The 141558-nt window shown below is 48.5% G+C and overlaps 2 protein-coding genes and 1 long non-coding RNA gene across 6 annotated transcripts; 1 reads left to right on the forward strand and 2 right to left on the reverse strand.

The window, feature by feature from the left end:
• Positions 1–1899: 1899 nt before the first annotated feature.
• PDIA4 (protein disulfide isomerase family A member 4) lies at positions 1900–17307 on the reverse strand. Its single transcript, XM_064169545.1, has 10 exons — positions 17091–17307; positions 13109–13277; positions 10310–10515; positions 9009–9147; positions 7698–7903; positions 6228–6386; positions 5025–5176; positions 3871–4027; positions 3332–3565; positions 1900–2644 (listed from the first exon to the last, which is right to left on the reverse strand). Exons 1-10 carry the CDS (start codon positions 17185–17187, stop codon positions 2229–2231), a joined length of 1935 nt encoding a protein of 644 aa, XP_064025615.1. The 5' UTR covers positions 17188–17307; the 3' UTR covers positions 1900–2228.
• Positions 17308–17325: 18 nt separating this feature from the next.
• On the forward strand, positions 17326–75670 carry LOC135189321 (receptor activity-modifying protein 3-like). Of its 4 annotated transcripts, none has more exons than XM_064169548.1 (5): positions 17326–17415; positions 22982–23105; positions 54777–54806; positions 57187–57319; positions 74297–75670. In XM_064169548.1, exons 3-5 carry the CDS (start codon positions 54788–54790, stop codon positions 74550–74552), a joined length of 408 nt encoding a protein of 135 aa, XP_064025618.1. In that variant the 5' UTR covers positions 17326–17415; positions 22982–23105; positions 54777–54787; the 3' UTR covers positions 74553–75670. The 4 variants fall into 4 exon arrangements, with proteins under 4 accessions (XP_064025618.1, XP_064025619.1, XP_064025617.1 ...); XM_064169549.1 differs by having other exon boundaries at positions 17364–17415; positions 23024–23105; XM_064169546.1 differs by lacking the exons at positions 17326–17415; positions 22982–23105 and adding an exon at positions 37221–37594.
• LOC135189322 (uncharacterized) lies at positions 20270–30592 on the reverse strand. The gene is made up of 3 exons (XR_010308040.1): positions 30443–30592; positions 23058–23186; positions 20270–20374 (listed from the first exon to the last, which is right to left on the reverse strand). It is a non-coding gene; the product is annotated as an uncharacterized LOC135189322 (long non-coding RNA).
• Positions 75671–141558: the final 65888 nt, after the last annotated feature.

The raw sequence follows: 141558 nt of genomic DNA on the forward strand, positions 1-141558 counted from the left end.
GGCCTCCCAGTATCTGAAGAAGGCCTACGGGGAAGATGGGGAGGGACTTTTTAGAGTATCAGGTAGTGACAGGGCTAGAGGGAATGGAGCAAAACTAGAAGTGGGTAGATTCAGAAGTTCTTCATCATGAGGGTGGTGAGGCACTAAAACAGGTTGCCCAGCGAGGTGGTGGAAGCCCCATGCCTGGAGGTCTTTAAGGCCAAGCTGGATGTGGCTCTGAGCAACCTGATCTAGTGGGAGGTGTCCTTGCCCACAGAAGGGGGACTGGAACTAGATGATCCTTGAGGTCCCTTCCAGCCCTGACAATTGAGTCTTTCTCTGATTCTCCTGCAGATTAAACAACCTCCCTCTTCCAGACCAAACAACCCCAGTTCCCTCAGCTGCTCCACACAGGCCCTGTTCTCCAGACCCTTCACCTCAGATAGGGTCACTGGCTGTGGAATGTTTTTGCATGACTGCTTTAAGTTCACCTGCAGCTCATTTCCCTTTCTGTCACGGAAGCCACACACCCTTTGGGGTCTGAACAAACAGCATCTCTGCAACTGGCATCTCAGCTACAGACTCAGGGCATTCACAGAGCAGGTCTCTGCCTTCCTCTATGCAGAAATTAACCTTAAGAACAGCCATGCCCTTCCAGACCTAAGTCCTTCCATGCCCAGAGTCTCACCTAACCTCTGCCAAGACATGCCCATTGAGATTTCATGGTGTCTTTATGGGTGTGAAGCTCAGCTGGGCATTCAGGCACAGTGCAGGAAGGACAATGCTGGAAAGAGTCACAAACAACACAGTGCCATGATGTAAATCAGTTGTTCAGAGTCAGAGGCTGGAAAAGACATCCAAGTTCCTCGAGTCTAACTCAATACTGCCAAGTCCACCACTAAACTGTATCCCTCAGCAGCACACCTAGACGTTTCCTGAATGATTTCAGGAATGGTGACACCAGCACCTCCCTGGGCAGCCTCTTCCAATGCCTGACCACTCTTGCAGTGTGGAAATTGTGCCTTGTGTCCAACCTAAACCTCCCCTTGCATGATTTCAGGCAGTCTCCTCTTGTCCTGTAGCTCCCTGTTACCTGGGAGAAGAGACTGACACTCACCCTGCTCCAACCTGCTTTCAGGAAATTGTAGAGAGCCAGGAAGTATCCCCTCAGCCTCCTTTTCTCCAGACCAAGCAGTTCCCTCAGTGGCTCCTCACTAGAGCGGTTCACCAAACCCTTTTCCTGCTTTGTTGCCCTCTGCACCCACTCCAACACCTCAAGGTCCTACTTGGAGTGAGGGCCCCAAGCATAGTTGAAGGTGGCCACGAGTGCCCTGGCCTGGATCAGGAATAGTATAGCCACGAAGACTAGGGTAGTGATCTGCACTGGTGAGGCCACTCTAAGGCAGACATTGAGGTACTGGAGCATGCCCAGAGAAGGGCAACAAAGCTGCAGAAGAGTCTGGAGAGCAGGTCTGGTGAGGAGCAACTGAGGGAACTCAGGCTGTTTAGCTTGGAGGAAAGAAGAGGAAAGGGGATGCCTTGCTCTCTGTAGAATTGAGTTGTTCTCTTCTTAGTGAGAAGGACAAAGGAAAGTGGCCTGAAGTTGTATGAGGGGAAGTTTAGGTTGGATATGAGAAGAAGCTTCTTCATGGAAAGGGTTCTCTAACGCTGGAACAGGCTTCTCACGGAGTATGCTGCATTCTCACCCTGGAGGTGTTTCAAAGCTGCAGAAACGTGGTGCTGAGACCCAGACTTGGTGAAGTTAAGAGAATGGTTGGATTGGATGACCTGAAAGGTCTTTTCCAACCAAAATGATTCTGTGATTCCACACAGAGGTACACAGAACTATCACAGAGGACAGACTGACTCAAAGCCCTGCTCCATGCTGTAATCATACCACCAAAGAAGACAAACAATCTGTTCAGCAGAGGGATCTGGTTCTCTTTTTGCTACCATCTCTTAACAGGTGCACTGGAGTCAAAGAATCAAGCTCAAGATAGTCACCAAAAATAAAAGCTGTATTTTTCTCCAAAAGTTCAAACAGTAACTAACTGAAGACTGTGTCAGAGAAGTTCAGTGTCCAGAGAATCTCTTCTGCCATACATAAAAAAACAAAGGTACTGCAATTGCCTTACTGCTCGATAATTTCCTGGCTCCAGCTGCTCAAGCCTTCTCTAGCTTGAGTTGTGTCAGGAACTTGCTTCTCTCTACAGCACACCAAGGGCTTTGCTTCCCTGCTCCCATCCCATCTAAAGCTCTTCTTTTGTTCTGGAGAGTTTTGTTGCGTGCTCCTCTATAAATTTACTCAAGTGCTCCAGATCTCTGTCCCCGCTGTCAAATTTAATGGGGTTGTTCTTCTTGTCCCTGGGAGCAAAGTAGATGGTGGGGAACCCCTCCACTTTGTAGCGGTCGTTGGGCACGTCATTGGCAGTGGCATCCATCTTGGCTATCACCAGCTGCTTCTCGTTCTTGTACTTCCTGCCCAGCTCGGTATACACTGGCTCTAGCTTCTTGCAGTGCCCACACCACGGGGCGTAGAACTCGATGAGAACATCATTCTTGGGATCCATGACTATGGCATCAAACGTTTTACCCACCACTACCTTCACAGGCCCTTTGTTGCTTTTTGGCACTGGCTGGGACTTCACAATAGGCTTCAGTTTTCCTAGGAGGAAGTGAAACAGAACATGGTTAGGACATGGCAAAAGCCATCCTTCCCATCTGTGCCAAGGAGAAAGAAGGGGAATCCTGGCACCAGGAACAAAACCTGCTCTGCATGGAGCATAGGCCAGCTCGCTGGGCATGTGCTGGCACAATCCCTTTGTGAATCATAGAACATCAGGGTCTGGAAGGGACCTCGAAAGCTCATCCAGTCCAACCACCTTGCCAGAGCAGGATCACCTATACCAGATCACACAGGAACACATCCAGGTGGGTTTGGAATATCTCCAGAGAGGGAGACTCCACAACTCCCCTGGGCAGCCTGTTCCAGTGTTGTCACCCTGACAGGGAAATCCTCCTTGTATTTAAATGAAACTTTCTACACCTCAGCTTCCCCTCACTGCCCCATGTCCTGTCATCGGGCATCACCTACAGAGTCTGGCTCCATCCCCCTGGCACTCACCATTACATGCAGCAAGAAGCTGTTTCACAGTTCCCTAGAACCTTTCTCTGCTCCAGCGCCTCACCATGCAGCCTGTTCCAATGCCTGAGCACTCTTGCAGGGCAGAAGTTTTTCCTAATATCCAACCTAAACCTTCCCTTCATCACAGAAACTGCCTCAGCAAAACCTCTTGGCAAACAAGGGAAGGCAAAGCACACAGCTCACAGAACCCCACTTTAGAAGCTGTACCTTTTTTGAATGCCATTACAAAGTTCCTGAGCACATCAGAGTCGAACTCCTCCGGCTCCATGGCATACTTCTTGCCTCCTTCATCCAGAATAGCCACGTTGACATCCTCCCCGCTCTCCAGCAGGCCCAGATCTTTTATCTCAGAAGAATAATCTTCCTCATCAGAAACAGCAAACACATACTCAGGGAAGTCTTTGGCCACTTCCAAGACTTTGCCTCTCCAGTACTGGGTAGCTGAAAAAGCAGAGCACAAGAGGGTTAGCAATGCCCCAGCGGCCGCCGCTCACCCGCTCTCCCAGCGGAGTGCCGCCCCAGCGGCCGCCGCTCGCCCGCTCTCTCCGAGTGGCCACCACTCGCCCGCTCTCCAAGTGGAGCGCTGCCCCAGCAGCCGCCGCTCGTCCGCTCTCCCCGAGTGGCCACCGCTCGCCCGCTCTCCAAGTGGAGCGCTGCCCCAGCAGCCGCTGCTCGCCCGCTCTCCCCAAGTGGCCACCGCTCGCCCGCTCTCCCAGCGGAGCGCTGCTAACCCTCCAGTAACTCACCCACGCGATAGTCAAAGCTGAAGTCCACAGAATAATAGACCACCACTAGAGGACGCTTGGAGAACCTTTTGGCGTCGTTGGAAGGCTTGCGGTGACCAACCAGAGGCAAAGCATGCCTGAGCACGTGTTCTTTAATCTCTGAGCCATCTGTAGAGTCCTGCTTTGAACAAGCGGGGAAAAGGAGCTCAAAGGGATTTCAGTGGCATTTGCACTGCTGTCTACTGAGAACTGCTATCTCTGTGTGCATGAGTGAGAAAGAGGGGCACGGCACAGACAGTGCTGTCACCAGAGCCTTCAGAACTGAAGAGAATTCTGTGTTCTACCCTTGCACTCAATATGGACATGGAGAATTATTATTTCACAGTATCAACAAGGTTGGAAAAGACCTCACAGATCATCAAGTCCAACCCTTTACCACAATTCTCAAGGCTAGACCATGGCACCAAGTGCCACGTCCAATCTTGCCTTGAACAGCCCCAGGGACGGCGACTCCACCACCTCCCCGGGCAGCCCATTCCAGTGTCCAATGACTCTCTGAGAGAGTCTGAGGAAATCCTTGAGAAAGCTTCCTGAAATTAACCCAAAGAAAGAAATCCCATTTCATAGAATGGGCTGAGAGGGAGCTTCGAGATCACCTAGTTCCAACCCCCTTGCCATGAGCAGGGACTCCTTCCACTAGACCAAAGTGCTCAACACCCCATCCAACCAGGCCTTGAACACCTCCAGGGAGAGGGCATCCACAACTTCACCAGGCAACCCATTCCAGTGCTTCACCACCCTCATGAGGGAGAATTTCTTCCTAATATCTCATCTAAACCCAGCTTTTTCCAGTTTGAAGACATTACCCTAATGACCTTTGTATAAAGTCCCTCTCCAGCTCTTCTTTAGCCACCTTCAAATACTGGAAGGCTGCTCTAAGGTCTCTATGGAGTCTTCTTTTCCCCAGACTGAACAGCCTCAGCTCCTCCACCTGCCTTCAGAGGAGAGGTGCTCCAGCCCTCTGATCATTTTTGTGACATCCTCTGGGGGTCACTCAAAGAGTCAAGGGACAAAAGTCTCAGATATCTAGTGGAGGATGCCCACTGCTCATGCCTGTGAGGAAAAAGAACCTTCAATCTGCTGAAAAACTTTCTAACTCTGGACCAGTTACTCACTTTCAGATCCAAAACATGCATCTTGGCCTCATGCTTTGACTGGAATTTTTCTGGTTGCATGACAACCAGTTTCCCTGGGGATGTTTTCAGCAGTTTGGCAATCTCATTGCTGAAGGTGTGGTGGAATTTGTAATCTTCTCTTAAGCCATTAGCTGAAAAATGAAAAGTTGGGCAGAAAGACAGATCATCAAAAAGTGAACTGATAGCCTCCAACTGAAAATCTGGAGACTGCACTGCAGGGAAACTCTTTCCATGCTCAATAGAACATGGAGCAACCCAGAGTCTCACACAGGATGAGCAGCTTGTTCAAACACATCTAGCTGGAGCAGCACTACGTGAATGCAGTTCACCCATCTACTTAATGAGCTGTTCTACATAGTTCAAAATGCTGAGCAGCTTCCAAAACACTATTTGTATCTCTTGGCTTCCCCCAGATAACAGAAAGCAGAGCTGGAAAAGAATCCACAAGGTCACCCAGTCAATCTACTTGCTTTGGGGCAGCCTGGGAAACAGTTGTGTAACTTGCCAAGCTGGAGAAACCATATCAGTTCTTCATCCACCTCTAAGCAACAGTGGCCCCAGAAGCAGGCATAGCCATGGGGAGGAGAATTGTCTATGATGCCCTTCTCAAGGCTCTGACAGAAGCCAAGAGTAGCTGCAAGTGATTCAGTCAGGTGAAACACAGGGATTGATTGATGGGACTGAGTGCATCGAGTGATGGGACTGTCACTGTGTCACCTCAAAGGGCTTTTAGTAACCATGGCTTAGAATCACCATCTACCCCTGGGTCACTTTAGCTTCCCCCACCCCAAATACACTCATCAGAGCCCAGCTGCTGCAACTGTCAGATACAAAGCAAGTCATAGCAGATGGAAAGGGAGCAAGGCTTCACACCAAGAAAGTGCAGGTTGCTTCAAAGCTGGGAATTTCCCCCTCTCTATTCAGCAGTTTCTAGGGACACGGTTCCAAGAGGAAGTATCTCTTGGGAATGGCTTGGCTGATGCTTGAGCTGTATCCTCAAAATCTGGTGGGAGAATTTTTTGTTGAGTCAAAGTAGAACACCCTTCCCTCTCCTTCCTCTTACTCCTCTCCAACCTCTCTCAATAAACTAAGAGTACAAACCAGAGTTCTCTCTGTGTCCAAAGTCCTGGGTGGGATCTCAACAAAACACATATTTCATTGGTATTCTAAAGTGTGCCTTACCTGCTTCCTGATAGAGCTGATAGGCTTTGTCATTCTCTCCACTGAAGACACCAATGATGATGACATCATCACCATCCTTCAGAAATTCCTGTACCTGCTTGGTAGCCTGGATTTGTTTGGATGGAGGACCAGCCTGTTCAATCATGTAGTCCACAATCCCTGCAAAAGAAACCCATCCCCAGAAAGCTGCTTAGAACATTTCTTGAAGTGAAAGAGTCAGGCAGCCCTCTTGATACTACACTTCCTCTGGACACCTTTCTTTCTGGGCAGTCTTCTCATTGTAACTAGAAGGCCCAATAAGCAAGAGCTCAGTTCAAGCTTTCCAAGCTGCCGTTCTGGATACCAGCTGATTTTCCAAGTAAGTCTCCTTTCTGAACTTCCAGACCCATCACTGTCTCCTGGCACTGCTAGGAGACAAAGTTCTACTTAGACAGGTTTAAGTCTTCACTCTTACTGAATCCAAATCCTGAGCACTTTGTCAGCACTTAATAGTGCATTCCAGAGCAATTCAAGGCTGTTCATTTACTCATGCTGCCATTGCTCCACTCTCTGTACTGAACTATCTTCATATTAGAAGGAGCAGCAGTGGCACCATAAGCTGTTAAGACAGATTTATGCTGCTGGCAAACACATGTATGAAAGCACAGATTTGGAGGCTCCTACTGCTATGATGTTAACAAGTTTGCAGGTCATTGAATTCTTTCAGGTGGAGAAGACTTTTAAGATCGTTGAGTCCAACCATTCTCTAGTTCTGCTAAGTCTGGTGCTAAACCATGTCCCTCAGCAGCACATCTCTGCCTCTTTGAAACACTTCCAGGAATTCATCCACCTCCCTGGGCAGCCTGTGCTAGTCTTTGAGAACCTTTTCAGTGTAGAAGTTTTTTCTAACCACCAACCTAAACTTCCTCTGGCACAACTTGAGGCCATTTCCTCTCATCCCCTCACTTGTTAGTAGAGAGAAAGGACTAACACGCACCTCACTACATCCTCCTTTCAGGGAGTTGCATAGAGCCAGGTCTCCCCTCAGCCTCCTTTTCTCCTGACTGAACAACCCCAGTTCCCTCAGCCACTTCTCACCAGACCTATTCCCCAGACCCATCACCAGCTTTGGTGCCCTTCCCTGGACCTCTGCAGCACCTAAACACCTTTCTTTTAGTGAGAGGCCCAAAATTAAACTGAACTGTGGCCTTGATAATGCTAAGCACAGGCATGCAACCAATTCCATGGTCCTTCTGGTGACACCATTCCTGATGTAGGTCAGGATGCTGGCAGCCTTTCTGGCCACCTGGGCACACACTGGCTCGCCTTCATCTCGCTGTCCATCAGCATCCCCAGGTCCTTTTCTGCTGGGCAGCTTCCTAGCCACTCTGCCCCAAGCCTGCAGTGTTCATGGGGCTGTTCTGCCATAGAGACATGAAAGCACCCGGGCTGAGGCTCTGAGAAAATAAGCAGCAGGAGGAGCTGCAGTACCGTATTTTTCCCGTGGCCCATTGTAGTCATAAGGTTTGCCCTTGCGGAATATCTTCAGAGTTGGGTAGCCGCTGACGTCGAACCTCTTTGCCAGCTCAGTCTCGGCAGTGGCATCGACTTTGGCCAGGGGAATCGGAGGGGTGCGCTGGCTGAGCTCCCGGGCAGCCTTCTCATACTCTGGAGCAAGCCTTTTGCAGTGGCCACACCTAGGGAAGGAGAGTAGAAGGCAGTTCTGACAAGTCACGAGTCCTGCTGGGTACCTCCTACCTCTGAAGGGGAAGAGGCTAAGTCTTCCAGGAGGAGAGAGAGCAGAACTGAGGTTGCTCTATCTACAGAGGACACTTCAGTCTTGTCTCTCCAGTCTGAAGCTAGCCTCTGTGGCTGGCCCCACATTCTTAGAAGCAGCTTCATGTTTTAGAGGCATTTTTAACAGTTTGAAGCTAGCTAGAATGTTTTGGTGAGAAGAACTAGATCATAGGCTGTGAAAGGAAAACAATGGTGAGGTCTACTCCCCTTAGAGTCTTGCTGAAGAAGAAAGGAAAGCATTAGATAACACTCTCACCATTTTGTCACACTCCGCCTTGAGCTGCTGGCTGAGCAACATCTTACTCCCTAACCTCACTTTCCATTTGGACTAACATTTGCTTCTTAACCTCTTGGCTGAACCTCCATTCTTCCTTGGGACTGCGGCAAGGTTGAGAGGGGCAGAGGGAAGGTGCAGGGGGGCTGAGAGTCCCTCCTGGGGACTCAGGTTTCTGGGAGGGCTGTTGTGTTTCTGTATTACCTTTTACCTTTTCTATTTCTGTCTATAACTGTATGTACTGTAAATATCTGCTTGTATATTGTGCTAGCTGTAAATAAACAGCTTCATTTATATTCCCAGAGCTGACTGAGTCTAGTCTGGGTGATTTCTAAAGTGTGGGGGGGCAGGGAACACCCAAGCCATCACAACTGAGGACCAACTGCCTCCAGTTTTCAATGTTTCTCAGCATTTTCCCAAACTGACTAATTTCTAGCAAAAATCTTTAGTGAAGATCTGGAGGCCACCCCTTGCTGAGACACAGACCCAGCTGTGCCTTTGACTGAACTGTGCTGTGCTCCTACCTCCAGGTTGGAACTAAGATACATCAGAGCTACACACACCTGGTAGGAGGAAAGCTTCTTGAGAATCACAGAATCAATTGGGTTGAAGAAGACCTTCATGATTGAGTCCAAGCATTAAAGCAGCAGCACAACAACAGAGAGCAGGGTTTCCAAGCATGTCCATGCCAGCTGTGCTAGCAAAGTACAGATGACAGCCTTCTTGCTTACCATGGAGCATAGAACTCCACCAGGATTATGTCAGCATCATTCACAGTGTTGTCAAAGTTATCCTGGGTCAACACGAGGGTTGCTTCTGGTGGGGGGGTCCAGTTGGGGTCAGAAACTTCCTTGACCTTGGCCACAATTGCTGAAAGACAAACAGCTCAATTGGCACATCTGCAGTACCACTGAACAGAACCTCCTCCGACTCAAGTGGGACACGGGCACTAAGCAAGCAGCAAGTGCTTGTATAAGCAGTCAACACGCAGACCAGATGCTTTTACCAGCTGATCCTTTGTCAGGGATGAGACTTCCCCCTCTTCTAATCACATTGCTAAAAGCCTGTTGTTAGGAGCAACACTCCCCACCACCTGCACTAATTGTCCTCCAGAACAGGATCACAGAATAGTTTGGCTTGGGAAAGACCTCTAAGCTCATCAAGTCCAACCATCCACCTAACACCACCATGGCCACTGAAGCAGGTCCTACGTGCCATGTCCACACATTTCTTGAACACTTTCAGGGATAGTAGCTCCTGGGTAGCCTGTTCCAATGCCTGACTACTCTCTCAGGAGAAAAGTTTTTTCCTAATATCCAACCTAAACCTACCCTGGCACATTTTCAAGCCATTTCCTCTCCTTCTATCACCTGATCCTAGGAGAAAAGACTGACGCCCCTCCCCCCTACCCTTAACCCAGTCTCCTTTCAGACAGTTGTAGAGCCAGAAGGTCTCCCCTCAGCCTTCTCTTCTCCAGACTAAAGACCTCCATTTCCCTCAGCTGCTCCTCACCAGCCCTGTCCTCCAGACCCTTCACCGGCCTAGTAGGCAGCCAATTGCTGTCTACAACTACCTGAGGGGTGGTTGTGGCCAGGAGGAGGTTGCTCTCTTCTCTCAGGTGGCCAGCACCAGAACAAGAGGACACAGCCTCAGGCTGTGCCAGGGGAGATTTAGGCTTGAGGTGAGGAGAAAGTTCTTCACTGAGAGAGTCATTGGACACTGGAATGGGCTGCCCGGGGAGGTGGTGGAGTCGCCGTCCCTGGGGCTGTTCAAGGCAGGACTGGACGTGGCACTTGGTGCCATGGTCTGGCCTTGAGCTCTGTGGTAAAGGGTTGGACTTGCTGATCTGTGAGGTCTCTTCCAACCCTGATGATACTGGGATACTGTGAAAAGACAGGCAAAATTTCAGCCTTGATAATACTACTGTGTTGAAGGAACTGGAGATCAAAGTCCTTCCAAAGAGTCCCATGAAGAAGCAAGAGCAGAAACCTCCTGCCTTTGTCAGAGACTGTTGCAAAGGGCTGCTGCTCACCATCCTCCGTCCGGGAACCGTCGTAGTCAACAGGTTGGCCTTTCTTCAGGATCTTGAGAGTTGGGTAGCCGCTGACATCGAAGCGACTCGCCAGGGAAGTGGCTGCAGTGGCATCGATTTTGGCAACTGGAATAGGAGGGTCGTTTTCCTGCAGAGTCTTGGCTATCTTCTCATACTCAGGAGCAAACTGCTTGCAATGCCCACACCTGCCAGAGGAAGACACAAGCAGGCACAGTAATGCACACCGGGTCTGCAGGGGTGTTTTGCTGCTCTGCATTGCCACAAGTCACCTTCTGACAGATGGCCACAGCCTCGACAAGAGAATAGTGCCTTGCAGTGTTGTCAGAGGACAGAGAGTAACCATAATCACTGTGCTGTTTGCTCCATTCCAGACCTCTTACAAGTTGGTCTTCACCCTTCACTCCAACAGAATGCAGCACACTTCCACATCTTTTCTAAAACCTTCCTGCAAAAGCCTCACCAATTGCTGTTATGACAAACCAGCAAACCTTAGACTGTGCTTCTCCTTCCTCCCTGCCTCCTTGTAAATGAGATCTCACTCAGACTTCAGCTTCTTCTTAAGCTAGGTTCACCTTCTCTATGCAGCAGCCTCACTTTAATTCAAGCAAAGGCCAAACCAGTAGCTAAGTTGGCCTAATGAAATCTCACACCCACCACAGCAAGCATAGACACACAGTTGTTTGGATTTAAAGACCTTCAAGACTGTAGGAGTCCAACTGTTATCTATCCCTACCCAGTCTGGGGGTAAAACATGGCCTCTCAGCATCACATCTTTACCTCTCTGAAGCACCTTTAGGGGTGGGAACTCACCCACCTCCCTGGGCAGCATGGGCCAGTCTTTGAGAACCCTCTTAGTGAAGAAATTTTTGCTAATATCCAACCTAAACCTCCTCTCAGACAATGTAAGGCCATTTCCTCTGCTCCTGTCACTTGTTACTAGAAAGAGACCGACCCTGACCTTGCTCCATCCTCCTTTCTGGGAGCTGTAGAGAAAGAAAATCTCCCCTCAGCCTAAGCAACCCCAGTTCCCTCAGCTGCTCCTCACCAGACCTGTTCAGACCCTTTGCCAGCTTCACTGCCCTTCTCTGGACATGCTGCAGCACTTCACTGTGTTTTTTGCAGTGTGGGCCCTAAAACGGAATCCAGGACTGAAGATGTCAATTACAGAGCAACAACTCCTGGTTGAGCCAGGCCAGGATGCTAGTGGCCTTCTTGACCATCTCAGCACACACTGGCTCATATTAGACTGGTTGCCATCCAGCACCCCCAGGTCTTTCTCTGCTGCACAGCTCTCCAGCCACTCTGCCCAAAGCCTGGTGCATTCATGGGGCTGCTGTGCAGGACCCAGCATTTGGCCTTTTTGAATGTCACACAATTGGCCTCAGCCCATCAAAGCAGCCTGTCCAGATTCCCCTGTAGAGCCTTCCTACCCTCAAGGAGATCCACACTCCCTCCCAGCTTAGTGTCTTCTGCAAACTTACTGAGGATGCCCTGATCCCCTCATCTAGATCATTGATAAAGACACTCAGAACTGCCCCAGCACTGAGCCCTGCTGAACACCACTTATGAAGAGGTCACGGCACCTGCTCACTTTCCAGCCACACTAGAGCTCTTTAGGAAGAACACAGGCTCCTGTTTCAGCAGCAGGCATGACAGAAGGGTCAAGTATAAGAGACACTGAACAAGGTGAAGATGTAAGAAGGAAGAGTAAGGAGAGAAAGAGTAGCTCATAGCAACCAGCCTATGCTCCTTAGCTTCTTATCTGTCAGGAGGTGGAGTGGAAAAAGAAATTAAGTGTTTAGCCTGTGATGATCACACATCTGTTTGCTGGACTAAATTAAACTCCATGTGCAGTTTACATGCATGCACACTACAGCTGCAGAAATAGTACTCCCAGGCCAGCAGGGATGGGATCCTCTGCATGAATCTGCACCAGTTCAAAGGCACCTCTACTCCAAGCAAGGATCATATTCTGCCCTCTAGTTAAAGACTAGACAAGGACACTAAGCCACAAAGGAGAAGAGGTGCTGGCTGCAACACTAACAACTTGCCTGCAAACACCTTCTACTCTTGTCTTCTCCTGGTGACCATCCCCACTATCTTTGTCCATAGGTATGGAAGAGAAGATAACTTCTGTCCCAGCCTCTTTGTCTAGGTTCTATGCAGGCCAGTCCACTGATGTTACTGTGTGCCCTGGTGCACGAGCAGCATGATCACCATGAGGCAGGTTTGTGAGGCACTGTTTAAATTGGTAACATAAACCAGCCAAGCCCTTCCTCCTGTCACACCCTTCTGGCAAGCAGGGATTTACACCCGAGAAGGAAAAGCTTTTAGCAATTCCCTCACTTAGGGAAGTCTCCTCCATTTGTCCATCTAGGTGAGCAAGTGCACAAGTTCTCAACTGGTCAGGACAAGGACACGACAGCAAGCTGCAGATCACACTGCAAGACTTCTCTGGTGCTCAGTGGGACCCTTGCTGTTCCCTGACAAGCACAGAGCAGTGGTGCAGCCAGGGCCCATCATTAGCATGGCACCCATCAGTGGAAAAAGAGCAGGCTGTCGGCAGATGCATGGTAGGGGTCAGGGAAAAGGACACCTCCACACCACCACAACCTCTTCCACCTTAAAATGGAGTCCTGTGCTGCTCCTGCAACCAAATCACAGCTATCTCATCTTTAAACCCAAACTCACTTTTTAGGAGCATGTCCTGTCAAAGAAGTCCCCAGTAGCCACCTCATCCTGCACCTAAGGAGGTCCCTAGGGAAGCTGCAAACTCACCAGGGTGCATAGAACTCCAGCAGCACAGTGTCCTTGTCTGCAGTGAAGGTGTCAAAGTTTGCATCATTCAGTATTAACACACCATTCTCTTCTTTAACCTCTGAATCATCATCATCATCTTCTTCTTCATCATCATCGCTATCTTCCTCAACTTCTTTTGTAACAGATTCTGGAAAAGCAAAAAGGTGACACAGGTGAGATTGTCTCCAGCACTCTGAGGTAGCACTTCCCAGCTACCTCAGACCACAGTTCAGTAAAAGTGTCAGTCTGTGTCTTGTGATTTGGGGTGAGCTAGCAAAATGGACACAACTGGAGCTGGTGCACACAGACCTATGGCACAGTCACTCCCAAGGCACCGTGGGCATCTTGTTGAAACAGGGGAAGTGAGATGTGGCCTGCTGTAAGCCAGGCCAGCACTGACTGCTCAGTGTTGTGAGTGCCCAGCTCAGCGAGGCACTCTCTGCAGCTCAGGACAGGTTTGCAGACACAGTGGCTACTGCTGGCAGGGGCAACACTGACGGAGAGAGTTAGCACCAAAGGTTGGGCTGCTCACTATGGGCACTGCTTCATCTTGTGTTTCACCTTAGGGTGCAGGAAGGAAAAGACTGCAGCTAAGAAGAGGAGAGGCCAGGTGAACCTAAACTGATCAACAAGGGATTCCATCCACTTGTGACCAGCTGCTGACTGGATTCAACTCCATTTCTCACTGTTTCTTGGGCCAGGGCATCCATCCAGTTCTTTACCCAGTAAAGCCAGGAGCAGACACTTTCCCATCCACCACGAAAACTGAAACAGCAATGCAGCTGAGGGCCTTTCCACCTCTGAGAGCTTAAGGGTTTGGACTTAAACCTTTGAGGCTTCTTGTCAAAAACTATTCCCTAGTTAACATCAGCTGGCTTTTGACCAAGCAGACAGGAGCTAACGCAGCAGGATGAGGCTGAAGGAAGACCTCATCACTCTCTACAACCCTCTCAAAGGATGCTGGAGTGAGGTGGGAATTGGTCTCCCCTCCCTAGTATCAGGTGACAGAATGAGAGGAAATGTCCTGAAATTGTCAAGGGTTGGATATTGGGTAAGATCTCTTTCCTTCAAGTGTGGTCAGGCATTGCAACAGGCTGCTCAGGGAGGTGGTGGAATCTCCATTCCTGGGGTGTTCAAGGAATGTGTGGACATGACACCTGGAGACATGGCTTAATGGCCATGTTGGTGTTGGGTTGATGGTTAGACTTGATCATCTTGGAGGCCTCTTCCAACTGAAACAATTCTATGATACTATGTCAGTAAATCACATACAGGTAAGTTAGTTATTCAGGACAAGAATTCTGAAAGTATTCCAAATTCTCCTGGAATCTGAAAGTTAGGAATGACAAAGAGGTATTCACAAATACAGAATGATAAACTGGTATCCAGGCACACAAATGTGCATAAACCAACCCCACCATTCTCAGGCCACAGGAAGAAGCTCACCCAGGAGAAGGGGATGCCAAAAAATGCTCTGGCTCTTTTTCTCCTAGTAGAAACTGTTAAAACCCAGAAGCCTATATGGTCTTGGAAAACAACATGAGCTCCTGGGGAAAATGCCCTCACTTTGATTAGAGCCCAACTTTAGACACCACCAAAATATTAAAGCTTCTGCTGAAGGGAGTGATCACAGAGCAAAATCACCTGTCACACAAGAGTGGCCACCTAGATTAAGTTTCTTTAACTACTGTTAAAGCAACCTACTGTTTCACCTGACGTGGGAGGCAGCTAAAAGCACTATCTGCAAGTGAACAATGCTTCCTGTGTCACTGCCTCTGTCAGCAGTGCAAGAGCTGAACTGCCAAGTGCTCCTGGAGCCAGTCTCCAGCAGCCACACACTCAGGGGTCTGTCCTGGTGACAAAGCCAGCTTGCTTCAATTCCCAGCAAGCTGCACAAGCCTGGTGCTTTTCCAAGCAACTTGCTTCAAGTCTTCCCTGACACAAAGGAATTTGAGCTAAACAAGCTGGCCAGTTCTGCTCATGCATCTCTAACAATTCTGCTCAGGCATCTCACAAACTAAGCACCAGGTTGGGACTCATTCCCGATTGCTGGGGAACAGGTGGCTGGCAGAGTCAAAAAAGGACCACAAGGACAAGAGGTGATGGGTACAAAGTTACTTCTGTGGAGATTCCCACTGGACTCCAGAAGAGAATTTGCCATCTTAAGAAGAGTCAGATATTGGAATCATTTCCCAAGGTCAGTAGTGGATTCCTCTGCACCAGACAGTTTTAAGACTCAGTCTGATAGTGTCCTGGGCCACCTGTTGCCAGGACACTCCAAAGTCTTTTTATGAAAGCTGCCTTCCTCAGTCTTTTCTGTCTCTTCACTATGATCCCTCCTAACTCCTTCACCAGGATGCAAAGGCCATGATCTAAGCTGATTTTGCTGCAACTGTATCCGTCTCACTGCTCCAGTCAAACTTCACTTCCAAATCCATACAAGTAACAAAGTCTACTTCCATTTGAATTTCTCATCGCCTGAACAGCTGACATAAAGCTACTTTCCTGGTGCAAAGTAAATGCACTGCACTTCACACAGGTCTGCATTTCACAGGTTAACAACGAAAAAAAGAGATCTCCAGGATAAGGGGCAACAGGTATGAACTAGAACAAGAAAGCTCCACCTAAACACGAGGAAAAAAATCTTTGCTGTGAGGGTGTGGGAGCCCTGCAGTAGGCTGTCCAGAGAGGCTGTGGAGTCTTCTTCTCTGGACAGATTCCAAACCTCCTGGATATCATGATCCTGTGCAACTGGCTGTGACTGACCCTGCTTTGGCAAGGGGGGGGGGGGTCAAACTGGATGATCTCCAAAGGTCCTGTCCAACCCCTGCCATGCTGTGATTCTGTGAATGCCTTCTAACGCTGAGTAAACAGTGGTGTTAACGCAGGTAATATGAATCATAGAATCAACCAGGTTGGAAGAGACCTCCAAGATCACCCAGTCCAACCTATGCCCCAGCCCTAGCCAGTCAACCAGACCATGGCACTGAGTGCCTCATCCAGTCTTCTCTTGAAGACCTCCAGGGACGGTGCCTCCACCACCTCCCTGGGCAGCCCATTCCAATGCCAATCACTCCCTCTGGGAAGAACTTCCTCCTAACACCCAGCCTGCACTTCCCCCGGCACGACTTGCACGATGTGGGATTCCTCAGAATCCCTATAAAAGACTGTTAAAAGCAGAGAGGAAGCACCTTGAAACGTCTGCCTCCTAGGCAGAGGCACTTGGCTTAGAGCACCTTTGTTTCGGCCACTTTTGGCAAGGCAAAGGCACAGAGCAGCGAAATCCAAAGACAATGGGGACAGGCACCAGCGAACCACCAACACACGGCCTTCCTCCTGCCCCTCCGAGGGGCGAGGGAAGTGCTCCCTCGGATAACTAAACTGCAAATTAACAGGCTTTTTTTTTTTGCAGTTTAGCTAATTCCATGCTATTTAAATCCCCGTTTAGAAAGGGCCAGGCACAGCGAAGGAGAAACGAACTGCGTTGTGGCATGGGTGGGAGGCAACGAGGAAGGCCGAGGGCATTCCACGGGGTGGAGGGAATGCGAGACGGGACGGAGCCCTGAGCCTTGTACAGATGGCGGAACGCCCAGAGCCCTATACATAAGAGAGCTGGGGTGAGCAGAACCCTGCACAGAACGGGGCTGCGGGGCGGCCAGAGCCTCGGACAGAAAGCTGCGAAAGCAGAGGCCTGTACAGGGTCAGCGGGGGGCCGGAACCCGCACGGAGGGAGGGGAACGACCTGCGCGGAGCACCTCACGCCCACCGACCCAGCCCAGAGGCCTGCAGGGACCCGCCTGCCTGCCCGACTCCTCTGGCACTTCTCAGGGTCAGGCTCCCCTCAGCGCCGGTACCACGCAACCCGACCAGCAGGCTCTCGCCGAGGAAGTCAGGCCCCGCACACGAGGATTGCCCCTGCCAACTCAAGGGCCCACCACAACCACCCATCCCCCGCACTCACCTCCATCGTCTTCCTCGGCCGCCGCCCCCCGCGCCAGGAGGGCTACCTGGGCCAGTGCCAGCAGCAGCAGCAGCACCCACAACCCGCCGGACCTCATCGCGCCCCTCGGCCCGCTCCGCTCCGTTCCGCTCCGGCCCGCCGCGCCCTCTCGCGGGACACCGCGTCCGGCCCCGATTGGCTGCCGCCCTGCGACGCGAGCGGTGCCGCCGCCAATCGCCAACCCAGCACCGCCGACCGCTGAGCCGCTGCGGGGTAAGCGCTGGTGCCGCCGCGGCGAGGGACGAGCACGGCCGAGCGCAGCAGAGGGCAGCGTCTCTCGGAGCGTGTAAGTGACGCCTGGCTCTGAGGTGCCGCTCTCCCATTGGCTGCCGGGGCGCCCGCCAACCGCCGGCCGACACGCGTCCGGGCGAGGCCGCCGCGGGCGCCCAGAGGACGCGGCCGGGAGCGAGGGGGCGGGGGAGAGGAGTCATGTTCCGTCGGGATTGGCAGAGAGCCGCGGCGGGGCGGGACAGAGGGCGGGGCGCCGGGGCACGGCAGCCTATGAGGGCGCGCCGCGTGCCCGGAGAGGGGTGTGGCTCTTTCCCTCAGGGGCTGGGCGCGGCCTGCGCTCCGTCACGCCTGGGCTGCGGCTCGCTGGCAAACCCTGCTATGAATTTATGTATACTTAAACTGAGACTTTCCAATTTGAGACCTTGGGCAACCTAATCTAGCTGAGAGGCATCCATGCCCATGGCAGGACAGTTGGTGATCTCTGAAGTTCCTTCCAACCTAAGCCGTCCACGATGATGACAGAGCTAAAATCATCATTGCATTTCTGCTTGGCAGTGGTGGAAGCTGCTGCCACAGATGGGACAGGCTGGGAATGCTGATTAGGCTGTAGCCAAAGGGGTTATCTCCTGTCTCTGCCACCACTTCTTAAGCAAAGGGAAAACTCTGTGTCTAGAAGCAATGTAGCTTCTGTTTCACGGAGAAGGTAGAACTTACCTCAGGTTCGTTTCTGATGCCAAGTGTTATACAGGAGGAAAAAAGCTGCTTCTTAGGAGTGAAAGAAAGAAAACAGGGCCAATGCTGCCAGGAGATACTGCTCTTTTCAAGCTGCTCTATAGTATTCTGGAGGCCAAATTTCACTGAAACTAACAGAAATCTTTGACCATTCTGTCTAGCTAATCCAACTGCAGTTGCCTCTCCTGTCAAAGCAGCTCCTATTGCACTCTGTCTTGCTAATCCAACTGCAGTTGCCTCTCCAGACAGAGCAGCTCCTATTGCACTCTGTCTTGCTAATCCAACTGCAGTTGCCTCTCCAGACAGAGCAGCTCCTATTGCACTCTGTTTTGCTAATCCAACTGCAGTTGCCTCTCCAGCCACAGCAGCTCCTATTGCACTCTGCCTTGCTAATCCAACTGCAGTTGCCTCTCCTGTCAAAGCAGCTCCTATTGCACTCTGTCTTGCTAATTCAACTGCAGTTGCCTCTCCTGTCAAAGCAGCTCCTATTGCACTCTGTCTTGCTAATTCAACTGCAGTTGCCTCTCCAGCCAGAGCAGCTCCTATTGCACTCTGTCTTGCTAATCCAACTGCAGTTGCCTCTCCATCCATCCAAAGCAGCTCCTATTGCACTCTGTCTTGCTAATCCAACTGCAGTTGCCTCTCCATCCAGTCAAAGCAGCTCCTATTGCACTCTGTCTTGCTAATCCAATTGCAGTTGCCTCTCCATCCAGTCAAAGCAGCTCCTATTGCACTCTGTCTTGCTAATCCAACTGCAGTTGCCTCTCCTGTCAAAGCAGCTCCTATTGCACTCTGTCTTGCTAATCCAACTGCAGTTGCCTCTCCAGCCACAGCAGCTCCTATTGCACTCTGCCTTGCTAATCCAACTGCAGTTGCCTCTCCTGTCAAAGCAGCTCCTATTGCACTCTGTCTTGCTAATTCAACTGCAGTTGCCTCTCCAGCCAGAGCAGCTCCTATTGCACTCTGTCTTGCTAATCCAACTGCAGTTGCCTCTCCATCCAGTCAAAGCAGCTCCTATTGCACTCTGTTTTGCTAATCCAACTGCAGTTGCCTCTCCAGCCACAGCAGCTCCTATTGCACTCTGCCTTGCTAATCCAACTGCAGTTGCCTCTCCTGTCAAAGCAGCTCCTATTGCACTCTGTCTTGCTAATCCAACTGCAGTTGCCTCTCCATCCAGTCAAAGCAGCTCCTATTGCACTCTGTCTTGCTAATCCAACTGCAGTTGCCTCTCCATCCAGTCAAAGCAGCTCCTATTGCACTCTGTCTTGCTAATCCAACTGCAGTTGCCTCTCCATCCAGTCAAAGCAGCTCCTATTGCACTCTGTTTTGCTAATCCAACTGCAGTTGCCTCTCCATCCATCCAAAGCAGCTCCTATTGCACTCTGTCTTGCTAATCCAACTGCAGTTGCCTCTCCATCCAGTCAAAGCAGCTCCTATTGCACTCTGTCTTGCTAATCCAACTGCAGTTGCCTCTCCATCCAGTCAAAGCAGCTCCTATTGCACTCTGTCTTGCTAATCCAACTGCAGTTGCCTCTCCATCCAGTCAAAGCAGCTCCTATTGCACTCTGTCTTGCTAATCCAACTGCAGTTGCCTCTCCATCCAGTCAAAGCAGCTCCTATTGCACTCTGTCTTGCTAATCCAACTGCAGTTGCCTCTCCATCCAGTCAAAGCAGCTCCTATTGCACTCTGTCTTGCTAATCCAACTGCAGTTGCCTCTCCATCCATCCAAAGCAGCTGCTATTGCACTCTGTCTTGCTAATCCAACTGCAGTTGCCTCTCCATCCAGTCAAAGCAGCTCCTATTGCACTCTGTCTTGCTAATCCAACTGAAGTTGCCTCTCCATCCATCCAAAGCAGCTCCTATTGCACTCTGTCTTGCTAATCCAACTGCAGTTGCCTCTCCATCCATCCAAAGCAGCTCCTATTGCACTCTGTCTTGCTAATCCAACTGCAGTTGCCTCTCCATCCATCCAAAGCAGCTCCTATTGCACTCTGTCTTGCTAATCCAACTGCAGTTGCCTCTCCATCCAGTCAAAGCAGCTCCTATTGCACTCTGTCTTGCTAATCCAACTGCAGTTGCCTCTCCATCCAGTCAAAGCAGCTCCTATTCCACAGTCTTGTGTTTTCAGATAGTTAAGTTGAAAAAAAAAAGAGGAAAAAGTAAATATTGACACCATCAGTGTTTAATTCTTTGTTCCCAGTGCTTTGTTCTCCTTGCCTCTCCTTCTACATGTTTTATTCATGTGTCTTCAATGTCTTGATCATTTGCAGCATGGCTTCTCCTGCAGTTGTAACAAACATTAAACCACAATGACAATTATCTCAGTGGTTTAAATTTGTTTTTCTGCTTCTCTGAAACAATTTAAGTGCCTTAGTGAGAGACTAGTTTAAATACACCAGAGCTGTGAAAAATACCTGTAGGGCTGTGATGTTCCACAGTTCTTTAAGGTGTCTTCCAACCTAAACCATGGTATGATTTGGTGATTCTGTGATATTTAGGTGGAGAGTAAATCAGAGAAGGAAGAGGAGGGTAAATTCCCTCTTTGCAAAACCTGCTAGTACAGCTGTTTGAATCAGAGCCTGCAGGTGAGGCTGGCAAATCCTCATTAATATCAGTAAGCACTGTCTGGAATCGTGGGAAGATCTCAGAGTATTTTGGTCTCTCTTCATAGAACAAATCTCGCTCATTTAGAACAAAACAGGTCAAGCCACACTCAGCTGTTTCAATTGCAAACCTTCCGTGACTTACTGGAGTGCTACTGCCCTTCCCTTCCTGTGGGAAAAGCCTAAAAGAAGTGTCACTTTCTAAGCTTTTGCTCTTTTAAAAGCTTTTTGGTTTTACTCCCCCATGGGCTCGTTTAGTTTGGTCCCTAATGACACCCATGGTGTATACCTGAGGTTCACCTCTGCACCAGAGAAGGAGCTCCGGTCACATTCTTTGTAACCCATGCCTTCCAGGATACCACCTGGAGAATTTCTCAGTGAGAGAGGCATTGCCCAGAGGTTTAGTCTCTGTCTCTGCAGACATTCAAAATCCAACTGGACTTGTTTCTGTATGACCCTCTTCTCCCAGGCAACCAGCAACGGAACAAGGGAGGTTATACTTCCCTTGTGCTCAGCACTGCTCAGGCCACACCTTGAGTGCTGTGCCCAGTTCGGGGCTCCTCAATTCAAGGGAGATGTTGCAGTACTGGAAGATGTCCACAGGAGGGCGACAAAGCTGGTGCCTGGAGCACAGCCCTGTGAGGAGAGGCTGAGGGAGCTGGGGGTGTGCAGCCTGCAGCAGAGGAGGCTCAGGGCAGAGCTCATTGCTGTCTACAACTCCCTGAATGGAGGCTGTAGCCAGGTGGGGTTGGGCTCTTCTGCCAGGCAAGCAGCAAAAGAAGAAGGGGACACAGTCTCAAGCTGTGCCAGGGGAGGTCTAGGCTTGATATTAGGAGGAAGTTGTTGTCAGAGAGAGTGATTGGCATTGGAATGGGCTGCCCAGGGAGGTGGTGGAGTCGCTGTGCCTGGAGGTGTTGAAGAACAGCCTGGATGGGGCACTTAGTGCCGTGGTCTAGTGCTAGGGATGCTAGGTTGGACTGGATGATCTTAGAAGTTTCTTCCAACCTGGTTGATTCTATGATTATGAGAAGCTGCCTTGGCAGGGGTGTTGGACTTGATGACCTCCAAAGGTCTCTTCCAGCCCCTACCATTCTGTGATTCTGTAAAAGGACTTCTGAGATGTTGCCCTAAGAGTACTTTTCTGTGTACTGTGCTTGGGTGTAGCAAACACTTTTTGGACGCATAGACTGAGTTTATATTGCCAACAGCTTCTGCTTGAAGACTTTCCCTGGTGTTTAATAGATTTTTCCACTTCTCCCATCATAGCATCACTGCCTATGTGACACTTGGCTCTTTAGAGGGCAGGTCAAAACAGCTGGGTGAAACAGCAGAAGTTTAGCTTGCTAAAATTACTGCTGGCAGCCAGTAGGAAGCCATTGCTTAGGCAGCTTTGTGGTAATTCAAATACCAGACAAGTGAGGTTCTTAGAACATCATTTTCCCACAGGGACATGAAACCTCTTGGTTCCCAAGTGAAAAAGGGAGTGAAAGAGAGGCTGCATTGTTTGGTTTGTAGCTGAAGGAGGCAGGGAAGAGCTTACTGAGGAAGGCCTGGTGAACATGTTGGATTTCTGTGATGGCATTACAGCATCAGTGGATATGGGAAGAGAAACTGATGTCATTCCTCTGGGTTTATGTACAGTGATTGACATTGTCGTGCATGACATCCTCCTGGTCACCAAATGGGAAGAGTATGGATGTGGAGGGTGGACCCCTCATTGGATAAGGAATTGGCTGGATGGCTACACTCACACAGATGTGGCCAACAGCTCAGTGTCTAAACCAGTGACAAGTGTCATCCCTCAGGGGTTGGTACTGGGACCAGTGCTGTTTAACATCTTTGTCAGTGACATAGAATCATAGAATCAAGCAGGTTGGAAGAGACCTCTAAGATCATCCAGTCCAACCTAGCACCCAGCCCTGTCCAGTCAAGCAGACCATGGCACTAAGTGCCTCAGCCAGGCTTTTCTAAAACACCTCCAGGCATGGCAACTCCACCACCTCCCTGGGCAGCCCATTCCAATGCCAATCACTCTCTCTGGTAACGTTGGGTGATTCTGTGCTCCACAACCTCCCTGGAGGTGTTCAAGGCCAGGTTGGATGAGACACTTAGTGCCTATGGCAGAGGGCTTGGAACTGGATGAGCTCTGAGGTCCCTTCCAATGCAAACCATTCTATGAATCTATGAGTCTTTTTTTCTAGCCTCTCCTTTAAGCTTTGTGTTTGCTCACTGTGAGGAATTCAAACAATTCTATTCTACTCCAAGTTTTTACTTCTCTCCATTAGCTTCATCTGTATGGAACTGAAGGTGAACACTTACTCCATTAGCTTCATCTGTATGGAACTGAAGGTGAACACTTACCACTTAGTGGTCCTGCCTGCTGGCTCAATGGAGGAGACTGGATTGAAGGTGAGCATCAAATTACATTGAGAATTCCTCACATGGGAACATAAAACTGTACATGTGCTGGGTCTGGAGAACCTTGACAACCTGCAAGAGAAACAAGATAATGATCCAGGTGGCATTTGGTCTACTTCTCCCAAGAAACAAGTGGAACAAGAGGAAACAGCCTCAAATTGTGCCAGAGGAGGTTTAGGTTGGAATTGAGGAGCAATTTCTTCCCCAAAGAGGGGTTTCAAGGTTACAGGCTGCCCAGGCAGGGCAGTGGTGGAAGGGTTTCAAAGCTGTAGAGATGTGGGGCTGAGAGATGTGGTTTAGTGGTGACCTGGCAGTGCTGGTTTAACATTTGGGCTCAACGATTTTAAAGGTCTATTCCAACAAAAAACATTCTGTGATTGTATGATTCTGTGATTTCTTTGGAGGACCAAGCTCCTAAGAGGGAGAAGAAGCTTCAGTGGGTTCCCAGGCCATGTGTAGGGCCCTGGAGGTGTTTCAAAGGGGCAGAGATGTGGTGCTGAGGGACATGGTTTAGCACCAGCCTTGGTAGAGTTAGAGAATGGTTGGACTTGATGATCTTAAATGTAATTTCCAACCCAAACGATTCCTTGATTCCATTGTTCAGTTCTATGCTTAACACCAATCAAAACAAGAAATTAACTGTGCTTTCTTACATGATTTTGCATCCTAATCTCTTCATTCCTACATCCTTTTAACCCCCAAACCACTAAGCTGCTTCTTTAAAATGTTTGCACAGCAGAGGGAGCTGAAGGTCTAAAAAACATCCTTGCAAAGCTGAGACATGGGAGTGGAATAACGGATGAGGGCTTAGCGTCTGCAGCTCAGGAAGGTGATAGATGTTTAATCTGAGTCCGAGTGGCATTAATGGCCTCAGCTGAGAGCACCAGTCAAGCCTGAGGTTCAGCCCATTTGAGCTGCCAGTATACTTTTCCCTGAGCCTGTTTCTGAGAACATCTCCTCCTGCCACCCCCAGAAGGCTGAGCTATGGATTCTCAGTCCATTGTGATAGAATCATAGAATCAAGCAGGTTGGAAGAGACCTCCAAGATCATCCAGTTCAACCTAGCACCCAGCCCTATCCAGTCTGCTAGACCATGGCACTAAGTGCCTCATCCAGGCTTTTCTTGAACACTTCCAGGCACGGCAACTCCACCACCTCCCTGGGCAGCCCATTCCAATGCCAATTACTCTCTCTGACAACAACTTCCTCCTAACATCCAGCCTAGACCTCCCCTGGCACAGTTTGAGACTGTGTCCTCTGGTTTTGTTGCTCGTTGCCTAGCATAAGAGCCCAACCCCACCTGGTTACAGCCTCCCTTCAGGGAGTTGTAGCCAGCAATGAGGTCTGCCCTGAGCCTCCTCTGCTGCAGGCTGCACACCCCCAGCTCCCTCAGCCTCTCCTCATAGACCTTGTGCTCCAGGCCCCTCCCCAGCTTTACTGATAAAACTGGCTATGCCTAGCTGTTCTGTTAGATCTGGAAGAAAATAGAAGCCAGTGCTACCTCTTGCCTTCCCAGAGCTACAGGCACCATGCACACTGAAACTGAGAGTCCCTTGTTCAGTTTTTATTTCCAATATACATGGGAATCATCAGGGAAGCTTGTGAAAACCAAAAATGCTTCATTTTCTTCACTGTATTAGCAAAACTACCTACCTGGCAGTACCTGATCCTGCCATTTGCACAGGCTCACAGGATGTCAGGTGTTGGAAGAGACCCAAAGAGATCATCGAGTCCAAGCACCCTGCCAGGGCAGGACCATCCAGTCTAGCTCAGGTCACACAGGAACACATCCAGACAGGCCTTGAAAGGCTCCAGAGAAGGAGACTCCACAACCTCTCTGGGGAGCCTGTTCAGTGCTCTGGGACCTTTACAGTCAAGAAGTTCTCCCTTGTGTTGAGCTGGAACCTCCTGTGCTGCAGCTTGTATTTTAGACATGTGCAGCATCTGTGTTCTGAACAGGAAAGCAGAGGGCAGAGGAAGTGAGGAGACCTCATCATGCAGCTTGGGCACATCATGATAGTACATCTGGCCAAAGTGAAGGTGATGTCTGTGAGTGGGAGTCCTTCTGGCTCTTAAGAGTAGGAGTAGACTCATTTTCCTTCACATTCCTTGTTTATTTAGGGATTAGAGAGGTCTAGAGGTGATGTAATCACACACTGGTGTTGTCAAAGCAGAGGAGGGGAGAGCTTAGAAAGGATCTTGTTAAATGAAAACAAGAAGTTTGAATAAAAAGCAATTTAAGCAGTAGGATTTTCCTAATGTGTGAAGGCTTGGAAATGAGCAATCCTTTGACTGGTGAGCTTAAAAGGCAGGCTTCAGTTTGTGAGCAGCATTTGGAAGCAGAAATTGCTGCTTTTGCAGCAGCTCTGTGCTGTTGTTACATGCGTTGTTGAAAGGTGTAGCTTTACAATGTGTCGTTTGATCTTTGCAAACCTTTCTTTCGCTGTCTTTGAAAGAGTGACAGTTCAGGCTGGTACCACAGGGTGTCTCTCACTGGTAGAGTTTGGCATTCTGTCTGCTCAGACCCTTATCATCTCTGGACTGATAATTACTTTCTCTTGTTTAGGCAAGATAATTCCCTTCAGAGGGTTTCTTTGATTAAGCAAATCCATTAATATGATCTCTAGATAATATTAATGCTTCTTTGCTTGAGTCTTCTCAGTCAGTGTTTGGACAGCACATTTTTCTGTAGCTCATTAAGGAACATCAGAGGGTTTAATGAGAGCCCTTCTAACAATTGTTTAGTCATTTGCTAGCTTCCAGAAGAAATTCATTGAGGCAAGTAAATCTCTGGGCCATTCTGGCAGGAAACCTTTCTGCTCACCACTTGGGAAGAACTGATGTCCTCTACCTGGACTTGTGTAAAGCATTTGGTAGTATCCCACGTGGCATCCTGGTCCCCAAACTGGACAAGTGTGGCCTTGAGGGTCAGACCACTCACTGGTTAAGGAATGACCTGGATGCCTGCACTCAGAGAGCTGGGATCAACAGTACTGATCAACAGCTCAGTGTCCAAATGGAGATGAGTGACATGTGACATCCATATCTCAGGGTTCAGTACTGGGACCACTGCTGTTTAACATCTTTGCCAGCAACATGGCACCCTCAGTAAGTTTGTGGGTGACACCAAGAGAATTGCTGTTGACAGCTCAGTGTCTAAATAGAGACCAGTGACAAGTGGTCACCCCCTCAGGGGTTGACACTAAGACTGTTTAACACCACTGTCAGCAATGAGGACAGTGGGATGGAAGCACCCTCAGCAAGTTTGCAGTTCATACCCAGCTGTGTGGCCCAGGTAACGTGCTGGAGGGAAAGGATCCATCCAGAGGGACCTGGACAGGATTGAGAGGTGTGCCCAGGCAAACCTCATGGAGTTCAATGAGGCCACATGCAAGGTCCTGCATCTGTACTGGGTCAGTCACAAACATTAATACAGACTGGGGGAGAAGTGGCCTCGAAGTCCTGAGGAGAAGGTCTTGGGGAGAAGGACTTGTGGGTGCCAGTTGATGAAAAGTTCAACATGAGCTGGTAGTGGCTGCTGGCAGCCTGGAAGCCTGCAAGAAGTATGATCAGCAGGATGAAGGAGGTGGTTGTGCCCCTCTGCTCTGATGAGAACCCACATGGAGGACTCTGTCCAGTTCTCATGCTTCAGCATAAGAGGGACATCAAATGCTGGAGGAAGTCCAGAGGAGGGCCACTAAGATGATCAGAGAGCTGGAGCACCTCTATGGGGACAGGCTGCAAAAGCTGAATTTCAGCCTGGAGAAGAGAAGGCTCTGGGGAGACCTTATAGCTACATTTTAGTATTTGAATGAGACCTTAGCATGGCATTCCAGTACCTGAAATGGGCAACAGGAGAGCTGGAGAAGGGCTTTTCACAAGGGCTTGTAATGATAGGATGAGATGGAATAGCTTTGAGCTGGAAGAGGGGAGATTTAGACTGGATATTAGGAAGAAATTCTCCACAATGAGGGTGGTGAGACACTGGCACAGGTTGCCCAGAGAGGTTGTGGCTGCTCCCTCCCTGGAGGTGTTCAAGGCCAGGTTGGGTGAGGCCTTGAGCGACGTCTTCTAGTGGGAGGTGTCCTTGCCCATGGCAGAGGGCTTTGAACTCGATGATCATTAAGGTCTCTTCCAATCCAAACCATTCTATGAATCTATGAATATCTTAAACAGACCAATTTAATGTAAACCCATGGAAGCATTCACCTAAGAAACAGTTTTATGCTCGGGCTTTTCAGCCCATCTCACAAACTCTCTCAAGTGCTACCCAAAATGTTGATTTCATGCTCAGCAAAACAAAGGAGAGAAAAGTTGTGCAGGAAAACCATGATCTTCCTCATCTTTTTATTCATATCTGCCAGGAAAGGAAGAAATGGTACAAGAAATCTGTCCAGTGGAATGTATTCCTCTGAGGCAGAATTGCTTTCCCAACCTTAGAATCACAGTACCATAGAAGAGTTTTGACTGGAAATACCTGTGAGATCACTGAGTCCAGCCATTCTCTAATTCTTACCAAGCCTGGTACAAAAACATGTCCCTCAGCACCACATCTCTGCCTCTTTTCAACACCTCATCACCTCAAAGTCTTTCTTGGAGCTAGGCCCCCAAAACTCAATACAATACTTAAGCTGTGGCCTCACCAGTGCTGAGTCCAGGGGGACAATCACTGCCCAGGTCCTGCTGGTCACACTATTGCTGATCTAGGCCAGGATAGTGTTGACTTTCTTGGCCACCTGGGCACAGTCTGGCTTGCCTTCAGACAGCTGTCAACCAGCACTCTTAAGTATTGATGTGCTAGGCAGCTTTCCAGCCACTCTGCCCCGAGCCTGGAGCATTGATGGGATTATATCACATGAAGAGAACTTTCCTCAGGAGCTCAATCCCAGGCATTCATTTTATTCAGAATTAGAATAGAAATATTCTGAAGAGTAGAAAAAATACCAAGCAGAGATGGTTCTGATGGAAGAGCAGCTGGGGTGTGTGTGTGTATGTGCAGAAGACAGATCAAGTGAGAAATAATTGGAGGTAATATTGTCTTTTAAAATGGATTGTCTAATTTGTGGTGTGCAGAGGTACGTGGGTTAGGTGATGTATTAATGCTTTCTTCCCTCCCTCAGCATGTACTCATTTAAGCACTTTCAGGGAAGTGGAATTATAGTTTTGTTTGGGGCTATTCTGTTTGGAGTTGGTTCTGAAACTCCCATTTATCCGAAGCTCTGCTGGCTCTGAGGCCAGCAACACTTGCCACAGCAGTGCAAACAAAATCTCCACCTTGCATGTCTTCAACATGGACTTTGCTGTGAACTATGAATCTTGCTTTGGCTTTTGGGCTAGGGGAGATTTCATATTCATAGAATCATAGAATCAGTCAGGGTTGGAAGGGAACACAAAGACCATCTAGTTCAAATCCCCCTGCCATGTCCAGGGACACCCTGCCCTTGATCAGGCTGGCCACAGCCTCAGCCAGCCTGCCCTTAAACACCTCCAGCCATGGGGCCTCAACCACCTCCCTGGGCAACCCATTCCAGCCTCTCACCACTCTCATGCTCAACAACTTCTTCCTCACCTCTAGGCTGACTCTCCCCACCTCCAGCTTTACTCTATTCCCCCCAGTCCTGTCACTCCCTGAGAGCCTAAAAAGTCCCTCCCCAGTTTTTTGTAGGCCTTCTTCAGATCCTGGAAGGCCACAAGAAGGTCACCTGGGAGCCTCCTCTGCTCCAGCCTGCACAGCCCCAACTCTTTGAGTCTGTCCTCACAGCAGAGCTGCTGCAGCCCTCTGAGCATCCTCCTGGCCCTTCATCCTTGTGGCCCTATATTCTCTGACAGCTCTTACTTCTCCTAGTGTAGCACTGTATTTTTTACACTGGGCTTTGCTTCAAATATTCCTGTCACCCTTGCCAAAACAGAGCAGTAAATTCCACCTGAAATCACTGAGCTGCAACTAATTAATCATCTGGCTGACCTAGTAGAGCTGTGCGTGCATTCTGGTGGTACACCCCCTTGCTCTGCCTGTCATCCACTGACTCACATCCTTCCTCTGGCTGAGAAATCTCAGGAGACAATGGTAAAGATAGCTTGCCTTTGGACTAGTTTACATCTGTGTCTACCACCAGAAGAGCTGCTTGCCTCATTTAATCTAAGTTATTGAATGTGTTCCTGCTCGTCTCTATTTGTTGGTCGCTTCCTTTCCAGGGAACAGTTTCATTTCTGGTAAACTTAGAATCATAGAATCAAGCAGGTTGGAAGAGACCTCCATCCAGTCCAACCAGCACTCAGCCCAATCCAGTCAACCAGACCATGGCACTAAATGCCTCAGACAGGCTTTTCTTCAACACCTCCAGGAACAGCAACTCCACCACCTCCCTGGGCAGCCCATTCCAATGCCAATCACTCTCTCTGCCAACAACTTCCTCCTAACATCCAGCCTAGACCTCCCCTGGCACAACTTCACACTGTGTCCCCTTGTGCTGTTGCTGCTTGCCTGGCAGAAGAGCCCAACCCCACCTGGCTACAGCCTCCCTTCAGGTAGCTGTAGACAGCAGTGAGCTCTGCCCTGAGCCTCCTCTTCTGCAGGCTGCACACCCCCAGCTCCCTCAGCCTCTCCTCACAGGGCTGTGCTCAGGCTCCGCACCAGCTTTGTCGCCCTCCTGTGGACACCTTCCAGTACTGCAACATCTCTCTTGAACTGAGGAGCCCAGAACTGGACACAGCACTCAAGGTGTGGCCTGAGCAGTGCTGAGCACAGGGGCAGAATAACCTTCCTTGTCCTGCTGGCCACACTGCTCCTGATGCAGGCCAGGATGCCATTGGCTCTCTTGGCCACCTGGGCACACTGCTGCCTCATGTTCTTCTACTATCTACCAGTGCCCCCAGGTCCCTTTCTTCCTGGCTGCTCTGAGTTTGGGGCTAGCAGAATCTGAGCAGAGGCCATGTGAGGTGATTCTCCCCCTCTGCTGGGTTGCTCAGAGGCCGTGTGGGAGCAGGCAAGACACGAGCTCATACCAGTGTGATACATGGAAGGTCACTCCATTCAGTGAAGCGAGGAGTGATGCTTGTATCGTGGATTTGGTACAGGGGCCTGTACTTTTGATAGGCTCCATCATCAGCTATTCCCAGGGCTAACCAGACTGCTCCCCTTCATGCCCCCTTGCCTGGCTAGCTACAGAGAGCAACAACTTTCTCAGCTAGCTCTGCTAGCCTCCCCAAGACCACTTTTCTGCAGCTGTGCGTCCTTATCAGAATGACCTAATGTTACTCTGCCTACTTTTCACTTCAGTTCTGCTCAAACCCCAGCACCCCTCTGTGGTGCTCTGGTGAGACCTTACCTGTAGCACTGCATCCAGTTCTGGTGCTCCTGACACAAGAAGGGCATCAAACAGTTGGAGCAGGTCCAGAGCAGGCCACTGTGCTAGACTGGGGCAAACTGGAATATTTTAATGAGAGGAAATTAGATTATAGGCTGTGAAATTAGATTATAGGTGGTTGAGTCACCGTCCTTGGAGGTGCTCAAGAAAAGCCTGGCTGAGGCACTTAGTGCCATGGTTTAGTTGACTGGATAGGGCTGGGTGCTAGGTTGGACTGGATGATCTCAGAGGTCTCTTTCAACCTGGTTGATTCTGTGATTCTAAGAGAAAACATTGGTGATGTCTACTTCACTCATAGGCTTGCTGAGATGGATAAAAACAAGGACACAAACATAGATAAGGCAGTTTGCGTCTCTGTCAGAGCCTATTTTTCTCCCTGGGCTTCTTCTGTGTAACTAATCCTTCTGCTTTCTAACACCCCAACCTCACCTTGCACATAAGGCAAGCTCTGGGATAAGGTGGAGGAGTGGAAAGAAGGTGGAAGGGTAGTTGGGAGCCCCTCCTGGGGACTCAGGTTTCTGGGAGGGCTGCTGTGTTTCTGTATTACCTTTAACTTGTCTATTTCTGTCTATAGCTGTAAATATTTGTGATACATTGTAAATATCTGCTGTATATTGTGCTAAACTGGGAATAGAAAGCTTCATTCCTTAATTTGCAGCCAGATGAGTCTGGTCTGGGTGATTTCAAAAGAGGAGGGGGGGCAGGTAACTCCCAAACCATCACAGCCACAAAGATAATCAGAGGGCTGGTGCATCTCTCCTGTGGGGACAGGCTGCAAGAGCTGGATTTCAGCCTAGAGAAGAGAAAACTCTGGGAAGAGCTGATAGCAAGGAGACAATGCCTTCTCTGGTCCTGCTGGTCCCCCTATTCCTGCTGCAGGCCAGGATGCTGTTGGCCTTCTGGGCCACCTGGGCACACACCAGCTCGTCTTCAGCCAGCTGTCCATCAACACCTCCAGGCCTTTCTCTGCTGGGCAGCTTTCCAGCCACTCTGCCCCAAGGCTGAGGAAAATAGGATGATTTAGTATGGTAGAAGTCAGCATGAGTGAGTGTATTAAAGGACTGAACTCAGCCTTAAGAACTTTGCTTTTTTAATTTCTAGTTTGCTTCAGAAGGCAAACTGTGGTAGGACTGGAAAATGAGAAGTGGTACAGCATGCACTGCACTCACTCTCTGCCTCCAAATAACCTTTTGTTTACTATGGCAGTGCTTTCCATTTTATATAGTACTGTGTGTTTCCCCTGAATGGAAATGGATCGAATGTCTTGGCTAAGAAGTCTCCCCTGCTCTGCCTTGCTCAGCCCTGGGGCCAGTCTTTCACACACCTCAGAAGGACAGTTTGTCTGGTTTCATGGTAAGGAGATGCTGGAGAATTGCATAATTGCACTGATTGCTGCTTCAGCAATGTCTGCAGACTCAGCTGAATTTCAAAGGCCATAAAATGATCCTTGAATATTGCTCCAGGTGGCTGCAAAATTCTTGGTGACTGAGTCCTGTTAGAATTCAGGCTGCAGCTCTGCAAGATTTTGAAGGAAGAGGAATTGTAGCAGTGTTATTGTGTCAAAAAGGAAGGAAAGGAAAGGGAAGAGAAAAGAGAAGGGAAGAAGAGAAAAGAAGAGAAGAGAGAAAAGAAAAGAAAAGAAAAGAAAAGAAAAGAAAAGAAAAGAAAAGAAAAGAAAAGAAAAGAAAAGAAAAGAAAAGAAAAGAAAAGAAAAGAAAAGAAAAGAAAAGAAAAGAGGAAAGGAAAGGAAAGGAAAGGAAAGGAAAGGAAAGGAAAGGAAAGGAAAGGAAAGGAAAGGAAAGGAAAGGAAAGGAAAGGAAAGGAAAGGAAAGGAAAGGAAAGGAAAGGAAAGGAAAGGAAAGGAAAGGAAAGGAAAGGAAAGGAAAGGAAAGGAAAGGAAAGGAAAGGAAAGGAAAGGAAAGGAAAGGAAAGGAAAGGAAAGGAAAGGAGAAGAGAAGGGAAGAAAAGAAAATAAAAGAGAATGAATAAAAGAAAAGAGAAGAAAAAAGAAAAGAGAAGAACAAAATAAAAGAGAAGAAAAAAGAAAAGAAAGAAAAGAGAGAAGAAAAGTAAAGCAAACAGAAGAGTCGAGAAGAGAAGACAAAGAGAAGAAAAGAAAGAAGAAAAAAAAGAAAAGAAAAAAGAAAAATAGAAGAAAAAAGAAAAAAGATAAAAGAAAGAACAAAAAGGAAAAGAAAGAAGAAAAGAAAAGAAAAGAAAAGAAAAGAAAAGAAAAGAAAAGAAAAGAAAAGAAAAGAAAAGAAAAGAAAAGAAAAGAAAAGAAAAGAAAAGAAAAGAAAAGAAAAGAAAAGAAAAGAGAAAAGAAAAGAAAGGAAAAGAAAAGAAAAGAAAAGAAAAGAAAAGAAAAGAAAAGAAAAGAAAAGAAAAGAAAAGAAAAGAAAAGAAAAGAAAAGAAAAGAAAAGAAAAGAAAAGAAAAGAAAAGAAAAGAAAAGAAAAGAAAAGAAAAGAAAAGAAAAGAAAAGAGAAAAGAAAGGAAAAGAAGAGAGGAGAGGAGAGGAGAGGAGAGGAGAGGAGAGGAGAGGAGAGGAGAGGAGAGGAGAGGAGAGGAGAGGAGAGGAGAGGAGAGGAGAGGAGAGGAGAGGAGAGGAGAGGAGAGGAGAGGAGAGGAGAGGAGAGGAGAGGAGAGGAGGAAGGGAAGGAAAGGAAAACCAAGGAAGAGGTGTGTGTTTCCATCTCTCTTGTGCCTTTTTCTCTGATTTTCCAAGCTGAGTTTCTCTGAGACACACCATATATGGAGACACTCCACATATTATTCTCTTGCTGGCATTTCCAAGGCTGCTCAGACAGCCTGTCATGGAAAAATAAATGCATTTGCTGAGTGAGAATTTGGGGCCTCTAGAACATAAGTGACAGCGAAGTGTTTAAAAACCCATAAATTCATTTTGCCTGTATTTAGTCTAGAAGGAATAGAGGATTGGGTGCATTTTGCTGATGTTTACATTAAAACCCAAGACATGATTTGTTTCCCTTGTCTGAGCCAAACAGACTTTCTGTTGTGCTAAAGCTTCTGCCTGGTGTGGAAGAAGAACAGCCATGTGCAACAGGAACGGAAGACCATGAAGTGAATGATGTAGTTTCAGCAGCCTTGGCATGATCCTTCTAAGAAGAGAAAACCACCTGGGAGTCAGTGAGACATCCCAGCTCTTACAAATTCATGCTTGAGAGCCTTTTGTACTGCCAGATGCAAAGCGACAGGGAGGATGTGTGACTGGGGAGCTTCCCTCCAGCACAGAGAGGGGAGAAGTTGTTTGCCATTCTCCCACTAAATCTACCTCTGTTCTTTGGTCTGGATTAGCACTGCAGGGGGGTTGGAATAGATGACCTTTGGAGGTCACTTTCAACTCAAACCCTTCTATGATTCTATGACAGCTGGAATACTGGGCCCAGTTCATAGAATCAGTCAGGGTTGGAAGGGAACACAAGGACCATCTAGTTCCAATCCCCCTGCCATGTCCAGAGACACCCTACCCTAGAGCAGGCTGCCCACAGCCTCAGCCAACCTGGCCTGAAACACCTCCCTGGGCAACCCATTCCAGGCTCTCACCACTCTCATGCTCAACAACTTCCTCCTAACCTCCAGGCTGAATCTCCCCACCTGCAGCTTTGCTCCATTCCCCCCAGTACTGTCACTCCCTGATAGCCCAAAAAGTCCCTCCTCAGTTTTTTGTAGGCCCCCTTCAGATCCTGGAAGGCCACAAGAAGGGCACCTGGGAGCCTCTTCTTCTCCAGACTGAACAGCCCCAAGTCTTTAGTCTGTGCTCATAGCAGAGCTGCTCCAGCCCTCTGAGCCCTCAGTTCTGGGCTCCCCAGTTCAAAAGGGGCAGGAAACTACTGGAGAGAGTCCAGCAGAGGCTCCAAAGATGCTGAGGGGCATGGAACATTTTTGTGAAGAGGAAAGGCTGAGAGACCTAGGGCTGTCCAGCCTGGAGAAGAGCAGCCTGAGAGGGGATGTGGTGGAGTCACCAGGGCAAAGGAAAGGGGGAAAGAGACTCATTTTAGATCACATTGCTGAAGATGTCACCTAGCACAGCTGGCTTGTGATTCAATGCACTGCTCTGAAGTAGTGTGCTTGCCTATAGATTTTAGCTATTGTTTTACCTCAAAGATCACAGAATCCCAGCATGGTGGGGGTTGAAAGGGACCTCTGGAGAGCTTCAAATCCAACCCTCTTGCCAAGGCAGATTCACCTAGAGAATGTCACAGAGGAACACATCTAGGTGGGATTCGAATGTATTCTGAGATGGAGACTCCACCACCATTTCGGGCAGCCTTCTCCAGTGCTCCATCACCCTTAAATTAACCAAGTTCCTCAAAGATACTGTTTGCACCTTCATCCTACCTGCTGCAAGCATAAAATGGAAAGTGCTTGATGAACCTTGATAGGTGGAAGCAGGAACAGTGATGAAAGATGTAAAGGAAAATTGTCAGCTTTGTCTCCATACCCTGTGAGACACAAAAATGTTGTCTGTATAATATACTGCACATTGTGTAAGGTAGACTGTTGCATATAAAGCAGCAATGTGCCCTAACCCTCATGAAGATCAGTCTGAAGTCCTGGAAATACTAATTGCCACTTCAGATATTGCCAGGGTGAGTTTTTATGAGGGAAATGGAGATCTTACTGATAGGAAGGATGCTATAGCAAGTCTGCTGCCTGTGCACCTTCGTTCTTGTCGCCTGTGATGGTTTGGGTGTTACCTGCCCCTCCACTCTTATGAAATCACCCAGACCAGACTCAGCCAGCTGGAGATTAAGGAATGAAGCTTTGTATTCATGGCTTAGCACAATGTATGAGCAGATACTTACAATATTTACTGCTATATACAAGTTAAAAGTAATGCAGAAACACAACAGCCCTCCCAGAAACCAGTCCCCAGGAGGGGCTCCCAACCACCCTTCCACCTTCTCTCACCCCTCTACCTTATCCCAGAGTCTGCCTTACATGCAAGGTGAGGTTGGAGGATGAGCCAGGGGAGTGAGAAAGCAGAAGGATTAGTTACACAGAAAGCAGGCCAGGGAGAAAAGTGCAGGCACCCAGAGACCCACACCAACAACTGTCTTATCTATGTTTGTGTTCTTGTTTTTATCCATCTCAGCAAGCCTAAGAGTGAAGTAGGCATCACCATTGTTCCCTTTTCACAGCCTGCCATCTAATTTCGCTTACTAAGACGTTCCAGTGAGCCTCAAACCAGCACATCACCATAGTTTCTTCTGGCAGGGACAGCTTGCAGAAGCTCCATCCAAAGCAGAAGTGGCAGCCCCTCGGTGGAAGGATGATCCCCCTGAGCTATGGTTTATTTATGGCTCACGGCAGCGTGCAAGATGTGCTTTCAGCTAAGAGGCACGCAAATAGCAGGAGGCTCATTAAGACTGGCACAAAGAGCTATGTGTACGCTATGGATTCCCAGCCTTTCCTGTACTTTTCCAGGTTTTTCCATTTCCTTCAGCCTAGGTAGCAGCACAGATCAGAGGGAGCTGGTGCATCGATCACTCTGCGTTCGGAGGCACGTGCAAGGAGCAGCTGTGCTGCAGCGCTGGCCCTGCTCTCCAGAAGGGTTTGAAAGCCCAGTGCCACCCCAGGCGTATGGAGCAGCTGGGCACAGCCTGGGCTGCCACACAGAGGTACCCTTTGCTCTTCTTGCATTTGACAGGAAAATCATAGTGGAATTTGAAGTGTTGTGGTACCTTTGGCCTTTATCAGCGGCAGTGATTTTAGTGTTCTGCTGAAAGGCAGTTACTGAGGTGGAGTGTCCATGCACCTAGAAACGCATCCTGGCTCTTCATTACTGAGAGGTACAATTATTTTTAGCTAAGAAAAGGCTTCTCAATCTTGCTGGAAATGCTAATTTCCTCGAGAGAGAGAGCTCCAGGAACACAGCCTTTAAATATTGATGAAAAGCAAGAGCCGTACCACTCTCTGAGAAGAAGCCATGCAGAGATGAAGTGACAACATAAAACTCCATTAAGCTTTGTACAGTTCTGTGATTCTGTGATTTTCCTTGAGCTCCTTAGCTGCTTTGCTCTGGTGCTGTGGGGGTTAGGCAGGCTCACTGCCCATGGTCAGCTCTCCACACTGAGCATGCAAACATCTCATTGCAAGAAGGACACTGAGGTCCTGGAGCAGGTCTAGAGAAGGTCAACGGAGCTGGTAAAGGGTCTGGAGAACAGGTCTGGTGAGGAGCAGCTGAGGGAACTGGGATTGTTTAGTCTGCAGGAGACTGAGGAGAGATCTCATTGCTCTCTACAAGTCCCTGAAAGCGAGGCGGGGGTTGGTCTCTTCTCCCGAGGAACAGGTGACAGGACAAGGGGTCTGTGGCCTCAAGCTGCACCAGGGGGGGTTTAGATTGAGGAATGGAGAAAATGTCTTTCCTGCAAGAGTGGTTAGGCACTGGAACAGGCTCCCCAGGGAGGTGGAGGAGTCGTTGTCGCTGGAGGTGTTGAAAACACGTGGAGAGGTGGTGCCGAGGGACGCGGTTCAGTGCCGGACCTGGCGCTGTCGGGCGAACGGGTTAGACTCCATCACCTTAGGAAGTCTTTTCCAACGTTCCTGATTTGATGTCGGCCAGAACTAAAGCGAACAGCGGCGGCTCTCCAGCCCCTCACACCCCATGCCAGGGTGTTGTGGCAGGGGGCAGAGGCGCCGAAGCCCTCGGAGACTGGGAGCAGCCCCTTGCCTGTGGCAGGGTCCGGGTCCTTTCCCCCACCCGGAGGAGCCCCACCTGGCGCGGTGGGCTGGCAGCGGCAGCCTCTCCGCACACCCACCCGCGGCGCCCGCACCGCCAGCTCCTGCGGTGCCCTTCCCCTCCCGCCGCGCCGCGGCCAGCTCCGTCCTCTTCCCCCGCTCCCGGAGCACCCCGGCGGGGGCGGGAGAGCCGCTCCCCTCCGTGCCCGCCCCCGCCGCCTCCCGGGGCTGGCCGCCGAGGCATGAAGAGGAGGCTCCCGGGCGGGAGGGGGCTGAGGCGGGTCCAGGCCCTGCGCGGCTGCCGACCGGCCGCCCCATGCGGGCTCGGTCCCGCCGCCAGCCCTCGCCGGGATGGAGATGCCCGCTTGCTGCCTGCGCCGCCGCCGGCTCCCCGTCCTGCTGCTCTGGGGTAAGTGGCGAGGGGGTGGATGTGCATCGCCACCTCCCCAGCAGGGCAGAGGCGATTTGTGCGGGGTGAAGTTCGGGAGCAATGTGAGCTCTCCTACCAGCCCCTTTGCAGGAGCACCCTTTGGGGAGGCGGGGGGTGGGGTGGGGTATGTGTCTCCTCCGGGGCGCCCTGGCGGGTAGGTCTGGCCGTGCTGCGGGCTTGGGGGGTGGGTTTCCCCCCAGGACTCTTCCGACCCGAGCAGCCTCTGTACCTCCGCTCCAGCTTTAGCATCCTCCCCTCGCCGGCCGCCCGCTCCCGGGAAGGATACGGGCAGGGAACCCCCAGACAAGGCACGGGGCCGACAGCCCCCCGGGAAAAGCGAGCTTACCGATGTCAGGCTTTCCCATTCTGCCCCCAGAGCTGCTTCTGGCTGGGCAGGTTTGGCCAGGAGGAAGATTTGTGCTGCAGAAAAAGGGCTGCTGGTTCTCCTTGTAGTGGCTGAGTTGCAAATGGGCAGTAAAAAGTGCAGATCGGCTTCAGATCTTCCCTGAATATACAAGTAACTGCTTCTAGAAAAACCATGTTTTGTTTCTTGTTGGATAGCTTCTTTTAAGGCTCTCAGATTTAATGCGTTGCTGGGAGAAGTCAGTTTTGGTCCTCTCCACTGAGCAGTAAACCCAGAGGTGTAGTTAACCTCTGCCTGAGGTAGGTAGAGTAGAAAATCAGATCTCCTTTGTTTAGGAGGCTTATCTGAGGACTTGATAACTTTATGTGCTTGCTTTGTGCTTCTTCCAAAGTAGGGAGCCAACAAACCCTGGACATCTTTCCATGGGGAGATCACCAAAGAAATGGGTGGCTGCAGTAACTGTGGTTAGCAATGTTGTCTTGCCATGGAGTTGTTTGGAAATTGGAAGCAACCTCTAAGATCACTGAGTACAACCACCTTGATCCAATCTATCCAGTGCATGCATTTTCTGACTCTTTGTGGCTTGAGGGGCTGCTGAAATCTTAACCTCAGTCAATGCTCCTTACTTATTTATTTCTCAGCTGAAAAAAAGAACTTAAAAATGGCAGGCACCTGCCTTGCCACGTGAGGGGTTTGTGCAGCCTTGAACTTGGAGAGCAATCATTTTGTGCACAGGGAGACAGCCAGCCTGATCCTGCTGTGACTTTTGACAAAGCCAAATTGTGCACTGGAGATTTATTTGCAGAGAGTGGAATGAGGAGCAATGTCTCTGCAGCACCAAGACCCACAGAAAGACATTTTTAATCAGAGAGACGTGGGTAAATCAATTGTGCTTAGGCATTTTTGACTGTGCTGGTGGCTTTCTTGATAGAATAGCACCAAGCAAGTGAGGTGAAGGATGTCTGTTAACTGGTAATGTGCTGCTTTCTACTGGGATTGGACAGGCTTGGTATAATCAAGAGCTAATGAAATCAGAGTGATTTCCTAGTAGAAAAGTCTTGGAAGTTTTATGTGGCTTCCTTGATAGAATAGCACCAAACAAGTAAGGTGAAGGATGTCTGTTAACTGATAATGTGCTGCTTTCTACTGGGATTGGACAGGCTTGGTATAATCAAGAGCTAATGAAATCAGAGTGATTTCCTAGTAGAAAAGTCTTGGAAGTTTTATGTGGCTTCCTTGATAGAATAGCACCAAGCAAGTGAGGTGAAAGATGTCTGTTAACTGATAATGTGCTGCTTTCTACTGGGATTATTGGACAGGCTTGGTATAATCAAGAGCTAATGAAATCAGGTTGATCTCCTAGTAGAAAAGTCTTGGAAGTTTTATGTGGCTTCCTTGATAGAATAGCACCAAGCAAGTGAAGTGAAAGATGTCTGTTAACTGATAATGTGCTGCTTTCTACTGGGATTGGACAGGCTTGGTATGATCAAGAGCTAATGAAATCAGGTTGATCTCCTAGTAGAAAAGTCTTGGAAGTTTTATATGGCTTCCTTGATAGAATAGCACCAAGCAAGTGAGGTGAAGGATGTCTGTTACCTGGTAATGTGCTGCTTTCTACTGGGATTGGACAGGGTTGGTATGATCAAGAGCTAATGAAATCAGGTTGATCTCCTAGTAGAAAAGTCTTGGAAGTTTTGTGATCTGAAACAGAGGTGTTTCAATAAAGAAAGTCTTAAGTGGTAGAAAACTGAAGTTCTTTGAGTAATACAAACATTTATCAGTTATTTTGGAAGGATTCATACTTGAACTGAGTGTTCTTCCCTCCCACTGATGAGCCAGAGATCCAGGACCTCTCTTATTAAGGCAGAACTCTTGCCAAGATTGCTCTGTCAGCTCTGGCTGAATTTGGTATGAAGCCTGTCTGGGTGGGGACCTGGACCATACTTCTTTAACCTCAGACCATTACTTTCTGCCTATCACTCTGCCTAGAGCTCTTTAAACATCATCACTCTGTAGAACCATCTGCTGTGTTGTCCCTCCTTAGAGAGGACAGCCAAAGGCAGCATGTTTGCTCACCGGGAGCGCAGGGATTGCAGGAGACTTGTACTTGCTCTGTGTGCATGTATGTGGGGGTGTGCTGGGGGCTGAAGGAATGTGTGAACTGAGGGAACCTGGTACACAGGCACCTTATCAGTGCTGTTTCCCCTACCAAGTGCTGATAACACCCAGAATGAGGTGAAATGCTGAGCTGGGAATGCCAGCTGTCAGGTGAAGTTCTCTCTACTCTGCTTAGCAGAGCTGTAGATGCTTAGAAGGAATCTATCTACTGTAGGAGCTAAGCAGCTCAGGAAGGAAGATGTGTTGGTACTGTAACACCAGAGCCTTTTATCCCACTCTTATGTATAGAAACTGAGGCAAGGAGAAACTCAAGGGCTTGACCAAGACTTTAACAGGCTAAGTTTTTTCACACAAGCTGTCATTTCAGCACAACTGCCCAGGCATTTGCTCCTTCATCCTTTTACACAGCGTCTGCATTTCAGTGGTTGTAATGGGTTAGGAACTTCCTCCTCCCCTGCCCTGCACCATTGAAATTTACCAGACCAGCTCAGAAGGCTTGGAATTAAGCTGAATCTCTGTTTACAGCAACCCAAAATCTACAAGCATACATACACAATATATTTGCAGCCATTTACAATGATATACAAATTAGAACTAGTACAGAAATTTAACCTCCTTCCCAGACAAAGACAAACTGCCCAGAAGGGGCTCAAAGCTACCCTCCCTCTCTCCCTCCCTCTGCTTTCCCAGACAGACAAACCAAACAACCAGCCAAGCTTATGGTGCTACTTGTTAATGGAGAGATTACAGCAGAGGTGGGCACAAGCCAACCTCATGACGTTCAACAAGACCAAGTGCAGTGTGCTGCAGATGGGCTGGGGCAATGCCAAGTACAGGCTGGGCAATGAGTGGCTGGAGAGCAGCCCTGAGGAGAGAGACTTGGGGTTGTTGCTGGATGAGAAGCTCAACATGAGCCAGCAGAGTACACTTGCAGCCCAGAAAGCCAAGCAGAGCCTGGGCTGCATCAGGAGAAGTGTGGCCAGCAGGGCCAGGGAGGTGATGACTTGAAAAATCATAGAATCACAGAATGGTTGGGGTTGGAAGGGACCTTAAAGACCATTTAGTTCCAATCCCCTAGACCAAGTTGCTCAACACCCTATCCAACCTGCCAACTTCCAGGCATGGAGCCTCCACAACTTCTTAATGCAACCTGTTTCAGTGTCTCACCAGCCTCGTGGTGGTGGATTTCATCCCAATGCCTCATGTAAATCTAGATAATAGCAGAGTGAAGCTGGAGCATTCCAGAGGAATCATTCTCAGCATCAGTATGTACATGAATCTGGAGAGGGATGGTGTGATGCTTATCTGGGGCAGGCTTCTGCAGCCAGAGGCAGCTCAAAGACTGCCTCTAGCTGTTCCCAGCTAACAGTCCTGTTTCACAGCAGGTCTTTTGGTCAGAGGTGACCAGAAGGACAATTGGAAAGCTCAGAACAGAGCCTGACTTCAGGCTCCCATTCTTGCTGTATATTTTCATAGAATCATAGAATGGTTTGGGTGGGTTGGAAGGGACCTTAAAGATGGTCTAGATCTAACCCTGCTGCCATGGCCAGGGACACCTTCTGCTAGAGCAGGCTGCTCAAGGCCTCATTCAACCTGACCTTGAACACCTCTGGGGAGAGAGCATCCATAACCTCCCTGGTCATAGAATCACAGAATGGTTTAGGTTGCAAGGGACCTCAAAGCTCAGCCAGTTCCAAACCTCTGCCATAGGCAGGGACACCTCCTACTAGAACAGGTTGCTCAAGGCCTCATCCAACCTGGCCTTGAACACCTCCAGGGAGGGAGCAGCCACAACCTCCCTGGGCAACCTGTGCCAGTGTCTCACCACCCTCACTGGGAAGAACCCTTTCCTAACATCTGGTTTGAATCTCCCCTCTGCAGTTTATACCCATTACTCCTCATCCTGTCATTCCCAGCCCTTGTAAATGCCCATGTCTCCTGTGCCCCCCTTCAGATACTGGAAGTCCATTCCAAGGTCTCCTCGAAGTCTTCTCTTCTCCAGGCTGAAGAGCCCCAACTCTCATAACCTGTCCTCATAGCAGAGGTCAACCTGTTCAAGTGTCTCCAACCATCACTCTGCACAACTTGTTCCTAGTATCTGGTCTAAATCTACCCTTCTTAAGCTTGAAGCAATTCCCTCTCATTCCACAAAGCATTCACGGAAGACCTGTGCAGTCAAGTGCAACTCCTGCCAAGTCCCAAGCTCCCCTTAAGTGGAACATGACGTCTGTAACTCCTGGGGCTTTTGGACTCTAATGGGGGGGGGGAAATAAACAGGAAAGAATTTTATTGGGTTGAAAACCAAAGCTTGGTTTTGTTTGTTCTCTTATCATGCTGCTCTGCAGCTGCAGAGGGTCAGATCGAGAAAGGGAAAGCTGCTGTGGGAGCTCTGAATTGGCACATAAACCAAACAAACCTTTGCATAGCAGAACATCTGATTTTGAGGGAGACCAAAGAGCTGCAATAAAAACACCTCTCTACCAAAATGCTGCTTTGCTTTCTAAAGATCTGATTTTCAACACAGAGTATACAGAAAGGCAGTTGGCATACCCCAGCAACATCTGTCCTGAGAGCAAAACCCTCTCTTCCAACTTACTGATGGATCCAGACAGCCTGCTCACCACCCTTCACTCTCTTCATATCTCCTGGCTGTTGTCCTTTCCCTGAGGTCTGCATGGACACCAGGGGACAGGTTCAGATGGTACACGAGAGGGCCAACAGCAGCTTGAGTTGGGTTGTTTGTGGTGACTGCAAATGGACTGCAGATGGTAGCACAGAGCATGAAAAGGCATCTCCAGCTGGCTGAGTCCCAGCGGCCAGGAGTGACCCTATGTGTCTCAGGGTAACTCCAAGCTGAAGGTGGGAAGGCAGAAAATGGCTTTCTGAACCTGATTTACACCAATGACATTCAGTACTGGAAACCATTTAGCTAGTGAAATTTAAGAGCTGGGTCTTTAAATACTTTGAGGTCTGAAGCCTTAGCTCTTAGGTTTGGTTTAGCTGCACTTGAGGAAAGCAGTCAGAGGCTGTGGACTGAAGCTAGGCATGTCTGCTGAGCTAGCCAGGTACTGCCATAGGTACAAGTGCAAGCAGGCCACCAATCAGAGAATCAGCCAGGTTGGAAGAGACCTCCAAGATCATCCAGGCCAACCTAGCACCCAGCCCTGGCCAATCAACCAGACCATGGCACTAAGTGCCTCAGCCAGGCTTTTCCTGAACACCTCCAGGGATGGCAACTCCACCACCTCCCTGGGCAGCCCATTCCAATGCCAATCACTCTCTCTGCCAACAACTTCCTCCTAACATCCAGCCTAGACCTGCCCTGGCACAACTTGAGACTGTGTCCCCTTGTGCTGTTGCTGGTTGCCTGGCAGAAGAGCCCAACCCCACCTGGCTACAGCCTCCCTTCAGGGAGTTGTAGACAGAATGTTAAGGAAAGGGTCTTGAACATAACTGGGTGGGCTCGAGGGCACTTCTGGGTGCTTTTGCCTGTTAAGTTGCATTTAAACATCCCAGCACTTTGTTACTTCAGCATGGTGGGGGATTAGAAGGGACCTCTAGAGATCATCCAGTCCAACCTCCCTGCTAAAGCAGGCCACTCACAGCAGGTTGCCCAGAACTGCAATGTCCATGTGGGATTTGAAAGTCTCTAAAGAAGGAGACTCCTCAGCCTCTCTGGGCAGCCTGCTCCAGTGTCTCCCACCTCCCTGTTGATAACAGAGATGATCCATGGCTTGGATGGGAGGCAGAGGAATGAGACTGTAGTTTGTCCTGCCAGAGAAAGAGATATGGTGAGTGGGGGATACTTTACAAAACAACGTTTGTCACCGTCTGTGTGTCTTTGGTATTGAAATTAGTGCTTGAGAGAGAGCTATGAAGAAAGCAAACTGTGTTCTCATTTAGGGCTGGTAAAGAGATTCATTTTCACAGACAGAGTGAAGCCTGCTTTAATTCACACCTTTGTTCCTTTCAGCAAAAGCACCTTGTTTCAGGAGTGTAGAAGAGAAGTGTGTTGGTTGTTTGATGGAAGCAGCCTGGGCTTTTCTTTTTCTGCTTCCTTTTCTTTCTCCCCAAATAATAATAATAATAAAAAAGAACTCTTTTTTTTCACAGCCAGGATTGCATTGGGACATACTGGAAAATAGGAATGAAGGGGGTGGGGGGAAAGATGTTGTTTTAATTTGGTTGTGTGTGTAGAACCAGCCTGAAGAAGTTCTGGGCCATTTGGCATGAAGATATAGAATCATAGAATCAGCCAGGTTGGAAGAGACCTCCAAGATCATCCAGGCCAACCTAACACCCAGCCCTAGCCAGTCAACCAGACCATGGCACTAAGTGCCTCATCCAGGCTTTGCTTCAACACCTCCAGGGATGGTGACTCCACTACCTCCCTGGGCAGCCCATTCCAATGCCAATCACTCTCTCTGCCAACAACTTCCTCCTAACATCCAGCCTAGACCTCCCCTGCCACAGCTTGAGGCTGTGTCCCCTTGTTCTGTTGCTGCTTGCCTGGCAGAAGAGCCCAACCCCACCTGGCTACAGCCTCCCTTCAGGGAGTTGCAGACAGCAATGAGCTCTGCCCTGAGCCTCCTCTGCTGCAGGCTGCACACCCCCAGCTCCCTCAGCCTCTCCTCACAGGGCTGTGCTCCAGGCCTCTCACCAGCTTTGTCGCCCTCCTGTGGACACCTTCCAGTACTGCAACATCTCTCTTGAATTGAGGAGCCCAGAACTGGACACAGCACTCAAGGTGTGGCCTGAGCAGTGCTGAGCACAGGGGCAGAAGAACCTCCCTTGTCCTGCTGGCCACACTGTTCCTGATCCAGGCCAGGATGCCATTGGCTCTCTTGGCCACCTGGGAACACTCCTGGCTCATCTTCAGCTATTATCTATCAGTACCCCCAGGTCCCTTTCCTCCTGGATGCTTTCCATCCACTCAGTCCCCAGCCTGTAGTGCTGCTTGGGGTTGTTGTGGCCAAAGTGCAGAACCCTGCACTTGGCCTTGTTATATGTCATCCTGTTGGCCTCTACCCACCCATCCAGCCTGTCCAGGTCCCTCTGCAGGGCTCTCCTACCTTCCAACAGATCAACACCTGCTTCTAGCTTGGTGTCATCTGCAAACTTACTGATGCTGGACTCAATGCCCTCATCCAGATCATCAATAAAGATGTGGATAAGAAAAAAAAGAAAGGAGCAGGGAAGCAGAACTGCAGAAAGGTTTCTTTTCTACAAGGCTTTAGGCTTGCTTGCCATTCTTCTGCTGGCTTCCCTGAAACAAGTCTGAAATGTGAAGGCAGCTTTGTTCCCCTCTAAAGGCTTTGAAAGAAAGTGTGTTGATGCTGTCAGGAATGGGCTGAAGGCTAGAGATCACAGAATCATAGAATCAATCAGGTTGTCCACTTTAATATTAGAAGGGAGTTCTTTGCATGTGTTCAGCACTGTGTGATGTACACTGGTACTGCCACAGCATTAAGAAGGTACCAGTCTCTTTTCCATGGTGTCCAGTGATAGGACAAGGAGCAGTGAACACCAGCTGGAACAGAGAAAGTTCTTCCCTAATATATGGAGAAGCATCTTTGCTGTGAGGATGCTGGAACAGCCTGCCCAGAGAAGGTGTGGAGTCTCCTTTAAAGAGATGTTCTTGTGTGACCTGCTGTAGGTGATGCTGCTTTTGGCAGGGGTTTGGACTGGATGATCTCTGGAGTTGCCTTCCAACCCCTACCATTCTGTGAGTCTATGATTAAGTTTGTGTGCTCAAGTGAAATAGGAAAGATAGATCTGTTTTGGCTTTCAGCCTGGAGACACTCAAAGCTAAGGTGTCTGTAGAAGCATTGATTGCTGTACAGTGAGTGTGACATCTCCTCTGTTCCTAGCTTGTTTTTAGAAAAGCAGACCAATATTTTGTTTTAAGCTAAGGGCAGACTGCAAACTAACTCAAAATTAGAACTTACCACTTTGGATTAACAAAAATGATGGAAATATTCCTAACTCTTGACCTAAGTTGGATTTGTATCCAAGCAAACCAACCTTTGTCATTAGCTAATATTGCTACTGAAAATAGCAAGCTCCAGGGAGATTTTTTGGGTGGGAAATATTCTGCTATAAAATACTTTATGAAGCACAACAAAGGAGAAGTAGTGTTAACTGGAATAAGCATAGAATCAGCCACATTGGAAAGAGACCTCCAAGCTCATCCAGTCCAACCTAGCACCCAGCCCTGTCCAGTCAACCAGACCATGGCACTAAGTGCCTCATCCAGGCTTTGCTTCAACACCTCCAGGCACGGCAACTCCACCACCTCCCTGGGCAGCCCATTCCAATGCCAATCACTCTCTCTGGTAACAACTTCCTCCTAACATCCAGCCTAGACCTGCCCTGGCACAACTTGAGACTGTGTCCCCTTGTGCTGTTGCTGCTTGCCTGGCAGAAGAGCCCAACCCCACCTGGCTACAGCCTCCCTTCAGGGAGTTGTAGACAGCAATGAGCTCTGCCCTGAGCCTCCTCTGCTGCAGGCTGCACACCCCCAGCTCCCTCAGCCTCTTCTAATAGGGTTTGTGTTCCAGGCCCCTCAACAGCTTTGTCGCCCTCCCGTGGACACCTTCCAGTACTGCAACATCTCTCTTGAACTGAGGAGCCCAGAACTGGACACAGCACTCAAGGTGTGGCCTGAGCAATGCTGAGTACAGGGGCAGAATAACCTCCCTTGTCCTGCTGCCCACACTGCTCCTGATCCAGGCCAGGATGCCCTTGGCTCTCTTGGCCACCTGCACACTGCTGCCTCATGTTCTTCTACTATCTACCAGTGTCCCCAGGTCCCTTTCTTCCTGGCTGCTCTCAGCCACTCTGTCCCCAGCCTGTAGCACTGCTTGGGGTTGTTGTGGCCAAGGAAGTAGCAGCAAAAGGAGGTGGAGGTACAGAGTGTGGAGGGTTGTTGTCTGTTCTGAAAATGAAACCCCCCCAACCACTCAGAACATTTTCCCACGCCTTCTGTGATGGTAATAGCCGGACTTAAATGTTCTGGCTGTTAAGGGAAGAAGAAACTTGTCCTATCTGCAAGTATCCTGTGGTTTTAAGTGTTTCCTCAGGAGGGAGTGTGCCATGACCCTTGTCTGTGAAACCTTCATGGGCCATTTCCCCTTCCCAAGGCTTTTTTTCCCCCTTAATTAAAAAAAGTTGCTTGGCTTCTCTTTCAGGCTCCTCTACAGGAGTGGATCAGAGTCCTTGCTTGCCTTTTTGTACTCATTCACAGTTGGAGGCTAAGCAGAGACCTCCTCACCCTCTACAACCACCTCAAAAGAGGCTTGAGCCAAATGAGGATCAGTCTCCTCACATGCAGGAAGTGACAGAACAAGAGGAAATGGCCTCAAGGTTTTGCCAGGGGAGGTTGCTGGGAAGAATTCCTTCCCAGAAGGGGTTCTCAGGCACTGGAACAGGCTGCCCAGGGAGGTGGTAGAGTTACCACGCCTGAAGGTATTTAAAAGACAGGTGGGTGTGTTGCTGAGGGATCTGGTTTAGTGGCAGCAGCTTAGCAGTAGTGGTGGGATTGTGAAACTCTAGGTGAGTGGCTGGATTTGGTGATCTCAAAGGTCTCTTCCAACCTCAGCAGTTCTATAAGGGCAGTGTTGTGGTAACTTGGTATTTTATGGCACATCACATCTTATTTTCCTGCCTGCCTGGCTTACAGCAATGAGGACCCTTAGATCAGCTATGTGCTTCTAGGTGATGAGGTGGTACAGCAGCACTCTGAGGTTCTGGATGTGACTGACCAACTTTGGGTGGCTTCCACAGTCTATGTGTGGGCTAAGAGGTGTACATCTCTCTGCCACAGGCTGCCTGGCCTTTTAGGGGGAGTAAATCTGAATTATGTTGCCTCACCTTTCCCATGACTTAGCAGATGCATTTCCCTTTCAGGCAGAGAGACTTTGTCCTGTTCTTCAGCTGCTTTGAGAGCTTTTCCTGAGAGGAGGAGGTAGTCATGAGGCAGAGCACCACTATTAGGCTCACACTACTCAGTGTGATGCTGGTTTCCACTTGTGTCCTCAGATGAATTTCACACTAGCTCTGTTCTTCTATGAAGACAGGCTGGGAGCTTTGGGGTAGTTCAGCCTGGACAAGAGAAGGCTCCAGGGTGACCTTAGAGCAGCTTTTCCCTACCTGAAGGGGACCTACAGGAAGGCTGGGGAGAGGCTGTTTAGAAGGGCTTGTAGTGAGAGGATGAGGGACAGTGGTTTGAAACTGGAGCAGGGTAGATTCAGCTTGGGCATCAGGAGCAAGCTCTTCACAATGAGGATGGTGGAACACTGTACCACGTTGCCCAAAGAGGTGTAGGAGGTCCCACCCCTGGAGACATTCAAGGTGAAACTTGCTGGGGCCCTGAGCAACCTGATCCAATTGGAGACACCCCTGTTCACTGCAGAGGTGTTGATCTAGATGACCTTTGAGGGTTCCTTCCAGCCCAGTGCAATCTGTGATTCTGTGCTCATTTCTGCAGCCAATGTGCAATGCAGACTGCAGTCATGGTCTGTCATTGGCCTGTGATGAACCTGAAGAAGAGCAGATGTTTAGAGGGCAAAAAGTGCCCAGGTGTTCACCTCCTCTTGCTAGAAGTGTATTTATCTGCAATCAGACATTAAGAGCTATGATCTGTTTGGTTTAGAGACTACATACATCCATGTGGCAACCACTGCACCCCAAGACCCAGAAGTCCAGGTCTCACAGAAGCTATTGAAGAGCAAGGAGCAGAAAGCTCTTGGAAGGCCTGCAGTACATCCCAAATAACACTCTGTTTCCAAACCCTGGGGAGCACAGTCCTTTGGAACACTCTTACAGCCACCTTAAATCAGATTGTAGTCCCTGCCTTCTTGTTGAGTGTCATCTTTAAGCAGCTGATGCCACACATTTCTTTCTACTCTAGAAACAAAGGTCCTGCTCCCAGTCTTTATTTTTACTCTCTGTAAAGATCTCAAGTTGGGATTTCCATCAAGGACTATGCCCCTCTTCTAAAAGAGCATGAAGAGACTTTGCTTCAAGCACTTGATTCTGCTGTTGAAATATTTCATTCATCCACTGTCTGAAAGTCAGTGGCTGTGGGAGAAGAAAACTGCTGGATTCATTTTCAGTTAAGCAGTGCTTAGGGCTGGGTGCTAGGTTGGCCTGGATGATCTTGGAAGTCTCTTCCAACCTGGTTGATCCTATGTTTCTATCAAAAACATAACTGGATAGAGAAGAGGTGAAGGAAACATGATGTGGACAATAAGTTAACTGTGGGCAGCAATGTGCCTTTGTGGCCAAGAAAGTCAATGGTCTCCTGGAGTGCATGAAGAAGAGTGTGTCCAGCAGGTCAAGGGATGTTCTTCTCCCCCTCTGCTCAGCCCTGGTGAGACCACATCTGGAGTATTGTGTCCAGTTCTGGGCTCCACAATTGAAGAGGCACTGGGGATATACTAGAGCATGTCCAAAGGAGGCTACAAGGATGATGAAGGGACTGAAATATTGTCTGGTGAGGAAGGGCTGAGAGATCTGGGACTGTTTAATCTGGAGAAGAGCAGACTGAGAGGGCATCTTGTTAATCTTTACAAGTATCTGAAGGGTGGGTGTAAAGATGGAGGGGCCAGTCTCTTTTCACTGGTGTCCTGTGATAGGACAGGGGGCAGTGGACACCAGCTGGAAAACAGGAGGTTTCACTTCAGCGTGAGGAGGAACCTCTCTGCTATCAGGGTGCTGCAGCCCTGGAGCAGGCTGCCCAGTCTAGAAACTTTCAAGACCTGTCTAGATACATTCCTGTGGGTAACAAGGGCACCAAAGCTGGTGAGGGGGCTGGAGCACAGCCCTGTGAGGAGAGGCTGAGGGAGCCTGGAGAAGAGGAGACTCAAGGATGACCTCATTGCTGTCTGCAACTACCTGAAAGGAGGTTGTAGCCAAGTGGGGTTGGTCTCTTCTCCCAGGCAACCAGTGACATGAGAGGACACAGTCTCAAACTGTGCCAGGGCAAGTTCAGGCTGGGTGTTAGGAAGAAGTTCTCCACAGAAAAGAGTGACTGGCATTGGAATGGGCTGCCCAGGGAGGTGGTGGAGTCACCATCCCCCGAGGAGTTTCAGAGGAGGCTGGATGAGGCACCTAGTGCCATGGTTGAGTTAATTAGAAGGTGTTAGGTGCTAGGTTGGACTCAATGATCCCAGAGGTCTTTTCCAACCTGGTTAATTCTGTGATTCTGTGTGACCTGCCCTAGATGATCCTGCTATGGCAGGGGTGTTGGACTCAATCTCTGGAGGTCCCTTCCAACCCCTATCATTCTATTCTTCTATGCAACTTTACCGTACAGATCTTAGCATTCAGCCAACTGCTAAGTAGTGCATTTCCTGAGCACACAATTGAACTGGTGTGGTTCATTTAGACATGTATTTAATGCATAAACATGAACATAAATAATGACCAGTGTAATTCCTTAGATATTGACTTAAATAAAATGCAGTACTTTCAAACAACATAGCAGAAAACCCATCTGACACCTCTGGTACTAGGCATGGGCTGTGCCAAACTGGTGAAGTGTTATTTGTGTGCTGCCAGCAGTGATTTAAGAACTTCACAAAGGAATTTAGAGGACAATCATCTGTATTCCTGCTCAGAGAAACACCCCCCCCCTATTGAAATTGGAGTTCAGCATAATTGCCACATTTCTTTGCAGCCATGGGCAAGCTGGGGACCTCTGAACCAACATGAGACTGAAGAGCTGATGCCCTTGCTAATACTCCCTGTTGATTTGCACTGATGCAATGAAAAAGCTTTAAATTGCTTCCTTTTTGTGCCTTTCTTGCTCTGCAGGAAGAAGATTCTAATGCCCAAAATTGTTAACTGTTGGAAATTACCTTTCCCAGTTCCAAAGCAGTAATGTAGTGCCTCAGCCTGTGATAAAATGCAGTGCTGAGCTGAGCTTTTTAGTGTTGACCAGGACACTTCCATGGCTGAGATATATCTGCTGTGCAGCTGACACAAGAAGGAAGAAAATGTATTAGAGAGGAACCAGCATCAAAGCAGAGGTTAATGCTCTTGTGTGCCACATGGGCTTGCTGCAGAACTGCTTGGGCTCAGGGATAGATCAGTCCCCTGCCCGTGGGTTGCCCTTGCTCCCTGCCTGTCCTTCTGCTGAGCTGTGTTTTTGCTGGGCCTGTTTTCAATCATAGAATCATAGAATCAGCCAGGTTGGAAGAGACCTCCAAGCTCATCCAGGCCAACCTAGCACCCAGCCCTGGCCAATCAACCAGACCATGGCACTAAGTGCCTCATCCAGGCTTTGCTTCAACACCTCCAGGGATGGTGACTCCACCACCTCCCTGGGCAGCCCATTCCAATGCCAATCACTCTCTCTGCCAACAACTTCCTCCTAACATCCAGCCTAGACCTACCCTGGCACAACTTGAGACTGTGTCCCCTTGTGCTGTTGCTGGTTGCCTGGCAGCAGAGCCCAACCCCACCTGGCTACAGCCTCCCTTCAGGTAGTTGTAGACAGCAATGAGCTCTGCCCTGAGCCTCCTCTCCTGCAGGCTGCACACCCCCAGCTCCCTCAGCCTCACAGGCTGCCCCTCACAAGGCTGTGCTCCAGACCTCTCACCAGCTTTGTCACCTTTCTCTGGACATGTTTCAGTATCTCAACACCTCTCAGTGCAAGTGTAGCCCTTCTTTCAAGTATTATACTTATTACACGCTCCTGCAGGTCCCTGGCATCCTTCCTTTGTGCTGGGTTCCTGTCATTGCCCATCTCTGTCACCTCCAGGTGCCTCATTTCCTTGGCTGCTTTAAGGTGATGTGGTGACCTTCTTGCATCCTGTCCCCACCTCCCTGTTCTGCTCTGCTTGTAAAGAGAAGTGTCAAAGGGGCAGTTGGCAGCTGAGAACAAACTCAGGATCATAGAATGGCTTAGGTTGGAAATTACCTCAGAGATCATCTACTCCAGACCCCTGCCAAGGGCAGGGATGCCTCTCAGCTAAACTTGGTTGTCCAAGAACTCATCCACTCTGGTCCTAAGCACCTCCATGGAGGTGGCATTCACAACCCCCCTGCCAGAGGCAGGGATGCCTCTCAGCTAAACTTGGTTGTCCAAGAACTCATCCAGTCTGGTCCTAAGCACCTCCATGGAGGTGGCATTCACAACCCCCTTGCCAGAGGCAGGGATGCCTCTCAGTTAGACTTGGTTGTCCAAGAACTCATCCAGTCTGGCCTTAAGCACCTCCATGGAGGTGGCATTCACAACCCCCCTGCCAGGGGCAGGGATGCCTCTCAGCTAAACTTGGTTGTCCAAGAACTCATCCAGTCTGGCCTTAAGCACCTCCATGGAGGTGGCATTCACAACCACTCTGGGCAACCTGTTCCAGTGTCTCAGCACCCTCCTGCTGAAGAACTTCTTCCTCAGATCCAGTCTAAACTTACTCAGCTTAAAACCAGTCCCCCTATTCCTGTTGCCAGACACCTAGAAGATGAACGTCTGAGCCACATTGTGGTCAGGGTTATTTAAGTATGGGCAGGTGAGGCTGCAGTTTTGGTACCAAGTCTTGTTTTTTCCTTTCTGTAGTTTTGCAGCAGCCTGGGCTGCAGGGTGAAGCAATGTGGCCATTCTCTGCTGGTGGGCCACCTGAGAAGGTGTTGAAGCAAAGCCTGGCTGGGGCACTTAGTGCCATGGTCTAGTTGATTGGCTAGGGCTGGGTGCTAGGTTGGGCTGGGTGAGCTTGGAGGTCTTTCCAACCTGCTTGATTCTATGATTCCTGCTCTTCACAGTTGCAGTAGATCCTGGCTCATTAGTAACCAAGACAGATTAAGGCTTGTCTGGAAGGACAGTGTGTTCCTCAGCAGAATCTCACTTCTCAGATGTAGGTACACAGTAATTAGCAGCTAACTGAGCTGAGGGTGGGGCATATCTGAGTGAAGGCACAGCCCAGATCAATACAGTCTGGGCTGATACTCTGCTGCCTGGGTCTTGATTCCTTTTACTGGAGTGATGCAGAGAGTATTGTGGCATGTACTGAAGCACAGATTTGGCAAGAGAGAAACCCCCTCACTCTCTAGCTGGCCTGCAGAGATTAGAGGGGCCAAGCTGGGGCTGGATTTATCTCTTGGCAGCAGTGTGCTCAGGTGGCTAAGAAGGCCAACAGCATCCTGGCTTGGATTGGGAATGCCAGTAGGAGTAGGGAAGTGATTGTGCTCCTGTACTCAGCACTGGTGAGGCCAAACCTTGAGTACAGTGGTTGGAAGGGACCTCTAGCACAAATTGAGTTCACCTCCCCTACCAAAGCAGCATCACCTAGGGCAGGTCATACAGGAACACATCCAGACAGGTCTTGAAAGTCTCCAGAGTAGGAGACTCCACGACCTCTCTGGGCAGTCTGTTCCAGTGCTTCCTCACCCTCACAGCAAAGAAGTTACTCCTTATGTTGAGGTGGAACATCCTGTGCTGCAGCTTATACCTGTTGTTCCTTCTCCTATCAATGGGTACCACTGCAAAGAGACTGGCACCACCTTGACACCTGCAGGGTACCACTGAAAAGAGACTGGCACCTTCTTGGCACCCACCCCTCAGATATTTATAGACTTTAATAAGCTCAGCCTTTTCTTCTCAAGACTAAACAGGCTCAGGTCTCTCTTCATGGCAAAGATGTTCAAGTCCACTTCATGTGAGCTAACCCAGTGTGGTTGGACAGGAGTCTGCTCAAAGCAGTTCAGGCAGCCCAACCTATGAGGGCGTTATCTGTACTGCCACTATGACAGGCCCAGGTCAAACCAGCTGGACCAGCACTGGCAGAGATTTGCTTCATTTTCATAGTAAAAGGATTTTATTTATACTTTGCAACATGCAGTTCCCCAAGATTCTGAGACAATGTGTTAGCATCTCCCACATTTTTCACCCTCAGGTATCTTAAAGTAAAATCTTCCCTGTCCCTGCTCCTTAATGCTGGAAGCTCCAGGAAAGCATGGGATGGACATCCCCACAGCAAGGCTTTGTGACTCAGTCACTTAAAGGGCAGGTGAAAAGGAATTCAGAACCATAAACCTCTACATGTTGATTTTTCCATTCAGACAGACTCTTTATTCAAGCTGAAACCAGTGCAAGGATGAGCACTGTTAGTATTCTGTTGGAACCTGAATTATTCATGGGTTCACAGAATGGTTTTGACTGGCAGCATTCCAAGCGCTGCCACGGGCAGGGATACCCTCCACTAGAACAGGTTTAGGTTGGAAGGGACCTCAAAGCTCAGCCAGTTCCAACCCCTTGCCATAGGCAGGGACACCTCCCACTAGAACAGGTTTAGGTTGGAAGGGACCTCAAAGCTCAGCCAGTTCCAACCCCCTGCCATAGGCAGGGACACCTCCCACTAGAACAGGTCACTCAAGACCTCATCCAGCCTGGCCTTGAGCACCTCCAGGGAGGGAGCAGCCACAACCTCCCTGGACAACCTGTGCCAGTGTCTCACCACCCTCACTGCAAAGAACTTCTTCCTAATATCCAGTCTAAATCTGTCTCCCCTCAAGCTTAAAGCCTTTCCCTCCTGCCCTAGGATTACAAGCCCTAGTAAAAAGTCCCTTCCCAGCTTCCTTGCAGGCCCCTTTCAATGAAGCTCAAGTTGGCTTGTGTCTGGAATACTTTGATGTGTGGAGGTATCTAATCCATCTCTCCCTTTTTTTCTCCTCCTCTAGTTAATGGTCTAATGACGCTCGGATTCGCAGGTGAGCTTTACCTCTAAACCAAAAGCTTCTCTTTCTGTTCTGTTCATGCCAGCCATTTGAACTTCCACCCACTTGAGCAGCTCCTGTGCATTTCTTACAGCTGCCTTGGTGCACTGGCCTGATCAGCTGGGAGTGGTGCTGTGATTTTAAGGGTCAGTCTCAACAGCCGTGGTAGAGCTAGAGGAATAGCTGTAATTTGACAGAACCACAGAATCACTAAGCTTGAGAAGACCTCCAGCACCAATGACTCAGGCCACACTGCCAAGAGCACCACGAAAGCATGCTCCTAAGTGTCACACCTGTACAGGTTTTGAACATTTCCAGGGATGCTGACTCCACCAGCAACTTGGGCTGCCTGTTCCACAGCCTGATCACTGTTCCATGAAGAGGTTTTTTTTTCTGATATCACAGTATCACACAGTATCACCAAGGTTGGAAGAGACCTCATAGATCATCAAGTCCAACCCTTTACCACAGAGCTCAAGGCCAGACCATGGCACCAAGTGCCACGTCCAATCCTGCCTTGAACAGCTCCAGGGACAGCGACTCCACCACCTCCCCGGGCAGCCCATTCCAGTGTCCAATGACTCTCTCAGTGAAGAACTTTCTCCTCACCTCAGTTTCCCCTGGCACAGCCTGAGGCTGTGTCCTCTCGTTCTGGTGCTGGCCACCTGAGAGAAGAGAGCAACCTCCTCCTGGCCACAACCTCCCCTCAGGTAGTTGTAGACAGCAATAAGGTCTCCCCTGAGCCTCCTCTTCTCCAGGCTAAATAATCCCAGCTCCCTCAGCCTCCAACCTAAACATCCCCTGGTGCAACTTCAGGCTGGTTCTTCTCATCCTGTCACTTCTTATCAGGGAGAAGAGACCAACTCTCACCTTGCTCCAACCTCCTTTTAGGGAGTTGTAGAGAGCAATGAGATCTCCCAACAGCCTTCCTTTCTCTAGACCCTCAGCTGCTCCTCACCAGACCTGTTCTCCAGACCCTTCACCAGCTTCATTGCCCTTCTCTGGATGTGAACTCCTTTGATCAGAGACACATAAACTCTTGGGTTCTTGGGTTGCTCAGATCACATGAATCTGTTGGAGCTTTTCCTGTAACCATGCAAAATATTCAATTTCTGAAGAAGGACAACCAAACCAGCAAGGTCCTGGAAAGTCCATTTAAACACTCTGCTGGGAATAGGCTGGAGTAAACTGTCAGTACAGATGACAGTGGAGGAGAAAACTATTCTGCTGGATTTACAGGGTTATAAATCAAGTGCTGGCTGTTTAAAACAGCCTGCCAGGAAAAGCAGCTTTGCTTAGCTTCTGTCAAAGCATCAATACAACAACAGTGTGGCCAGCAGGACTAAGGAAGGGATTGTCACCCTGCACTCAGCACTGGTGAGGCCACAGCTTGGGTACTGGGTTCAGTTTTTGGCCCCTTATTACAAGAAGGAGAGAGAGGTGCTGCAGCATGTCCAGAGAAGGGCAGTGAACTGGTGAAGGGTCTGAAGAACAGGCCTGGTGAGGACCTGCTGAGGGAACTAGGCTTTTTTCATCTGGAGGAGTCTGAGGGGAGACTTCCTTGCTCTCTACAGCTCCCTGAAAGAAGGACTGAGTGAGGTGGACGCTGGTCCATTCTCCCTGGTAAAAAGTGATCCTTTGCCCTAGCAAAAAGTGAAAGGATGATAGGTCTGAAGGAGCACCAGGAAAGGTTCAGGTTGGATATTAGAAGAAACTTCTTGACTGGAAGGGTTCTCAAAGACTGGAATAGGCTCCCCAGGGAGGTGATTGAATCCCTATCCCTGGAAGTGTTTCAGAGAGGCAGAGATCTGGTGCTGAGGTTTAGCCTCAGACTTGGTCAAGTTAGAGAATGGTTGGACTTGGTGACTTGAAGGTCTTTTCCAACTCAAAAATGATTGTGTGACTGTATCCAGTAATGAAAAAGCTCAGTTGTGACTGTGGGAATGAAGCCCTTCAGCTGGTAACATATACTGATGTTTGAGAGCTGAACAGGCCTCAACTGTGCAAGCTTGAGGAACTCTGTGCTGCAGGGGATGATCTGTAGCTCCAGTCAGCTTTTAACTAAAGCTGCAAAGGGGCAGTTGTAAGTTGGTATGAGTAGGAGCTAAGTAAGGTTAGCTAAGTGATGCTAGGTCTAAAAGGTGACACTGTCTATGGTAGCCTGTAGTATTTTACACTAAGTTATGCTTTGAGTAAATTAAGATGAAGGTATATTCTACCTGCTTTGTCAGATAGATTGGCAAGTTGAATGTTTTACCCTTAGAGCAGTGTGAGTGCCAAGCAGAGCTGTGTGAAGGAGTTTGTGCAGGATGAGTTTCTACTTGTGCTGTTTCAGGGTTTGAGATTTGAAGGAGCCCTCTGTTTTTTTACCTAGGTGCATATCAACAGCCTCGTCTCTGCAATGAATCTCTCATGTTAGAAAAGTTGCCTGCCTGTGGGAAATCCTTTGAAGAGATGATGAAGAAAGTGGACTCCAAAAAATGGTGCAACCTGACAGAATTCATCATGTAAGTTCTGGGTTTGATAGTTCTCACCTTCTAATGATGCTTGTCCTTCAAAAAGATGAATTGCCTCAACCCCCTGAGAACACTCCTTGATACACCTCTAATGTATGCAGTGTTTGTGTTCCAGATAAATTGGTATCCTCCTGTATTTGCTTGCCAGCTGCAGAGGGCTGAGCTGCAGTATGGCCAGGGGTGCTCTGAGACCCAGCTCTTAACTGGAAGAGTGCCCAGAACAGAGTGCTTCAGTGAGAGCTAGCCAGTGGGCTTATTGATACTGGCTGCTGCTGCTTTCACTTCAGGCAGTTCTGGTTAGATTTAATCCATATTGTGGTGCATAATCCATATTGTAGTGCATTTTTAGGCAAGTGTAACTGAAGTCAGGGGTTTCTTTCTGTGAAACTACTCAAGTCACATGCTTTTAAAATCACACTGTTCAGTTTCCTCTGTTGGTAGCAGTGGAGTAATGGGCTTAAACTGGCAGAGGGGAGATTTAAACCAGGTATTAGGAAGAAGTTCCTCACAGTGAGGGTGGTGAGACACTGGCACAGGTTGCCCAAGGAGGTAGTGGATGACAGAAGCACAGAATGTGATCTTTGATCCCATTCTGTGCTTCTGTCATCCACAACCTCCCTGGAGGTATTCAAGGCCAGGCTGGATGTGGCCTTGAGCAACCTGTTCTAGTGGGAGGTGTCCCTGCCTGTGGCAGGGGTTGGAACTGAATGATCTTTGAGGTCCTTTCCAACCTAAACCATTCTGATTCTGTAAAGCTGCTGGGGCCCTGAGCAGCCTGATCTCCCTGGAGATCTCTCTGCCACCTGCAGGGGCGGTTGGCTAAGATGACCTCTGAGAGTCCCTTCCCACCTGATGCAGTCTGCGATTCAGTGACTGAAATGCTGCAAGCCTGGCGGTGCCGAGGGCGACATCTCTTGTTGTCTGACCTCTTATGTCTGTTCTGTAAGCATCTCTCTGTAGACCTGCACACTCTGTTCTGAAGGAAACATGCAGGGCTTGTGTAATTGGTGGCATTTGTGGCTCTGTGGAACATCTTCTTCCCAGCGAGGCAGCTCATGCGCAGCGCTCGGGTTTCGGAAGCGCTGAGTGCCCTCTACACCAACTGAAAGCAGAGGAAGCTGCAGGTGTTCAGCACTTTAGAAAATGAGGCTCAAGTGAGTTAGGCCTGGTGTGGTGGGAGCCAGTGTGGAGCAAAACATCTTCCTGGATTTGTGGTTTCAGGGGCTGGCAAGGTAGCCACAGGTGAGCTGTCACCGCGTCGCTCGCAGTGTCATTTACCCCCAGATGTGTTCTTGTCTCCTGTGGTCTTCTAGCCCTGTCACCTATTTAGTGTCACTGCATGCAGTGCAGGATTCTGCAGTTGCCTGATGGAAGATTTGAGGTAGCTGATCTCCATCAGCCTTGAGAGGTGATGAAAGGTTGGAGTGCTCTGCTGTGTGGCAGCAGCTCCCTGCGTTTCTCTTAGTGGTGATGTGCCACTGCTTGGTAACGTTTCACTATCACAGAATGGTTTGGATTGCAAAAGGCTTTAAAGATCATCTACTTTGTTGAAGCAAAGCCTGGATGAGGCACTTAGTGCCATGGTCTAGTTGATTGGACAGGGCTGGGTGATAGGTTGGACTGGATGAGCTTGGAGGTCTCTTCCAACCTGGTTGATTCTACGATTCTATGATTCTATTCCAATGTGCAGGGACACCTTCTGCTAGTGCAGGTTGCTCACGACCCTGTCCTGCCTGGCTTTTAAACAATTCCAGGTCTGAAGCCTTCACAAATTCTTTGGACAACCTGTTCCAGTGCCTCACCACCCTTGTGGTGGTGAATTTCTTCCTAATGTGTAAACAAAAGCCAGCTTCTTCTAGTCTGAAGCCATTAGCCCTCCTTCTGTCACTTCATGCCTCTGCCTAAAGTCCCTCCCCAACTCTGCTCTAGCCCCTTCAAATACTAGAAGCCTGTGTGCTTGCAGCCTTCTCTTCTCCAGGCTGAAAAGCCCCAAGTCTCTCTGCCTGTGCCATAGAATAGAGTCGAAGAATCAACCAGGTTGGAAGAGACCTCCAAGCTCATCCAGTCCAACCTAGCTCCCAGCCCTAGCCAGTCAACCAGACCATGGCACTAAGTGCCTCAGCCAGGCTTTTTTTGAACACCTCCAGGAACAGCAACTCCACCACCTCCCTGGGCAGCCCATTCCAATGCCAATCACTCTTTCTGGCAAGAACTTCCTCCTAACATCCAGCCTAGACCTCCCCTGGCACAACTTGAGACTATGACCCCTTGTTCTGTTGCTGATAGCCTGGGAGAAGAGACCAACACCCACCTGGCTACAGCCTCCCTTCAGGTAGTTGTAGACAGGAGAGGTGCTCCAGCCCTCTGATCATCTTTCGGGCATCTTCTGGACTCACTCTAACAGTTCCATGTCTTTGTTGTGCTGGGGTCTGCAGAGCTGGAAGCAGTACTGCAGGTGAGGTTTCAGCAGAGTGGAGCAGAGGGGCAGAATCCCCTCCCTCCACCTGCTACCTGCAGAGGTTTTGTTGCAGCCCAGGAAATGGTTGGCTCTGAGTTGCAAGCACATGGTGCCAGCTCATGTCCAGCTTTTCATCCACTCTTAGTCCTCACTGAGGACTCATCCAGAAATCAGGGTTGGGGAAAGACTCTCCCAAGGCATTTGAAAACTTAAATATGATGAGATTTCAAAACCTTTCAAGCCATTTGGACATTGTAAGTTTCAGTGGTTCATGACTGCACAAGAGACTGTGAAGGGTAACCAGAAATACTGCACAAGAAAGGTTAAAGCTTCTCAGAACAGCTGGAGGCAATCACTGACATAAGAGGAGGGACCCAACTGTCACAGGTTTGCTGGTGCTTTCAGGCTGTTCCCAGGGAACCCTGAGGATGAAAGTGCAGCTGAGTGGTTTGAATGACAGGAAATTATGGGGCATGGCAAGCGAGCAGGCAGAGACTGAAGCGTGGGAGAAAGCCAACTGCAGAGTTAACAAAAGCAAATGGACTTTGTGTTTGCCAGGGGGCAGGGCAGTGCAGGAAGCTTTTGCTTTTTGGTGTGTATAATAACATATCTATAATACTCCTGTGTGAGGTTCTCAACTTTGATACAGATTGGTCACAGAGCAGTGGAATAGGCTGCCCAGAGAGGTTGTGGAGTCTCCTTCTTCAGAGCCTTTCAAGGCCTGTCTGGATGTGTTCCTCTGTGATCTGTGCTAGGTAGTATTGTCCTGCTCTGGCAGGGGGGGTGGACTTGATGATCTCCTTGGGTCCTTTCCAACCCCTAACATCCTGTGAGCCTGTGAATTGTAGAATTGCTTCAGCTGGAAGAGACCTCTTAGATAATGGAGTCCAACCTTTGACCTGACAGCACCATGCCTGCTAAACCATGTCACACGGTGCCATGTCCACCTGTTTCTTAAACACCTCCGGGGACAGCAAATCCACCACCTCCCTGAGCAGCCTGTTCCAAAGCCTGACCACTCTTGCAGGAAAGGCATTTTTCCTAATCTCAAAGCTAACCCTCCCCTGGCACAATTTCAGGCCATTTCCTCTTGTTCTATCACCTGATATTAGGGAGCAGAGACCAACCCCCACCTCACACCAATCTCTTTTCAGAGAGTTGTAGTGAGCAATTGTAGTCAGCAACCTGAAGGGAGGTTGTAGCCAGGTGGGGGTTGGCCTCTTCTGCCAGGCAACCAGCAACAGAACAAGGGGACACAGTGTGAAGTTGTGCCAGGGGAGGTCTAGGCTGGATGTTAGGAGGAAGTTGTTGGCAGAGAGAGTGATTGGCATTGGAATGGGCTGCCCAGGGAGGTGGTGGAGTGTCTGTGCCTGGAGGTGTTGAAGCAAAGCCTGGATGAGGCACTTAGTGCCATGGTCTGGTTGACTGGCTAGGGCTGGGTGCTAGGTTGGACTGGATGATCTTGGAGGTCTCTTCCAACCTGGCTGATTCTATGATTCTATGATTCAATGAGGTCTCCTCTCAGCCCTCTCTTCTCCACACTGAACATCTCCACTGATGGTCTGGATGAGGGGATTGAGTCTTCCATCATTAAGTTTGCAGATGACACCAAGTTGGGAGCATGTGTGGATCTGTTAGAGAGCAGGGGAGCTCTGCAGAGGGACTTGAACAGGCTGGACAGATGGGCACAGTCCAATGCCATGAGTTTTAACAAGGCCAAGTGCCAGGTTCTGCACTTTGGCCACAACAGCCCCATGTAGTGCTGCAGGCTGGGACAGAGTGGCTGGAGAGCAGCCAGGCAGAAAGGGGCCTGGACGTGCTGGTAGAGAGTAGCTGAAGATGAGCCAGCAGTGTGCCCAGGTGGGCAGGAGAGCCAATGGCATCCTGGCCTGCATCAGGAACAGTGTGGCCAGTAGGACCAGAGAAGTCCTTCTGTTCCTGTACTCAGCACTGCTCAGGCCACACCTTGAGTGCTGTGTCCAGTTCTGGGCTCCTCAATTCAAGAGAGATGTTGCAGTACTGGAAGGTGTCCACAGGAGGGCGACAAAGCTGGTGAGGGGCCTGGAGCACAGCCCTGTGAGGAGAGGCTGAGGGAGCTGGGGGTGTGCAGCCTGCAGCAGAGGAGGCTCAGGGCAGAGCTCATTGCTGTCTACAACTCCCTGAAGGGAGGCTGTAGCCAGGTGGGGTTGGTCTCTTCTGCCAGGCACCCAGTGAAAAAGAGGACACAGCCTCAAACTGTGCCAGGGGAGGCATAGACTGGACTTCAGGAAGAAGTTCTTCACAGCAAGAGTGATTGGCATTGGAATGGGCTGCCTGGGGAGGTGGTGGCATCACCATCCCTGGAGGTATTTAACAGGAGGCTGGATGAGGCACTTAGTGCCATGGTTTAGTTAATTAGAAGGTGTTAGCTGATAGTTTGGACTCGATGATCCTGGAGGTCTTTTCCAGCCTGGTTAATTCTGTGGTTCTGTGAAGGGTCAGATGATTTTCCCCCCTGCTTTGTGTGATCAGTCTTAGTCTGGTTACAACAGGGATGTGTCCCAGAGGCCAAGATGTGACTAAAGCCTGAAGTAAGAGGCCAGATGAAATGAGAGTGCCCAGAGCTGGCTTCCATGAAGCTGAAAGATGTTCTTTAGTGTAGCTGCATGGATTACCTTCTATTCTTAGCTAATGAAAGGGCTTTCTAACTGCTTCCAACTAGATCCTGGAAGCAATTTAGCTAGAACAAACAGTCTCTAAACAAATCTCCATGTTTCTCCCAGCCCTAAAACCCCTCTGGAAATCTGGGACTGAAATGTACTCGTGCTGCTTCTCAGTGGCTCATTAAGCTCTTGGCCTGCTCCCAAGCACCAGTATCTCCTCTCTCTTTTTTGACTCCTCATTTTCCAAATGGTTCTAAGTGTACTTGTCAGCATTTCAGTGATTTTGAGGCCAGAGGGATAGCTATTAGGGCCATCTGTTCTGCACCACTGAACAATCCAGGCCATGTCATCTGCCCAGCAGTCACTACTGCCACTACTTTATACCCCCTGAGAGGGAGGGAGTATCTCAGGGGAAGGCATTAACTCTTCATTTGAATGGTACCAGGTAACTAATAATCCATTCCTTCTCCAGCCAGATTGTCCCAAAGAGTTTGCTCTTCCCAGCCAGGGGAAAATGAGTTTTCTTTCACCTCAGTATGTCTGATTCCAGTTAGCAGCCACTGCACCTTCTTACCTTTCTTGCTGATACAGTAAAATTCCTTTTCTTGTCACAAATCCTTTTTTTCTCCCAATTAAATACAAGCAACTCACTCAAAAGTAACCCTGTGATCACTTTGGTTTGCTTTTGTTTTCCCCTTTTTCTTTAGTGAATTCAGATCAAACTTGTCTGTCCCAGTGGTTTCTCTGTGAAGAAAGGTTGAAGGACTATGAGGATGATGAGGGGACTGGAGCACTGCCTGATGAGGAGAGGCTGAGGGACCTGGGGCTGTTTAGTCTGCAGAAGACTGAGAGGGGATTTAATCAGTGTTTATAAGTATCTGAGGGCTGGGGGTCAGGAGTGGGGGGACAGGCTCTGCTCACTGCTCCCTGGGATAGGACAAAGAGCAATGGGTGTAAGTTGCAGCACAAGAGGTTCTGCAGCACAAGAGGTTCTGCAGCACAAGAGGTTCTGCAGCACAAGAGGTTCTGCAGCACAAGAGGTTCTGCAGCAAAAGAGGTTCTGCCTCAACACAAGAGGGAATTTCTTTCCTGGAAGGGTCCCAGAGCACTGCCACAGGCTCCCCAGAGAGCTTCTGGAGTCTCCTTCTCTGGAGCCTTTCAAGGCCTGTCTGGATGCATTCCTGTGTGACCTGAGCTAGACTGGATGGTCCTGCTCTGGCAGGAGGGGGGGTTGGACTCGACGATCTCCTTGGGTCCCTTCCAACCCCTAATATCCTGTGAACCTGCACTTTGTTGTGACCTCATGTCAGAGCAGTTTATTTATCCTGAGATGCTTGCTTTGGAAGCCAGGGGCTGCTGTGGCTGGTGCTAGCATTCTCTACTTCTCCAGCAGGGTGGTCTTCCTTCGGGCTTTCCAGACAGATATGAGCTGCTTCTGTTCTGTTTCCAGCCTCAGTGAACCTCTCACATTTCCTCCTTTCTACCTGTGCATTTCTTGCCCCTCTTCAACTATCAAACCCTTCAGTTAATTTTGCATTAAAAACCAATTCCTCCCAAAAACTCTTAGAGGGGATGGCAGCAGTGGCAAAACCAGCCTGGTATTAATTACCCCCCAGAACTTCATTATTTCCCTCCTGTGACTCACGCCTGCCTCTTCCAAGGCAAAGCTTTTACATCGCTGTCGTGCCAGCAAGTAGAGCAGTGCAGAAGGATGTCATATTTCAGCAGCTGTGTTGCCATCGTGCTGGTAGCTGACAAAAGCTGTTTTTCATGGCAGAAATAATGATGTTTGCCATCTGTTATCTAACAAACTGGGGAGGAAAGAACCCTACAGTTGAGAAAACTTGCCCCAGGTTGCCACACGCAGGGCTCGACTGAAAAATGTGTCCCTTCCTGGTCTAGTTCTGGCTGCAAAGTTGCTGTGAAGCTGATGCCAAGGCACAGCTTTTCCCTCAAGGAGGCTGTGTTACAGTATTTAAGGGGAAGTGTGGTTCAGGAGAATCTCCATTACTTTCCATATCAGAGTCACAGAATTACTGCAGCCTTTAAGATGATCCAGCTGAACCGTTCTCTAGCTCTGCCAAGTCTGGGGCTAAACCATGTCCCTCAGCACCACATCTCTGCCTCTTTCAAACACCTCCAGGGATGGGGCTCCTTTGGGAGCCTATTCCAGTCTCCTTTCAGTGGAGAAGTTTATTCTGACATCCAGCCTAAACCTCCCCTGGTGCAGCTCAAGGCCATTTCCTCTCACCCTATCGCTTTTTACTAGGGAGAAGATCCTGACACCTACCTCACTCCAACCTCTTTCAGCTGCTCCTTGCCAGCCCTGTTCTCTGGACTCTTCACCACCTTCGCTGCCCTTCTGTGGACCCACTCCAGCACCTTGATGTTCTCCTTGCAGTGAAGGCCTCAAAACTAAACTGAGGACTCAAGATGTGGCCTCACCAGTGCTGAGTGCAGGGGACGATGATTTGCCTGGTCCTGCTGGCTACACTATTACTGATGCAAGCCAGGATGCTGCTGGCCTTACCTTGGTCACCTGGGCACACACTGGCTCATGTTCAGCCTGCTGTTGCCCAGCACCCCCAGATCTTTAGTAAGGGTGGTGTGCACTGAGGTGGTGTCTTGTAGCTTGCACCCAGAAGGTGAGGTCAGTGTGCCAGTACTCATTTACCAACTCAAACAGCAAATAGCTCAAGATGCAGCAGCAGAACAATCCTAATGGGTAAAGTCACTTGCAGGAACTGTGCCAGCAGGTTAGAGGTGATGTTAGAGAGCACTCTGCTGTTTAAATTAAGCCTCATGGCTGTCAGCTGATGTGCCCTTTCCACACCTTTCATAACCCCTTTGAGTTTTACTGTGGCAACCACATCAGTAGTCAAAAACAATCTTCATGGAGCTTCTTGGTAAAGACTGCATTTCAAGATAAGCAATACCTAAGATTTCTGCCTGAAGTTACTTGGGGGTAAAACAATACTGTGCAACTTCTTTGGGGTGTGTGTGTGTGGGGGGGTTAGACTCCATGATCTCTGGAGGTCCCTTCCAGACCCTACCATTCTGTGACCTGACAGACTGGCATTGAGTGTGCAGTGCAAGCATCTTGGACAGTAGACTCTTAGAGGCAAAAGAAGATCAATGTGTTACAAAAACAAACACTTTGTGGCCCTTCTGTTTTGGTTTGTGAGACTGCTTTTAGGTTCCTGTTTTCTAAATGGAGCAGCCATGATCATATAGTAACTCAGATTAACCCAGCAGAGGCAAACCCCCAGACACTCTTGCTTCAAGCTACAGCTGCTATTAGTTGTGTTGTTAACTGTTGACAGCACAACAAGGTGTGAATTAATCCTACCCATTTGTTCTGTATTCGGGGGTCTGGTTGCAGTTACAGAAGTTTATCATCTAACCATGCTGAAAACAGAAGTGGTTTGCATGGCTGATGGAAAAGACTCTGACTTTATTATTTACTCTTGCAGAACAGTCAAGAGAGTGATTCTGCCACTTTGCTCTGCTCTGGTGAGACCTCACCTGCAGTGCTGCATCCACATCTGGGGCCCCCAACACAAGAGAGACCTGGACCTACTAGAGCAGGTCCAGAGGAGGCCACAAAGACAATCAGAGGACTGGAGCAGGTCTCCTACAAAGAGAGGCTAGAAGAGCTGGGGCTGTTCAGCCTGGAGAAGAGAGGACTCCAGGGAGACCTTAGAGCTGCATTTCAATACCTGAAGGGGACCCACAAGAAGGCTGGGGAAGAGCTGTTTCGAAGGGCTTGCAAGGGCAGGATGAGGGGCAGTGGCTTAAAACTAGAGCAGGGTAGACTGAGGTTGGCCATAAGGAGGAAGTTCTTCACAATGAGGGTGGTGGAACTCTGGAACTGGTTGTCCAGAGATGTGGTTGAGGCCCTGTGCATGGACACATTCAAAGTCAAACTTCCTGAGGCCCTGCTGATCTAGTTGGAGATGTCTCTGTTGACTGCTGGGGGAGGTTGGACCTTTGAGGGTCCTTCCACAATCCAGTGCATTCTGTGATTCTGGGACTTACCTCCACAAAGAGGAGTGGACAATATAAAAAAGGTCCCCACACATATATTTAGTGGTGTCAAAAGTCAACTTAAAACATCACCATGCACTTGAGCAGTGCTGTTAGGAGGATTTTTCTCTGCACAGTGCTTCTATCACATCTCCATGCTCTGCCTGAAATCCCTTTCCATTTTTATTACTGTCTCTCTGACTCTGTGGTTACTTTTTCAGCAGTTTTGGTCTTGTTTCTGAACTGTCCATCTCCAGATTGCAGTTTTAAAGGAAGCCTTCATTATTCCAAACTGCTTCTTCAACTCACACTGGATGTGATCTGAAGTTTAAGTTGTTCTGTAATTAGTCACCTGATTTTTAGCTCCTGTTATTTGTGTTCTGCTTGGAGCAGAAAAGAGCTCCCAGTCTCCACACAAAGCAAATGTGATTTGTCCTTAAAAGAATTTAATTGGTGCATAACTCCCCCCTATTTTCCATAAATAATCAGAAAAAACAAACCCTAGAGTCTTGGCATGCTCTTGGCATGCAAATCAGCATTGTGTAAGGAGGGCTGTGGGAATTATGATGGAAAGTTCAGCTAGGAAGCAGCTGAATCTTGTAGTTTGTTTGTTCTTTTCCCCTCTGTGCAGATGCTGCAGTGAGGATTTCTCTGAGCCAGGAGCCTGGCTGACCTGTGATTTGTGTTTCAGAGCTGGCCAGCAGTGGATATTCATGGATGCATAGAGTGGTTTGGGAGGCTGCAGCCAGGTGGGGGTTAGTGTCTTCTCCAAGATGACCAGCAACAGAACAAGGGGACACAGTCTCAAGTTGTGCCAGGGGAGGTCTAGGCTGGATGTTAGGAGGAAGTTGTTGTCAGAGAGAGTGATTGGCATTGGAATGGGCTGCCCAGGGAGGTGGTGGAGTCACTGTCTCTTGGAGGTGTTGAAGCAAAGCCTGGATGAGGCACTTAGTGCCATAGTGTAGTTGACCATGGTCTAGTTGACTGGATAGGGCTGGGTGCTAGGTTGGACTGGATGATCTTGGAGGTCTCTTCCAACCTAGGTGATTCTATGATGCTATAAGTGACCTTGAAGATTATCTGGTTCAAATCCCCTGCCACAGGCAGGGACACCTTCCACCAGACCAGGCTGCTCAAGGTCTCATCCAACCTGGCTTTTGAACACTTCCAGGTAGGAGGCATTCACAAGCTCTGTGAGCAGCCTGTCCCACTATCTCATGGTAGAATCAACCAGGTTGGAAGAGACCTCCAAGATCATGCATCTTCCATCACCCACCATGCCAGGATTCTGTGAAACTGACAAAGGGATTTGCCTCAACTTGTCAACATCCTGGAGAATTTGAGCTCCCCACTAAAACAGCTCAGACTTCTCCACCATTTCTTTGAGAGCTAGGTGAAGAAGGATTTCTTTGGCCATGTCCAGTCTTCTTCATTTCAGGTTTTGTCTCCAGTGAGCTCACGATGAAGTAGTGTGCTGTGATGTGATTCATTGTTCATGCAATAGCAGAGGAAATAATAGTTTAGACAAACTGTGCTAAAAGCACACTTCTTGAGCCAAGTCGCTGCATGGTATCGCCAGAGCAACACCACAGTGCTGTAATCATCTCTGAGGAGCCAAAGGAGCTCCTTTCTGGAAGACACAGCCTGTGAATATCCCTTGGCAAGGCAGATGTTTGCAGAGCTTTTCAGCCCTGGGACTGTAAGGGGCCAGGAGCATGTGCTGCTGTTGCATCCTGCATTCCCCTCTGTCCTCCCCAGTGCATTCCCTGTACCTGTGTTCCTCTCGACTTGGAGAGCTGTGAATTTGCCAGGCTGAGAGCTCCTGCAACCCAGAGCAGACTCTTCACTGTATTAAGTGTTGACATCCACACTTCACATCAGAGGGCAGCAATGGCTGCTTGGGAGGTGCAGTTAGATACATATGCTGAAGCCTTTGTGGGAGCAGGATTTGCCTCTGCTTGCTTTTTTGGATGATTGTTCTCAATGATCTTTGAGGTCTTTTCCATCTGAGAAATTCTGTGATTTCTGTCTACTTGGGCCGAGTTATTTGCTCCTGCAGACATGACATAGTGATGGCTGCAGAGAATACTTCTTTCAAATGAGCCCAAATGGGCTGAGTTTACAACTAAGTAGTCACTGAGGTGTAACTCAGGAGCAGAAGGCAGAGCTCAGTTGCTAGTAGAAGCTTCTGGCTTGGTATAATGCCAGGGCTACTCCACTTTCGGTCTTCATAACACAGCACCTCATGTCAGGTTGCATTTCTCTCTTCACAGAATCACAAAACTTTAGAGGTTGGAAGGGACCTCCAGAGATCATCAGGTCCAACCCCCCTGCCAAGGCAGGATCTCCTAGGGTAGGTCACTCAGGAATGCATCCAGGAGTGGTTGAAAAGTCTCCAGAGAAGGAGACTCCACAACCTCTCTGGGCAGCCTGTTCCAGTGCTCTGTCAGCCTCACTGTAAAGAAGTTTCTCCTCATGTTGAGGTGAAACCTTCTCTGTTCCAGCTTGTACCCATTGCTCCTTGGCTTATTGCTGCTGACTAAATTTGCTTGATGGAGTAGTCTCTGTTACTCACTGGAGATAGATATTAGGTAGGTAAACTACTGCTTACCTCTGGAGTTGCTCTTTATATTTACATTTTCTTGCTGTATCTTTAGGAAAGTCAACAACAGCTTAGTACAGGTTGCACATTTGGGGGTTTTCAGTCAGGTTTCTATTTTCCAGACAGCTGATGTGAAACCTCAGGTTCAGATCTGTAGCTGTTGTAAAGGACACTGAGCTGTGTTCATTATTTTCAACCCAAGTGAGTGAATCTGTTACAATGCCCCTTATTTCCTGGCAGGAGAGTAAACTATACTTTAGAATGTTGCCATTACACCAGCAAGGAGGGGTGGTTTTTGCCTTTTCTCACCCCTGCATTCATTTCCTTCCTTATGTTTTGTAGTCCATTATTATCTTCTGGCTGAAGAGATGCACAACAGCAGAGCAAGGATTAGGTGATAGAATGAGAGGAAATGGCCTCAAGTTGCAGCAGGGGAGGCTTAGGTTGGACATTAGGAAAAATGTCTTCCCTGCAGGAGTAGTCAGGCATTGGAACAGGCTGCCCAGGGAGGTGGTGGAGTCACCATCCCTAGAGGTGTTGAAGAAACTTGTGGACATGGCACTTGGGGACATGTTTGAATGACCATGGTGGTGTTGGGTCGATGATTTTCACACTGACAAGTCCTTGACCAAACCAAATCCCTCAGCACAACATCTCATCACTGTGAATTGCTACGGCTGGAAAGGACCACCAGCATCAGCCAGTCCAACCTTCATCCCAGCAGCCTTCATCACCAGACCATAGCCTCAAGCACCACAGCCACTCTCCTTTTAAACACCTCCAGGGATGGGGACTCCACCACCTCCCTGGGCAGCCTGTCCCAGTGCCTGACCACCTGCTCGGTAAAGAACTTCCTCCCAACAGCCAACCTAAACCTGCCCTGATGCAGCTTGAGGCCATTTCCTCTTGTCCTATCCTTAGTAATTAGGGAGAAGAGACCAGCTCCAGCCTCACTACAACCTCCTTTTAGGTAGTTGTAGAGGGCAATAAGGTCCCCTCTCAGCCTCCTCTTCTCCAGACTAAACACCCCCAGCTCCCTCAGCCACTCCTCACAGGCCATGTTTGCCAGACCTCTCCCCAGCCTCATTGCCCTTCTCTGCACCTGCTCCAGCACCTCAATGTCCCTCCTGTGCTGTGGTGACCCAAACTGGACACAGTACTGGAGGTGTGGTCTCACGAGTGCTGAGCACAGGAGCATGAGCACCTCCCTACTCCTGCTGGTCACAGCATTGCTGATGAGGCCAGGATGCTGTTGGCCTTCCTGGCCACCTGGGCACACTGCTGGCTCATATTCATCCAGCATTCTTTTCTCCAGGCTGACAATTCCCAGTTTCCTCAGCTGCTCCTCATAAGAGCATTTATGAAAGAAATCTACAGAACTGGTGGAAGAACAGGGAACTTTCACAGAGTTTTACTGCCAAGGGGGAAAAAACAAAGGCTAAGTAAAAAGAACCATTTTCTGCCATTAAATTATTCAGTACTTTCATGTGAAGTCTGCTCTGGTTGCTTGGACTTCTTCTTGGCTTTGTTATTCTGCACCAACAAATTGAGGTGGCTGTGAGGAGCTGAAGTAGCTGTTGATGGGGAAAGCTTCCTCACCAGAACATGTCCCAGAGCAGGGCTGGAGCAGATCCTGGGGCTCTCTGGAGCCCTGCCTGGTGCCTGTGCCAGACAGAGCTCTGAGCTGTCTGTGCAGCTGGCTGCTGGCTCTGCTGGCCCTAAATTGCACCCAGCCCTCCTAGGTTTCCCTTTAGATGTATCATTCTTCAGGTCCTCTGGGGTCATCTCTGCCATCTTCAGCTAGGCATTTTCAGCTGCTAATTTAGTCCAAGGACATAAAGAATGGATGCTACCAGGTCACACTATAAAAATAACCCCCAGCTAATACTTGTGTTTCATTTTTAGCCTATTTCCTGTTATTTCCCTGCAGCTGCTGGCATTGTCATAAGAGCTTCCTTTCCAATTCTAAGCTTTGCTTTAAAGTCTGTGTGCATTGTGCATATGTCATAGAATCACAGAATTGTTTGGGCTGGAAAAGACCTCTAAGATCAGTGAGTCCAACCCTCAACCTAAGAGCACCATGGCCATTAAGCCACGTTCCCAGGTGCCATGTCCACACATTCTGAGAGCACCTCCAAGGGTGGTGACTCCACTAGAATCATAGAATCATAGAATCAAGCAGGTTGGAAGAGACCTCCAAGATCATCCAGTCCAAACTAGCACCCAGCCCTATCCAATCAACCAGACCATGGCACTAAGTGCCTCATCCAGGCTTTGCTTGAAGACCCCCAGGGACGGTGCCTCCACCACCTCCCTGGGCAGCCCATTCCAATGCCAATCACTCTCTCTGTGAAGAACTTCTTCCTAATAATCCAGCCTAGACCTACCCTGGCACAACTTGAGACTGTGTCCCCTTGTTCTATTGCTGGTTACCTGGCAGAAGAGGCCACCCCCCACCTGGGTACAATGTCCCTTCAGGTAGTTGTAGACAGTAATAAGATCACCCCTGAGCCTCCTCTTCTGCAGGCTGCACACCCCCAGCTCCCTCAGCCTCTCCTCACAGGGCTGTGCTCCAGGCCCCTCACCAGCTTTGTCACCCTCCTCTGGACACCTTCCAGCACCTCAACATCTCTCTTGAATTGAGGAGCTCAGAACTGGGCACAGCACTCAAGGTGTGGCCTGACCAGTGCTGAGTACAGGGGCAGAATAACCTCCCTTGTCCTACTGGCCACACTGTTGCTGATGCAGGCCAGGATGCCATTGGCTCTCTTGGCCACCTGGGCACACTGCTGGCTCATCTTCAGCCTACTGTCTATCAGTACCCCCAGGTCCCTTTCCTCCTCGCTGCTCTCCATCCACTCAGTCCCCAGCCTGTAGTGCTGCTTGGGGTTGTTGTGGCCAAAGTGCAGAACCCTGCACTTGGCCTTGTTCAATCTCATCCCATTGGCCTACCTCTCTGGGAAGCCTGTTCCAATGTCTGAGCTATCTTACAAGAAATAAACATTTCCTACTATTCAACCTAAACCTCCCTTGGCACAATTTCAGGCCATTTCCTCTTGTTCTGTCACCTGATACCAGGCAGAAGAGCCCAACCCTCACCTTGCTCCAACCTCCTTTCAACTGGAGTTGTGGAGAGCAATGAGGTCTCCCCTCAGCCTCCTCTTCTCCAGACTAAACAACCCCAGTTCCCTCAGCTGCTCCTCACCTGTTCCCCAGACCCTTCACCAACTTTGTTGCCCTTCTCTGGACCTACTTCGGCACCTTGATGTCCTTCTTGGGGTGAGGGCCCCAAATTTGAACCCTCTACTCAAGATGTGGCCTCAGCAGTGCTGAATACAGGAGACAATCACTGTCCTGGTCTTGCTGGCCACAAGGCCAGGGTGCTGGTGGCCTTGGCCATCTGGATGCACTGATGGCTGATGTTCAGCTATCTGTCATCCAGCACCCTCAAGTCTTTATCTGCTAGGCTGTTTCCAGCCACTCTGCCCCAAGCCTGTAGAGTTCATGGGGCTGTTGTAACCAAATGCAGGAGCCAGCACTTGGTTTTGTTAACCCTTGTGTGTGCCACAGCATCCTGGTATGGACTTGGCAGGCTGTCCAGTGCATTTGCTTATGAGTAAAGTGGCATCAGCTTAAACTCCCTGAGAGTGAGACCTCTGAGGAGGCTGCAGTGGGACCTTTCTGTGGGGCTGCTGCTTCTGTGTACAGCCCTGAGAACACAGCTGCTCTGCAGCTTGTATTCTCAACCTCTGTGACTGTAGCATGGGCAGGCAGATGTCTGCCCTGAGAGGCAGGCAATAGAGAGTGGCCTTCAGCCTTGACCCAAGCCCTGAATGTCCCTCCCCCATGACTTCCCCTGTGAGTGCCCTGTGGTGCTTGATGTCAGACTGAGTCATTCAGCAGGAGTTACCTTAGTTCTGCTTACTGAAAGGCAGGGCAGGGCCTCCAGATAATGGTGCAGGATGCTGTCCCTTGAGGTGTCATCTTGGCTTCTGCTCTTTCCTTTCTATTTTTAATTTCCCTTTGAAGTGAGTTTATGGAGTCGTGCAGGACTGAAAGGAGTATTTGAAACCACAGCAGACATCATTCAGCTTCCTCATTTCTTGCCCTGTTCATGTCCTGACCAGACACCTTTCGTCTTCTTCATTTCCAGTCTCCTCCCCCATACTTCATTTGCTTCCTGAGTTTCTTTGGCTTGTGATAACACCACAAAACTCATCAGATTCCTTGTTCAGGCTTATTGTTTCCTTTTTTTTCTTCCTGAGGGATCAGAGAATCATAGAATCAAGCAGGTTGGAAGAGACCTCCAAGATATCCAGTCCAACCTAGCACCCAGCCCCAGCCAATAAACCAGTCCATGGCACTAAGTGCCTCATCCAGGCTTTGCACCAACACCTCCAGGGATGTTGCCTCCACCACCTCCCTGGGCAGCCCATTCCAATGCCAATCACTCTCTCTGACAACAACTTCCTCCTAACATCCAGCCTAGACCTCCCCCAGCACAGCTTGAGACTGTGTCCCCTTGTTCTGTTGCTGGTTGTCTGGGAGAAGAGCCCAACCCCACCTGGCTACAGCCTTCCTTCAGGTAGTTGTAGACAGCAATGAGGTCACCTCTGAGCCTCCTCTTCTGCAGGCTGCACACCCCCAGCTCCCTCAGCCTCTCCTCATAGGGTTTGTGTTCCAGGCCCCTCACCAGCTTTGTTGCCCTTCTCTGGACACTTTCCAGCACCTCAACATCTCTCTTGAATTGAGGGGCCCAGAACTGGACACAGCACTCAAGGTATGGCCTGACCAGTGCTGAGTTTCATCCTAATCTCCAATTTGCATCTCCCTTCTCCCATCTTAAATCCATTGCCCCTTGCCCTATCACTACAAGGCTTCGTGTGAAGTCCCTGGAGATGTCTGTAGTGAGAGGCTGCTAATTGTAGTTAAGCTATATAGAAGGTCCTGGCTGTAGTGTCAGCACCCAAAAGAGAGAGTTTTGAGCACTGTGCCTCTGGGATCTCAGAATTTCACATGAAATCTCTCTGCTCAGGCATTAGTTCCCACACTGTCTAGCAGTTTTCCTGGCTCCTTGTATAGTGTTTGGTGCCCACAGTTTCCATTCAAGGTCATTGAGCAGAGTATCCACATGACAAGCCCACCCTTACAGATTGAACATGGCACCCTCTGCAGCTTTCCTCAGTGTGATAGGCACATGTGTCCTGTTTAAACTTCTCTTCCTTTGCTTCTCCTCCTAGGTATTATGACAACTTTACCCAGTGCACGGAGCAGGAAGCCAACAGTGCCAGCTGCTTTTGGCCGAACCCCCTCGCCGAGGGCTTTATCACTGGAATCCACAAACAATTCTTTTCAAACTGTACTTCAGACAAGGTTCACTGGGAAGATCCACCAGATGAAATTCTCATCACTCTCATCCTGATCCCAGTCATGTTGACGTGTGCCATGATAACACTGGTAGTGTGGTGCAGCAAGAGAAGTGATATCCTGGTGTAAGCTGCTCCTAAAGGCTTGTTGTTTTCTCCATTTCCTCCTTCCCAAAACCACAAAGGAAAGAGGACAAAGAGAGAAGCTCTGTGTAAGGATTTCACATCTGCTAAGATGGACCTGTGAGATACTGAGGCAGAGACAATGCTCCTGTGAGCAAAGAGCTGCCTGCTGCCAAAGGTCACTGCTCCTGAGCTTGGCCATCGGTGTTGCTGGTGCAAAGCTCTCTACTTCCGCTGGACCTCACTATCATGCAATTCAGAAGCAGCTTCCAGAAACAAGAGAGTGTCCAGGGGAATAGACCTCTTAACTGCAGAAAGGGTAGAGTGACTTTCCCGTGGGTAATGCTGCTTGGCAGAGAGGTTTTGCAAGCCCACACGAGAGCATGTTCACATCATGGTGTGACCCTGACCGCAGGGCAGGCGACATCCCTTCAGCCTTTCTGCAGCACGCTTCAGATTGTCACCTGTGATCTCTGGGACTTAGGTAGAAGATCCCTGGCAAAGGAACTGAACATGGATCTAATGAAATAGTAGCTTTTCCTAGAAGGAAGCCAGAACTATCAAGAACTGGAGATACTGACCTGGCAAAGGAGCCATGCCTGTGTCCAGTGACTGTGCCTGCATGGGAGTTACAATGCCGCTTTGCGCCATCCTTCTTAACGTGCTTTTGAGCGTGGCTGCTCGGAGCTCTGTGGCTTACCAGCAAACCTTGGGGAGCTCCACAGTTCTCATTTTACAGAGCTAGAAAACAGGAGGGCACATGGATTATAAATCTGTGAAGGAGTAGTGAAGAAACTTTCATATGCCAAACGATTTTTCCTCTTTTCTAATTATTCTTCCTGACGACTTTTGTTCACTGTGTGCTCCCCTCTCTCATTTCAGTTTGTGAAAGTGATACCCCCCCCCACAAACAGAGAGGTCTCATCATGACTGAGGTGCCTTCCAGGATAGAATTTTTGTACATAGATAATTATTCATCCAGTGAAGAATGTGGGAGCTAAAGTCTGAACATCAGAGCCTGGAGCAGATATAGGAGGAAAAGGAAAACAGTTCTACTGAGAAATGTTGTTCTATAAAGTTATTGCTAAGTGACTGTTTAAATAAAGATCATATGCCCCAAATAAAGCAGCTTCTCTCTTTCTGTAGTGAACCTTTTCTGTCACTTCACAAAACCTCCTTCACCTGAGTGCTAGGGAAGAGTCACAGAGTCATAGAATCCAGCTCCAAGCTCTCTGCCGTGTCCGAGGACACCTTCCACTAGATCAGGTTGCTCAAGGCTTCATCCAGCCTGGCCTTGAACATCTTCAGGAAAGGGACATTCACAGCCTCTCTGGGCAACCCCTGCCAGTGTCTCACCACCCTCACTGGAAAGATTTCCTAGTCTCCAGTCTAAATCTACCTTCTTCCAGCTTCAATCCATTCCCTCTTATCCTGCCACTACAGGCCCTTGTAAAAGGTCTCTCCCCAGCTCTCCTGTAGCCCCCTCCAAATACTAGAAGGCTGCTCTAAGGTTTTCCCTGAGCCTTCTCTTCTCCAGGCTGAACAATCCCAACTCTCTCAGCTTGTCCCCATAGGGGAGGTGCTCCAGCCCTCTGATTATCTTCATGGCCTCCTCTGGACCCACTCCAGCAGGGCCACATCCTTCTTGCTTTGGGAGCACCAGAATTGGACGCAGTTCTCCAGCTCTCTGGATCATCTTGTGGCCTCTTCTGCACCTACTCCAACAATGTGATGTCCTTCTTCTGAAGGGTTCATTAGATTTGGACACAGTACTCCAAGTGGGGTCTTAGCAGAGCAGAGCAGAAGGGCAGGAGCACCTCCCTTGCCCTGTTGGTCACACTTTTCTTGATCCAGCCCAGTACACAGTTGCCTTCTGGGCTGCCAGCAACCACTGTCTGTTCATGCTGAGTTTTTCAACTGACATCCCCAAGTCCTCAAGATTACTCTCAAACCACTCCTCACTCAGCCTGTATTTGTGCTTGCTCTGGGATTGCTCTGACTCAGGTGTGGGACCCTGCACTTGGCCTTGATGAACTTCATGGAGTTGGCCTGGGCCCACCTCTCAAGCCTGTCCAAGTGCCTCTGGATGGATCCCTTCCCTCTGGCATGCCAGTAGGGCCATACACCTTAGTATCACCCACAGACCTGCTAAGGGTGCACTTGATCCCACTCTCCATGTAGCTAAACAGCAGTGGTCCTGGTACTGATCCCCGAGGGATGCCACTTGTCACTGCCTTTGTTTAGATACTAAGCCATTGACCACAGCTCTCTGGGTGAAGCCACCCAACCAATTGCTCACCTAGCAAAAGCTCCACCCATCAATCCCACCCTTTTCCAATCTGGTGACCAGGATGTCGTGTGGGGCAGTGTCAAACAGCCAGCCCATGCCTGCTAAACCAGCACAGGCCTATGTGGAGAATGCTGGCATGTTGCCCCTTCATGATTACCATCAGCACAGGCTTTGTGCCCCTGCTCAGTAGCAGGAGGATGCAAATTTTTACCTGCAGGTTTCAGCAGCGTAAGAGATGCAAAATGACAGCAGTGGAAGCTCTTTAGCACACAGCTGCTTCAAAGTGAGCTACAGTCACTGGCTTGGAAACTAACTGAACTGCTGTCAGTGAGCACACCAAGGGGCTGTGGTGTGTGTCTGCAGACAGTGAGTGGTGGGAGCAGACAGAATTCGCCTGACACAGCTTCACTTCTAAATCCTAGGAAGCTGTGATTCATCTACAGCTCCCTGAGCAGAGGCTGGAGCCAGGTGGGGCTTGGTCTTTTCTCAGTAGGAACAGGTAATAGGATGAGAGGAAGTGGTCTCCAGTTGCCCCAGGGGAGATTTAGTTTGGATCTTAGAGGACATTTCCTCTCTGAAAGGGTCCTCAAAGACTGGAACAGAGCCCCAAGGCAAGTGGTTGGATCCCCATTGCTAAGGGTTTCTCAAAGAGGCAGAGACATGATGCTGAGGGATATAGCTTAGCACCAGACTTGGTAGAGTTGGATACTGGTTGGACTCAATGATCTTAAAGGCCTGTTCAAAATGAGAGTTCTATGATTCAGTTGAATTGCTCACCTTGTGCAGATCACCACAGCTTAGTCATTCAGCCTAACCATCCCATACAGAATCACACACAGAGCCTTGGGTTGGAAGGGACCCCCAAAAGTCATCTTGTCCAAACCACCTGCAGTCAGCAGAGGTTTCTCCAATTAGATCAGGTTGCTAAGGGTCCCAGCAAGTTTACCATTGAATGTTTCCAGGGATGGGGCCTCCACCACCTCTCTAGACAATCTGTTTCAGTATTCCACCACCTTCATTGCAAAGAACTTCCTTCTAATGGCCAACCAAAATCTGCTCTGCTCCAGCTTCACACCCTTGCCTCTTGTGCTATTACTACAAGCCCTTCTAAACAGTCCCTCCCCTGCTTTGCTGTAAATCCCTTTCAGATATTGCAATTTAGCTCTAAGGTCTCCCTAGAACCTTCTTTTCTCCTGGATGAACAACCTCAACTTGTTTAGCCTGTCCCCATGGGAAAGGTACTCATCTCTGTAGCCCTCCTCTGGACCCACTTGGTCAATTTGATGTCTTTGTGACAAGAGGCACCAGAACTGTACAAAGGACTCCAGGTAGGGTCTCTCCTGGAGTAGAGTAGATGATCCCCCTAGAGGTCCCCTTCCAGTCCAATGCATTCTATGATATTCCTTTGCCCACAGCTATGATTAACATCCAAGTGTTTAGAGAAGAAAGGCAAATTCACTACACAATTGTACCACCCAACATGCAAGCAAAAATAGAAGCCCCATTTTCTTTGTTGAATACATTCCATTTGAGCTCATGAGTGTAATTACTTGGAGGGGAAAATGTGGTTGCTGATCCTCCAAATATTCCTTATAAGGGGAATGTTTCCACTTTTTTTTTCCTTTCTGTATTGTTCTATCCAGAAAGCAAGCCTTGGAATAATAAAACAAACCCAAACTAACAACCCTCTAACCTGTTCTACTGGGAGGTGTCTCTGCCTATGGTGGGGGGTTGGAACTAGATGATCTTTGAGGTCCTTTCCAACCTGAACCATTCTATGCTTCTGTGAGAAAAACCCAAATCAAGGATGTCCAGAGTGGGTCTGGTGGCACTCAGAAGTGACCAGCCATACACTGTGGTGAGCACCCACCAAAAGCTGGCTCTCTTTTGCAGTTGGTGGGCATGGAGAAAGAATCCACCACTTAGGGTGGATTGTTATCACTTGTGATTCATGTACTAGAGTTTCCACATCATCTGCTTTGATGAGACTTCTCTGAAGTGTCACATTTCACTGATAGAAAGCCCAGACAGTGAATATCTTTGATCAAAACTGAGAATGGTACTCAGAGTAAAATCTTTCCTAGAAGGCTCTTCCAAGCTGATTGATAAGAAGCTCAACATGGCCTGGCAGTGTGCTCACACAGCCCAGAAGGCAGCTGTGTCACCACCCCTGGAAGTGTTGAAGAAATGACTGAATGAGCCACTTAATGCTGTGGCCTGGTTGATTGGACAGGGCTGGGTGCTAGGTTGGACTGGCTGAGCTTGGAGGTCTCTTCCAACATGGTTGAGTCTATGATTCTATGACTGTGGCCAGCAGGTCAGAAGGAGATTTTTCACCTTTTGAGACTCTGTCTTGAGTACTGTGTCCAGTTCTGGTGTCCCTATCATAACAAGGACACAGAACTGCTGGAGAGAGTTGGGAAGAGGGCCACAAGGATGGTCCAAGGGCTGCAGCACCTCTGCTATGAGGATAGGCTGAGGGAGCTGGGATTGTTCAGTCCGGAGAAGAAAAGACTCCAGGCGGACTTTATAGCTGCCTTCCACTACCTGAAGAGAGCCTACAACCAGACTAGGGGGACTGGTTTTAAGCTAAGGGAGAGTATGTTTAGATTGGATCTTAGAAAGAAGCTCTTCAGTATGCAGTAGAGTAGGTTAAAAAACTCTTGTCAGCCCCTTCAGGTGCTGAAGGCTGCTCTAGGGTCTCCCCGCATCCTTCTCTTCTCCAGGCTGAACAGCACCAGGTTGTCTCTCATAGCAGGAGGTGCTCCAGCCCTCTGATCATCTTCATGGCTTCCTCTGGCCCTGCTCCAAAAGTCTGATGTTCCTCTTGTGCTGGGGTCACCAGAACTGGACACAGCACTGCAAGTTGGGTCTCACCAGTGCAGAGCAGAGGGGCAGAATCACCTTGCTTGTGCTGCTGGATGACTTGGAAGGATCTGTATGGGTGTAGGCTGTGAGCAGTCATCCGTGGGCCTCCCTGCTTGCTCAAGGGCTGCTTTAATCTCAGCTCTCAGTCCATGCTATGCCATGGCCATGCTGTGCCAGGCAATGAGGGTCCTGCCAGTGTGGCTTTCTGGCCAGGATTGTCTCTATTTCCTGCTGGCTGCACCTGGGCCCCTAAGTATTTCTGCTGACATTTTATGTGAAACAACTTTTGGAAAGGTAACATAATTGCAGTCTAACAAACCCCACAGAATCATGGCATTGTGAGGGCACCAGGTTAATAACAACATACTGCATTTCTTCTGTGCCACAGTAATTAGAACATCTCTGTAAAATCATAGTTGTTTGAGAGTGATTTGCCATTGGAATGGGCTGCCCAGGGAGGTGGGGGAGTCACTAGCCCTGGAAAAGACTGGATGAGACACTCAGTGCCATGGTCTGGTTGATTGGATAGGGCTGGGTGCTAGGTTGGACTGGATGAGCTTGGAGGTCTCTTCCAACCTGGTTGAATCTATGATTGGACCTTGACTTCAAACCTGTATGAGAGAAGGGCAGAAATGAAAAGCAAAGCAGCAGAGTCTTTGTAGGTCTGTTTTTTTTCAGTTGGTCTTGTCATGAAAGCCTGTGGCTGGACCACGTAGATCATATCTCACTGAGATATTTACTTCCCTTCTGCAAACCATAATTTCCTAAAGGATTTGAAGGGGAAAAGCTGGATCCAACTGTAACTGGACCATATTTCATTCTTCTCAGGGAGTTTATGGTGTCTCTGCCTTGGAAGCCATTCTCTTTTGGTAAATGCTGCAAACCAGCTGCCTTATTTTTCAGTTCCTAGTTGAGCTGAAGTAGCTGCAAAGCTAAGCTTTAAATCCTCCACTCAGACTGCTTCACAGGGATAGCAAAAGTGCAGCACAGATCAACTCTAATTGCTTCCTTCTATGGAGACTTTCAAGAGCCACCTGGAGGCTGTCCTGTGCAATCTGCTCCAGAATAATAGAATCATAGTATCAACCAGGTTGGAAGAGACCTCCAAGCTCATCCAGTCCAAACTATCACCCAGCCCTATCCAATCAACCAGACCATGGCACTAAGTGCCTCATCCAGGCTTTGCTTGAAGACCCCCAGGGACGGTGCCTCCACCACCTCCCTGGGCAGCCCATTCCAATGCCAATCACTCTCTCTGTGAAGAACTTCTTCCTAATATCCAGCCTAGACCTACCCTGGCACAACTTGAGACTGTGTCCCCTTGTTCTGTTGCTGGTTGCCTGGGAGAAGAGGCCACCCCCCACCTGGCTACAATGCCCCTTCAGGTAGTTGTAGACAGTAATAAGATCACCCCTGAGCCTCCTCTTCTGCAGGCTAAACAACCCCAGCTCCCTCAACCTCTCCTCATAGGATTTGTGCTCCAGGCCCCTCACCAGCTTCATTGCCCAGGGCTGGGTTGGATGACCTCAAGAGGTCCCTTCCAACCCCCACTTTTCTGTGATTCTATAATTCTGTCAGAGTCTGGGGAGAACAACACAGCTGGAGTAGTGTGTCCACTTCTGAGCTCCCCAGTTCAAGAGGGACAGGGGACTACTTAGGAGAGTCCAGCAGAGGCTGCCAGAGTGATGAAGGGACTGTCTGACGAAGAAAGGCTGAGGGCTCTGGGGCTGTTTAGCCTGGAGAAGAGAAGACCAAGAGGGGATCTAATGAATGCTTATAAATATCTGAAGGGTGGCTGTCAAGATGAAGGTGCCAGGTTCACTGCCATTGTGCCCAGAAAGGTCTGGATGTGTTCCTGTACAACCTGCCCTAGGAGATCCTGCTTTAGCAGGGGGGTTGGACTTGATCTCCTGAGGTCCATTCCAATCCCTAACATTTTATGATGCTATGATTCTGTGTCTGCTCCAGGAATAACTTTTAGATGCATTTCAATCTCTGAAGGAGACCTACAAGAAGGCTGGGGAGGGACTGTTTAGAAGGGCTTGTAGGGATAGGGCAAGGGCCAATGGTTTGAAACTAGAGCAGCATAGATTTAGATTGGACATCAAGAGAAGTTCTTCACAATGAGACTGGTGAGATACTGAAACAGCTTTCCCAGAGAGGTTGTAGAGGCCCTGGAGACACTCAAGGTCAAACTTGTTGGGGTCCTGTGCAACCCAGTCTGGTTGGAGATGTCCCTGCTCATTGCAGTGAGGTTGGACAAGCTGACCTTTGAGACTCTCTTCCAACCCAATGCGTTCTGTGAGTCTGTGCTTCTGAGATGTTCACTCTTGTTCCAAAAAGGAAAGATGCTCCTGTGTGTGTCCATTGTGAAGCTTCCAACCTTCCTCAGTGCACTTCACTCCAGCACAGGCCCAGCCAGCATCCCACAGACATTCAGCCACTTGAAGGCGTGTGGGGGTTGCAGAGCAAATGTTGCTAAGTGACCTATAAATCCCAGGAGGTTCAGAACAAAAGCACTAGAATAAAACACATATCTGAACTGTAATGCTACAATGGCACTGCCACAATCAAATTTCCAGTGGGATTCATTAAAATGGAAAGAGCAGCTCTGTGGCTGGAAGGAAATATGTCAAAGAGAAAAGAAAATCAATACTTAGAGGCTTGTTTTCTTACTTGTCTCCTTGCAGCACAAAGTCAGAAAATAAGACTCCAAACTCAGTAGGAAAACTAATTCCAAAAGGATTAAGCTTCCAGCAAAAGGAATAATTTCAGCTTTAATCAGTATCTTAGCTGTAGTTTTCCTGCAGATAAGGACAGGAACATGCCAGTTGATTGAATCCCAATTCTAAATACTCCATTCCCTGTGGTTTCCTCATAAAGCCAGACTTGCACTTGCACTGGGCTGCCCACAGCAGCTGGTGCTAGGTTACCACGAGGGGCAAGTTTATCATAGACTCATGGAATGGTTTGGATTGGAAGGGACCTTAAAGATCATAGAGTTCCAACCCCCTGCCTTGGGCAGGGACATCTCCCATTAGACCAGATTGCCTCATCCAACCTGGCCCTGAACACTTCCAGAGATGGGGTGTCCACAACCTCCCTGGGCAACTCTTCCACTGTCTCACCACCTGTACTGTAAAGAATTCCTTCCAGTCTAAATCTCTCCTCTTCCAGCTCAAAGCCATTGTCCTTTGTCCTACCAAGCCATTGTAAAAAGTCCCTCCATAGCTCTTCTGCAGCCTCCTGCAGGTAATGGTAGGTCTTTCTAAGGTCTCCCTGGAGCCTTCTCCAAGCTGAACAGCCCCAACTCACAGGCTCACAGGATGTTAGGGGTCAGAAGGGACCAAAGGAGGTCACTGAGTCCAACTCCCCTGTCAGAGCAGGACTCTCAGGCTGTCCTCACAGGAGAGGTGCTCCAGTCCTCTGGTCTTTTTTTGTGGTCTCCTCTGGGCCTGGTCCAACAGTTCCATTTCCTCCTTGTTCTGGGGGCTCCAAAACTGGATGCAGTGCTCCAGGTGGTGTCTCAGAACAGAGGGGCAGAATGACCTCCCTTGTCCTGCTGGCCACACTTTTTTGTGATACAGACTAGGATTTGGTTGCCTTCTGGGCTTCAAGTGGCCATTGCAGGCTCAGTGTCCTAATGGCATCAGCAGGGAAGCAAGGAAACAAAAGAAGCACTATTTCAATAAGCTATCTCCCCCATCAGACTCAAACAAACCACTTTCTTTGTTTTATTGCTCCCTGCAGTAACACCAAGGTTGATGGATAGTGCACAACCTCCATCAGCATTGTTCTCTGGAACAAATACAGCAAAGATAAGCACTTGTGACACTGCTGTTGTGTTTCAACAAGCATGTGAACAAGAACAAAGCCTTCTGAACCAAAATCATGGCTAAAGCAGAGACTGGGTGAAATAAGTCTTAATCTGGCAGCAGCTGATGTGAAGTAATGAAATGACTGTGTTCCTGCTTTAATCATAGCATGGTTTAGAGTGGAAATGACCTTCAAGATCATCTAGTTATCTAATTTCACCAAGTCTGGTGTTAAACCATGTCCCTCAGCATCAAATCTCTGCCTCTTTTCAAGTCTGGACAACAGACCTTATGAGGAGTAGTTGAGGGAACTGGAGTTGTTTAGTCTGGAGAAGAGAAATCTGAGGGGAGACCTTCTGGCTCTCTGCAACTCCCAGAAAGGAGGCTGAAATCAGGTGGGGGTTGGTCTCTTCTCCCTGCTAACAAGTGACATGAGAGGGAATGTCCTCAGGTTGCACCAGGGGGGGCTTAAGGGGGCACTTAGTGCCATAGTCTAGTTGTTTGGACAGGGCTGGGTGCTAGGTCAGACTGGATGATCTTAGAGGTCTCTTCCAACCTGGTTGATTCTGTGATTCTATGATTCTATGATTCCATGATTCTATGACTCTATGATTCTATGAAATGTCTTGATTGAAAATGATCTCAAAGACATAAGAAGTGATTGAATCCCCATTCCTAGAGGTGTTGAAAAGGTGCAGAGCTGTGGTGCAGAGTTGTGGTGATGAGCTACATGGTTTAGCACCAGACTTGGAGGACTTAGGTAATGGTTGGACTCAATGATCTTAAATGTGCTTTCCAACCCAAATGATTCTATCATTCACTTGTAACATCAGTTACAAATAAAAACAATGTCTATAAAAACTGGCTTTGAAATGGAATAATAGAGGCAATGGTTTGAAACTGGAGCAGGGTGGATTTAAGTTGGGCATTAGGAGGAAGCTCTTTACAATGAGGCTGGTAAAATACTGGAACAGGCTGCTCAGGGATGTGGTTGAGCCACATCCCTGGAGACACTCAGGGTCAAACTTGCTGTGGCCCTAGGCAGCCTGATCTACTTGGAGATGTCCCTGTAGACTGCAGGGGGGTTGGACAAGATGACCTTCGAGGGTCCCTTCCAATCCAGTGCATTCTGTGATGTACATGATCTCCTTGTTTGGTTTCTGTGGCTTCAGAGACAAACATTTGATCAATGTTTATAAATATCTGAGGGCTGGCCAGGAGTGGGGGGACAGGCTCTGCTCACTGCTGCCTGGGATAGGACAAGGAGCAATGGGTGTAAGTTGCAGCAAAGAGGTTCTGCCTCAACACAAGGGGGAACTTCTTTACTGTAAGGGTCCCAGAGCACTGGCACAGGCTGCCCAGAGAGGTTATGGAGTCTCCTTCTGTGGAGCCTTTCAAGGCCTGTCTGGATGTGTTCCTGTGTGATCTGTGTTAGATAGGATTGTCCTGCTCTAGCAAGGGAGCTGGACTCGATGATCTCCTTGTGTCCTTTCCAACCCCTAACATCCTGTGAGCCTGTGAGCCTGTGATAAGAAGCCTAAAGCTGCAAGGCTGAGAATGCTGATTTATCTTTTGAGGTGGGAAAGGAACATGTCTGATCACATCACATCCCCATCACAAGGCAAGGAACACAGAAGTGCCAGAAGGGGCCTCACCACTATCACTGCAACACCAAAGGGAAAGACAGAAAACCAAATGTAGAACAGATCCTTCCAAGTAGCTACAGAGTAGTGTGGGCAGGACTGTGAAAGAGGTGAGGCAAAAAACACCTACCATTTCCATCCCTATCCAGAGATACAGGCTGGGGTCGGAATGGCTGGAGAGCAGCCAGACAGAGAGGGATCTGGGGGTGCTGACTGATGCCCACCTGAACATGAGCCAGCAGTGTGCCCAGGTGGCCAAGAGAGCCAGTGGCATCCTGGCTTGCATCAGGAATGGTGTGGCCAGCAGGAGCAGGGAGGTCATTCTACCCCTGGACTCTGCACTGGTTAGACCACACCTTGAGTGCTGTGTTCAGTTCTGGGCCCCCCAGTTTAGGAGGGACATTGAGATGCTTGAGCGTGTCCAGAGAAGGGCAACGAGGCTGGGGAGAGGCCTTGAGCACAGCCCTACGAGGAGAGGCTGAGGGAGCTGGGATTGGTTAGCCTGGAGAAGAGGAGGCTCAGGGGAGACCTCATTGCTGTCTGCAACTACCTGAGGGGAGGTTGTGGCCAGGAGGAGTTTGCTCTCTTCTCTCAGGTGGCCAGCACCAGAACGAGAGGACACAGCCTCAGGCTGTGCCAGGGGAAATTTAGGCTGGAGGTGAGGAGAAAGTTCTTCCCTGAGAGAGTCATTGGACACTGGAATGGGCTGCCCGGGGAGGTGGTGGAGTCGCCGTCCCTGGAGCTGTTCAAGGCAGGATTGGACGTGGCACTTGGTGCCATGGTCTGGCCTTGAGCTGTGTGGTAAAGGGTTGGACTTGATGATCTGTGAGGTCTCTTCCAACCCTGATAATACTGTGATACTGTGATACTGTGAATAGGAGAATTCACTGCCCTGGTAGTTACAAGAACACTAACACACAACAATGACAATTGTGTTTTGGGAACTGGAAGCTCAGGGGGTTCCCATGAAGTGAAGGAAACAAAGCCTCTTTTTCCTCCAATAGTTTCTGCTTTGGTTTTGGTTGGGGTTTTTTTTGTTTTTGAAAGGGAGGGGGAGGTGTGTGTGTGACAAAATGAACTGAACAATGTGAGATAAAACACTGGAACACACTGACCTGAACAAAGAGATCTAAAAGTGGGGTAAGCACTTACATAGGCTCTTACAGACTGATTATATAGGCTCTTATGGACTGATTAATGGTTCCTGAGTTCCCTGGGGAACTTGCCAAGGGTTTCTCAGCAGGCTGCAAGGAACACAGAGAACTACTGGAGAGTCCATCTGAAGGTCCAAAGATGCTGAGGGCCCTGGAGCAACCCCGTGAAGAAGAAAGACAGAGACCTGGGGCTGTTTAGCCTGGAGAAGTGCAGCCTGAGAAGGGATCTTCTCAATGCTCAGCAAGAGCTTAAGAGTGAGGGGCAAGAGGGTGAGGCCAGACCCTTTCTAGTGCTGCCCAGTGATAAGACAAGAGGCAAAGCACACAACTTGCAACCTGGAAATATTCATCAAGAGCTAAAGAGTGTGAGCAAGGGGATGGAGCCAGACTCTATTCAGTGGTGCCCAGGAAGAGGACAAAGGCCAGTGGGCACAAACTGGAACCCAGGAAGCTCCACCTGAACAGGAGGAAAACTTCTTTGCTGTGAGGGTGATGGAGCCCTGGAGCAGGCTGTCCAGAGAGGTTTTGGGGTCTCCTTCTATGGAGAGATTCCAAACCTACCTACACGTTGTGATCCTGGGCAACCCTGTGTGTTTTATCAGGAGGGTTGGCCTGGATGATCTTGAGAGGTCTCTTCCAACCTGCACCCTGCTGGGATTCTGTGATTCTGTATTGAAATGTCCAGTGTTGGAGTAATAAAATACTTAATGTGGTTGCCTTCCAGTTTTTGAAGGTGGCTCCAGGACACCTGGAAGGAGATTTTTTACAAAGGCAGGGAGCAGCAGAAAAAAGGGGAAATGGCTTCAAAGTGGAAGAAGCTTGAATTATGCTAGACAGTAGAAAGAAGTTCTTTGCCATGGGGGTGGTGAGGCACTGAAACAGGTTGCCCAGAGAACTTGTGGGGGCTCCAGGCTTGGAAGTATTCAACGGCAGGTTTGGTGAGGTCTTGAGCAACCTGGTCAGTAAGAGGTGTCCCTGTCCATGTCAGGGTGTTGGAACTAGACAATCTTTAAGGTCTGTTCCAACCCAAACCATTCTATAATTCCATGATCCTATGATACTTTAAAAAGTAACTCCATTCTTCAGAGACCTATTTAATGATAGCAGCAAAACACACAAATGCCAATTGTTTTATGCCTGCTTATCTGTCCTTTCTATTTCTTTGTTCTTTCATGGTATCTTGGGCTCTGAACTGTTCTCCATGCTGTTGGATCACATCAGAGTTTCCCTATGTGACAATCAGTCCTTAAAAAAGGGATGTGCAACTCATGCTGCAAGTGCCAGAGCTGCACACTTTCTATCAGACAAGAGTGTGAAGATCCATCAGGCCTTGCTCTGCATCCAATTGGCTTCATGAGTGTGAACAGATTTGTCAAGGACACAACAGTGTTATCCAAAAAACAGACAACTGGCTGAGATCTCAGCAGTGAATGGAAAGCTTTTTTTTGCACACAGAAAGAGTATTTGCAGTTCTGAGTCTCAAGGGAACCACAAGAAGTTCCTTTTGGAAATATTCTCTCTTTCTTGTGCCTTCTGGCTGCCTTCTCTCTAGTATCACATCATAGAATGAGAGGAAATGGCCTCAGGTTGCACCAGAGGGGGTTTAGGGTGGATATTAGGAAAAAGAAATCTCTTCACTGCAAGAGTGGCACTGGAACAGGCTGTCCAGCAAGGTGGTGGAGTCACCACCCCTGGAGGTGTTCCAGAAGTGTGTGGATGTGGCACCTGGAGACATGGTTTAATGGCCATAGAGGTGTTGGGTTGATGGTTGGACTTGATGATCTTGGAAGTCTTTTCTGGCTAAAACCATTCTGTGTTTCTATGGAAAGTGAAGGTTTCTGTGTCCTGGTGTGGAAGCCAAGTGTTTGTATATGCTGGGAATTAAAAATCCATCCCAACTAGAGGGATAAAAGGAGGAAGGGAGTGGAGTGGTGTTTGGCATCAGCTTGGAAAGAAACACCTGCATTTAAAGGAGGGTCCAGGATTGTTTTTGTTGAGAAACAGAGGGAAAAGGGCTACTATGGCACTGTGGTCCTTATGCATTCAAGCTGGCTAAATATAGCTAAGATAATGTTTTCCCTGACATGATGAAAGTTGCTTCTTGTTTTATGGGGTACTTCACACACAATTAGGAGAGAGGAAAAACAAAAACAGTAACAGGAAAGGGCTGAGTTCCCAGCTCTTATTTTTTGTGCAGCTAAATTAATGATCTTATGTAAACCTATGAGAGCTGAGCTGACAAATGTGAGAAAGGCAAAGAAATACAAGGAGAACAGGACTGCCCAGACTCACAGCTCGCTTGCTGTGCAATTTAACATTCAAGATGACTGCAAACAGACCATTCCATCTTCCTATTCTCATCTCCATCCTTTGCCTCTCCATTTCCCTCCCTTCTCCACCATAGCCACCTCTTTCTCTCCTGCACAATGCATTTCCCCCTTTTTTCCCCAAACTCATAACACCTGGGTTCTGTTGGAGTCTCCTCCCACCCCAGGTGTCACCACTTTGCCCTCCCTACCCACTCCCCTTTTCAATCTGGGTCTTGTTGGAGTCTCCTCCCACCCCAGGTGTCACCACTTAGCCCCCCACCCACCCACTCCCCTTTATAAGTGGCCCCAGGACAAACAAGCCCCAAGCTTGCCCTATTGGGCAGAAGGATCCTCCTTGGATCATCACCGGTGAGTCCTCTGTGGTGCATCACTGGGTGAATGGTGGAGGGGATTCAAAGGCTGGGGGGCCTGGTGGGCCCCCTGGCTAGGTAGGGCTAGGCCTCATGATTGCTCTGACATTGCTCATGGGTGCTGGGTAAAGGGAGTGGTAACTACAATAAGTAATATTGTCCTAGGATGGTGAGAAAATGTTTGCAACAACCAAGTTATTGCAGTGCTACACAGGACTGTAATATGCTCCAGGAACCTCATTTTCTTTAGGACCTCAGTTTTGCTTGTCCTTGACTGGGCTGATGTGTAATTTTTGCAGATATTGTTGTGTTAAAAATAATCTAATTGAAGGAAAATAAAAACTTGGTGAAGCTGTGGGCAAATCTTGGCATTTTACTGCTCTGGAAGTGATGGAAAATAAAATAGATAAGGTGAAAAGTAACACAGAAACACAACAGTCCTCCCAGGAATCTGAGTCCACAGGAGGCATTCCCAACCACCCTTCCATTTCCTTTCCACCTCTCTGTCTTATCCCAGACTTTGCCTTACGTTCAAGGTGAGTTTGGAGAATTGGCCAGGGGGGTTAGGAAGCAGAAGGATTAGTCAGGCAGCAAGTTAGGGTAGAGAGAGAGGTTCATGCAGCCCCAGAGATAGAGAGCAACTCCATTATCCATGTTTATGTTCTTGTTCTTATCCATCTCAGCAAGCCTATGAGTGCAGCAGACATCACCACTGTTTCTTTTTCACAGCCTATCATCTAATTCTCCTCACCAAAACATTCCAGCTAGCTTCAAACTAGCACAGGAAGCCATGCTGAGGCTGGTTCCTGATGTCATTTCATGGCTGCTTTTTGACATCAACCTACCTCCAAGAGAGCAGTGTCAGTGTTGGCCTGAGTATCACCTGGAGCTGTTCATCTGCTGTATTCCATTTCCTGTAGGAAAAGCTTAGCTTCAGCAACTATTTCTTTAGAGTCATAGAATCAACCAGGTTGGAAGAGACCTCCAAGATCATCCAGTCCAACCTAGCACCCAGTCCACTAGACCATGGCACTAATTGCCTCATCCAGGCTTTGCTTCAACACCTCCAGGCATGGTGACTCCACCACCTCCCTGGGCAGCCCATTCCAATGCCAATCACTCTCTCTGACAACAACTTCCTCCTAACATCCAGCCCAGACCTCCCTTGACACAACTTGAGACTGTGTCCCCTTGTTCTATTGGTGGTTGCCTGGCAGAAGAGACCAACCCTCACCTGGCTACAGGAAAAAAACCATGCAGATAACTTTGAAGTTTTGGGTTAAGCATTCAAATTGCCTTTTTTTTTTAACTGTTTATTTTTGCATATAAGAAACATTATCAAAACAATTTAGGGCTGTTTCACCATTACTGTTTCTGCTGAGATTTTCAGTTTCCCATTCCAAATCAGGATGAGAAGACTTTCACATCCCTGTGGGAATAAAAGCCCATCCCCCTCCACCCTCTTCTAGACTCATGCAATCACTGAAAATTGCACAGATTGCTTGATGAAGCATATTAAAATGAAATGAGTTGATGCTGTTGGCTCAGTAATGATTAAGTGGAGATAAAAAAGCTATTTGTAGGAAGGATAAAGACCCACAAAGAAATAACTTGGAGGACTTGTTATTAATAGCACCAGGATAACATTAATAAGCTGAAATATTACTTTGACCATCATGCCAGCATTTCTTATGCTGAGATTTATTAACCTCTTAATGGTTTGGTGGATTATGCACTGCCTTGGTGGACACTGTTGCAGCTCAGCGTGCTTGAGAAGTCTTTCCAAGGACTTTAGCAGTTGCTGATTCTGATCTATCTGTTGAACAGTTGAGAAACTCTGGCCAAGGAATGAACAGAGATCATAGATTTGGCACTTCCAGCTTCTCTCCTTTGGGAGATGAACTTAACTGACTTGAACTGTTAGCAGAAATGTGCAGACCAGTCCACTTGAAAAGATCTCTCCAGCTGGAATGACTGAGCAGTTGTGAGGACTAAGTGGGAGTGTGGAAAATGGACATATTCTACTCTCCAAACTGAGGAGAGGTAGATTTGAGCAGAGAGTCCTTTCCAGTTGCAGGGAATGCTTTGGCTGCCTGAATGATGCTTATTCATTTCAGGTTTCTGAAAACAGGTGGGCTACAGGCATAAGTAGCTATTTGAAACAACAACAAATATATACATGGATCATCAGTTCTCTTCTCAAGTGAACATGGGGAACCAGACCTCAAATCTTAAGAATCATAGAATGGTTTAGGTTGGAAGGGACCTCAAAGCTCATCCAGCTCCAACCCCCTGACATAGGCAGGGACACCTTCCACTACAACAGGTCTCTCAAGGCCTCATCCAACTTGGCCTTGAACACCTCCAGGGAGGTTGTGGAGCACAGAAGCACAGAATGTGCAATCTTCAATCACATTCTGTGCTTCTGTCATCCACAACCTCCCTGCACAACCTGTGCCAGTGTCTCACCACCCTCACTGTAAAGAACCCTTTCCTAACATCTAGCCTGAATCTCCCCTCTGCCAGTTTAAACCCACTACTCCTCATCTTGTCATTACAAGACCCTGTCAATAGTCTCTCCCTAGACTTCCTTTAGGCCCCCTTCAGATACTGGAAGGCCTCTCCAAGGTCTCCTGGGAGCCTTTTCTCCAGGCTGCAGAGCCCAAACTCTTGTAGCCTGTCCTCATAGCAGAGCTGCTGCAGCCCTCTGGAGCACCTCTGTGTGCAGGATCATTTGAAGCCATAATTTTCAACAGTGCTGCCTGGCAATAAAAAGCCACCAGGTATGTGGTGAGCAGCAGAGTTAGTGAGGGGTTTCTTCCTCTCTACTCTCCTGCTATGAGACTCCACCCAGAGACCTCATCCAGTTCTGGGGCTCCTAGCACAAGAACAAGGAATGGTTGGAGAAGGGCCATAAAGACAATCAGAGTGCTGAAGCAGCTCCCTTATGGGGACAGAGTCAGGAAAGAAGGCTCCAGACAGACCTCACAGCAGCCTACAGTACCTGAAGTATCCTACATGAAAGTCAGGGAGCAACTTTTTAGAAGGGATTGTAGTGAATAGGATGAAGTTCAATGGCTTTACACTTGAGAAGGGGAGATTTGGACTGGATACTAGGAAGAAATCCTGTGCAGTGAGGGTGGTGAGACACTGGCACAGGTTGCCCAGGGAGGATGTGGCTGCTCCCTCCCTGGAAGTGCTCAAGGCCAGGTTGGATGAGGCCTTGAGCAACCTGTTCTAGTGGAAGGTGTCCCTGGCTGTAGCAGGGAGGAGTTGGAACTCTACAATCTATAAGGTCCCTTCCAATCCAAGCCATTCTATGAATATCTGATGATGCTGTACTCTGGCGAACACATCACAGAAAACTGAAAATGATGTGCAAAGTAAGCTGCCAACCTCTGAGGGCTGAGGAAAAGATCTGATTATTCTAAGTGAGAAAACCTGCCAAAATGTCCAAGAAGATCAAAAGCAATAAACCAAACAAATCCTGGGAGGAACAACTGCAATGATTACTCAAACTGTTCTCTAAAGCCAACATAAAACTTCTCATTTGAGCTCAGCAATTGAGTCATTTGAAAGGAAGATCTATCTTTGATCTCAAACTCAAGTGAGCCACTTTGAACTCATTTGAGTTTTGGAATGAGTCTTCCTAGGGGCTGTCAGAAGTCAAAAGAATCCTGTGCTTGGGAGAAGCCAGCATGAATTCACCAAGGGCAAATTGTTCTTCCAGACCTGATCACTTTCTGCTACAAGGTAACCTGCTCAGCAGTGGGCATTGTCTACCTGAATTACTCCAAGGCTTTTGATGTGGTTCCCCACAGGCTCCTCCTAGAGCAGCAGATGCTTTAGAGTCTAAACCAGTGGTCTGTGTGGTGAGTGGGGACTGGCTGACAGATGCTGGCCAACAGCTTTTGCAAACTGGCAGCCAGTCGCAAGTGACATCTCTCAGGGACCAGTATTGGGCCCAATGCTGTTTAATATCCCCATGAGTGATTTGGGTGATGGGATGAGGTGTGCCTTGGTGAAGCTCACTGATGATACCAAACTGATTGCTGGTTGGACCCAGTAATCTTAGAGGTCTTTTCCAACAGAAACAATGCTATGATGCTAGGGTGCAAAGTTATTTGAGGGCCTTTTCATCTGCTTCCCCTTGTTTGCTGTTGAGGTAACAGCTAACCCATGAACAGCTTAGAGAGGCTCAGATGAGCCTCACAGCTATTCTCGACAGGCAGAAGCTCCTCCCAAGAGAAGTCCATGTTACTGGTTTATCAATTATTTTGCAGGGATGGTAATTGCTCTCTGGAGATTCAGCTATATAGAGCCAGTGGCAGAAGTGCTTCGCCCACAACAACCCTAAGCAGTGCTACAGTCTGGGGACAGAGTGGCTGGAAAGCAGCCAGGAAGAAAGGGACCTGGGGGTGCTGGTAGAGAGTAGCTGAAGATGAGCCAGCAGTGTGCCCAGGTGGGCAGGAGAGCCAAGGGCATCCTGGCCTGGCTCAGGAGCAGTGTGGCCAGTAGGACAAGGGAGGTTATTCTGCCTCTGTACTCAGCACTGCTCAGGCCACACCTTGAGTGCTGTGTCCAGTTCTGGGCTCCTCAGTTCAAGAGAGATGTTGCAGTACTGGAAGGTGTCCACAGGAGGGCGACAAAGCTGGTGAGGGGCCTGGAGCACAGCCCTGTGAGGAGAGGCTGAGGGAGCTGGGGGTGTGCAGCCTGCAGAAGAGGAGGCTCAGGGCAGAGCTCATTGCTGCCTGCAACTACCTGAAGGGAGGCTGTAGCCAGGTGGGGTTGGTCTCTTCTGCCAGGCAAGCAGCAACAGAACAAGGGGACACAGTGTGAAGTTGTGGCAGGGGAGGTCTAGGCTGGATGTTGTTAGGAAGTTGTTGTCAGAGAGAGTGATTGGCATTGGAATGGGCTGCCCAGGGAGGTGGTGGAGTCACCATCCCTGGAGGTGTTGAAGCAAAGCCTGGATGAGGCACTTAGTGCCATGGTCTGGTTGATTGGCTAGGGCTGGGTGCTAGTGTCCCCAGAGTCTTCTCTTTTTCAGGCTGAAAGTTAGATGAATTTATACTCAACCCAGTGAGGTGCAGTAGTCACACTAAAAGGAAAGACAGTCCTTTGAAGCATGAGAATAAAGAGTAGCAGGGTCAGGAGGAGGCCAAGTAAGAGCAGAAGACCAAGCAGGACCCCATGCAGGAGGTCCAAGCAGAAGCCTCTTTCCTGGACTCCTCCTCAGGCTTCTGCTCTTGTCTGGGCTTCTCCTCACCCTACTCCTTTCTCCTGCTCCCAAGAGGCATCTTCCCATTTAATGTGATTCCTCCATCTTTACTGTGCTGAGTATAACTTCACATACTCTATCTTTGGATCAGCTTTGTTGTTTCATCAAATCAACTTTCCTTTCATCCCATGGATCTCCTCACTTTCTGCCAGTCTTTCTCTGCTGGGGAGGGGTCATCTGGTGATGGACCTGCTGCTGGCATTTAACCCCAGATACAGGCTAAATGTAGGCTCAGCCAGAACAATGAATCATAGAATCAACCAGGTTGGAAGAGAGCTTGGAAGAGTAAACTGACTCTGATAGGAAGGATGCACTTCAGGACATAGTTTAGTGGCCACAGCGGTTTAGGTGGTGGTTGGACTCGATGATCTTAGAGGTCTTTTGCAACTGAAACGATGCTATGACTCTATGAGTTTGTGCAAAGACTCTTGTAAAAGACATGCTCATCTCTCTGAGGACTGAAATAATATGAACCCCTCATTTAAGATCACAGAATCATAGAACTAACCAGGTTGGAAGAGACCTCCAAAATCAAGTCCAGCCCAACATCATCTAATCAACTAAACCACGGCACTAAGCACCATGTCCAGTCTTCTTTTAAACACTTCCAGGGACAGTGGGTACAGAAGCAGAGAATGGATTTGGTAAGATGAGTTGTTTGAATTACTGCAGCTCTTAATGAGTTGTGATTATCACCCTGGGTTTAACTTTGCTGGAGGATGTCATTAATTCCTGTTAACACACAGATCAGTACCCACCAAACAGTGACAACAGCTTAAAAGTAGCAAGCTATATTCTCTGTGCCCTTTGTGCAGTTGCAGCTGTGTAATAGATGGGTGTTTATCAACAGGCAGGGATTAAAGTTCTGGTTTGTTTTGATTTGTGCCATGGCTTTGTGCATGAGTGATAATCAGACCCAACTGGGAGCTGAGTGATGCTGAGTGCAGCGTTCAGCAGAAAATTATATGGGAGTTGAAGCTGGGGTGAAAAAAAGCCTCCAAATGAACCCAGAGACCCAGGGCATTCACTCCTTTTAAAATCAAATGCATGTAGCTATGTTTATGTGTGTGTCTGTGAGCAACATTCAGGTTGCAAATGTGTGAACCGGCTGCTGGCTGGGCCCAAAGAGTGGTGGTGGATGGAGTTAAATCCAGCTGGTGGCTGGTCACAAGCAGTGTTCCCCAGGGCTCAGTACCAGGACCAGTTCTGTTCAAAATCTTCATCAATGGTCTGGACAAGCAGGTTTGCAGGTGACATTAGGTTGGGAGGGAATGTTGATCTGCTCGAGGGAGGTGGTGGAGTCGCCGCCCCTGGAGCTGTTCAAGGCAGGACTGGACATGGCACTTGGTATCATGGTCTAGCCTTGAGCTCTGTGGTAAAGGGTTGGACTTGATGATCTGTGAGGTCTCTTCCAACCCTGATAATACTGTGATACTGTGAGGGCAGGAAGGCTCTAGAGAGGGATCTGGATAGATGGGCTGAGGAAAACTGTACGAGAGTCAACAAAGTCAAGTTCTGCCTCCTGCACCTGGGTCACAACAACCTCGTGAAGGCTCTGGGCTTGGGGCAGAGTGGCTGGAACTGCCCCAGCAGAAAAAAATCAAGCAGAAAATGAGGCAGCACTGTGCTCAGGTATCCAAGAATGCCATCAGCATCCTGGCGTGGATAAGCAATTGTGTGGTGAGCAGAAGCAGGGAAATGATTGTGCCTCTGGACTCAGCACTGATGAGGCCACAGCTCAAGTACTGGAGTCAGTTTTGGGGCCCTCACTCCTAGACAGATGTTGAGTGTGTCCAGAGAAGGGCAACAAAGCTGGTGAAGGGCCTTGAACACAAGTTGTGTGAGGAACAGCTGAGGGAGCTGGAGTTGTTTAGTCTTCAGATGAGGAGGATGAGGGGAGACCTCACCACCCTCTACAGCTACCTTGAAGGAGGCTGAAGCAAGGTGGGGGTCAATCTCTTCTGTTATGCAGCAAGTGACAGGACAAGAGGAAACAGCCTCAAGTTGCACCACAGGAAGTTTGGGTGGAATATTAGGATAGATTTCTTCACAGAAAGGGTTCTCTGGCACTGGAACAGGCTGTCCAGGGAGCTGAAGAGGTCAGTATCCCTGGAGGTATTTCAAAGAGGCATGGATGTGACACTAAGGGACATGGTTCAGTATCAGTAATGGAATTGTGAGCTCTGGGTTAGCATTTGGACTTGATGATCAAAAAGGTCTCTTCCAACCTCAGCAATTCTACGAGTCTGTGATTCTAAAACAAGAGATAAAACTTGTGAGATTTCCAGACATAAATAACATTGTGCTGAGACTGAGGAGATAAAAAATGCAGCTCAAGATCAAGAAAAGGCAGAGCTTGAAGATTTGCTATTAAATTTGTTGGTGAAAATGGATGAACTGTGACAAGTACAGGAGAACCCCACACTACAGTGAGACCCTGGGGGTTTTGCCTCTTGCTGTCACTGATGATGTGCAAACTTCGATTCACTGCTTTAGATTGGGCCAAACTCTGCTAACCAATCAGGTGAAACTTGCCTGCTTTTAGGTTTCTTAGCAAATTTCACCATGCTTGCTGAAAGGGTTGTTAGGGTTCACAAATGTTTCAGATTAACTCGGGCCCTCTTTGCTGAAAATCACATGGAACTCATTGTTTTTAAAGTGCTGGTTGCAAAGCACAAGGAGCTTTGGCTTTCTGGCCTGACTTTGCTTTGACTTTTCAACCAGTGGAGTGTGGGTCTCTAGGTGGGGACTGACAAGAGTTTGGATCACAGATACTGCTTAGGAACATCTGTGGAGTCAAAGAGATAGTTCTGGTACTTGTCTTCCTGTTTTGCTCTGTTGCTGATGCTGTACCTAACATACTCAGGTCTGTATGTGATGCACATAGGCCCAGCTGAGAAGAACTGGAGCTATCTGCCTGCTTTTAGGATGCAGGAACTGGAGAGGTAGAGGTAATATAAATAGAAACATATTTGTTAGTTAAGCCCAGCTGAGAAGAACTGGATCTATCTGCCTGCTTTTAGGATGCAGGAACTGGAGAGGCAGAGGTAATACAAATAGAAACTTACTTGTTAGTTAAGCCCAGCTGAGAAGAACTGGATCTATCTGCCTGCTTTTAGGATGCAGGAACTGGAGAGGCAGAGGTAATACAAATAGAAACATATTTGTTAGTGAAGCCCAGCTGAGAAGAACTGGAGCTATCTGCCTGCTTTTAGGATGCAGGAACTGGAGAGGCAGAGGTAATACAAATAGAAACATATTTGTTAGTGAAGCCCAGCTGAGAAGAACTGGAGCTATCTGCCTGCTTTTAGGATGCAGGAGCTGGAGAGGCAGGGGTAATACAAATAGAAACTTGTTAGTTAAGCCCATCTGAGAAGAACTGGAGCTATCTGCCTGCCTTTAGGATGCAGGAACTGCAGAGTTAGGGGTAATACCAACAGAAACTTACTTGTCAGTTAAGCCAAATTGATTCACATAAAAAGGGAAAGAAGGAAAGTCGAAATCCTTTCAAAGAAGATATGTAGACCAAGCAGCCTGCATCTTGAAATGGAAAAGCTTTACCCAGAGCTATAACTCATTATGAAGAGGAAAAAAGAGTGTGGTTTTGGAATAGTTTGTTTGCTGTGTTACTCAAGAAATACTCACTGTGTTATTCCACACAGTCTGGATCATACAGGTCTGAATCACAGACTCATAGAAGTCTGTAGGTTGGAAGGAAGCTCTTAAAATGAGCTGGTCCAAGTCCCTACTGTGAGTGAGGACATCTTCAACAGGAGCAGGATGCTGAGAGCCCCAAACAACCTGATCTAGAATGACTCCAGCGATGGATCCTCTACCATCCCTCTGGACAATCTGGGTCCCTATTTCACCACCCTCACTGTAAAACGTTTCTCCTTTCTCTCTGGTGTAAATTCTCTCTTCTAGTTTAAGCCATTACCCCTTGTTCTGTCACAACAGACTCTGCTAAAAAGTCTGTCCCCTTCTTGTTGGTCCCTTCAAAGGCTAGTATTGATTATGCTTGACCACTGAGGAGTGTTAGGGTGTAGAGGAGGGAAAACTGAGGTATTTCTGGACAGTGGAAAAGCTTGGCTAATTTTGGTGCTACCAAAAGCACAGGAAAGGGTGATGCTACTGACACCATGAAGCAGATGTGCTTGCAAGCCAGAGAAGGAGATTAACTTGGATCCAAAAGGACTTAAGGTGCAGTTGCCAGGAGTTGCATCCAGAGGACCATTTCAGTGACTGCGCTTTCTGGCACTTTGGCACTTGCATGTCCTGCTAGCCTCAGTGAAGTACCAGATGTCAGCCAGCAAGCCCTTGTTGAGAGGACAGCATGGCACAGAAACACCGAGTAGCTGCTCTCAGGTTAATGCCCAGCTGTTGATATGCTGAACAGTATTAGATCCAAACTTGCTGTGCCAGAAGCTGCTGCAGATGCAGGTTGGAAAGGCTGAAAAACATCTCTGTTCCACACTTCTCAAGTGCCTGTGGTCCCACACTCCTCATATGGCACCTGCCAGGCCCTGCAGGCTGCAGCTGCTCAGCTAAGGCTTTGCTCCAGGTGAACCTGAACCAAGCCTTGTCCTACAGCTGTGTTCCTGCTGTGCTTGCTGCGAGTTGCTCTGGCTCCAGACCTACAGTGTATGTCCTCTTTGGGTATGCACTAGGGCAGACAACTCATGTTACGTTTCATCCACAGTGGATCTTTTCAGCATGTGTGCACCGCATGTGCTTGCAACTGAAGGCAACTCTCTGCCTTCCAGTTACCACCTTCCAAGAGTCTTGCACCTGAGCAGAAATAATCCCCTGCACCTGGAGAGGTGAGGGGGTGACCTGCTGGAAAGCAGCTCTGCAGAGAAGGACCTGGCAGTGCCACTGGACAGCAAAAGGCTCATGAGCCAGCAGTGTGTTCTTGTGGCCAAGAAGGCTGGTGGTTTCCTGGGGTGCCTTAAGAAGAGTGTGGCAAATAAGCCAAGGGTTGTTCTCCTTCCTCTCTACTCTGCCCTGGTGAGGCCACACTCAAAGTACTGACTCCAATTCTGGGCTCCCCAGTTCAAGACAGAGAACTACTGTTGAGAGGCTAGAAAGATGCCAAGGGGATTGGAGCACCTCTCTGAAAAGGAAGGGCTGAGTTCCAGTGCTCCAGCACTCCCAGCTGGGTAAAGGTAAAACAGATTTGCCTCAGTGAGGCTAAGTTCAGGACAGCCTCATGTCTGAGAGTACTAGTCTGCCCCCGGGTCAAACAGGTTGCAGTAAGAATGGAGGTGAAATTAAGACTGCACCATTTATTTTCAAGCCTGTGAGGTTCTGGATTACATTTGAGTGAATATTCCCTGACACACCAAAATGCAGTGTTCCTAACGTGACACAACTCAACCACAATCTCTAACTACCTGTTAAAAATAGCTGCTTTAAACCTTAAAACTGATGAGGATATCAGGAACAACTGCTGACCTGGGACTCAACAAATGTCCTCACTCTCCTGAGGCTCTGAATGACCTTCTTGAGCAGAGGGACAAACCCTGGTACAGAACACATCTCATCAGATTGCTGGCAGGCTGAATGTGTTTAACTAGAATCATCACTCTGATCTCTCTCTCTCTTAGCTGTGCTGAGTTGTCTCCACAAAAAGGCAGAATAGAAGAACATCAATGTGGACAAAAATAGTCATGCATGAAATAAGGGAAAGAGGAGAGAAGGTGAATAAATACATGAAGATGTAGAGTAGAAGAAACACATTTCATCACACAAGTACCAATCAAAATGGAATCTGTCTGCTGTCTGTAAGAGGCACTATGTAATCATACAATCATAGAATCAGCCAGGTTGGAAGAGACCTCCACACTCAGCCAGTCCAACCTAGCACCCAGCCCTAGACAATCAACCAGACCATGGCACTAAGTGCCTCAGCCAGGCTTTGCTTCAACACCTTCAGGGATGGCAACTCCTCCACCTCCCTGGGCAGCCCATTCCAATGCCAATCACTCTCTCTGCCAACAACTTCCTTTTAACATCCAGCCTAGACCTGCCCCAGTACAACTTGAGACTTTGTCCCCTTGTTCTGTTGCTGGTTGCCTGGCAGAAGAGCCCAACCCCACCTGGCTACAGCCTCCCTTCAGGGAGTTGTAGAGCACAATGAGGTCTGCCCTGATCCTCCTTCATCAGACAAGTACTAAATCAAAATGGAATCTATCTGTAAGATCACTATGTGGTGATGGCAGTGACTTGGGATACACTGTGAAAGCATTTCCTGGAGCCAAATTCTGCTCTTTGCTGGAAGTTTCTTCTTTCAGTTCAACAGAATAAACATTTAACCCACAATAAAAGGCATCTAGACTGACAGAATCATTAAGGTTAGAAAAGACCTCTAAGATCACTGAGTCCAACCTCCTACTTAACGCCTCCATGACCACTAAACCATGCTCAAAAGTGCAATGCCCACCCACACAGTTCTTGAACATCTCCAGGGATGGTGACTCCACCACCTCCCAGGGCAGCCTCTTCCAATGCCTGACCACTTGCAGTAAATACATTTCTCCTAATATCCAATGTAGATCTTCCCTGGCAGAGCCTGAAACCATTACCTTTTGTCCTGTTGGTAGTTACTTGGGAGAAGCAGCCAACGCTGGCCTCATCCCAACCTCTTTTAAGGGAGTTGCAGAGAGCATTGAGGTCTCCTCTCAGCCTCCTCTTCCCCAGACCAAACAACCCCAGTTCCCTCAGGCTCTGCTCCTAAGACCTGTTTTCCAGAGCTTTCATCAGCTTTGCTGCCTTCTTTAATAGCTTGCAGTACTTGGTAAAGCTTTCAACAGACAAGAAAACAAATGCATTTTTATGGCTGTGTTTTTGGATGTGGCCAAGAATTAGATTTACATTGAAATGCATCTCCCTTCCCTGTTATTTTAAATATGATTTATGCCAAAAGCCTTTGTTTCTTAGAGGATCAGTTTATATATTTCTACTCATGACTAGCTTACCAAAAAATGCTGATGGCAGAGTTCATGGAAATTGTACTAGAAGGGCTAACAACAACGGATTTCTTTAAAGCTGTTTCCCTTCTCTAGTCCCTGGATTGCCAGGAATAAGAGCCCAAGGCTTTAGGATGAATTATCTTTATCTCTTTGGCGAGCAGAGATGGACAGAAACTTCTTGGCTGTCTCACAGCTTTTACTCTTTTTACTGTCTTCTTTCAGTGAGCTGAACAGCACGCACCGAAAACTCATGCTTCTTCCCAACTCCTACTGCTTGTGCCTGCAGCTCTGCTTCTAAGAGGGCTTAATAGTTGGCTGAGGTTATTATCTGGAAGCTGAGGTTGTGCTTGAGCAGGACAATTTTACAACCCAAAAGCAGACTAGGATGCTCCTCAGTGCAATCTCTTTGGGCTGAAAGGGCACCTCGAACTTGTCTATTCCGATAGCTCAGGAACACTCAGGAATTCCTTGCTTCCTATAGATCCATTTGTCTGTCATCTGGGGTAGACAGAAAGATACCATCACCACCAGGTGAAGGATGGTCCTGCTTCCACACCAACTTACATTCACTGCAGAGCTTTCAAAATCATTCTCTGGCACAAAACACAGCCATCTGCTCAACTTGATGAGTGACTGCAGCTACTGCCTCTGCTCTGTAATTGCTTTGCAGCTTCACTAAATCACAGGGTCATAGAATCACAGAAAGCTTAATGCTGGAAGGGACCCCAAGAAGTCATCTATTTCAAACCCCCATGCAGTGACTGGGGACATCTCCAGCTAGATCAGGTTGCTCAGAGCCCCAAACAACCTGGCTTGGAGTGGTTTCAGGGATGGGGCATCTACCACCTCTCTGGCCAACCTGGACCAGGGTCTTGCCACTTTCATTGTAAAATATCTCTCACTTCTCTTTAGTCTGAATCTTCCTCTTTTAGTTTAAACTATTGCCCCTTGTCCTGTCACAACAGGCCCTGCTAAAAAGTCTGTTCCCAGCTTTTCAATTGGTTCCTTTAAGTCCTGAAAGGCCACCAGATGGTCTCCATGGAACCTTTTCTCCAGGATGAACAACCCTGACTCTCCCAGCCTGGCCTCACAGGAGAGGGTTTCCAGTCCTTGGATCATTTTTGTGGACTCCTTTGGACCTGCTCCAGCAGGTCCATGTCCTTGTGCTGAGGACTCCAGAGATGGACATGAACTCCAGGTAAGGTGTCAGCAGAGTGGAACCCCAGGAGGTTTACACAACCCCACTTCTCAAGCATATCCAAATGGTCAAGTGGTAAATCATATAATCATAGTACCAGCCAGGTTGGAAGAGACCTCCAAGATCATCCAGTCCAACCTAGCACCCAGCCCTGGCCAATCAACCAGACCATGGCACTAAGTGCCTCAGCCAGGCTTTGCTTCAACACCTCCAGGCACGGCAACTCCACCACCTCCCTGGGCAGCCCATTCCAATGCCAATCACTCTCTCTGACAACAACTTCCTCCTAACATCCAGCCTAGACCTCCCCTGACACAACTTGTGACTGTGTCCCCTTGTTCTGGTGCTGGTTGCCTGGCAGAAGAGACCAACCCCACCTGGCTACAGCCTCCCTTCAGGTAGTTGTAGACAGCAATGAGCTCTGCCCTGAGCCTCCTCTTCTGCAGGCTGCACACCCCCAGCTCCCTCAGCCTCTCCTCACAGGGCTGTGCTCCAGGCCCCTCACCAGCTTTGTCGCCCTCCTGTGGACACCTTCCAGTACTGCAACATCTCTCTTGAATTGAGGAGCCCAGAACTGGACACAGCACTCAAGGGGTGGCCTGAGCAGTGCTGAGCACAGGGGCAGAATAACCTCCCTTGTCCTGCTGGCCACACTGTTCCTGATCCAGGCCAGGATGCCATTGGCTCTCCTGCCCACCTGGGCACACTGCTGCCTCCTGTTCGGCTACTCTCTATCATCTACTATGTACTATCCCACAGTGCCACATCCACAGAGGTTTTGAATGCATCCAGGGATGGTGACTCCACCACCTCCATGATCAAAGACCTGACTGCTCTTTCAGTAGTGATTTTTCCCCCGAGTATCCAATCTAAACTTCCTCTGGTGCAACTGGAGGCCATTTCCTCTTATCCTGTCACTCATTACTAGAGAGAAGAGACCAAATCACCACCTGGCTCCAGCCTCCTTTCAGGGAGCTGTAGGGTACAAGGCCATCTCCCCTCAGCCTCCTCTTTTCCAGATTACACAACCCCAGTTCCCTCAGAGACTCCTCATAAGACCTCTTATCCAAAGAGTCTACTGGTGGGCAAGCCGAGAAAGCTTCCTGCCCCTGGCAGTCTGCAGAGCTTTCTGTGCTGCCTGTGCAGCCCCAGGGCCACCTCTGTGCAGCACAAGCAGCAGCCGCCTGGCCACAACGGCCCAAAGGAGGCCTGCGCCAGGGGCTGTGCTGGGGGCTGCAGAGGAAGGCAAACACCTCCCTTGGGGGGGAAAAAGCCTTCCTGCCCTAGCTGCAGGGCATGAGAGGACATCTTCCCGGGGCAGGCAGAGCGGGCAGGAGCCCAGCCCAAAGGCAGCGGAGGAGCTGCCAAGTGCTCATGCTCAGTGCTGCAGAGGAAGGCGAAAAGCCCCCGGGGAGCGGTGCCCATCTGCCCCGGGGGGGAAATTCCTTCCTGAGCCCAAAGCTGGCGATCTGCTACTCCCTGAGCCCCTGAGCAAGCCCTGCTGCCTCCTCCCACAGGCTTCTCCTGCCTCCGGGAGACGCCCAAGCCCTCTGCTCCCTCCGCCCGCACTGCCTATCGCTGCCTCCCGTTGCTTACCGCTGCTGCCCCTGGGCCGGCTCTGGCCGCAGCGCTGGCAGGATGCTGCCTGTGATAGCGTCCCGGGGCACAGCCCTGCCGGTGCCAGGCGCTGCCTCTGTGACACCAGGGTGGCTGCAGTGTGACACCAGGGGCACAGCCGCCCATGCCCAGCGCCCCTCTGCCCAGCCCTGTTTGAAAGGGGCCTCAGAAGAGCTGGAGAGGGACTTCTGACAATGACATGGAGTAACAGGATGAGGAATAATGGCTTCAAAGTTGATGAAGCTGGGTTTAGATTAGATATTAGGAGGCAAACCTTTCAAATGCAGCTGGTGAGGCACTGGAACAGGTTGCTCAGAGGTATTGTGGAGGCTCCAAGCCTGGAAGTGTTCCAAGCCAGGATGAATGAGGCTATAAGCAACCTGGATGAGCAGGAGATATCCCTGCCTGTGGCAGGTGGTTGGGACTAGATGTTCTTTAAGGTCTCTTCCAACCCAAGCCATTCTGTGATTCTATGGTTTTAGCCAGAAGAAGCTGCCCTTGTTATTTGTTGGACTTGATGATCTGTGAGGTCTCTTCCAACCCTGATAATACTGTGTGTGTGTCTGTCTTTGTTTCTCCCATGAATCAAAGTTATCAAATACCTGCAATATTTTACAGTGTTAGGAAATATAAACCCATGAGAAGTCTGTGAAATTGCCCTTGGTCTGCACCTTGGTCTGCCTTGGTGCTAACTGTATCCCCCTCAGCACTGTCACCCCCAGCAGCAGCCACAGTCTGTGCAAGCCTGCCCTGAGCTGCACTGACTGAGCTGGGCAGTCACAGCGCTGAGCAGCACCACTGCTGGTGAGGCTCACACCAGGCCAGTTGTTGTTTTGCAGTTGCTGTGAAGAGTGTAGTTTTTCAGATGTTTTTCTCACCTTGTCTAAAACTCCAAGGAAGGAGAGAAATTTTCTAACCCCCCTTTGTCAAAGCCATGCAAGGCACTTGCTTTGCAGACAGCCACGAAGATGTCTCGGTTTGGAATTCGCCTGGTAATTTATTCTTGGCACTTTGCTCTTTCACGTTTCTTTGCTCTACAGTGTTGACAAAATCAAAAGCCAGAGAGACAACAGTGGCAAAAACCCAAAAAAACCAACCCCACCTGGCTACAGCCTCCCTTCAGGGAGTTGTAGGCAGCAATGAGGTCACCTCTGAGCCTCCTCTTCTGCAGGCTGCACACCCCCAGCTCCCTCAGCCTCTCCTCACAGGGCTGTGCTCCAGGCCCCTCACCAGCTTTGTCGCCCTCCTGTGGACACCTTCCAGTACTGCAACATCTCTCTTGAACTGAGGAGCCCAGAACTGGACACAGCACTCACAGCGTGGCCTGAGCAGTGCTGAGTATGTGAGCCATCAGTGTGCACTGACAGCCCAGAAAACCACCTCTGTGCTTTCAGCATACCTTTGCTTCACGTGTTTGCCAGAAACCCAAACTGGTTGTGCATAGAAGGAATTCTCTCAGCACCTAACAGTGGGTTGAACAAGCTGTATTCCTTTTTGCTAACTCTTTTAAAGTGAGCAGGGTGGAGGGAGGATATTTTGGCTGTTGTTAGTCTGCAGTAGTCCACAGTGGGATGCAAGTCAGAGCCTTTCCAAGAGTGCTTGTCAGACTTGATGGTAGAGAGTGCCTTTTTCTCAGCACACCCTACCTTGTGAAGCTCTGTTTGACCTGGAGAGTGCTTTCAGCCACAGTTTGTGCTTAATGGTTAGTTAACTGTTTCTAAACTGAAAATTACTTGTTTGCCATGTTTGAGCAACACTCTAGACAAATGCTTGACCTGGAGAGTGCTTTCAGCCACAGTTTGTGCTTAATGGCTAGTTAACTGTTTCTACACTGAAAATTACTTGTTTGAAATGTTTGAGCAACAGTCTAGACAAATGCTTTCCAGACCCTGGCCACTAAATGAGTGCCAGATGCTCTCTATGAACCCCTCTGACTCCCAAAGGAAAGAGAAAGGGAATATGGGAGAGAACATGAACAGGGTGGGAAAGAAACTGCTCTACTGAAAATAAAAACAATAAAATGAAACACTCACAAATGTATATAAAACAATATTGAACCCAACCTCCTGCTGGCAATGATGTCATTGTCACCCCTATCACCTGCCTCCTCCTCCCTGCAGCTGCAGTCTTTTCCTTCCTGCAGTCCAAGGTGACCCATAAGATGTAGCAGTGCTCTTGGTCTGTGGCCCTACCCTTGGTGCTAACTGTCCCCATTAGTGTTGTCACTGCTAGCAGCAGGCACTGCCTGTGCAAGCATATGACTGATGAGGGAGCTACCTGAATTGATGTTGTTCTTCCTGGCATCACTGATATATGTGCTTTCAATGACAAGCCATTTTGGGGGGAACAGGGAACACAGAAACATGGTTTTGTTTGGAGAGACAAAGCAGAAGCTAGTGGAAAGAGAGCATGAAATAAGGCAAAAGGAAGTTAGCATTTCTCTTGAGAAGAGGAAAGGTCCTTCCTCTGGAAATGTTTGCCTGCAGAGGCCAGACTTTTCATTAATGAAGATGTCCCTGGTTACCAATGCTGAGTTATTGTGATGCTGAAGATGTAATACAGTGTGTGCAGCCCTGTGGTGTGTGGCGAGGCTGGGGAGCTGTTTATCTCTGTAGCTCAGATTTGTCTTTTCATTATAGAATCACAAGAATTGTTTTGGTTGGAAGAGACCTCTAAGTTCATCAGGTCCAACCATTCCCTAACTCTACCAAGGCTGGTGCCAAACCATATCCCTTGGCACCATATCTCTGCCTCTTTTCAACACCTCCAGGGTTGGGGATTTAACCACCTCCAATTGTCACGGTGAAATCTCTGGGAGCAGATTGTTCCCTGTCTCTAGGCAAGATGAAGTAGGATTAATATGCTGTGACTAAACAGTGCTGTCTTTGGGTTGTATGAAGATTAGACCTCAAGTGCAATGCCCAGTCTTCCACCTAGTTTCAGGTATGTACAGATGGTGAGAAATGAAAATAGGAGCAGCTAGACAAGTGGAAAGATGTGGACAAGCTGCAGACTTGGTAGGGGACTTGAAAGATCAGTGCTGTTGCTATCAGTTTGCTCTTTACACAGAGGCACCACCTTCTAACATCACTAGGTGTCAGAGCATAGATTCATAGGATGATGTTAGGGGTTGGAAGGGACCTCCAGAGATCACTGAGTCCAATCTCCCCTGCCAGAGATGCCCCAGTGAAACTGCCTGTGTAATATTATTGCTTATCTGATGCACCCATGCACACACACAACTAGAAAGCAGGGAGCTCTCTTAGCTACCTTTCCCCAATATTACAGTTCTTATATAACAGCAAAGCAGAATCACAGAACCACAGAATTAACTAGGTTGGAAAAGACCTTTCATATATTACATTACAGCAAAACAGAACCACAGAGCCACAGAATTAACTAGGTTGGAAAAGAGCTTTGAGATCATAGAATCAAGCAGGTTGGAAGAGACCTCCAAGCTCATCCACTCCAACCTAGCACCCAGCCCTAGCCAGTCAACCAGACCATGGCACTAAGTGCCTCAGCCAGGCTTTGCACCAACACCTCCAGGGACAGTGACTCCACCACCTCCCTGGGCAGCCCATTCCAATGCCAATCACTCTCTCTGCCAGGAACTTCCTCCTAACATCCAGCCTATACTTTCCCCAGCACAACTTGAGACTGTGTCCCCTTGTTCTATTGCTGGTTGCCTGGCAGAAGAGACCAACCCCCATATTGGCTACAATGTCCCTTCAGGTAGTTGTAGTCAGCAATGAGGTCACCTCTGAGCCTCCTCTTCTGCAGGCTGCACACCCCCAGCTCCCTCAGCCTCTCCTCACAGGGCTCTGCTCCAGGCCCCTCACCAACTTTGTTGCCCTTCTCTGGACACCTTCCAGCACCTCAACATCTCTCTTGAATGGAGGAGCCCAGAACTGGACACAGCACTCAAGGTGTGGCCTTATCAACTTCTAAATTCACTGTTGAGCATCTGTTCTCTGTCAGGACACTGTCAGAGGTAGAATGCTGAGGTCTGTTGACAGCAGTGGGATCACAGTCAGGAACTGGCAAAAGAACAGATCAGTGTTCACTTCCCTGCTGACTCTTACAATCCTCTAAGGCTCATCTGCAAAGGCTTCAATATTTTCTGCTTCCCTTCCTGAAAACGGAGACGCTGTCTGCTTCTCCTCAGCCCAACACCTCCAGGTTGTGTTGCCAGATGTTGGCTGACTCCCAGATCTGTCACGGAGCCATGATCTATCTCTGGGAAGTCTTACGGCACTTTCTAGCAGTCAGAGAGTACAGCAGAGACACACACAGAAAGAACACTGCTATCCAGGAAACCCTGCTCTTTTGTTTTGTTTGAACTCTGCCTGCAGGAAGCCATTCACTTTGTGCTTTGCTCACAAGAGACTTTTTTCCCCCCCTCCCTTTTTTCTGGCATGTGTTGGTACAGTTCCCGCCACAGGAGCCTGACTCCCTGACAAGACTCATGGACCAGATTGTGTGATGTCAGAAATGTGCATCATAGAATCATAGAATCAGCCAGGTTGGAAGAGACCTCCAAGCTCACCCAGTCCAACCTAGCACCCAGCCCTGTCCAGTCAACCAGACCATGGCACTAAGTGCCTCAGCCAGGCTTTTCTTGAACACCTCCAGGGACAGCAACTCCACCACCCCCTTGGGCCTTACATAATGACATTTAGCACCTTCCACATTATGAAATTAACCAAAATGACAGAGTGTAGCAAGAAGACATGTAATGGGAGTTTGCAATTTACTCTGGAGAGCCTCAGGTTGTACCTGGGGAGGTTTAGTTTGCATATTAAGAAGAAATTTCTTCTCTGAAAGGATTCTCAAAGACCTTATTGCTGTCTACAACTACCTGAGGGGTGGTTGTGGCCAGGAGGAGGTTGCTCTCTTCTCTCAGGTGGCCAGCACCAGAAAAAGAGGACACAGCCTCAGGCTGTGCCAGGGGAGATTTAGGCTGGAGGTGAGGAGAAAGTTCTTCCCTGAGAGAGTCATTGGACACTGGAATGGGCTGCCCGGGGAGGTGGTGGAGTCGCCGTCCCTGGAGCTGTTCAAGGCAGGATTGGACGTGGCACTTGGTGCCATGGTCTGGCCTTGAGCTCTGTGGTAAAGGGTTGGACTTGATGATCTGTGAGGTCTCTTCCAACTCTCATGATACTGTGATACTGTGATACTGTGACTGGCACAGGCTCCCCAGGGAGGTGGCTCAATCCCTATCATTGGAGGTGTTTCACAGAGGCAAAGTTGGGTTGCTGAGGGATGTGGTTTACTACACTTGGTACAGCCAGGTAATGGTTGGACTTGTCCAACTGGAATGATTCTATGATTTTATGATTCTGTAGGTCCTACATATTTCTAGAGAGACTATGCTGTGCTGGAAACATATGTACCATGTGAGGTACATGCAGTATAACCTGCTTGTTTCCTGAGAGGATCCAGGGGCTTAGCATTTCATAGAAACACAGAGTCACAGAATGGTCTTGGTTGGAAGGAACCTCCAAAGGTCATCTACTCCAACCTCCTCCACAGTAAGCAAGGACAGTAAGCCAGAGCAGCAGCAGCCTTCCTTGGACCTCCTGCAGCCAAAGAAAGCAGCTTGGGGGTGGTGGTGGTAATACAGTTCCTTCCCTGCTCTTTTTCTCTGTTTCTCCATTTGTTTCTCTCCCTTTCTCTCTTTCTCTGCTCCAATCACTTTTATCCTTTGATAAATAGCCTTGCTTTTGATAGTTGGCCTTGCTTGTGCCTTAATTCCACAACACAGGAATGTGTAAGAACAAATCTCTCTCCTCTGGACAGAAATGTCTTTAGCCTCTGTCCTCAGGAATGAGACAGGCCCCAACCACCTTTCTGGGCAGCCTGTTCCAGTGCCCCACTGCCCTCATGGTAAAGAACCTGTTCCTAACGTCCAGTCTCAGTCTGCTCTTCTCTAGTTTGAAGCCATTGCCCCTTGTGCAGGCCTTTCTAAACAGTCTCTCTTCATCCTTCTTATAGCCCCCTTCAGGTACTCCTGATCCAAAGCAGCTTGTGGTATTGTGCTCAGTTCTGGGCTCCCCAGTTCAAGCAGGACAGGAAACTACTAGAGAAAGTCCAAAGGAGGCTACAAAGATGATGAGGGGCCTGGAGCATCCCTCTGAGGAAGAAAGGCTGAGAGACCTGGAGCTGTTTAGCCCGGAGAGGAGCAGCCTGAGAGGAGATCATCTCAGTGCTCAGCAAGGGCTGAAGGGTGAAGGTCAAGAAGATGGGTCTGGGCCCTTTCCAGCAGTGACCAGTGACAGCACAAGGGGCAAAGGGTTCAGATCAGAACACAGGAGGTTTCACTTCAACTTAAGGAGAAAATTCTTTGCTGTGAGGGTGCCAGAGCCCTGGAGCAGGCCACACAGAGAGGTTTTGGAGTCTCCTTCTCTGGAGAAATCCGAAAGCCACCCGTCATCCTGTGCAGCCTGCTCGGGGTGACCCTGCTTTAGCAGGAGGGTTGAAGCAGAAGATCTTTAGAGGTCCATTCCTCACCATGCTCGTTATGATAAGGTCTCTACCCCATGATATTTTCCCTTTGGAGACTGAAGGCACAGAGAGAAGGATGCAAGTTCCAAATCAAGGAAAGGAAAGAAAAGGGGAAAGGAGGGAGGGGAGGGGAGGGGAGGGGAGGGGAGGGGAGGGGAAGGGAGGGGAGGGGAGGAAAGGAAAGGAAAGGAAAGGAAAGGAAAGGAAAGGAAAGGAAAGGAAAGGAAAGGAAAGGAAAGGAAAGGAAAGGAAAGGAAAGGAAAGGAAAGGAAAGGAAAGGAAAGGAAAGGAAAGGAAAGGAAAGGAAAGGAAAGGAAAGGAAAGGAAAGGAAAGGAAAGGAAAGGAAAGGAAAGGGAAGGGAAGGGAAGGGAAGGGAAGGAAAGGAGAGGGAAGGAAAGGAAAGGAAAGGAAAGGAGAGGGAAGGAAAGGAAAGGAGAGGGAAGGAAAGGGAAGGGAGGGAAGGGGAGGGAAGGAGAAGAGAAGAGAAGAGAAGAGAAGAGAAGAGAAGAGAAGAGAAGAGAAGAGAAGAGAAGAGAAGAGAAGAGAAGAGAAGAGAAGAGAAGAGAAGAGAAGAGAAGAGAAGAGAAGAGAAGAGAAGAGAAGAGAAGAGAAGAGAAGAGAAGAGAAGAGAAGAGAAGAGAAGAGAAGAGAAGAGAAGAGAAGAGAAGAGAAGAGAAGAGAAGAGAAGAGAAGAGAAGAGAAGAGAAGAGAAAGCTTTTCTTGGAATATTTCTTGTTTTCTGCCTAGCTTCCCTCTGTAAGTACCACTCTGGTTGCTTATGTGTGTATTAAACAAAGACAGGAATTTACATGGGTACTCCTTTGTTCTCAAAATCAAAGCATATAAACAAGACACTTTAAATGCAGCTTCTGTCAAGGCAGATACAGAGCATGTTTACATTGAGTCAATCATGACAACTTTGTGGAGTGCAGACTCTCTAAGGACAATTTTTTGGACTGTGTTCTGATATCTTTTGTTTAGTGTAACCTTTAGCAGCTCCCTTTGTATTTGGGATGTCAAGAGTTCAGGAATCATAGAATCAACCAGGTTGGAAGAGACCTCCAAGATCCAAGAACTCTGAGTCTGGCCCAACACTTGGAATCACATATTCCTGAAGGCATTTGGAATAGTAGCATTTAAAAGCTAAAGAAAAAGGGCTTGTGAGCAACTGAAATATGAAGCAAGTAGCTTGGCAAATAGCTTCCTTATAGGAGACTGCTTTAGTAAGTGCCATTTGCTTGATTTATGAACCCATTTGGAAATAAAAATAATTAGATCTAATAATAAATGTTATATTAGGAAACATAAGAGCTGATTTTACAGCTGTATCCTGATCTCAGTCACTTTGACCTTGACATGAAGTGCAACAGCTTCAGAGAGGCTTTTTTTTTTTGTTGTCATGCAGGTGATGAAGTATATCAAAAACCAGCTAGAAGGGAAGAGAGGCAGAGAAATGGACTTTCTGCCAAGTTCAATCTTTTATCTCTTCTAAGTGCCCTGTCAGGAGCCTCTGTTTTATCTACTGTCATGATGGTGGAAAGATCAAGAATCATGTTAGAAAAGGGCAAGCATCAATCATGTGTGAAAAAGGATCAGAATCAAAGCAAGCAGACACTTGCATGTTCACGAAGGGGTAGTTTGGGTGAGAACCTGAAGATAAATGAGGTGAGAACAAAGATAAACCAGAAGGGACTGTGAAGCACTAGAGAGGAAAGTGCTTTCCTCTTTCTCCATACAAGTGGAGAAAGAATGAGAAGGGAGTCAGAGGTAAAAAACTTCCAGGAAGCTATTGGTCACAGCATGCATTTAAACAGATGGATTGGGACAAGCAAATCCCTTAGGCTTAGCCCCAAAAGAAGCATAGACAATGGTTGCAATAGGACAAGCCCTACGAGGAGAGGCTGAGGGAGCTGGGATTATTCAGCCTGGAGAAGGCTCAGGGGAGACCTTACTGCTCTCTACAACTACCTGAAAGGAGGTTGTAGCCAGGTGAGGTTGGTCTCTTCTGCCAGGCACCCAGTGACAGAACAAGAGGACACAGCCTCAAGCTGCACCAGGGCAGGTTTAGGGTGGATGTTAGGAAGAAGTTCTTCACAGCAAGAGTGATTGCCATTGGAATGGTCTGCCTGGGGAGGTGGTGGAGTCACCATTCCTGGAGGTGTGCATAAAGAGGCTGGATGAGGCACTTAGTGCCATGGTTTAGTTGATTAGAAGGTGTTAGGTGATGGATTGGACTTGATGATTTGAAGGTCTTTTCCAACCTGATTAACTGTGTGATTCTGTGACAGTGACCCACCTGAGGGAGAATGAAACTAAAGACTGAAATTCAGAAGAGGTGAGGAAACAGCTGGGAGAAGAGGTGCAAGAGAAGTCTCCTTCATTTTGCTGTTAGAGAGTGTCCTCATCAAATAAGCAACTGGTGAGGCCTCACTTTGAATATTGGGGTCAGGTTTGGGCCATTCACTGCAAGAAAAACATTGAATTGCTGGAGTGTGTCCAGAGAAAAGCAACCAAGCTGGTGGAGTGCCTGGAGAACAGTTCTGATGAAGAGCAGCTGAAGGAACTGGGGTTGTTTAGTCTTCAGGAGAGGAGGCTGAGGGGAGGCCTCATCACCCCAAAGGAGGCTGGAGTGAGGTGAGGGTCAGTCTCTTCTCACATGCAGAACAGAGAAAATGGCTTCTGTTTGTGCCAGGGGAGGTTCAGGTTGGATATTAGGAAAAATCTCTTCTCAGAAAGTGTTCTCAGGCACTGGAAGTGGCTGCCCAGAGAGGTGGTGGAGTCACCATCTCTGGAGGTATCTAAAAGACACATGGAGATGTGGCGCTGAGGGATGTGGTTCAGTGGCAGTAGCTTAGCAGTGGTGGGACTGTGAGCCCCAGGTGAGTGGTCAGGCTTGATGACCTCAAAGGTGTCTTCCAGCCTCAACAGGTCTATGGTTCTGTCTGAAGTTGTGGAAATAGCCTGAGCCATAACTTCGTGTGAGCACTGGGTGTGTGTTAGAGAACAGCAGTCTGTGCAGCACGAGAGCAAACACACTCAGAGAAGACAAGCAGTCAGTTGCAGCTCTTACAGCCTGGTCTACAGCCAGGACCCCTCCCTGCTGCTGAAAACGTGTAATGAGAAAAACCTGACCCCTTTGCATCGTGTGCAACAAGGAACATCTGTTCTAAGGAGGTGCTGCTGCAAGGACAGTTGGTGTATGCCACTATATTGTTTGTGCTGTCTCTACGTTTGAGAACCTTGTTCTCAGTGATTCAGTTTGCTCTACAGAGTCATTCTTTTCTTGCTTTTGGCACAGGAGTCATAAAGGAACACTCACTGATGTTCTTGGGTACAAATTCTTGGTAATGACATTAAGTAAATTAAGAGTATAGTAACCAAAACACCTCCACCTTGCTCTTGAATCATGAGCAAGAAGGATAAATCCTGTCAAACTTCTAAACCTCTTTCATAACTTAAGCCTCCCTCCATTAACACAGGTTGCTATTAGGATGGAATCAGCTTTTGGTTTATTCCCTCAGCCTTGGCTAGTGTTTGTTCCTCTGAGACTGATGCAAGTTGCTCTTTTCACCCACGGGCAGATGTCTTTCTACATCTGCCTCAGAAGTAAGAGAACAAGTGGAGGATGAGAGCACAGCCCTCTCTCCAGCAAGCCTCTGGCCAAATCAAACATGCTGTTATTTCCTGTTTGCACTGACCTCAAGTCCTGCCTCTGTAGTGTCCTTTTGCAGCATCAGCTGGAGCAGTGGATTGCATTCCCAGCTTGTTTCTGCTGGGAACACTTCTGCCTTGCATAGTCTTTGATTTATTCCCCTCAACCACACAACATGATTCTACTTCCTCTCAACTTAACTGGAAGATATAGGAGATGATAGCCATGAATACACCTTCCCACTACATGTCCCATCCACTAGTGTCAGGGGAGGTTTAGACTGAGCATTAGGAAAGAAGACTTTCCTGCAAGAGTGGTCAGGCATTGGAACAGTGCTGGTCAGGCTGCCCAGGGAGATGATGGAGTCACCATCCCTGGAGGTGTTCAAGAAACATGTGGGCATGGCACTTCGGGACATGGTTTAATGGCCATGGTGGGTTGATGGTTGAGGTTGATGATCTCAGAAGTCTTTCCCAAACAAAATAACTGTATAATTCTGTGAGAGTAATACAGAGTTGATCACCTGGGCTGGGGAGTGACTTGCTCTCACATGCACCCTCAAAGGCACTCATGTAATCTTTTGAACAAGGCCTATTTGTGCCACATTCATGAAGAAACCTCTGAAATGTTGATTCTTCTGAAGAGAGCTCTGGGGCTGTTTAGCCTGGAGAAGAGCAGCCTAAGAGGGGATCTCCTCAATGCCAATCAGCAGCTAAAGGGCAAGGGGCAAGAAAATGGATCTGGTTGCTCAGTGATAGGCAAGGAGCATCAGGTACAAACTAGAACACAGGCAGTTTCACTTCCACTTAAGGAGAAACTTCTCTGCTGTGAGGGTGCTGGAGCAGGCTGCCCAGAAAGGTTGTATTAAAGTATTTCTCTTTTTTCATCCACACAATATCAAGCTTTTAAGTAATGTCTGTATAATTCCTCATGTTCAAATTAGGCTCCTCTAAGAAAGAAAACAAAGAACAATGACAAAACCACCACCACTACCACCAACAAAATAGGTTTAGGCTGGATGTTAGGAAGAAGTTCCTGACAGAAGGAGTGATTTGCCATTGGAATGGACTGCCCAGGGAGGTGGTGGAGTTGCTGTCCCTGGAGGTGTTGAAGCAAAGCCTGGATGAGGCACTTAGAATCACAGAATCAAAGAACTTAGTGCCATGGTCTAGTTGATTGGCTAGGGCTGGGCGCTAGGTTGGACTGGATGAGCTTGGAGGTCTCTTCCAATCTGGTTGATTCTATGATTTTATGATTCTATGGTCTAGTTGATTGGGTAGGTCTGAGTGATAGGTTGGCCTGGATGAGCTTGGAAGTCTCTTCCAACCTGCTTGACTCTATGATTCTGTGATTCTATCCTGGGCAACCTGTGGTGGGTGACCCTGCTTTATTAGTGGGGGGCTGGACCAGATGATCCCCAGAGATTCTTTCCAACCCCCATGCTGAGATTGCTGTTGGAGGAAGCAGACTCCCCTGGTGATGTGTGCTGCTTGGCAGCACAGAAGGTTTTGCAAGCACACTCGTTTTGGCAGCTCACAGAAGGAGCACACACGTGCGCACCAAACAGTGCAACCAAGCCCCTCTGGCTTCAACTCTGGAGCAAGAGGTTTTGTTTTACTAGCAGAGCTGGTGGGCATCTAATTACATTTTATTGTTTGGTAACAAATGGCAGCCTTGTCATACTTGGCAGGTTTGTGGGAGTAAAACATAAAGTGGTTGAAAGGCAGTTTAGGGAAGGCTGATGATTCAAGTTCCCATTTGCTTTCAGATCTGAGAACAACAAAGCTTCTTTTAGCCCTCTCATAAATTCAGTACCATGGAATCACAGAATCAACCAGGTTGGAAGAGACCTCCAAGATCATTCAGCCCAGCCTAGCACCCAGCCCTAGCCAGTCAACTAGACCATGGCACTAAGTGCTTTGAAACATGGCCAGTTAGAATCATAGAACCAGTCAGGGTTGGAAGGGACCATAAGGATTACCTAGTTCCAACTCCCCTGCCATGCCCAGGGACACCCTACTCTAGAGCAGGCTGCTCACAGCCTCAGCCAGCCTGGCCTTAAACACCTCCCCGGGCAACCCATTCCAGCCTCTCACCACTCTCATGCTCAACAACTTCCTCCTCACATCCAGGCTGAATTTCCCCACCTCCAGCTTTGCTCCATTCCCCCCAGTCCTGTCACTCCCTAAGAGCCTAAAAAGTCCTTCCCCAGCTTTTTTGTAGCCCCCTTCAGATCCTTGAAGGCCACAAGAAGGTCACCTGGGAGGCTCCTCTGCTCCAGCCTGCACAGCCCCAACTCTCTCAGTCTGTGCTCACAGCAGAGCTGCTGCAGCCCTCTGAGCATCCTCCTGGCCCTTCTCTGGACACACTCCAGCATCTCCACATCTTTCTTGTAATGGGGGCTGCAGAACTGGATGCAGTTAGCTTTTAATGTCTCTCTAGGGCTGAGTGGGAGAAGAACCTCCCTTGACCTGCTGGCCACACTCTTCTTAATACACAGCAGGACACCACTGCCTTCTTGGCCAGCAGAGCACACTGCTGGTTCATGGTGACCTTGTCCACCAGCACTTCCAGGTCCTTCATTGTGAGGCTGCTGTCCAGCAGGTCACCCTCTCACCTGTACTGGTGCAGAGGGTTATTCCTTTCCAGGAGCAGGACTCTACTCTTGACTTTGTTGAATTTGATGAGGTTCCCCTCTGCTCAACTCTAAAGTCTGTCCAGGTCTCACTGAGCGTCAGCACCACTTGACAGGGCGTCAGCCACCAGTTTTGGATCATCAGCAGACTTGCTGATGTTGTCCCTTCATCCAGATTGTTGATGGAGACACTGAACAAGTCCTGAACCCTGGGGAACACCACTAGCTACAGGCCTCCAATGAGACTGCACCACTGAGGTCCCTCTAACTTCATTTCCATACCTTCTGCTCTCCCATGTCCTGTGCTGTCTTGTTCAGAGGTAGATGTGGTTTCTCTGTGCCACATGGCAATATGCCAGGAAAACACATGCTTTAAGGTGAATCAAATGTTGCCAGTCATAGCTTTTGTGTCATCCATGGGAAAATGAGAAGAAAAAAGCAAAGTTAAAATCAAAGATCTGTGAGAAGAAAGGATGAGCAGAGGAATACAAAGGTTTGTCAGCTGACAAGCAACAATATGTACCATGAATGGAGATAAAAGTGCTGGTTGCCATGGGTGAAGAGAAAAAGAGTGGGGAATTATCAAAAGAGTCCTGGGGAACACCCACAGAATGAAGACAAAAGGGAGAACAATTAACACCTCAGAGGAGTTTGAAAAGTGAATCAGTTTGTGAAATGTGAAGCACTTGAGTGATGGGTGTTAGGTACAAGCATTGTTTGCACTGAAACAGTGGCAAAGTGCTACTGCAGGGTGGAAATCAGCTGGGTCATAAGAGAAGAGGATGAATCAGGCCTTCATGTGTAGTTTGAAGTCATTAAAAATGAGAAAACCCAAAAGAGAGATGATCACAGAATTATAGAATGGCTTAGGTTGGAGAGGACCTCAGAGATCCTCTACTCCAACCCCTCTGCCATTGGCAAGGATGCTGTTGATGGTTTGGGTGTTACCTGCCCCCCCACCTAAGAGAATCACCCAGGCTAAACTCAGTCGATCTGGAAATTGAATGAAGCTTTATACTTAAAGTTTAGCACAAGATACAGGCAGGTATTTACAATCTGTGCAGCTATAGACAGAAATATGCAAGTTAAAAGTAATACAGAAGCACAACAGCCCTCCCAGAAACCTGAGACCACAGGAGGAGCTCTCAACCACCATTCTACCTTCTCCCATCCCTCCACCTTACCCCAGACTTTGCCTTATGTTTAAGGTGGAGCTTGGAGGGTCAGCCAGGGGGGTTAGGAAGCAGATGGATTAGTCATACAGACAGCAGGTTAGGGGAGAGAGAGAGAAGTGCAGCCCCAAAGACAGAGAGCAAACAACTCTGTTATCTATGTTTGTGTTCTTGCTCTTATCCATCTCAGCAAGCCTATGAGTGCAGTAGACATCACCACGGTTTCCTTTTCACAGCCTGTCATCTAATTCTTAGAATCATAGAATCAACCAGGTTGGAAGAGACCTCCAAGATCATCCAGGCCAACCTAGCACCCAGCCCTAGCCAGTCAACCAGACCATGGCACTAAGTGCCCCATCCAGGCTTTGCTTCAACACCTCCAGGCACAGACACTCCACCACCTCCCTGGGCAGCCCATTCCAATGCCAATCACTCTCTCTGCCAACAACTTCCTCCTAACATCCAGCCTAGACCTCCCCTGGCACAGCTTGAGGCTGTGTCCCCTTGTTCTGTTGCTGGTTGTCTGGCAGAAGAGGCCAACCCCCACCTGGCTACAGCCTCCCTTCAGGTAGCTGCAGACAGCAATGAGGTCACCCCTGAGCCCCCTCTTCTCACCAAAATATCCCAGGTAGGCTCAAACTAGCACAGATGCCTCTCAACTAGACCAGGTTGCCTCATCCAACCTGGCCATAAACACCTCCATAGAGGGGGCATCCACAATCATTCTGGGCAACCTGTTCTAGAGTTTCACTCATCAACTTGGTGCTGAAGAACTTCTTCCTAAGATCCAGTGTAAACCTACTCTTCCTCATCTTAAACCATTCATCCTTGTCCTCTCCCTAGATGCCCATGTGAAAAGTCCCTCTCCAGCTTTCCTGTAGGCTCCTTTTAGGTATTTAAAGACAGCCCTAAGGTCCCCCTCAGGGTCTCCTCTTCTTCATGATGCTAGAAAAGATCAGTGCCATGTGACAGACATTGAGAGACATGAGAAGAGGGAGAGGTGACTGTAACTTATCACAACAAAGGTTGAAATTATTGGGAATCTGTGGTATTTCCTAACTAACACAGGAATCATCTTTCTTTGATAACCTCAGGTCAAGTAACAGCACAGAAGCAAAGAATCATAAGATGAATAAGGTTGGAAAAGATCTCCAAGATCATAGAGTCCATCCCTTAACCCAATTGCACACTTACTGAGGGTGCACTCTGTTCCTCTGTCTATATCACTGACAAAGATGTTAAACAGCACTGGTGCCAGCACTGACCTCTGAAGCATGCCACCAGGGCCCTCCCTGGCCCTGCTGGCCACACTTCTCCTGCTGCAGCCCAGGCTCTGCTTGGCTTTCTGGGCTGCAAGTGCACACTGCTGGCTCATGTTGAGCTTCTCATCTACCAGCACCCCCAAGTCCCTCTCCTCAGGGCTGCTCTCCAGCCACTCACTGCCCAGCCTGGAGTTGTGCTTGGCATTGCCTCGACCCAGCTGCATGACCTTGCCCTTGGTCTTGTTGAACCTCATGAGGTTGGCTTGTGCCCACCTCTCCACGATTCTGTGATTCCATGATTTGTTCCCAGCATCCAAGTAGGCACTTCTATCCTTGGGAAAACAGTTTCTGTGAGCTAGACAGAGTATTTACACTGAGCTTCATTCCATTTCCTGCTTACATGTCTGTCCTCAGGCATTTATTTCCTTACTTCACCACAAACTGGTGTTATCATCTGTGAATTTGGGCTTGCTTTTCTGACTGTCTCCACCAACTGATTTCCAGAAGTGCTGGTGACAACTCTTATGATAAAGTTCCTATATTTAGCATTACTTTTTCCACTTGCCTTATTTTTTTCACCTAATAAATCAGAGAATCATTTCTTAGTCCTTTAAAAGAGCAACGAGCCTTCTAGAGGTGTTACAGCTCATGTAGCACATCACATACTATGGTTAGCAGGAGTTAATTCTTGACACAAGCAAGACAAGAAGCTATTTATCTCCCTACAAGCAAAGCCAATCAATGAGGGCATGTATTATTGTTCTGCTTGTGTTACAACTGGAATAAGAGGTTTGTTCTGGCAGTATTTATTCTTTAAGGCATGTTAGCTGTCCTTTGCTGTGCCAGATCCCTTGTGCTTATATTATAGAGTTTATAAGGTCTTTTTCTGTCTCATAGAATCAGAATGGTTTGGGTTGGAAGGGACCTTAAAGATCATCCAGTTCCAGTCCCCTGCCATAGGCAGGGACTCCTTCCACTAGAACAGGTTGCTCAAGGTCTCATGCAACCTGGCCTTGAACACCTCCAGGGAGGGAGCATCCACAACCTCCCTGGGCAACCTCTGCCAGTGTCTCACCACCCTCACTGGAAAGAATTTTATCTAAATTCTTCTAAACCTCCCCTCTTCCAGCTTCAATTCATTCCCTGCCAGCCCATCACTATAAACCCTTGTAAAAACCCCTCCCCAGCTTTCCCATAGGCTACCTTCACGTATTGGAAGGTTGATCTGCAGTTCTCCAGGCTGCACAGCCCCAACTCTCATAGCCTTTTCCCATAGGGGAGGTGCTTCAACCCTTTGGTCATTTTCATGGCTTCCTCTGGACCCATTTCAAAAGTCTGATGTCTTTCTTGTGTTGAGGCCCTGAGAATGGGACACAGTGCTCCATGTGGAAGCAGAGGGTTTGTACCATCAAGGTGGTTAGGACAGAGATAAGGGGAGCAGTGCAAAGCAGAAAGTTGCATGGAGACCAAAGCCAAGGACAGAGAGAAAAAGAATTGCTTATACATTGCCTTTTTATCCCAGTTAGCAAACAAATGGAATCATAGAATCATAGAATCAACCAGGTTGGAAGAGACCTCCAAGATCATCCAGGCCAACCTAACACCCAGCCCTAGCCAGTCAACCAGACCATGGCACTAAGTGCCTCAGCCAGGCTTTGCTTCAACACCTCCAGGGACAGAAACTCCACCACCTCCCTGGGCAGCCCATTCCAATGCCAATCACTCTCTCTGACAACAACTTCCTCCTAACATCCAGCCTATACCTACCCTGGCACAACTTGAGACTGTGTCCCCTTGTTCTATTGCTGGTTGCCTGGGAGAAGAGGCCACCCCCCACCTGGCTACAGCCTCCCTTCAGGGAGTTGTAGACAGCAATGAGCTCTGCCCTGAGCCTCCTCTTCTCTAGGCTAAACAAACTCAGCTCCCTCAACCTCTCCTCATAGGGTTTGTGTTCCAGGCCCCTCACCAGCTTTGTTGCCCTTCTCTGGACACGTTCCAGCACCTCAACATCTCTCTTGAATTGAGGGGCCCAGAACCAGACACAGCACTCAAGGTGTGGCCTGACCAGTGCTGAGTACAGAATCATACAGATTTGTCTTTGCTATTCTTTTTACACCCAACAGACAATTATTTACCTTTTATTCAAAGTCTCTGGAAAGTTCCTACTCCTTGTTAGACACAAAAAATGGTGTGGTCTAACCAGTGCAGAGCACAGGGGCAGAATGACCACACCACAACTCTTGAGACATTGCCTTGCTGCTCATAAGACAGAGAACACACCTGTAATGGGACTGCCTTAATAATGTCTTCTTTGAGTTCTGCAGCTGGGGGAGCTCTGAAATCTCTCAACCTTGCCCTATAGATGAACTCTCCTACACTATGTGATGAGGGTGCATGAGGGATCATTAATCAATGCCATTATGTGGGATCTTTAATGCTGTCTTCTGCCTCTGTCTCACAGCTTGCTGGACTACTTTATTATGTCATTCCTGGAGGTGAAATGTCTTATGCTCACCTTTATGGGTAAATGATTATTGCTGACCCTGGGCTCCCAGACTATTAAGTCCTAACAGCATCTCAGAGATGGTCTGGGCTAATGCAGAAATGGCAGACAGGCAGGCCATTCTCCTAGGTTAGTGGCAAATAGAGTTGCTGGGATAAATGTGTGTTCAATAGCAGAGGGTTGGAGTTTTGCAGCTCTTTCTGGCAGCTGATGGATCATGTAATTTTGAGTATAACTCAATGTTCTTTTTGGCTGCATCTCCTTTCAGAACTAAATGCCCTTAGTTTATGTTGTCATCCTGCACTTAATGTCACTCACTCTGCGTGATGTGTTACCTCAGTGGGGCTGTAACCCACTTACTGAAGGTAGCTTGCTATCAAGAGTAAGGCAGGCTTCCATCAGTTTAAAAGCACAGCACAGCCAAGCTTTGATATCTACACCTCCTGGTGCTGCCAGACCAGCCATGGGCTGCAGGCCACGAGCAGCACTGAGTCAGCTAGCACAGCTGAGCTGAGTTGGCTCCAGGTGTATCCTAGAGCACAAGCAACACACTCAGTATGAAAGGGGAATTGAGGCTTGTGCTGGTGTATCCTGTTTGGGGTTTTTGTTGTCCTGTTCCTCTTCCTGTTCCCCAAGAATGGCTTTCCCATTTAATGTGGTTTGTGCACACTCCCTGGGCTAGGTATAACTTTATAGTGGGCTTGGTTTTGTTGTTAAATCCATTTTCATGGGGCTTCTATTCCTGATTCCCCCTCTCTGTTGGTGGGAGGTCATGAGTGATGGAACAACTGCTGTAGTCTAGCTCAAGATATGGACTAAATGCAAACTCCAGCACTGTAATAAAGTTTTAAATATCATATATGAAAATCATAGAGTAGTAAAGTTTGGAATAGAGTCCAAGCCACCTCCCACAGCACAATCACCTAGGAGATGCACACAGAAACACATCCAAGTTAGTTTTGTTGTTTTGTTGAGGCATGAACCAGAACACAGGAAGTTCCACCTAAACATGGGGAAAAAAAAATCTTTGCTATGAGGGTGCTGGAACCCTGGAGAAGGCTGCCCTGAGAGGTTCTAAAGTCTCCTTCTCTGGAGAGATCTCCAGTCTGCCTGGACATTGCTGTGGGTGACCCTACTTTACCAGGGGACTTGAACTATGTCCAGTTCTGTGCTCCTCAATACAAGAGAGATGCTGTGGTACTGGAAGGTGTCCACAGGAGGGCGACAAAAGCTGGTGAGGGGCCTGGAGCACAGCCCTGTGAGGAGAGGCTGAGGGAGCTGGGGGTGTGCAGCCTGCAGAAGAGGAGGCTCAGGGCAGAGCTCATTGCTGTCTACAACTACCTGAAGGGAGGCTGTAGCCAGGTGGGGTTGGGCTCTGCTGCCAGGCAACCAGCAACAGAACAAGGGGGCACAGTCTCAAGTTGTGGCAGGGGAGGTCTAGGCTGGATGTTAGAAGGAAGTTGTTGTCAGAGAGAGTGATTGGCATTGGAATGGGCTGCCCAGGGAGGTGGTGGAGGCACCATGCCTGAAGGTGTTCAAGAAGAGCCTGGGTGAGGCACTTAGTGCCATGGTCTGGTTGACTGGATAGAGCTGGGTGCTAGGTTGGCCTGGATGAGTTTGGAGGTCTCTTCCAACCTGCTTGATTCTATGATTCTCTGAGCTAGGTGATTCTGTATGGTGCCTTCCAGCCTCAATTCTGTGATTTGCATTTTCTATTTTCTTCTTCATTTTTAGAAGTGATAGGGAATCTGCTTTCGTCTGGAAAGCTGAGGTCATGAAATGCCTGCACTGTGTATTTATTTTTTATGCATGCATGTAAAATCTTGTACAGCATGAGCACTTCTACCTCCCAGGAATATCTGACCATTCAAAGTCAGTTACCATTGGAGGGGGAGAACGAGAAGCCAGGCATGGGATAGGGAGTAAGCAGGCAACAGCTGCAGTCTCTGGGTAAAGGCAGGAGCAAGAAGGCTATGTGGAGACCTTCAAGAGGCCTTCCAGTACCTGAAGGAGCCTACAAGAAAGCTGGAAGGAATCTTTTGCAAGGGCTTGTACTGATAGGACCAGAGGGAATGGATTGAAGCTTGAGAAGGGTAGATTTAGACTGGGATGAAATTCTTTACAGTGAGGGTGGTGAGACACTGGCACAGGTTGCCCAGGGAGACTGTGGATCTCCTTCCCTGAAGTGTTCAAGCCCAGGTTGGATTGGACCTTGAGCAACCTGATCTAGTAGGAGATGTCCCTGCCCACAGCAAGAGGTTTGGAACTGGATGATTTTTAAGGTTCCTTCCAACCCAACCCATTCTATGATTCTATGAATAAATCCAAAGACCAACATATAGACAAGTAAGGTGAGAAGGTAGTAAGAGGAAAGAGCATTTAAGGTGAGAAGGCAGTAAAGAGGAAAGAGCACTATGGGCAGTTTGGGGAGCTGCTGCTCTCAGCTGTGTGGTGGCCCCTGTAAAACAAATTGTGTCAAGATCCCGAGGTGTCCAGAGGTAGATGCTGAATTTAGAATTGCAGTGAAGCATGCAAATGTCAGAGAGACAGGTGGCATTTCAGACATATTGTTTCCATGGGAATAGAGTGACATTCAGTAATGGTAAGGGGGACATTGTCATTTTAACCAAGATGTTTGCTGGATAGGATGTGAAATTAGCTGCAATTTTAATTAGTGAGGGGCATCCTTGTATATGAAGTTGTTAAGCCTTGGGCAGTGGGCAGCAGGCAAAGCCTAAATAGAGAAAACATAGAATCATAGAATCAGTCAGGGTTGGAAGGGACCACAGGGATCATCTAGTTTCAACCCCCCTGCCATGGGCAGGGACACCTCGCACTAGATCAGGCTGTCTAGAGCCTCATCCAGACTGGCCTTAAACACCTCCAGGCATGAGGCTTCCACCACTCCCTGGGCAACCCATTCCAGGCTCTCATCACTCTCATGGTGAAGAATTTCTTCCTAACATCCAGTCTGAATCTACTCATTTCTAACTTTGTTCTGTTTCTCCCCAGTCCCATCATTACTTGACATGCTAAAAAGTCCCTCTCCAGCTTTCTTGTAGGCCCCTTTAAGGTACTGAAAGGTCACAATAAGTTCACCTTCGAGCCTTCTCCTCTCCATACTGAACAGCTTGAACTCCCTCAGTCTCTCCTCATAGCAGAGGTGCTCCAGCCCTCTGATCATCCTCATGGCCCTTCTGTAATTCTATGATTTAAAGGTGCTAAGTAGCTTTGAAACTCCTCAAAGCTTGGCTCTCTGAGTATGACTTTTAGACTGAAATGAGGCAGCTGAGAAATGTTTATTCAGAGCAAAAACCAGTAATGTGTCTCTGAACCGTGGTGTGTTTCATGGCATAGCTCTGTTTCAGAAGCTCCTCATTCCCCTCAAGAAGCAGGGCTCTCATACATTTGCAGCATCTGAATTTTATTTACACTTGGACAAAAACATTAGCAATTTACTGCAGCAGAGCACAGCTAAAAGGTTAGAGGAGGGCAGATAAGAGAAACGTCTGCAGAGCCAAGCCTGTGGCTTTTTCCTTGACCTACAGCATGCCACTGCTCCCTCTGACACAGGGCAGTAATTTCTTGTTGTCTTTCACAAGCTGAAGGAGAACAGTAGTGACAGGCTAGTCCTGTTTGTGTATGAAGCTGCAGTGAACTGTGTCCTTTTCACCTTGAAGAGGCAAGAGAAGGAATACTTCCTTTGGCACGCTGTACTCTGAAATCCTTTGGGAAGGAACTCAGCCTTCAGAGGTACTGAAGACCCTTGCTGGTGGGAGTCAGTTCAACTCTATCCCTGGCAGTGAGAATTCACCTGATATATTCTAGCATCATGTTTGGCTTTTCCATCACTATGCTGTTCTGGCAGCTCTTACTTCTCTTTGGCTGCCACACATTCAAATCCATCTCTTCCTCAGTTATTTCCTGTTGAGGTAGTTACCATTTATGATAGGAAGTCTCTTGATACCAATCTGTTAATGAAAAGCTCTGCACTTAATTGGATGTTCAGCATGCCTTGCAGCTCTCCTTTAGGTCATTTCTTTCTTACACCACTCTGATCTTTGTCTGTGTTACCTACCTGGATGGGGGCTGCAATATGGTCAGGGTTGGTCTCTCTGCCCTAGTGCCAGGTGATAGAATGAGAGGAAGTGGCCTGAAATTGTGCCAGAGGAGGTTTAAGTTGGAATTTAGGAACAATTTATGTCCTGCAACACTGGCCAGGAATTGGAACAGGCTGCCCAAGGAGGTGTTGGAGTCATTGTCCCTGGAGGTGCTCAAGAACTGTGTGGCCATGGCACTTTGGGATACAGTTTGATGGCCATGGTGGGCTGAGGCTGGCATTGACTGTTAGGGAACAGTGGCAGGTAAGCTCAGTCTCAAACCAAGCTATTGAATAACTCTGCCAATGTGCTTTCTCCCAGTTCAGTACTCCTCCTTTTAATGCCTCTTCTTTACCTAACTCCCTTATGTATATTATCTATTACAGCAGATTTATTTATATTGCCCTGCAACCCCTTTTGTTATTCTGGCAGCTTCAAGTTGCCTCCCTGATTGCCTTCCCCCTTCCTCCCTCCCTTCCTTTCCCTCCCTCCCTTCCTTCCTTCCTTCCTTCCTTCCTTCCTTCCTTCCTTCCTTCCTTCCTTCCTTCCTTCCTTCCTTCCTTCCTTCCTTCCTTCCTTCCTTCCTTCCTTCCTTCCTTCCTTCCTTCCTTCCTTCCTTCCTTCCTTCCTTCCTTCCTTCCTTCCTTCCTTCCTTCCTTCCTTCCTTCCCTCCTTCCTTCCCTCCTTCCTTCCCTCCTTCCTTCCCTCCTTCCCTCCTTCCCTCCTTCCTCCCTCCCTCCCTCCTTCCCTTCCTCTTTCCCTTCCCTTCCCTTCCCTTCCCTTCCCTTCCCTTCCCTTCCCTTCCCTTCCCTTCCCTTCCCTTCCCTTCCCTTCCCTTCCCTTCCCTTCCCTTCCCTTCCCTTCCCTTCCCTTCCCTTCCCTTCCCTTCCCTTCCCTTCCCTTCCCTTCCTCCTTCCCTCCTTTCCCTCTCTATCTCTTTCTCTCCAGTTTTTCTGGTGGGTTTTACTACCAAGAAGTGTTTTTGATGAAGAAGTTATTCTGGTGCACCACTGTAAGTGAGCTATGGGCATGGCTTCTTTTGCCTAGAAAGTAAATTCCCCCACTTGAGAGGCTGCTTCTGACAGAACCCTCCCAAACCAGGACTTCCATTTTACTGCATAGAAGTTTGAGTTTTAAACCATCTGGTGTGGTTTTAATCTGGATGCACAGAAAGCTCAAGGGCTTATCAGAGCACTTCAGTAAAAGGAGCTGAGCACAGGGGCAGAATAACCTCCCTTGTCCTGCTGGCCACACTGTTCCTGATCCAGGCCAGGATGCCATTGGCTCTCTTGCCCACCTGGGCACACTGCTGGCTCATCTTCAGCCTACTACCTACCAGTACCCCTAGGTCCCTTTCTTCCTGGCTGCTCGCAGCCACTCTGTCCCCAGCCTGTAGTGCTGTTGGGGTTGTTGTGGCCAAAGTGCAGAACCCTGCACTTGGCCTTGTTCAATCTCATCCCATTGGCCTCTGCCCACTCGTCCAGCCTGTTAAGGTCCCTTTCAAGTTGAAGTTTGAACTCCAGTCCTGTTGTCAAAGTACTGGGTTTTGGATGCCACTGGTGGCAGCTGTAGAGCGACGGTGTCAGAGTTCAGCTGAATTTGGAGCAGTACTGTTCCATGCACAGCCATAGCTGCTCCTTGCCACCCTGGCACCTAAACTATTTCTACAAAACCACCCTGTATAAAGTTGTTGTGGGTTGGATTTGCATCCCCCACCAAAGTGGGAATTTCACCACCCTACCCCCCCCAGAGTAAATTACCCACACTCTTCAGAAGTTTGGAAGTTAAATGATATGATACTGACAAAAGTAGACTAACTATGGAAATATAAATAGCAATAAACATGTGCATGACAAATTTACACAGATTTACAACTGCACAACACCCCCTTGTACAATATTTCATCTCTCTTCCCCACTCTGGACAGGCAGAAGTTCAGAGAGCCTGCTGGCTCTATCTCCTCTATCCTTTGCCTTTTGCAGAAGTCACAGTATCACAGTATTATCAGGGTTGGAAGAGACCTCACAGATCATCAGGTCCAACCCTTTACCACAGAGCTCAAGGCCAGACCATGGCACCAAGTGCCACGTCCAGTCCTGCCTTGAACAGCTCCAGGGACGGCGACTCCACCACCTCCCCGGGCAGCCCATTCCAGTGTCCAGTGACTCTCTCAGTGAAGAACTTTCTCCTCACCTCCAGCCTAAATCTCCCCTGGCACAGCTTGAGGCTGTGTCCTCTCGTTCTGGTGCTGGCCACCTGAGAGAAGAGAGCAACCTCCTCCTGGCCACAACCACCCCTCAGGTAGTTGTAGACAGCAATAAGGTCTCCCCTGAGCCTCCTCTTCTCCAGGCTAACCAATCCCAGCTCCCTCAGCCTCTCCTCGTAGGGCTTGTGCTCTACGAGTCAAAACCAGAAGAGAGCCAGGCAGGCAAGATGAGGTCAGAAACAGAGATAGAACAGGCAGAAGCCAAGCAGAAGGTAGGCAGAGAGAGAGCAAGTGAGCTGGTACTGCAAAATACAGGATGTTCAGCAGACCAATGGAATTAGATAAACTTATCTCATGATTATTCTGTGTCCAATCGTAAAAAAATGATTTATCCTAAAGTTGAATTCTCTGGAGAAATCAGGCATAGGCTTACAATGGTAACAAAACAAACACACTTTGCCTCAGCAAGGTTGTACAAGTATGGCTAACCTCTTCTCCTCGGGTGGGTGGGAAGTGGAACTGCTCTCTGGCAAACTGTACATGCAAGTTTTGGTTCTCTGCAGAAACTTAGAATCACAGAATGGTTTGGGTTGGAAGGGACCTTAAAGATCATCCAGTTCCAACACATCTGCCATGGGCAGGGACACCTTCCACTAGAACAGGTTGCTCCAACCTGGCCTTGTACTCCTCCAGGGAGGGGGCATCCACAGCCTCCCTGGGCAACCTGTGCCACCTCCTTCACTGGAAAGAATTTCTTCTCAATACCCAGCCTAAATCTCCTCTCTTCCAGCTCACAGACCCTCATCCTATCACTACAAGCCCTCTTAACATGTCCCTCCCCAGCTTTCTTGTAGCCCCGTTCAGCTTCTGGACTCACAAACCCTCCCTGGAGTCTTATCTTCTCCAGGCTGAAGAGCCTCAACTCTCCCAGCCTGTCCCCACAACGGGAGTGTTCCAACCCTCTGATCATCTTCGTGACCTCCTCTGGACCTGCTCCAACAGTTTAATGTCCTTCTTGTACTGGGGGGCCCAGAACAGGATGCTGCCATGATTACTCTGTTTAGAGCATTACATTGCATGGCTCTATGTAGTCATAAGAACAAAAGGCAATTTGCCTTGCTTGCAAACAAATATACTAACAGCTGTCTTGTTTTCTTTTGCATTTATTTAATGGCACCACAAAAGCATTTTTTTCCCCCTATCTTATGGATCTAAAATTTATCATCAGCTCCAAATTGCAGCAGCTGTGGCTAATAAAAACTGTTTTCTGAGGTACAGAAAGGGGAAAGAGAAGGGGCACATGGCTTTCTTGGAAGCAGAGAGCAAAAGGATACAAGATATATGCGCTATTAATTGTGGAGAGAATAAACAACCAGAAGGATTTTATTCTGGCAGTTGCTTAAAAGGCTTCTTGGAAGTGTCTGGATAAATAAATAAATAAATAAATAAATAAATGCTATCACTGAGTAATTAGGGTCAAGTTTAAATGGAAGCTTGGCTTTAGGACAGGTTAGAGTAGAAACAGCTTTAGCCATGGATGAGTCAAAATCTGGTATTTGCTCTTGGATCTTTTCCTTTTCCCCATACACTCAAATAGATATTCTTAGCTTTTTGCCCTTGAATTTAAGGTTCTAGATCTAGAAACTGTAGCCAAGGTGAGATGAATCTCCTCATCCTTTTCATTTTCTTTTAGCTGTGGTCGTATTTCTGAACAGCTAACATCTCTGCAAGTCTGGCTCTTTAAAGAACTTATCAAACAGGCAGCTGTTGTTTTTCTGCTGTTTTCCATGGACTTGTTTTTCCCAACTTGTTTATCCAGCAGAAGGAATATTTCATGTTAGCTCCTGAGAGAAGTTTAGTTTGGAACCTCTAAAGCCCCTACTGAACTTACAAGAGCACTTAAACACACTAGGACCACTTCACTTGGAAATTTTCCTAACCCTCAAAGCTCCCTTCTGTAGAAGCCTTGGCCAGGCTATTTGTCCTGTCTGAAGGATAATTAAGACAACAGTGTCCTTTAGTGTTGTTTCAGAACTGAAAGAGTTAAGTCTTAGATGTTTGTGTGATCATTTCCCTCCTGTTTTTAACAAGCTTTGCATAGCTTCTAGTCAAGTGTTGTTCTGACTGTGTAATCTCTGTCCTCCTCACTGGGAGCTCTGAGGGTAGGAACACTGCAGAGAAGGCCCTACCTGGACAGGCTAAGTCAATGGGCTGAGGCCACTGGGATGAGACTTAAAGCTAAGCCTGCCCAGGGTAGGTGGTGGAGGCACCATCCCTGGAGGTGTTGAAGCCAAGCCTGGATAAGGCACTTAGTGCCATGGTCTGGTTGACTGGATAGGGCTGGGTGCTAGGTTGGCCTGGATGAGCTTGGAGGTCTCTTCCAACCTGGTTGATTCTATGATTCTATGATCCCCTCACCCACATCACAGCACTGACTGGCTGCCAACTGAGTTTAACTGAACTCCCTGCCACTCTTTGGAGATGACCAGCTTTTTACCCATCCAAGCCAAGTGCAGCCATTTCTCCAGCAGGATGCTGTAAGACGCAGTGCCACAAGCTTTACTAAAGTCAGCTAAAGTCCACATAGAGAACACTCACAGCCTTTCCCTCACCCACTAAAGAGTGTGTGTGTCTTCTAAACCATGCTTGATGATCCAACTGAGCCATCTCTGCACGCTGATGTATTTTGTCTGACACGTTGCTGTTTGTGGTTTAACTAAGAAATGTGACACTTAAGGGAACGCAGTCAATAGTAAGAGTATTCAGTAATTGTAAACTCTCCCATGAAAAAGATAAACAGTAGGGCTTTAGATGGCAAAAGCAGACAGGTCATGAAGACAAAATAAGGAAATACACACTCTAATGAAATAATTTCTTCCTGACTAATAGACACATCCCAGTTTCCAAACCAGTGAGGGAGTCAGATAAAGCACATGGCGAGCAGCAGTGTTTATAGACCTGGAGGAAGAGTTTCCAGTTCAAAGATGAGTCATAGCTTGTGCTGGTATGCAAGAAGGTTGTGGATTTACTTCATTTACATGAGAAGAAAGACTGGCAAGATCTATTTATTGTTCATCTGTGCATGCTAAATGCAGTTTTAATTAACAACCTTGTTTTTAGGGCGTGTTTTCATTACGGTGCCTTTGCCCTTTGAGTATTACTTCAATTTTTGCCCTTGTGTCTCATCAAAGACATTTTGCTTTGCACTTGCAAACATCCCTGGATGTGTTCTGCTGCAAATCAAGTTGATAGAAACACTCATTTTGGTAGAAGCTCCTAATAACCTGTCAGTGGGATGGGAAAGTAAAGATGGATGATTTCTGTGCTAATGAGTAGCGTACAAATCATGATCACAGCCATTTCAAATGAGGCTGTGCTGTTTGGGAGAACTGTGTGAGTCCTGTTGTTATTAAATCCTGCAAAACATACTAGACTCCTATGGCCAGTGCTGGAGCACCCAACAAGAAGGACATGGAGTTGTTAAACAGGGTCCAGAAGAGGGCTGAAGCACCTCTGCTATAAAGACAGGTTGAATCACAGAATCAAGCAGGTTGGAAGAGACCTCCAAGATCATCCAGTCCAACCTAGCACCCAGCCCTGGCCAATCAACCAGACCATGGCACTAAGTGCCTCATCCAGGCTTTGCTTCAACACCTCCAGGGACAGCAACTCCACCACCTCCCTGAGCAGACCATTCCAATGCCAATCACTCTCTCTGACAACATCTTCCTCCTAACATCCAGCCTATACTTCCCCCAGCACAACTTGAGACTGTGTCCCCTTGTTCTCTTCCTGGTTGCCTGGCAGAAGAGCCCAACCCCACCTGGCTACAGCCTCCCTTCAGGTAGTTGCAGACAGCAATGAGCTCTGCCCTGAGCCTCCTCTTCTGCAGGCTGCACACCCCCAGCTCCCTCAGCCTCTCCTCACAGGGCTGTGCTCCAGGCCCCTCACCAGCTTTGTTGCCCTTCTCCGGACACCTTCCAGCACCTCAACATCTCTCTTGAATTGAGGGGCCCAGAACTGGACACAGCACTCAAGGTGTGGCCTGAGCAGTGCTGAGTACAGGGGAAGAAGAACCTCCCTTGTCCTGCTGGCCACACTGTTAAGAGAGTTGATGTTCTTCTTCTTAAAAAATAAGACTTCCTGGCTTTCAGCAGTGTTGCTGAGACTTGAAGCAGAAACTTCTGCATTCAGTGCAGTTGCTGCTCAAGCCTCTTCTGCAGAAGCACACAAAATGCTGTGATGTGAAGTTTTATGGTTTTGTGTTGGGTTTGTTTTTTACTTCAAAGGGTCGGGTTTAGAACAGAGTTGCAAATCAGACTTCCAATGCTGCCTGTGACAAGAAAGGAATCACAGAGACACAGTGGCTTATCCTTCTCTAAAGAACTTCACAGAATCACAGAATTGTTTAGATTGGAAGAGAGCTCAAAGCTTATCCAGCTCCAGCCTCCTGCCATAGGCAAGGACACCTCTCACTAGAACAGGTTGCTCAAGGCCTCATCCAACCTGGCCTTGAACACCTCCAGGGAGGGAGCAGCCACAACCTCCCTGGGCAACCTGTGCCAGTGTCTCACCACCCTCACTGCAAAGAACTCTTTCCTAACATCTAGTTTGAATCTCCCCTCTGCCACTTTAAACCCATTACTCCTCATCCTGTCATTACAAGACCTTGTCAATAGTCCCTCTCCAGCCTTCCTGTAGGCCCCCTTCAGATACTGGGAGGCCACTATAAGGTCTCCTTGAAGCCTTCTCTTCTCCAGGCTGAAGACCCCCAACTCTTGTAGCCTGTCCTCATAGCAGAATGCTGCCATGGTCCCTTTGTGCCTGCTGCAGGGCTGATGAATGACAGCAATTCTGTCCAGCATCTCTGTTCCCTGCATTTCCAAACAGTGGTCTTTGTCTCCTGAGGCTGAGCACCAGAGTAACCTAGTCAAAGAGGACAGCCTCTATGCTATCTGCTTGTGATTATAAAGACATGCTTGTGCAAAACAAACTGATAGTGAGAAAGAGTTTAGTAATTTCTAATGGCACCCTCAGACTGGGAGGAAACTGGGAATGTTGTCCCTAATCTGGGAAAAATGCAATGTTTCCTCGGTGTTGCTATGGGAAACAGAACTGGTACAGTGTGTGCCTCTTGTTCCTCAGTCCTTATGCCTGATGTGCAGCAGTTGCTTTTAAGAGGCTTCTTAGGAATGACATCAGGATGCCAGAGAAATATGCAAGCCTTTCATGTCCTGCCTTCCTCTGCTCAAGTGTGAAGCAGAGGAAGAGCTCTGTTGGTTGGGCATTGCAGAGAGAGCATAGCTACTGCAGAACTGCACAAAGCTGTGAGCACTGAGTGAGCACAGGAAAACAACCAGTTCTCACCACACCCCACAAAAGCCTCTCCACTGGGGAGGGTGAAAGGACGCAATCACAGAATCATAGACTTGCTTCAGTTGGAAAGATACCTTTAAGATCACTGGGTCCAACTATTATCTAACTCTACTAAGCCTGGTGCTAAACCACATCCCTCAGCACCACTTCTCTGCCTTTTTGCCAACACCCCCAGGGATGAGGATCCAGCCACTTCCCTGGGGAGCCTGTTCCCATCTTTAAGAACCCTTTCAGGGAAGAAGTTTCACAGAATCACAAAATCACAGAATCGCTCAGGTTGAAAGAGAACACCTAATCCCCCTGCCATGGGCAGAGACACCTTTCATTAGACCAGGTTGCTCAAGACCTTGTGCATCCTGGCTTTGAACATCCATAACCTCCCTGGCCAACCTGTTCCAGTGTCTTACCAGCCTCACTGGAAAGAATTTCTTCCTAATGTCCAGTCTAAATATCCCTTCTTCTGGGCTCAAAGCTATTGCCCCTCATCCTGTCAGCCCTTTTGGAAAGCCCCTCACCATCTTTCTTGGTGACTCCCCTCAAGTCTGTACTTGTACTAGAGTTTCTTCTAGTATCCATCCTGACAATCCCCATACACAACTTAAGGCCATTTCCTCTCATCCTGTCACTTGCTGCTAGGGAGAAGACAACCAACATCCACCTTGCTCCACCTTGCAAGCAGTTCTTGGCATAATGTACTAAGCTATGTGGCCACAGGAAACAGAAATCTGAAGATTGGAAAGTGATGTTAGTACTCACACATGGGAAGAAATGTAATATACATGAATGACCTGATTATTCTCTACCACTGGCATAATAAAAGCAGCAAGAGCTTCACAGGAATGATTGCTGTCTCCATAGATCTTCCCTTGGAGGCAGTGAATTTAACAGCAGAATAATTTTTATGTATGCAGCATGAACTATGAGGGCTGAAGGTGGGGGAAACACTTTTGATAAAGTAATTAACATCTAATTTTAGCAAGTGTTTATGCAGATCTTAGGATTAATCAACCTTCTCTGAATTTCTTATTTGCTTAACCTCATCTCTGTTGCAGAGTTAGCACAAAGTAGATTCCTGGCACACATCTCCTCCAAAGACTGATGCTCTGCAGAGGCAGTTAGTTAAAGTTGAAGGAGGAATATCCCTAATCTTAAAGCCTGGATGAGGCACTTAGTGCCATGGTCTGGTTAATTGGCAAGGGCTGGGTGCTAGGTTGGACTGGGTAAGCTTGGAGGTCTCTTCCAACCTGCTTGATTCTATGATTCTACAATTCTAACTATCAGCTTGTTACTGTTTAACCTTTCCCAGAGCTCACAAGCCCAACAGAACAAAATGTGGGATGCCTCCCCCTGTCCCCTCCTCCCTGTATGGAAAATTTTAGGCAGAAGGGTAAAAGGGGTCAAACAACCAAAGAATAGCCCTAAAATGATTTTGAAACTAAAAAGAAAACTTCAACAATAAATAAAAGGTATTTAAGGTAAAGGAGGGTTACAGAGATATAAGGGAAGGGAACAGATACAAGATATGTATACAAATCCATGTTGGATGGCAGTGGATACTCTGGATTGAGATGGATGGGACAGGGCTGGGTGCTAGGTTGGACTGGATGAGCTTGGAGGTCTCTTCCAACCTGGTTGATTCTGTGGTTCTGTGATTCTTCCATGACAGTCTCAGTGGTACAACTTTATGGTTGGTTTTGCTCCCTGTTTCCTTTCAAGTCCACAAACTGTCTCTACACTCCAAACTTCTTTGTGGCCAGGCTCTAATACAGGTCAAATCAAGCTGCTCACTCAATGAAGAAAGTCAGGCAGGCCCAACAAAACTGTTTTGTACTGGATAGCACAAACAAAAGTTAATCCTCATTGACAGCTGAAGATGAGCCAGCACGTGGCCAGGCAGCCAGGGGCACAATCACTTCCCTGGTCCTGCTGCTCATGATATTGTTGATCCAGGTCAGGATGCTGTTTGCCTTCTTGGCCACCTAGGTATACATGATTTCATCTCCAGCCAGTTGTCAATGAGGTCCTTCTCTCCTGGGTACCTGCTTTTTATTGATTTTTGTTTTCCCCAGGAGGGATTTCAGGAGAGTTAATGAAATGTGGATGCTTTGCTAGCTGTGACACAGAATTTGTGTAGGAACCACAGGGAAGTTTTGTAACCCATCAATGCAAGCTGAGATGGAATATATGGGATGAAAAATACCAAACAAATAATTGCTCAATAATAACATTTAAGGTCTTGTCCCTGCAAGGCTTATAGAATCAGACTGATTTAGATTGGAAGGGACCTTAAAGATTATCTACTTCCACTAGGACCCCCAAGTCCTTTTCCCCTTCGCTGCCTTTCAATGAGTCAGTTCCCCACCCATACTGATCCATGGGACTGTTCTTTCCCAGGTGCCAGACTCTACATTTGCCCTTGTTGAACTTAATGAAGTTTACCCTGCCCACCCCTCCAGCCTGTCCAAGTCTGGCTGAATGGCACCACAGCCTTCTGGTGTGGCAGCCACTCCACCCAGTTTGGTGTCATCAGCAAACTCTGTGCCCTCATCCAGGTCACTGATGAATATATTAAACAGAACTGGTCCCAGTACTGACCCCTGTGGGATCCCACCTCTGGGGATGAATAATTGTATTTAAAAGAACATAGCACTAAGGAAGAATTAGAGGGAACTTGGAACTCCACCAGAGTTTCCTGAGTTATAATGTGACCTATTGGCCTCCCAAGAATGATAACCTGCTAATTACAGCTCCTTGGAAGAGATTGAGCTGAAAAGCCAAATCACTGAACAGAATTAGTTCTGGTCTGGCTCAAACCAGGACATTAAGTTACAGCCTTACAAAACCATTAATTAAAGATCAAAGTATTGCAGCCACCCTTGCTTTGCTGCTCCCTTGTAAATACATAGCTCTTGGCAGAAGTTCTGTGATTACTCTGAATAATCTCTGAGGCAACAGATAGGGAAAGTTCCCAGCCACACAGTGTGCTTTAGACAGCTGGGGAGACTCAAGAAATAGGACATTATTGTAGGTGCAAAATGAAATACAAAAGAGAGCAAACTCTTGGTGTTTTCTTTCATTTGTACAGATACACATTGTGGGCATGAAGGGTTTGGGTTTGTTTGCTTGGTTTTTTTCTTCATTCTTCTTCCTAAGGAATATGTTTTTCAACATTGTTTTCCCTCCAGTTCTGAGTGTGTGACATTTCACCACCCCTCTGGCTAGCCCATTCCAATGCTCTGTCATCATTAATTATAGAAGTTCTTCCCCCAGAACCCAGTGTTCTTTTGCAAGAAAGCCCAACAGAAGACAATGTAATACAATCATAGAATCATAGAATCAAGCAGGTTGGAAGAGACCTCCAAGATCATCCAGGCCAACCTAGCATCCAGCCCTGGCCAATCAACCAGACCATGGCACTAAGTGCCTCATCCAGGCTTTGCACCAACACCTCCAGGGATGGCAACTCCACCACCTCCCTGGGCAGCCCATTCCAATGCCAGTCACTCTCTCTGCCAACAACTTCCTCCTAACATCCAGCCTAGACCTGCCCTGGCACAACTTGAGACTGTGTCCCCTTGTTCTGCTGCTGTTTGTCTGGCAGAAGAGTCCAACTCCACCTGGCTACAGCCTCCCTTCAGGTAGTTGTAGACAGCAATGAGCTCTGCCCTGAGCCTCCTCTTCTGTAGGCTGCACACCCCCAGCTCCCTCAGCCTCTCCTCACAGGGTTTGTGTTCCAGGCACTCAAAGCCACTAAAGAGATTTATCATTCCATGGTTTGTTTAGGTTTTTGTTACTGTCTTTGGTGAACTTTAAATATCTTAGATTTGTTTTCACTGTGAACAAAGACCTTGGAGAGCACCTGCTTAAACAATAGTTAGGATATCCTCTGGAAAACATCCTCCTCTAACATCCTCCCTAATCAGACTAATTTTCAACAGAAACGATGCTCATCTAGAACACAGATTGCTTTTGTACAGGTTACACTGACTGGTGATGTACAGCAGAAAAGTCAGATCCCAAGGTTCAGTGCTGGGCCCAGTCCTGTTCAATGTCTTTATTGATGACCTGGATGAGGGGATTGAGTCCAGCATCAGTAAGTTTGCAGATGACACCAAGCTAGGAGCAGCTGTGCATCTGCTGGAAGGTAGGACAGCCCTGCAGAGGGACCTGGACAGGCTGGATGGGTGGGCAGAGGCCAATGGGATGAGATTTAACAAGGCTAAGTGCAGGGTTCTGCACTTTGGCCACAACCCCAAGCAGCAATACAGGCTGGGGACAGAGTGGCTGAGAGCAGCCAGGAGGAAAGGGACCTGGGGGTACTGGTAGATAGTAGCTGAAGCTGAGGCAGCAGTGTGCCCAGGTGGGCAAGAGAGCCAATGGCATCCTGGCCTGGATCAGGAGCAGTGTGGCCAGCAGGACAAGGGAGGTTATTCTGCCCCTGTGCTCAGCACTGATCAGGCCACACCTTGAGTGCTGTGTCCAGCTCTGGGCCCCTCAATTCAAGAGAGATGTTGAGGTGTTGGAAGGTGTCCAGAGAAGGGCAACAAAGCTGGTGAGGGGCCTGGAGCACAAATCCTATGAGGAGAGGTTGAGGGAGCTGGGCCTGTTTAGCCTGGAGAAGAGGAGGCTCAGGGGTGATCTTATTACTGTCTACAACTACCTGAAGGGACATTGTAGCCAGGTGGGGGGTGGCCTCTTCTCCCAGGTAACCAGCAATAGAACAAGGGGACACAGTCTCAAGTTGTGCCAGGGTAGGTATAGGCTGGATGTTAGGAGGAAGTTCTTCACAGAGAGAGTGATTGGCATTGGAATGGGCTGCCCAGGGAGGTGGTGGAGGCACCGTCCCTGGGGGTCTTCAAGCAAAGCCTGGATGAGGCACTTAGTGCCATGGTCTGGTTGATTGGATAGGGCTGGGTGCTAGGTTGGACTGGATGATCTTGGAGGTCTCTTCCAACCTGGTTGATTCTATGATTCTATGAACAGTTAGGAAGCTTTTCCATGTCTAGTTGGTAGGAAAGGTTGGCATCTCCATACCATTTCACTATGTTACTTTTGGGGCCCAGATGTCATACATCGCTGCTTGCCATGCTGAAATGTTGCTGTGTGGCGTCACAGAATCACAGAATGCTTTAGGTTGGAAAGGACCTCAGAGGTTGGACACTAAAACAATTTCTTTCCTGCAGGAATGGTCAAGCACTGGAACTGGCTGCCCAGGGAGGTGGGCACAGAGGAACCAGATGAAGTTCAACAAGGACAAGTGCAGAGTCCTGCATCTGGGGAGGAATAATAAACTGCACCAGTACAGGCTGGGAGGTGACTGCTGGAGAGCAGCCCTGTGGAGAGGGACCTGGGGGTGCTGGTGGCTAACAAGTTACCCATGGCACAGCAATGTGCCCTGGTGGTCAAGAAGGCCAATGGGATCCTGGGCTGTATTAGGAAGTGTGTCCAGCAGATCAAGGGAGGTTCTCCTCCCCCTCTGCTCTGCCCTGAAGAGACCTCATCTTGAATACTGTGTTCAGATTTGGGCTCCCCAGTTGAAGAGGGACAGGGCTCTGCTGGAGTGGGTCCAGCAGAGGGCTAGGAGGATGATGAGGGGAGTGGAGGGCATGGCTGATGAGGAGAGGCTGAGGGACCTGGGGCTGCTTAGTCTGGAGAAGAGAAGACTGAGAGGGGATTTGATCAATGTTTATAAGTATCTGAGGGCTGCCAGGAGTGGGGGGACAGGCTCTGCTCACTGCTGCCTGGGATAGAACAAGGAGCAATGGGTTTAAGTTGCAGCAAAAGAGGTTCTGCCTCAACACAAGGGAGAACTTCTTGACTGGAAGGGTCCCAGAGCACTGGCACAGGCTGCCCAGAGAGGTTATGGAGTCTCCTTCTGTGGAGCCTTTCAAGGCCTGTCTGGATGTGTTCCTCTGTGATCTGTGTTAGATAGGATTGTCCTGCTCTGACAGGAGGGTTGGACTGGATGATCTCCTTGGATCACTTCCAACCCCTAATATCCTGTGAGCCTGTGATCCTGTGGTGGAGTCACCTTCCCTGGAGGTGTTTCAAAGAGGCAGAGATGTGGTGCTGAGGGATACAGTTTTGCCCTAGACTTAGTGAGTGGATGATCTTAAAGGTCTTTTCTAACCAGAACGAGTCTGGTTCTATGCTTCTCTAGTTCTGTGAAAACTATGAAATGTGAGTAAACAAAAAGGTTTATGCTAAAACTTCTTTTTTCATCAAGCACTTTTGACTGCCTGCAGTTATTTGTTTGAGGTAGCAAATCAGCACACAGACCTAAGGACTGGATTTTGCTAACTTTAGGTTTAGGTTGTAGAAAATATTTGACATCACAAGATCTGTTGGAACCAGTGCTCCTTTTAATCCTCATGTCTTGTCCTCTGGTTCAGCAGGCCACATTTTACCAATTTGAACATTCTTATTCTTTATCCAAAAAGAAAAAAATGACGTCACATTGTTTCAGTAAATGACTTCCAGAAAGGATTGCTTGGAAAGGGAATTGTTGGTTGAAAGTAAACAATATCCATAGGGCTGATTTTTTTTTCTCTTTTTTATGATGATTATTGTGGATATATTTAGGGTTAAGATTATTGATATTCAGTCTCATGGATTTTTTTTTTCATCAGTTACAAAACATTTGACCCTCACAGGATCACAGGATACTAGGGGTTGGAAGGGACCTCTAGATGATAGACTGTGGAAAGGAAACAGTGGTGATGCCTGCTGCACTCACAGGCTTGCTGAGATGGATGAGAACAAGAACATAAATACAGATAACAAAGTTGCTCTCTGTCTCTGGGGCTGCATGAACCTCTCTCTCTACCCTAACTTGCTGCCTGACTAATCCTTCTGCTTCCTAACCCCCCTGGCCAATTCTCCAAACTCACCTTGAACATAAGGCAAAGTCTGGGACAAGATAAAGTGTTAGAAAGGAGGTGGAAGGGTGGTTGGGAACCCCTCCTGGGGACTCTGGTTCCTGGGAGGGCTGTTGTGTTTCTGTATCACCTTTTTACCTTGTCTATTTGTGTCTATAGCTGCAGCTATTGTAAATACCTGCTTGTATCTTGTGCTAAGCTGTAAATAGAAAGCTTCATTCCATTTCCAGCTCAGCTGAGTCTAGTCTGGGTGGTTTTCACAAGAGTGATGGGGTGGGTAACACTCAAACCATCACACTTCCACTAGCCTTGAATGGACTGGGGAGTCTGAGCTCTCAATTTTGGCACCTGAGCAAAAGGCACTGGGAATGAATTGAAACAGGATTTGTCATGATGTAACCAACACATCTTTCCTCAGAGACTTTCAGCACAACTTGTGGTTAACCTGCTAACAAAAGCAAGCCTCAGAAATCACTGTCACAGGCTCACAGGCTCACAGGATGTTAGGGGTTGGAAGGGACACAAGGAGACCATTGAGTCCAACCCCTCTGCCAGAGCAGGACAATCCTACCTAACACAGATCACAGAGGAACACATCCAGACAGGCCTGGAAAGGCTCCAGAGGAGGAGACCCCACAGCCTCTCTGGGCAGCCTGTGCCAGTGCTCTGGGACCCTTACATTCCATTTCAAAATCCTCTTCAGTGGAATTTCCAGGTATAAACATGAAACTGGCTGAGGTTATTGCTCCACCAATCTCTATCATTTTTGCCAAATCACGGCAGACAGGAGAGGTGCTTGAGGACTGGAGCAGAGCCAATGTCACTCCAGTCTTCAAAAAGGGCAAGAAAGAGGTTCCAGGGAACTACAGAGCAGGCAGCTTCACCTCCATCCCTGGAAAAATGACAGAGTGGCTCATTCTGGAGGGCATCTCAAGGCACTTGGAAAATAAGAAGGTTATCAGGAGTAGTCAGCACTGATTTACCAAGGGGAAGTCATGTTTAACTAACCTGATAGCATTTTATGGTGCCATAACTGAATGGGTAGATGCAGAGAAACTAGTGGATGTAGTCTACCTTGACCTTAGCAAGGCCTTTGACACTGTATCCCATGACATCCTAGTGAGCAAGCTCAGGAAGTGTAGGATGGAAGAGCAGGCAGTGAGGTGGGTTAGGAACTGGTTACAAGATAGAGTTCAGAGGGTGGTGA

This window comes from Pogoniulus pusillus, chromosome 32 (assembly GCF_015220805.1).
Source record: "Pogoniulus pusillus isolate bPogPus1 chromosome 32, bPogPus1.pri, whole genome shotgun sequence".
Taxonomy (NCBI): domain Eukaryota; kingdom Metazoa; phylum Chordata; class Aves; order Piciformes; family Lybiidae; genus Pogoniulus; species Pogoniulus pusillus.

Bases quoted from the DNA above. Each gene is read 5' to 3' on its own strand.
- LOC135189321 (XM_064169546.1), top strand. From the start codon at position 37,537: ATGGAGATGCCCGCTTGCTGCCTGCGCCGCCGCCGGCTCCCCGTCCTG. The intron at 37,595-54,776 runs GTAAGTGGCGAG...CTCCTCCTCTAG, and splicing joins CCCCGTCCTGCTGCTCTGGG to TTAATGGTCTAATGACGCTC. The intron at 54,807-57,186 runs GTGAGCTTTACC...TTTTTTACCTAG, and splicing joins AATGACGCTCGGATTCGCAG to GTGCATATCAACAGCCTCGT.
- PDIA4 (XM_064169545.1), bottom strand. From the start codon at position 17,187: ATGAGGTCCGGCGGGTTGTGGGTGCTGCTGCTGCTGCTGGCACTGGCC. The intron at 13,278-17,090 runs GTGAGTGCGGGG...TTGCTTTTCCAG, and splicing joins GGCCGAGGAAGACGATGGAG to AATCTGTTACAAAAGAAGTT. The intron at 7,904-9,008 runs GTAAGCAAGAAG...CTCCTTCCCTAG, and splicing joins GTGGAGTTCTATGCTCCATG to GTGTGGCCACTGCAAAAGGC.